Genomic DNA, 139192 nt, shown 5'->3' with positions numbered 1-139192 from the left:
CTTCGAAGAGGAACGAAACAAAGGGAATGACGTGATGCCCGAGAGGACTGAAAGGCATCGGAAGTTTAAGATGTCACCATATCTACACAGCTGCAATGTTTTACTTTATTTCTTTCTGGGAGCCGTGAAACTAATGGAGTTATTTGTGCAAGGGGAGGGAGGGAGGGAGGGTGGGGTGGGGTGGGGGGTGATGAGTGCAGTGGTGGGAACAGAGCTTTGCTGACTGATACCTCCATGTTAACCCTGGAAAGACTTGAGAACATTTCCCAGCTTTCATTTTCATCTTCGTTCCCATTTGTGAAGCCTAAGATTCACTCTGTAATTTTAACTTTCTTCACCAGATGCAGAGGGGTTTTTTGTTTTTTGAAATTAGTTTTGTCATGCCGCTCTCTCCCACATTCGAAAAACAAAAAGAAGCACCACGCTATTGCTGTCATGGTGGTGGACCACTTTTTCCTTTTTTTTTTTTTTCTTTTTTTTTTAAGATACAGTTTGTCGTCTAGCGTCAAAAAATACTGTGAATTTAATTTTGAACTGTAATATCAGTTACTTTTATATGTTAAAAAAAAAAAAAAAAAAATCAAATCCTGTATCAGGATTCTCAGATTTCTGTTTTGTGTTTTTAGAAGAACAAATTTTGAGCATATTCTCTGGACAAATTCAGTGATGAATATGCTTTGGGTTGTTTTTTTGTTCTTGTTTTTTTTCCTTTTCAACTCTAGACAAAAGTTGGAAGAAAAACTGCTGTTATACCTTTAAGTTTAGCATGTACGAATTTATACATTGTATAAGGTAAACGCCTTAAAATACATTTGTTAATGTCAGAAATTGTAATTTGTTCTTGGTCTTGGACTTTGTTTACAAGCTGCATTGAAATGAATGGGGAAAAAATGCTGATTGAGATGAGTTGCAGGGATTTTGCTTTTTAAAGCCCCTGTGTGCTTTTGTATGATATAGACTAGACTGTATGAGACTCTTGTTGAGCAAACCTTCCACTACGGTTAAATTATAATGTAGATCCACTAACGACACTCCTATGTATTCAGGTTTTTGTTACATACAAACACTTTTCTAGCTGTTTGGGCTCAGCTCACTCTAATTTTCTCACAGCACTGTATCCATGTTTGAAATAACCAAAGACCTGGTAAGTTTGGTGAGTCGAGCACTGCTCGCTGAATTCACATGCACGCAAAAAGCTGTTTTCTTATCAGCATGTATTTTTTATTCAAAGTGTACATCAAAGTATTCGAGAGCCGTTTTCCCGCACAAACGCCAAACTGTGCTTAGAGCTGAAAGCTGCGCCCGTGAGGAAAGTTTTGGCTTTGTGGGGCGGTTTGATCTGTCTGGGGAAAACGGTTCTCAAAATTCCAGTTAGAGCATTCACACGTATTCCAGCAAATTCCAGTATCTTATTTTGAAAGGGTTTGTCCTAATTCTCTTTCATATTACATATACTATCTGAACCTCAGTAATAACAGTGTGAGGGGAAGCTGCACAATGACCCTCTTCCACTATTGTAAACTTGTTAGCTGTCAAACTAAAAATGAAAAGAAAATGAACGGGTAAAGGCTACAGCCATTATGATTTCCACACTACGTGAACACAATACAGAAAAAACAAAACGGTATGTAAATTATATACTATACATGCATAATGTGAGTCCGGGGGGAGGGCTGCTTTTTTTTTGTGAAAAGATGAGAAAATAAATACAAAAACGATCGCAGAGGTGGATCTTCACTATGTGAGTTAATATGATGCGTTACTGCTGGCGGGCTTCGTTACACACGACTTGGTTTGCCTTTAAAAAGGAAATATCGTAAATGGACGTGTACGAGCCCATGTTGAGTATGTTTGCATATACAGGTACAGTCACTTAAAGGCTACATCAATCAGACCAGCTGACTGATGAGCTTGAGGCTTTCTGTAGTTGCGAATTATCTACAAAATATTGTTGGCAGTTGTCGAAGGAGGTGAAGGTAATGAAACGCTGAGACCAGACAAGTTGGTCTGAGTGGCTGGGAGCTGAACATTCAGCTTTCAAATCCTCCCAATGTGTTGCAGCACCTTATGTGTCCAGCAGGGTGTAGTCTCACATTAGGGCATGCTGAAAAGACTAATGATTACAGCTATGGCTATCTCCAGTTACATGAAGTCCTCATGCTGTTCTCCATCGTCGTCTAGTGTGGTGAGAATTTACCTTCTTTTTTTATTATATTTTTTGCCTGTAGCAGACTGAATTTGAATCTTTAATTCCCAACAGCCAAGAACTGAGGTGCAGACAAATCTTCAGGCAGAAGTAGGGATGATCCACGTTAGTCCCATATGTTTTACTGCATGTCCCGCAGGGCTGACGGAGAACGTATGAATCGGACGCCTTTGAGACTCTTAAACACACACACATACACACAAGGATTCCTCTGATGACAGAAATGCTGCTGACACTTGACGTAAGTGAGGGTGAGTCATCATCATTTCTTGTTGGCTATCCTCCTCTTCCTGGTGGCCAGCATGTCGTAGAAAGGATCCCTGCTGATGCTTGCTCTGTGGAGGACAGGAAGGAACAGATTTAACAACGACAACACCTATTTTTAATATCAGCAAAACTGCTTCTATCTAGTCTGTCTGTGTCAGCCCTGCGACAGGCTGATGGTTTTTCCGGGATGTACCCTGCCTCTCACCCCATGACAGCTGGGGCAGGCTACAGCCCCTCCTGTCACCTTGAACTGGATATCTCTATCCTATCCATCCTGTTTTGTCTGTATAGTTGAAATAAATCACCCATCTACAAGTTCATCAGCACCAAAATCTGGCACTTACACCTCTGAACGCTGTTCTTCACAAACAACACACTCGCTGAGCTAGAAATCTGTGTGACTGATAATTGTGTATCTTAGTTCAGTGGAAGTCAAATATTGAGTAACAGAATTTTAGGATGGAGCAGACATGCTGCAAGTTCATGAGCTTTTAAGTTGATGTGCATTTTTTCTTGTCCAATATTTCAGTGAGGTAGTTGCTAACTTTGCGTGCATTAAGCACTGCTGTGCTGTGAAGGTGAGAGACTGAACCAAAATGAGCTGCGGGCTGTAAAGTCAACACGAGCTAAAAAAAGCTCCAACGCTTCACGAAGCAAAGAGGAACTGTGGGTTAAAGTGTGAATCATGTGTGGGTTTGTCACAATGAGCATCTTTCACCTCGCACATGTGATACGGAGCTGCCATAAAATTGTAAAAATTACAACTTCAAGTTTTTCATTTACGCAGCTGCTCGTCAGCCACGGCGTATTTAATTTGGACTTCTATAGCGGAGTCACAGATTGCTGATGGGAATAACGCTGAGTAATTAGCCGCTTTCCCACCACATGACGGCTGACATGTGTGCAAGTGCAGAACAGTTTCTACAACAGTAGTTTCCAGCCTTGCAGGTTGAATCAGGGCCGGACAGTGTGTGTGTGTGTAGTCGCGTGCTTGTGTGAAATCTGCTGACCACAGGACAGTCTGCCGCCCCGGAGTGTGGTTGCGGCAGCACAGCTCTGCCCCGCTGAGTCTAATGTGTAATCATTCCACTGCCAAAGTGACAGGAGGAGACTTCATGATGTGCAGCCACGAGAAGCCAGCAGTCCCCCCCCCCTCCCCGCATGTGAAATTTTCCAAACCAAGAAAATTAGCAGTTTTCAGTCTATTTAACCATACCCCAGGCCATGCTCACCAAAATAAGATTCCAGTAACTCACCCTTAAACCTTCCCCACTTTCATCAAACATCTCTCCACACCAAGGGTTTTTAAATCTCATCGGGGCACGGGGAAGATTCAGCAGTACAATTTTTCGCCTGATATTGATCGCACTGAAGCAGAGCCGATCATAACCAGCATGCTCGAAAGTTACCCAGTGGGTCCAATTTGCAGCAGCACCTCCACTCCTCTCTGTGTTTAACAAGTGTTTGGATGGGAATGCATTAAAACTGTCATTATGTTTTTAAGTGTACAGCAGTGCACCGAGTCTGAGCAGGTGTGTGTGTTCCCCCCCCTTTCTTGTTGCACGCTAATCAAAGGCAAGTGTGCTTATCCAGCAGAGCAGACATCACCTCCGAGTGTTATCTGCATGGAAGTGTGAGAAAATGAGTCACAGTTAGTCACCAGTCTGCATGTGTGTGTGTACTCAAGCCTCAAGCATAGTTATGATTAAGCTCGCAGCTCCGTGTATGTGTGTGCGCGTGTGTGTGTGGGCTTCTCACAGTCAAGGTCAGACATGAGAAAGTCCCACATGGGAGCAGGCAGGCGTTGGCTAAGTGCCCTCTCAGTGTAAATGGATCCACACTAACGCAGCGTCTCTTACTTGATGGATTTGATCCACTCTTCTTTCTCCTCCGGGGTGGGGGCAGATATCCTGTACACCACGTGGTTTCCCTCGACGACGCGTCCATCCGCCTCCGTTTTGCAGGCCTTGATTACCTGACCTTTATGGTTGGGGTTGTAGAGCTCAAAGCAGTTCTAAAGAAAAATCATGAAACTGTTGATTTACATGATGAAAGAATCCGAGAACACATTGTTTGTGTGTTGTTGTTTTTTTGGCAGTGCAAAGGTATTTAAATTTAAATGAGATGAGGATTTATTCGCAGGGACAGGAGGTGTTTCTTACAGGTTTTCTCGGCTCATCCACTTCTCTGATACTAAGATTTTCCAGAGGTATAATCCCACGAGGCTCTTTATCCTGAAGAGACACAGAAAAACAGTCCTCAGTATCACTTATTCATTTGCATGCACATCATTTACAATAATCATATCTATGTGCAAATGAAGTCACAGTGACAAAAGATCCGCCTGGATCATTGTCACATCACCTGTGACACCTTTAGCCTTATGCTGTAGCTGTGCTGTGGCTGCCATGACCCAGTCACAGACTGTATATAAAAGATGGATGTAGCCTCCAATTTTTAAAAAGTAGTCTGGACAGAAACTAACTATTTGCTAACCTGATTTATGAATTCAATAAACACCGTTCCGGTGAGTTTATGGTCTCAGTTGCATGTTTCAGGTATGATTGATATAATATGATGTTATTCTATAAATTATGGAACCATTATGGTAAAATAGATGATAAAGCAGGGCATGATGCTTCTGGATGAGTGTTTCTGAGCCAGATCCTCCGAAAAATGACAAAAACCAAAATGTGATTTATTTTTTTTTTTTTAAATTATCCATCTTTCATATACAGGCTATGCTAGCTGTCTTGTTTGTTGGTGGGACAGAATATGATTCATTAAAAAAAACAAAACAAGAATTTGTAAAAATGTAATTGCAAACAACCTTCACACTTTTATCATCACTGGTAATATTGAAGACATTTAGTACTTTTTGTTTTCTAGTGTGGAGTTTTACTAAAGGCAGTTTCAAATAACAAGACCTCAAAAATATGTGTGTCACAAAATTTTCCCAGAGTTTTTGATGCAACACATTTGCTATTTAGGTGCCATTTTTACCTTTATGTTAAGTCTGAATGCATCCAAGTAAAAATCAAGGTTCGATTAAAGCACTCTGAAGGTTTTTATTCATCCTGGTCACCCAAAGGAGATGTAACCCGACTCTCTCCATCCCCCCATTGTGTCTGCGGGGCCAGGTGTGTGTGTGTGTGTGTGTGTGTGTGTGTGTGTGTGTGTGTGTGTGTGTGTGTGTGTGTGTGTGTGTGTGTGTGTGTGTGTGTGTGTGTGTGTGTGTGTTGGGAGAGCTCTTGAGGAACAGCCCCATGTCCTGCTTGTCATCTTCCTTCTAATAAGGTGGCAAAGCGTGGGGGGAGGAAATGCCCTGGGAGAGCTGCTCACAGCTGGCTCTGCGTATGCCCCCCACCACAGAAGGCGTTTGTATGTGCTGAGGGATTCATGGTCGCGGGCTTGAGGGAGACACTTGGCTTATAGCTTAGCAGGGCCAGATGTGTGTTGCAGACTTTGCAGATGTTTCCTATGATGTCTCATGTTAATTGCTGGAGTGAGGTTCATTTAGGTCAAGGGGGCGGCATCTGTTAAATAGCAAAGCTGGAAGGCACAGACCAGTGCCAATATGTGTGCGCGCATGTGTGTGTGACAGACTAATCTGATGCCCCTTTGTTTAATCCGTCTCTACTATATCTATTCACAAAACTGTACTAAACAGTCCTGGGTTAAATATTTTAAAATAATGTGAAAATTTATTACAGATGCATTCGTAAAGGAACAGTCTGACATTTTAGAGATTATATTTACTCGCAATTCTGCTGAGAGTTGGCCACCGATATTGAAAACCAAGTCATGACTGCAGTGCAATTAGCTGATTATCTTAGCATAGATTATTTTAACACCAGCATCATGATGATTGATTATATGTATGTCTGCATGTTTGTTCCCAAACTCCACCTGGACAACTGGTTTAATATTGATTAAACTTAACCGATAAACTACCGAAGGTACCAAGGCTCGTAACATCTACATGATGACTAATTATAATATTTCAAATAAAAAGTACTGTTTCATTTTCTGTGGATTTAAATATAGATCGAGGTCGGTGTGTGAACATACGTCGTTTTTACATATAAATTGCATAAATTTGCCACTTGTGCATACATTTTCACGGTCACTAGAGGTTTTACGTTTTAAGAATTGGCAAAGCACACCTTCACCATTGTGCACCATGAAATGGTCAAATTCTGTCCTGACACACACACACGTGCACACACCAAATTGCCTACTTACTGTTGTGTATTCAAAGTAATAGAGGCAGTTGTCAGTCAGAATAAACCACCTCCTCTTCCACGTCTTCACTCGGCCACCTGCGAGGGAGAAACAAACAGCGTATGAGGGTAAACTGAAGAGGTGAATCTGTTTGTGTATGTGGAAGCTAACCTGCTTTGTTCCACGTTCCACATCTGGTTCTAATCAACATTTCCCAGCATTATAAGACCGAATCAGACCCTTATCCCTCAATCCCTTGAGACCGATGCCTGCAAGGGCAATGGTCTGGAGGGGAATGAAGGTGTTTCTCCTCCAGGAGGAATCACAGACACATACGAACGCATACATGCGACAGCTAAGAGAAGCAGCGCCATGACCCGATTTGAGAAAAGCCTGACACTTTTTAAATAGAAAGCAGCAGAAAAAAATAAATAATGGCCTGTGATTGTTGCAGTGACAGTCTTAGAAACATTTTAATGCATCCATCCATCCATCTGCTCCTGCTTGTCCTTTTCAGGGTTGCGGGGGAGCGCTGGAGCCTATCCCAGCTGTCATAGGGCGACATTTTAATGCATTAATGCAAAATATAAGGAATTCCCCACAATCTGTCCATCTAGCTGTGTCATTGAATAAAAAATGGATTATTGGGATTATTGGATTTCCTGATAATTACCCCATCAACAACATGATAAACAATTTGTCTATGTAATCAAAAAATAAAAAATAAAAACTTAATGGGACTTATGTCAACATATAATCTTCATAATAACTTGTTTGCTGACTGGATGAAACGTGCACAAAGCAGCTGTCACTGATGTAATCAATAACGTAACGCTTATGTGACTCAGATTATCATCCTAACACCCAGTATGATTTATTGGACTAGTTAACGAAACAGAAGTTTTACTCTGCTGCAGTCCAGGGAACCACATGTACACTTAATATACAGAGCCATCATCAGTTTGTTTTGTTTACAGAAAGCTCAAATAAATGTAGTTTTTATGAAAATTTGTTGCTATGATTAAACTATAAGAGTTTGAGTTGGTGGATGAATGGATGGGCTGGAGCCAATCCCAGCTGCCAAAGGGCACGAGGCAGGTACAACCTGGACAGATCGCCAGCCTGTCGCAGAGCTAACACAGAGAGACAGAAAACTGTTTGCACACATTGACAACAATAGGAAATTTAGTATTAACTTAACCCACTTTTATGTCCAAAGACACACACACACACACACACACACACACACACACACACACACACACACACACACACACACACACACACACACACACACACACACACACACACGGAGAACATACAAACTCCACACAGAAAGGCCTCGGCCAGATGGCCTAGACCTTCTAGCTGTGAGGTAACAGTTCTAACCGCCACCCTCTGTGCTGCCCTCAGGCAAGTCAATGAGTTAAATTTACACCTCCCTGTTTAATTCACCTTATTTGTGCCTGGGACTACCAGCACAACATAAATCAAGAGTTTTAAGGAGCTTCGTTGCTCCTTAAAACTCCTTAAACATTTGAGGTCGATGTAGCTGTGATTAGATTAGAGTCCAATATACTGCTGTAAGAATTCAAAAGATTTAAAACAGTCTAGTGAGTGCAGCTCATTTGCTAGAGGACAGAGAAATCCTTGAATGAGCGGGAGGTAATAAAGCCTGCAGGGCAGGAACAAATGGAGGACAATGAAGAAAGGGAAAGGCTCTCTCTGATGTTTCGCTGCATGACCAGCCACGCAACCGTAGGTACGCATTCCCACAGTGCAGACACAAGCAGCCACATTCACTAAAGCCCGAGCACGACTGCGTGTTCTGGCAGGAGGAGCAGGAGATGTGTGACGTGCAGGGAAGTGGTAGAGAGCATGAGATGACCCGTTCAGCTAATCGGTATGAATCACGATGATTCCTGGCATCTACAAAGAATTGACGTTCTATTGACGAGTAATTTGGCCTAACCTTTTGGGGTACTTGCTGATATTTTCATGGCTGTTATATAATTTTATGCTTCCTTTCAGTGAAGTTGCAGAAAGGATTCTAATCGTTGTGTGCAGGTTTTGAAGCTAATGCTACAGCTGATACAGCTTTTTTTGGTATGGAAAAAGGCAAGAAATCTTAGAAAAACTGAGTAAAATTAGAGCTCTCGTAAGCACGAGCTTAGCTGTGTCCCTTGTGCCTTCTCAGTAGCCACAAGAGGAATAATACAGCCAATCCCCACGCAGAATGAGCCAGATCATTGACCTCTGACTTAACTTCAAATAAGATAATCCATCACATCACATTGCTTATACACTTATTTTCCCATTTACAGCTATGATACAACAACACAATTATATGAGCAGGTCAGCATGTTCAAGGGCCTGTTGTGCTAAGGAGATAATGGCAGCCAGTGTCAGAACGAGGGCGCTCTGTGATGAATTGAGCGGCGGAATGAAGACAAAGTGTTACCTTCCTCCTAATACAGAGATTTAAAGAGGGAGCAGCCATCACAGAGCAAAATGGAATAGCAGAACGAAGAGTGAAACAGAGGTCAGAGAGAGGGAGGGAGGAACCAAAACATGGGAGGAAAAAAAAAGAGAGATAAAAAACACCATGGCAGGAAGATGAAGAGAGAAAATGCAGAGATTACTATAAAAGGACAAGAGAATAGTAGACAAAACAAAGAGGAGAGGTCACAAGCTGATGGATAAAGACAAAAGCAGACATGCTGCAGGTGCACCACAAATTTCCTTTGAAACCCTTTGCCAAAGCCAACTTAGTTTTGCCTAGCTCTTTGTTTCCTTGTGATCTCACTTGCCTGACAACCAAGTCTCCCCTGTGTTTGAAGCTCATGCTGCCCACAAATCTGTCTCGCACCATCAGCCACAGCAGCTCTCCCTGCTCGACTCTCCACTCCTTGCCTACCCACCTCTCATCGATCCTCTCAGCCATGCTTCCACCTTCAGCACGATCAACCCCAGCCCTCTACATTTGCTATTATTTTGCTTCTCCAAGGTTTTAATTATTCTGGAGTGAATCTGGTGAAATATTTAATCGAGTCAGTCTACCCTAGGTGCTTAACATTTATTCTTGCATGCTCGCATGCGACAGCGGTAACAGGCAAACGTCATTCGTTGGTCATAGGCACCATTTTTGTAGTTTTTTGTGGCACCTCACTATGTGATGTCTGTCTGTCTAATCTATTAACAAAAATACAGCACACGTTTGCAACCAACATGACCAACATGAACTACCATGGTGAAGGTTAATTTTGCACCTCTGAGGCGCCCCATACATACCGAGCTTTAAGAGCCAGCCTTCCCTGTCGGGGTTGAAGAAGGTGTGCGTCAGATCGTTCCCGTCGTCCTCTGGGATTTTGAAGGGCTCGTTTTTGATGCTGTCGTAAAGATTCTGCATAGAGAGAGAGTGGTGGTTCAGGGGAAGCTAGTAAATTAAATGTCTCATTTGTATGGAGTGCGTGCAGCAGGGCAATCGCACATTTAAATCATCGCGCCACACACTTGGTACAGACAAATCCTCACCCTGAGAAGCTCCTCTGGCAGATCTCCCCCTTCATTGATCCCCCTGTTCATGGAGATAAAGCGCTCCACGGGGGGCTTGTCTCTGACGTTAGGGTTATGCAGGCTGGTGTTCAGCATGATGATGGCGAACGACAGCACATAGCAGGTGTCTGAGACAGAGAAATGGAAAGGGCGCGATGCGATGGATTAGAAAAAGCCCATGTCCAGGCACAGTGAGCACATTTATCGCTGCTGTTAATATACAATTATCACTGTTAATGATTTTAATCAATTTTGGTTACATAAAAAAAAGAATATTACAATTTATTAAAAAGCGTGTGCACAAGAGGGAGAGAGGCGCGTGTGTGTCTGCAGAGGAACGAAGCGTTTACAGTCTCGCAGACTCACACGGGCCAGTGGCTGCCTGTAAATGAATCATTCATTCCCGTCTGTCTGTCTCCTCTCACTGACACACTTTGGCTCTGGCTGTCCAGCGCCGTCTATTGTCTCCCTGCTACTTTGCAAATGAGGACCTCTGTACCAAACTCACCACAGGGAAAAAGGTGCTGAAGCGAGGCGAATGCCATGTTGTCGAGCTGGACGAAACCCAGGTTTCGCTTGCTCGTGGGAATTTTTAAAAACCTGAGGTCGTGTTGTGTTTTTCCCCAGTCTTGATACGCAGTTTACGTCAATGAACAGGAGCCGGTGCACCCACACACGTACCGACTGTCACACACACACACACACACACACATAATAAAAATTCCCACCTGCCTATCATCAGATTCTGTTACAGGCTGGGGAAACGTCTACCACAGGAATGTCCAGTATGTAAATGATACAAAAACTTCATGTATCCAAAAAGAGGCTTTTAAGCATGTAGCTTAATCACCAAGCACTTTTACTTTTTAGCATTTGGATTGGCTCAAATGCTAAAATGGGACCACATACACCAGCCATGGTATAGCACACAAAAGGTTCCTGTGAAACCTTTTACATTATTTATTGACAGATGTAGCTGCTGGCTTTGTTTACCACAACACTATGTATCACTCAGGACAGGTTGAGCCTCCCTGAATAATGCATTGGTTTTTTACTCATAAGCTCCAATGTAACTTGCTTTAATCTGGTTAATCCTTGTTGAGCTTTAGTTACAGCAACTCTTATGGCTTAATGGTTGAAATGCATTAATAAAAACAGGCCATCACTCAGGCAGTATATCTGCAGGCACATTAGATTAGATGATTTCTGTGTGTTGGATTTCACATTTTCCTTTCATTTACCGCTGGGGTAAAAAAAAAAATGATGCCAAAAGAACAGTTTATTAATCTGAAAGATTTGATTTGAAAAGTCTTGAATACATGGGAATCACTGGTTTACACCACACCACACACATGTTGTGCCTCTGACCTGTCGACTGGAAAACTCCAGGGTTGCACTGACAGTACCGCGAAGCAAAGGCCTCCATCATACGGTCGATCTTCTGCGCCTCGCCGGGCAGGCGGAAACTCCACAGGAACTGCCTGCAATAACGAGGCGTAGGGTTCGCACAATGCAGTTAACTGTTGAAATTATTATCCCCCCCTCCTGCTCGATATTTGAGTTAATCGCTCCCCTGACCGTAGTGCTTGGACGAGGTTTAGGTCTGCAAATTCGTGCAGCTCCACAAAAGCCTGAAGCACCTTGATGTTGAAGTCGTCCCTGGAGAAAGCAATAAAACCCCAAAAAACAAAGAAGGTAAAAGTCAAGTTTACAGTATCATTCAACAGCTAATCATTTTCTTTGAAAATACAAAACGTTTAATGGCGATAAAAACCCTGAAAACTATGTAAACCTAGACAGGTTGGGGAAATCATATTAATCCATGAAGGCGTTTCACAATCCGAACTCCTTTTTTCGTTGCATTCCCTTCATATTTGTGCCCCAGCTCATATCAGATGCTGTGAGGGTCTGGAAGCAATTGAAACAGCTGGATAATAATGCGTTTCTCTCCACCGCAGAGGGGAGGATGGGGGTAAACGGTGCATTTGACTGATGAAAAACAGCTAAAAAGGACCAAACCCATACAGGCTCCTCTTTGTCAGAGTTTTGTTTGGCCATTGGAGGGTTTTCAGAGGAAAAAGTCAGCAGCTGCTCTCAGACTGCGGTCACGGCTTCTCTGATCATATTTGTTGTACACCGGGCTCCACGATCCTGACCCCTGTGTAGTCTCTGTATTGTGTATATTGTTGAAACCAAACCAGGAATTTTAAAGACTTAGCTTTTTGTTTTTTGTTGAAAGAAATTGTAGAAGGGTTGAAAGTGCTGGCTTATAAGAAACCTACAACAAACACTCTTTGAATTACTCTCAGAATGACTTCTTCTTTTTTTTTCTTGCTTATTTGTAGTTCTCGGTCTCGTTTGTGATTACAGTGCACGCTCGGCTGTCATCTACAGCCAAATAAATGGACTCCTGTCCCGTGAGAGTTACATGCAAGGTTACATTTATCCGTGCCTCAGTGTGCAATAATAATAATAATAGTACTAATTCGTCTCCTAGTTGTTTTCCTTTTCCACCATCTCTGTCTCTATTTTCCTTCTCTTCCTCCCCCCCTCTGCTCAGCATGTAATGATAGGTTCCTGGTCCTTGCATAAGCTTAATTAGTGATAATTACTGAGTGCAAACCCCCATCCTGTGCTTAGTGTGATTTCCAGTGGGTAGATGGCCGCTTTGATGATCCTCCATGAATAAAGCCTGTTAGTAATAGAAGGAGTCTTCAGAGCCCCCCCCCCAACCCCCCCTGTCTTTCAGCGTGTGTTTCATTGATTTACTATTGTCAGACTACATCTGTCTGCTGATGCACAAGCAGCACCTTTACTCGTGTAAGCCAATGCAGCGCGTTGGTGATGCAATTTCCTGCATGGACTAAAGGGCAAAGGGTCAGGCGGTGGAGCAGATAGTCTATTTGAAGCTATTTTAAAATGCTCTGTCACCAATTAAACATTCTGCGCTCACAGAAAATAAAAAGAATCCATTTATAAGCTTGAACACTGGCAATAAAAGAGGCTACTTTTAATTAAGCTTGTTCAAATGGCAGTTTAAACAAAGCACCAAATCCAGCTGGGACAGCATCAGAGGAATGCAGCCAGTCCAAATAGCTGAGGATTTATTCACCACCTGCAGATACACCATCACCTGACAGAGTCTGCGCTCGGTGCTATGTGATTTCCTGTATTTTATATTGGCTCCTTGGGGGCATATGCTTGTTGTTAGGTCTTGGTTGCAGGCAGCTGAGCATTGCTGAGCATAGAAATGTTTGAGATTCAGATTTTTCTTGCGATATTTGCATTTTAGATTTTATATCAATGACAGAATAAAACTCTTTAATGCCTTTTTTCTACAGACTGTATATAAAAAATGGAGGTAACCCCCCCAAATCCCTGGCTCAGTAATAAATAACAGGGTTTATTAGTGGACAGTTTTCTTTGTTGTTCGTTTTCTATCAGCTTCCATGTCTTGGTGTGGACTTCCTGTGTTTCTATACGGTTAAAATAGCACCATCCATCTCACTAGTCTTTCAGCTATCTGAGACAGCTACTGCGTTACAGCATTGTCACAACTTGTCTCTTTCTTTATTATCCTGCAGTCTGACCTGAGATATAAAAAGCTGGATGATGGTTTTATTACCAGCTATAAGTCCCACTGGGCGGACTTATAGACCAACACGCCTACGCTGCCTCCAAGATTTATGTTAGAAAGGGGTCAATCATGTTCCCCCTCTTTAATCAGTAAATCCAGTCCATAATTTCCTTCTTTAATCACAGAGGGGGTGTAAATCTCCTGTAAGGAGGACTTTCTCTCTAGGCCTGATAGACGCTTTGTCTTACCGCTCGCCTAAGTAGTCCCCGATGACGGTCTTGTTGAGGCCCTCGCCTTTGTAGAGGAACTGAGCGATGTCTTCTGGAGTGTGCTGGAGAAGGTCGTTCTCCAGCAGGAACTGTATTCCCTGGAGAGGAAGAGGAGGAGGAGAAAGCAGGATGACTGCTCATCTCAAATCATGGTGGGATGATAGATCACGACAAGATTTCACAGCTGTGAAGAGATTGCGTTTCAGTCCGGCACACTCGCTTCAAGGCTACTGACACTTTAAAGGCTGTGGTGGGTTTTGCTAAGAGTTTCAGAGCATTGACAAAACTGCAAACCGCAGAAATAACACAGCGGAGTACCTTTTTAGGATCCATGTTGAATTTCTTCCTGCCCATAGCGATCTGTTTGTTTCTCTGGGAAGTTTTACTGGAACACAAAAGTAAATATAGAGACTTTATTTATTTACTAAAAAGAACTCCAAACATGAATGATTTTCACCATCTAGCATGACAATAAACTCACGGTATCAACACTCTGATATGTTTTCTTACACGTGTAGGGCTACACATGGTCTCCTTGATCCACCCTGAGTCAGTGGCTTTGTTTCCTAAACCAAACACTGAGTGATGGCAAAGCTGGTCCCAGACAATAAATGAGCTGCCTCCTAACGTTGACTTTTCACTCACTTCATGTGGAAACAGCGCAGTGACCTCTGTGCTGCTAACATTCCTTTTTTAAAAACATAGTAAAGGGGCAGCGTCACATCTTGAGAGTGCTCAGGAACAACAACCAAAAGCTGCTGGTGACCTTTTAACACTCCTCCACAGAGAGCGTGCTGACACTCTGTATCACGGTAAGGTCCAGGAGCTGCACCGACGCACAGAGGAGACGGCTTCGACACAGCTCAGAAGGCTGCTCTCCGCCCTCCCTGCAGGGCTTACTCACCTCCAGCTTTTAAAGGACCCCCTCACATCCTGGCTCTCACCTGTTCAACACCGTTGCCCCTCTGCAGGTGCTACAGGGCACACAGACTCGGAAAGAGCATCTTCATAAGTGCCATAATCACCTGGCCACTACCACCAACATCCCCCCCCCCCTCTCCTTCATTCTGCGATAATTTCCTTCCTTTACAATATCACAGCTAAGTGCAATGAGCAATATTAGAATATTGTCTATTATTGCTTAAATCATTGTGCAGTTCTTAAATATTTGCATGTTCATGTTACTCCATAGGATGACCGCTTGTTGTTAGCACATTGACTTCCTCACCATATTTTAAACACATCTTATTTATTTATTAGTTTTAATGTGAAGTACTTTCTTTATGTCTACTGTGTAAATGACTGTACGCTTGTTTCATCATACATTTAATGACAATAAAAACTTTTTAATTCCCATTCTAATATACAATAGGTATGATAATTCATACAGCCAGGTGTAGTTATGTATGTAGTTATGTCACATAATGCTGGTCTGTCATCAAAACTTGCATGCAAATCCTAAACGCAACTCAGACAGAGGCAATGAGCCACAGTCACAGAGATAGCTTCTATGAGGCAAAATCTAATCAAATGTTGCTGCTATTTATTGCTGTAGACCATCATCTGTCATGGAACAAAATCAATATTGTATATGTTTGTGTTATTTTAAGGGTGTTTCTGTCAACGCTATAGAAGATTTGTTGTTTTTTTAAAATGTAACCCAGAAAAGGGTTTGGTATTTGTCTCCACAGATCGCTGCCATAGTGAGAAGGGCTCGATGAAAGCCTCATAACAAATAGGGAGTAACTTTGAGACACACTGCTGCCATTAAATCCACACTAAAAACAATTAACCTGTTTCCACACTTAGACATGCCTTTCCACATGAAACAAGATAATAAGGTAAAAAAAAAAAAAAAGACTATAGCAATATCTCTGTTTAACAAAGCATCTCCACTATTTTGACTTACCTTTCTCCGACGCATGTCAGTTGTTCGATCTCCGTCATCACCTCTGCTATCTCAAACTTCAACCTCTGTGAGAAACACAGAGAAAATACAAACCCCAGTTGGTTTTCTTTATGCTTAAGCAGGACAAAGCAAAGGGATGAGACGGGACTAAGAAAGAAGTGTACGCAGTGGAAAACTAACTTTTTTCTTATGAGGAAACTGCGTGTGCAAAGATAGGCCCATTTGCATTACATACAGCATGCAAATGCCCACAGTACCGCAGCAGCGTATAGACAACGGAAAAAGACTGGGAATACAGGTGAGCAATTACAACAAATACATTCAGCACTGTCCTTAATTTGGCAATAAAATGATCTTCAATCAATATACAACGGTTGTAGTTAATGAACTTAGCTGCTGAGATGAAGCTAAGTCTATCCAGTTAATATACTGTATATATTCAAGCACACACCTCTATGTCATCGAGCAGCTCTCTCTTCCTCCGCCTGATGTTCGACAGTTCATCCCTCTCCTCCACGGACAGATCCTCGGGGACTGAAAAGCATGATGGAGAAAACACAGAAGACATTACCTTAAAAGAAAACAAGTCAACTAAAAGGAGCAAAACAGGACTGCTAAATCAAATCTAGCAGTTCACTGCAAAGATGTAAAAGCAGTTTTAAGGCTTATTCTCCTAACACAGTAAAGTGGGACCTTGAACAGCTGGAACAGCAGATATCAAGAGCCTGCATGTTAATTTATAAAGACAAAAAGAGAAGGCAAAGGGTCTTAATTATTCCACTTGAAAGTGTTTAGCCCCTTCCCTCCTTCCTTCTCCATTTGGCTCGGGGGGAAAATTCTATTAATAAAACCAATCCAGATTATGTTTCTTTCATGTGAATTTGGTAATTTAACACAGCCCATGACCCCAACCCCCTCCAGCTGTGTGTGTTTTACCACTCTGAGCAAGAAAAAAAAACCAAAACATGCAAGAGAAAAAGATGATTTGCTTTCTTTTCCAATGTTTCACTCTTGTTTTTCCCTCTAACTTCATCCCTCTTCCATCCAACGCACGCTTTACTTCTCAATTTTCTACATCTTCCCGAGCACAGTGAGTCTGTGAAATCCTGCTTCATTAAGCCAACCAAAAAGCAGAAAGCGTAAATCTCTCAACAGGAAAGTGGCACATCTAAAAATCATGCGCAGCTTCACATGTTGCTAAAGGGAAAAGAAACAACCCACCCCCCAAAAAACCAAGAAAAACCCACCACTTGTTATTTCCCCCTCACAGTCGGGATTCTGCGCCAATTAAAAATAAAACAGGGTCACTGGGCTCAAGAGGAAGTACTCAAGCCCCTTTTAATTTGACAGCTTGCCGAAGAATTGCATTCAGGGCGGCCAAGTATTGTTGTCGATGGTATTCGCATTTAGCAGTGACACAAAAGGTACTTTCTAACCCAGTTATGTAATTCTGAAGCAGCGTGATGAGGGTCAGGTAAAGATGGGGAGGGGTATTTTCTCCCCAGGGCCATGATTTTAATAGACAGCAGATGGGAACATGAAAGCACAACGAAAATAAAGATGTTAATTAATTAGTGTTGCTCACCTTCGGCTACCTCACATCACTTACACTACTTGCAATTCTATTGTGACCATGAATGAATGTGGCTTTGAAGACAATTACTTGGGAAACTCCTAAGTTTCCCAGTTTCAAGGCTCTTTCACATGACTTTTTCATGTTTTATTTAAGTGTTTTTGAACAATTTCGCCTGCATACATCAAAGTCTGTTTGTGAATTTTACTGGTTAAAAGTTCAAGAAGGGTTGGAGGCATCTAATTAGTTGGAAGGATGTGCTCCCTGTGTCCTCTGCTTTATGAAATCTCAATCTATGCCTATATAAGCACAGTCGAGTTGTTTCTAAGCGTTATCTTATGCTAAACTATAGCTTCATATTTAATGGACAGATATGAATATGGTATAAAATTTTTCCACGTTTATTGGGGGTGATACCAGTGCCAAAACCAGGAAAAAAAAAATCAGACATCAACAGAATACAATCTGGGTGGCCCTCCTGTCAGCTAAAAATGGGAAAAATGAAGCTTCAATTCACAAAATTGAACAACAGAAAACTGGAATCTGATCTGAAGAAGTTTAGGCTTGCTGGCGGTGGTGTGATGGTGTGGGGGGGGATCATTTACTGCCTCCTCGTACCAAAATGAGTATTGTTTAAATGCCACATCGTCAACACTGTTGATGGTGTCCATTCCTTTATGGCCACAGTGGGCCACCATGCGCCCTGTCACAAAGCTCAAATCATCTTAAACTGGTTTCTTGAACATGACGATGAGTTCACGGTACTCAAATGGTCTCCACAGTCACCAGATCTCAATCCAAAAGAGGACTGTGGGATGTGATGGAAACCTAAACACTTTCTATCATTAAGTTTTGTTAAAAACGAAGTATTATTAGCAAATACTGGATATTGTATCGTAAGTGTTAATGCCAATATATATCAAATATGTTAAAACAAAGACTAAAGCATCAGTTGAATGTGTTTTTCTTAGAAAACTAAATGGTAATCATGGTGAATGCTAACAGCTAAACAGGCGGATAAAACATTTCCTGGCACCAGCTTTCTCAGGCTAAACAATCAAATCGTATTCCGGCATCTGACACCGTTTGTACCAGATGACTAATTATTAAAACAGGAAATAATCTATAAAGCAAAAAATTAAAAAGGTTTTCCCAATCACTGGGCTTCTTTTATGCCTTTTGAATAATTGTCCCAGAGGATGATTTTATGCAGGAGGCATACAGCTCCATGTTTTCCATTAGCCTATGGCTGTGCATTAGCTAATAGAGATATCCCACGGCTGCAACAACAACGTGCATGATTACAATCTTGATTCATTACAAATTGAATGAGAAGAGGATGCTCCCTTTAATGAAAGCCAAGCACCATTAGTGGCATAGCGTTATCACGATCCTTCGATCGAGGCTAGTCTTGCTGGGTCTACAAGCTTTTCAAACCACATGATAACAGAGAAAGCCATAAAGTCCCTGCTATTAGTGCTTCTGGTCTACTGGATGCTCTTGCTTAGCAGTGCATGACCTTTCTTCAGAGGTGGTCCACCAATTAGATTATTAACACACCCGCCCCGTGACCTTCTATGACTTACTCAGGAAATGACTTTAGTGTCTTTAGCAAACTGGTCGCTACCAAGCCAAACGCAGCCATGCTTGAATGATAATCTACTAAAATCAATTACGGAGTGAGTCACTGCCTCTAAGTAAACAGCAGATCTTGAGAGGGTCAAATCATACAAAAGTTAATGGCACGCTGGCTTCAATTTGTGTCTAAGAAAACAAAAAAAAGCTAGACACACTTTAACTTCGTGACCTCTAGAAGAAATCCCCAACAGGCGACATTAGAAATACACGGCATCGAGTGAGAGATTCCAAAGGTTAACACTCCAACATGTGTGCGGCAAAACAAAAGGGTTCCAGCAATTTCCTGCCTTAAAAAACAAAATCTCCCCAAAATCTACTTTTAAGTGTAAATCTCCTGCTGCTCTTCACACCCAAAAGCAACAACAGTCCCACAAACACCCACTAAAACCATGCAGGAAATCGTCTGCAAACCATCGATGTGTGTATGTATATGTATATGTATACGTACATACACATATATATATATTATATTCAAGTTATTTTTTGGAGTCGACAGAAGAAAGGGGGAAAAAATTCCCAGGCTTTGAGAAATGAGTCTCTAAATCCTGTGTTCAGACCATTCGTGCAGGAAAAGCAGCGAGGTACTTGCAGCACATGGAGCTCACTTGAAACTGGCTGTGGTCCCAGTTGTCACTGACTCGTGTGACTGAGAGGGGATTTGTCTAGATTCACTGCCTTTAAACTGACTTTAAACGCTATAATGTATTTTAAAGTGGATGAGCTTTGAGAAAAAAAGGCATCCTTTTTATCCCAGTTGGCTCTGAAGCTCTATGTGTCACATGAGAGGAAGGAGGAAAGACCAGGAAGGAAACTTCCTTTGGATCCAGACCCTAATCCGTGCTCTGCTGCCCTCAATCCCTCAAACGGTGGACAAAGGCATGCTTTATATTATATTATAGCCCAGATCATACATACCAGTGGACATGTAGATGAAAATACATATGATTACATGCACACCAAAGCCAGCTGGCACTAATCCTACACACACTCTTTACAAGCCCTGTACACTCATACAGTGTGATATATGGCAGCATATACACAGATGTTCCCAGCTGCTAGCCGCTGCCTGGCTCAGTGATGCTGGATAAAGTAACGTGATAGTTTGCGCTGCAGCAGATCACCATGTGGTACATAACGGTCCTGGCCTATCGTGTCAGAAGAGACGTTCCTGGGTGGCTAACATGGCCTCTAGTTTTAACTACCTCTGGGGGTCACCATCAAAATCTGGGGCTTGAGCGGCTGAAGAGCCTTTACACTGATTGCTCTGTTAATCTGCTGTTTTGGGGGCTGGGGACCTCCTGCTGTGAGTGCATTTATGTGTGGTTGCATAGGAGGTGGTCTGCACATGATGTCCTTGTTATATTGCACATCTGTTCGGCATCAGCACTATGTCAATATTTGATGTGATGCTTCCACAGCCTTATGCCAGTGGCTAAAGTAACTATGATCGGATGATTTGATTGGCCAGAGAAGGCATTTTTGTTGGAGCTGAGAGGATGAGTGCAGTTCAAACAGCATCAGTTTCACACACTGGAACTCTCCAGTCCTGGATGCTCCAGGTTATAGACAGATTAATGTTTTTCCGAGCTCATAAAGTCAAGTTCTCACTGAGAAGTATGGCTACACCCAGTACACTACACGTACCCAGACACTGTACTCATGATAGTGACAAAGTTTGATGTGGAAAGTTGTACCCGTCTGACCCTGCACAGTCACTGTCTTTGCTGCAAGATAAAAAGGATCTTTGCTCACAGCAAATGAAAAATAATATTTCTATTGATGCATTAAAAGCCCACATTATGGCTGCGGCGTGAAACAGTGACATCACTAAGTCCAATCATCATTTGCATCTGCGCCGAGGGTACAGGTACTTGCTGCAGTATTCTTCTCTGAGCGATAGGCGTATCAGCGCTAGCCTTTGAGTAGAAGAAGTTGGTGTGCACCGATGACTGTAGAAATTGGTGTCGACACATTGAAGATTATGTTTGATAAATGGCTGAACAGCCTGTAAATTATTACAAAACTAAACAACCAGCACAACTGTTATCAAATGTTACACAAAACAGAATAAGCGCTACACAGAACAGTAAAAAAAAAAAAAATTCGTCTCCACCAGCATCGTCGCTTTTATACGTGTAAAATTCAAGCCTTACACGGTCAAACCTCATTTGGATGCGGTTCCAGTTTCAGCCGGCAAAGATGGACAACACTGATATGACAACACATTTTGAAAAACGACATGTATGTGGCTGATCATTTCCTTTGCTTCCTGTGGGTGTCAGCTGACAGACAAGCAGCAGAATACAACGCTTTATCTGATATGTGCATGCTCGCCTCCAATATTGTGATAGATATCTAGCCAGGGAGCAATTTTGAAATCCGAATTTGGTGCCTATTATTTTGCACGCATCACTGAACAAGAGCAAACTTCTGATATCTCGAGTGATGCAGACTACATGCAGGCAGCGGCAGAGAACTGGAGCTGGATGATGGGCACAGACTTCTGTTAAACAGGAGCTCTGCGCTGGCCTTCAGCCCGCTCTGAGATCTGGGATGTTCCTGTGATGGTTGTGTCGCTGTCTGCAAAAACACAGAGTCTGGTGGACCACCCTGATCATGTTCACAATGAGACCAGAACAACACTTTACAAGCCACCCACAACGTCAAGGTAATTGCTCTCTCTTGGTATTGACTCCCAAGTTCACTATAGTTATTATACACGGATCACCTCAAAATATCCAGATGGCCACCTGGCAGATCAAATACTTTCCATTTAAAACAAAAACAAAATTTCAGTTCTTATCCAAGTCTAGTTGAACACAGACGTGAAAATATATACTTGATCGAGAAAACGGTGCAGGAAATGAAAGGAGAAAGTGCCCGGATATTTTATTAAACTTCAAAAGTTTTCTCCAAAGAGGGAATGATTCATTTCCATGGATTTAGGAGAGTCTGATGTTAAGCCTCACTAATATAGGATTTTAAAAGTCGATATAGATATCGATGCCAATACTGACATTACGCAGGTTATTTAAAAATCTGATATTCCAACATATTGGCTGATTTTCAGACATACAAAACATTAAAAGATACCCTTCCTCATTTATGCTCTCCACCGACGCTGCTCGGATCAGCTGGTGGTTGTATTTGTCGACTTTGCAGAGCGCCCTCTTTTGGACAAGCTGTGCAACATCGAGCTCGACATGGTTGAAGGGTGTTTCTCCGGTCTCGTTTTTACTTTTTGAACTTTTCATCTGTTGGATGTTATAAATGCAGATACTGATATATCAGGAAATAGCTAATATCAGCCAATAATAGGTTCAATGGCAGAAGTGCAAATCATAGAGGTACACCTCTATGAACTACCTAACCAGCAGTATGTATTTAAAGGGACATTTCACCCCAAGAAAAACGACATTTCTATATTTTCCCTCTGGCCTGTGCAGTCATTTATGCATCTTGATTGTAGAATAAATGAACAGAACTGTAGAAATGTTTGCCTTTTCTTAAACACACGCATAAAAAGCGCAGTAAACAAACCTTACAGTGGGTATTTTAATGCACAATGTTTTTCTTTGTATAAAAGTGCAACCACAAAGCATCTTAAGGCAACTGCTGTTGTGATTTGGCAGCATATAAATAAAACTGAACTGAAGCAGCAGTGATATCGCTGTGCAGACGGACTCATGCAAAGGCTAGGGTTTGTATCAAGATGTTCAAAGATTAGGGGCGTAACAATTTTGTAACTGATACAAAACCGCGATATAAACCTCCGCGATATCATATCGCAATTGCATCTTCCCATAACGTGACAGCCATGCAGTTAATGGGTGATTAGAGAACACAGCTTTGGAGTCTGCAAGAAAACTAACACTCACAGATCATTCAGATAACGTACTAACTGCTAATGTATCATAATAATAGACAGTTTTTAATCCACTCACAATCGAGTGATCAGCCCTGTGGTAAAAAAGATTTTCTTCAGTTATTCTTGTAATTCACCCCCTCTGAAAGAAAAACCAAGAATGGATTGTTTGCTGGTTTTAGAGAATTCTTATGCACAAAGCAAACATTTATGACCTTTCCCCTCAGCTGTGCTGTATTTTTAGTAAGCACTATAACAATACATGTCAGCCAAGTAGTTAATAATAAGCCTACTGTTCAGTTGTAGTACATAACAGAGGAAAAACACATGCAGTTCATTCTTGGGATGAAATGTTCCTTTAATATATGGCCTGACATAAGTGCCGACAGTGAGACTGACCTAAGATATGTAGTAGTGGTTGAAAAGTAACCCACGTATTTGTGCTGAGGTGAGAAAGGGTTTGGCGTCCTCCATTTCTATCCAGCCAGAAGCCAAGAAAAACATGCAAGTCTCACAGCCACCCCCACTACTCCCTTCCTCCTTTCAGGCCTGTATGATCGGCTGGACCCAGTTTTCTTCATTCTCCTAAACTGGACGCAGCGTTCCCCTTCAGCTGAAATTACTCAGACACTGTAGGCCCAGATCTCTGCTGCTGTCTCTCTGTGTTGGTCCCCACAGTGAAACACACTCATTTAATTTGCCGAGCCTTTTGTCTCCCATCTGCTCTCTGTCTCGCACTTAAAGAGATTCCTCCTTTCAAAGCTCGGAGCAATAATTCCAAGCAAAGCGTCCCCCTATTTACAACAGCAAAAACATTGCCTCACTGACAAACAGTTGCAATGTCTTGTTTCTCTTTTTCTCTCTCTCTCTCTCTCTCACACACACACACACACACACACACACACACACACACACACACACACACACACACACACACACACACACACACACCTACTACCATGGAGATGGGAACATGTTGCAAAGCCTCCACAGTCTCTCTTCTAATCAGGTCCATATGTAGCCGTCTCTCCCGACACTTAAATAATGCAGTTTGTTACGAGCCCCGACTCAATCCTTGCGCATCACCCGCCAGCGCTGTCTTTGTGTGTTTGTCTACTTACATGTGGTGTAATGCAACTGTATGTTTAATCTTCTAATGTTGCACCACAAAACCCATAATCTTGGCAGTCAAAATGAATTTCTGTTCTTTCCAAATCTCCCCTTAAGCCTTTAAATAACACAGCCTGCCTACTGGGTCAACCAGCGAGATTTTAAGAGTTCATTTTAGCACTTTTTTTTTGGCAATTGCTTGTGATGACACAAAATAGACGCATTTGCCTAAACCACTGCAGACAGTCATTTCAGACTACTCGGGTGCTGTATGGCGTTTGGAAGGGTGAATTATATGGAGCTCTATGCTCTATGGATTTTTCTTTATTTTTTTAATTACATTTGGATAAATGTTAAGCTAATTTAAACTCACCCTCTTCTGGCTTTTAGCTTTAAGCAGCATTAATATTAGTCTTCTCACATAACACTTGGTAAGAAAGCGAATGAGTGCTTTTCAAAATCCCCAGCTATTCAGATGACTGGCATTTCTTTTTTTATGTAACACAATAATCTGCAGATTTTACACTTTTTATATACAGTATTGCTCAACTACATGTTGGATACGGGAAATCTAATTGTCACCAAAATATATTACTGGATGTTGCTGCGGGGTTATGTTTATCTTCATTCAGTCCAAAACAGAAGTTATTTTGTTTTTTATCACAGAAAAATATGCAAAGCTGAAACAAATGGTTTCGGCTTAGTTGGACTATACTTAGCACCTGACAACACAACTGCAAGTCATCAACTTTGGGAACTTCTTGTTCTTGTTGTTTCTATTTTGTCCCGTTTGTTCTTTGTGGTCTCTCTGTGCTCCTCTTTTTTTTGTCTTCTCTTTCCCCTCAAGAGCCCATCTTTTCAGGAAGTCTCATCTTTTCAAGCAGTCGTGACATCTCCCTCTGAGCTTCTGCTCTGATGAAACCAACATGATCTGGCTGTATCGCCCATGTGATGTTACAAAAGACAGAAAGCCCCCCCAGAAAAAAAAAAAAAACAACAGGCATATGACCAGCTGAAACAATCAAAGCGTGGCTTGCACCAGTGGATGTGACATCATGTTTGGTGTTTTCAACCACTGGTTAGGGCCACAATGGCAGCTACACTAAGGCTTTCACTGGGGTCGTCGAGGAGATTTCTTCATGTTAAAAAAAAAAAAAAAACCCACTGTCTGCTCTTAAGTATGATTTATGTTTAACTGCAAGGACTCTGTAATCATGAACACTTGTCAAACCCTCTGCCTTAACTTATGGTAATGTACCTACACGCACGCTCAATCATCCAAGTAAGTAAATCCCCAAAAGTTGATTCTGTTCATCTGGCCGCTGCGTTTTCAGTGGGAGAAACGTTCCGTTACCAATCCAAGTGACTTCTTCAGTCTCAGAAGACCCACCTCATCAGGCCAGGACTCCTCAGTCTATTTACACCTACAGACCAGTGGACACTCTTTCAAGGATGAGGATGTACACACACTGGATGGGGAGGAGCGGGGTTTGAGCGTGGAGTCAAGGAGGCCATTTACATGGAAAGGGAAAGCATCTCTGAATCGTGGAGGGGGCCTAAGGGTACATGCTGTGATTGCATGCCATTCCCCAGTGAATGGTACTCATGGCCATTGATCAGTGGTTGTTGATCAATGAGCTCTGATCAGTGGTTGTTGATCAATGGTCATGAGAATTTGCATGTTAATGATCAAGGAACTGACCTCCCAGCCCATTGTTTCTTCAGTGGTGCTAGTTTAAGTCATTATGCAAATGTACTGCTTATAAGATTGGGGAAACCTGCAGTCAGCTGAGTCTGAAGAAGTCACTTGGATGAGTGACGAAACGTTTCTCCCACTGAAAACGCTACGTCCAGATCAACAGAATCAACTTTTGGGGATTTATCTACACGTTGCATCGACTGCAATGACTGATTGCATTTTCAGCTACTTCGGCTTTTCCTCTTTTTTTGAGTCGACTGGAAGAAAACACACCAACTTGAAGAGAGAAACTCCACCATCAATGAGTATTTTGGCAGCAAACATGCAAAGCAATGCAGGTACACCAGCACAAGTATTAAAACTGGTAGCCCTGTTGGCCTATTCTGCATGCTGCGTTAGACATAGATTGAGTGCAGTAGTATAAAATCATTCACTCTGTAATATTGTGCTTTTACAGCAGTTCAGACCACAGCTATCATCAGACAGCAATGTTATGTCTAATGTGACATGCTAAGTATTGACTGCATCTTGCAGAGCTTGTGGCAAAATCTTTGCACAGACCGACACATAAACCCAGGTTAAAGTACTCTAAACCATCTTTGGGGTAGGTCCGTCTAGAGTAGGTGTCTCCCAGACCACATTTTCAACCATAATGCCACAGAGAGAGAGACAGACAGACTCACAAAGCAAAAACAACACTATTCATGCTGTCGCCACTAGTAAACATGTATCCACCCATTCAGCACCAGCACCATTTACTTTCAGCCGCCCAGGGTGATGGATACCTACAGAGCAGCCACAGCTCGCCTCAAGTACCCGTTTGATGTCCTCCCACTCACTCGCCCTACAGCCACAACAAAGACCATACCCCAATCACACCAACTTCCCCTTCTTACCAACTAATCTCCCTCAGAGCTTAAGTTCTGCGTAGACTCAAAAGCCATCTTATCTTGAGTTTCACGCCTGCCGGGGTGAATATGATATGAAATAATTGCATCCAGTCTGATGTCCATTGAGAGTTGATTGCACAGAAACGCAAAGAAGAAAGGCATTTTTATTTTTTTTTACTCAAGCTCTTTCACTGCAAGAGAAGACTGATCAGAAAGCCTGGATGTGCTTTTAGGAGACACAGTAACTGCCATTGTGGTGTGTACCATTAACAGGTCTTTACATTCAGATATGAGATGTTATTTCAGAACACACTCACAGTCCAAAGACAGCAGGAGAATGGAAGGAAAGGCCTTTCACATTTAACTTTTCCCACGGTCAGATAGAGAGAAGAGTGCTGATTGACTCACTCGGGTTATCGTGACAGTTAAACAGGAAACATGGACAGAAAAGCCTGACGGGGCTCAACAAAGACAAACAGTTTTGCACATTTTGGGCGTCTGCACCAATTTTGCCACAAAGAGCTTCATTCAGGCTTTAAAGGTGTTGGAAATTTCTATTCACTTCAGCATTTTAATACTCCCAAGTCTGCACAAAAAGCTCAGCTCGCAATAATCCTTGACTGAAGCATCACAGAGCTCCTACGAAGGAAAGGAAATACTAAAAAAAATAGTTTTTTAAAATCCAAGAGTAAAAATTGATGGCCTCAATCCAGCCATTCAGCAAACTGCTTCCTAGCCAGCTCCTGCGTCTGTGTTCTTTCCACTTCTCCATTCAGCTATACAATGATTCTAAAAATAGACACATGAGTAATAAAAACATTTTGAAGCCTGTTGCTGATTTCATCCAATCTGAAGCCAGGCCCTGTCTGCTCTGTGGCATGCAAGCTGAGCAGAGAAGCGCCAACTCTGATTAGCGAGTGCAGTAAACATGCACTAATGAATCCCATGCTGCAGCTGAGTACCACAAACAATGCACAGTGGCACCGTTTATAGTTTCGTTCAGCGTGGGGATAACTGTAGTTAAGAAATATAGGTTCTACTTGCAGGATGGGACAACTCCACACACTGCACAGTAGTAGGTGCTTTACAAGTTCTTGATTCTGTCTGCGAATTTCAATAACCCCGCCCCCCCAGATCACACACTTTGAGGCAGAGCAACAAGTTGCAAACACAAGCATGACTTTTCCCCTTGCAATGAGTTGCTTACTGTATGGTTGTTGACATGGATTGAAATCTAGCCGCTATAACATGCTAAACAGTGGGAAAAAATGGAGGGTTGCAGGACTGGAGCTACGATCTAAGTCTCTTAACCATCCAACAGAAATGCAGCATGCAATGAGGAGCAGATCACACTGGCACCACTGTGAAGTAACACAAAACAAAACTCATTCACACCTGCCAAAGGAAATGTTTGGGATTCCATAAACGAATGTGCCCATTATGGACTCTTATGTACGATGTGTCCTCCAGCTGTTATAGTGATAGCACCACGGAGGCCGCAGCATGGAAGGAAAGCTTAACAATGTGAAATAACTGTGAGGCCATTGGACAGCCTACATCTGTTTGTTTTTATTTTTGTACTGAATGTATAAGATTCCTTAAACGTGACAATCGGCATGTGTTTAAGAGATGAATGGTAAATCCTTTTCCCTCTGTTTTGGTCTCCACCTGCTCCTGAAATAAATAACTAAATGCTCCACTGTGTTTAGTGGTTTAGTGTTTATGTGGTCGCTTACTGCAGGGACGCCAGCACGCAGTCGTTTTAGCGGCTTTTGTTTAGCTAGACGGCCGCAAGTTGCGACTAGAGAGTGAACAACACCAAGCATAGTGAAAACCTTTCAACGAGTCGTGGGCGGCAACTGGATTTAAACACAAAAAATTAAAGTCTTTTCACATCATAGGCTGATTTTATTTGCAGACTGTCAACACGGTGCGATCAGTTAGTCACGCCCAAAGCATATTCTTAATGGGTCATTTAGCTAAAGAGAGCTGCAGAGGCGGGTGGTAATTTTTTCCCTGATTGGTTCATGATTACAAGCAAAGCCAGCTAACAGTATACATCATCGCCTGATCACCTGATAATCAGTGTCAGCAGAAAGCATTGATTATACCGATTTGGTGCACACCTGTAATCTACCAAAAAAAAAAAAAAGGCCTCTCATATCAGAAACCTCAATATAGCCTTGTCATTTTGGGCCCAGCTGCATGTTCCCATACACTGTTTAGAGTTACAGAGGAGGAGGGTTGAGGGAGCATTAGCTCTTTGTGTACTGTTGCTTAATCCTATAAAATATGATGTCATCTGTTGGGCCTCTGTTGTTCTCAGATTGGCTCAACGGTGCAGAACAAATGATGCCCTTAACTTTGAACATATGTTGTGCAGTTTGCGTGCAGGCTGGACGTGCAGGCGTGGGAACACGGTCCCATAATGTGCACATATGTTAGAATGCAAGATAAGAGAGCTACAAAGCACAGTTTGCAACAAGGCAGATCATCATGCATTGAGCTAAAGGTCTGCAAAATCACCACGGCACTGACATCACAAAGTTTTTTCAGTGATCTGACATAAAAATGTAGCAGAACACACCTCTGAGTCTTTGACATTACTGACTTTGTGCAGCTGCCCGTTAAGTGACTGGCAGACAGATTCAGGCGCCAAATGCCTTTCGCTTAGCATCAGCGTATCAAGGTGCGCATGCGAACAATTTTTAAGCGATGGGAGGCAGCGAGAGTGTGAGTAAGTGCTCCAGAGCTCTCAATTAGTTTAACATGTATGGAAAGTTATTTGAAAAATCCGCTACGCACACCGCTGCGTGTAATCTCAACAAGCTCGTGTCCTATATTTCAGATTTAATCACACACGGCGTGCCTCTGTGCTCTTGAGCTCTCTCTTCTTGTCACATGATTTTTTTTTCGGGGGTGGGGGGGGGGAGAGAAATTGGTATCGCTATGATTGACCTCATATGAGGAGATGGCTTGTAGTGCGCATGATTTTAAGGGAAAATGGAACAACCACACTAACTCCTCATGGGTTAGAGTCCAAATAGGATGACTGTAAAATAATATTCATGTCTGCAAGCCTCTGAAATAACACATTTAAAACTCTTCTCCTAAAACACACGTGAAAAGAGAGATCTTTGTTCATAGCTGGCTGTTTTTCCTTCTGGTAAAGCTAAAATATGAATATTTCTTGCCCTTTGGATCATGAATCAGCACAGTTACCTTTGTGGCACATTAGATCTTCTTGTTGATAACTAGCCCTAGAGTGAGAGCGTGGAGTGAGAAATCAATACGCCTGATTTTGGCAGCAAATATACAAACATTAATATTCACACAAATCCTCCAAAATATAGTCCCTTATTTGTCTATTATATAAATATTCCTACACTGATGGATGCTCATATTAAACAGTTTCAAATAATGGAGTCAGAGTGTGTATAAGTAGTCCTTGTAAAGCAAGAGCTCAGCTTTCAGACTGCTGTAAATGTTCAGCTCATGTGTTTCTTTTCAACTCTTAACACGTTGATCTCAGGCAAACAGCTCTGATTGTTTGAGAGGGGCAGCCAATACGAAGGAAGCTAGCCTAAATGGAGACGCGCTAAAGAATGCCTGTTTCAGACAGAGAATGGAGAGGATTTTTAAGCGTGAATCATGCAAAGCTACCCGAGTGGAATTCAAATAAAATTGAACACGGACATCAGCTAAAGGGCATACTGACTGGAACATTTGGAAATATCTGTGTCATCTATATCACTTTCATTCAAATTCAGGGCAGAGCATGAAGCTTTCCTTATATTCAGGTAATTCAAGCATGACACCGATGAGGGTAAAAAAGAAAAAGTGGAAGTTCAGAGGAACGCCTCTCCTGCCTCTACTAATCTCACAGTTTAACCGCCAAACTGTTATCAGACTATATCCATTTGTTTACACTACATTGTATTCAAGGACTTCAGGCCAGAAGACGGTTAGGATTATCTGCTTGGAAGCATCCCGTATGTGTGTCGCTCGCCACCATCATTTAATAACCAACTCAGAGCTGCAGCCACCATGTGTGGTAATCTGGGTTATGTTGCACTCGCCTGAACTGGTTGAATTCATTCAGCTTTAAAACCAAAACCCACCATCAGGACTGCATTATACTAGCTTTAATACCCAAGTCAGGACAGTCAGCGTACACTGGATATCACTAGTGAGCTCATCATGCTTAATTTCCACCTACATCAAGATCAAAAATGTAAATCTTGCATCTAATTCAATAATGAGTATTACAGTATTTCATTTTACTACAAGATCTAGCAGTAAAACTTCAGACAGAGTTTAATCAAATGTGCAATGGGTGTCACTATCCTAAAAAAAACCCTAATTTTTAAACACAGAACTGCTCATGAAAAAAGAACATTTAACAAGAAAATGCACTATCCTCCATATGGAAGGGTGCCTGTCAGATATCTTATCAATTTCCACCAGTTTACAGGCTTCACATGGCGCCAAGAGATAGTGAGAGATACTTCAAAGCAAAGCAGAGAGACATCAAACAGATGGAAAAGAAGCATGCAGGGAAAATTTTGCTTTGTGTAGCTTTTTTCCACCCTTCTTTCCTGATTTCTGCCAAGATCAGGATCTCACCTGCGATGAATGAGGGCATGCAAATCATTACAGGGCTGCCCTATATCTGAAAAACGCTCTTTTATCAGCAGGTATGTATTATCAGGGTACACGGCGGCCGACCGTGGAAGACTGGGAATGTCTAAACAAGACAACCTCATGTCTTCGCGCATCCTTGCGTCCTCGCACACATCCATCCATACCGTCCTCTCCGTGTCCCCCTCCCCTGCGCGCAGACTGAGAGGGAGAGAAAACCAGTGTGGGAGAAAGGAAAACAGCCTCACCGTGATTGTCTTCGTCCATACCAGCGACCTGGCACTTCCAGCAGAAGGTGTGAAACCTCGCGGGAAATTCTGTTTATCTGTCTTTACCGGGATTTTCTTTCCGTCCACTGACACATAGGCGACGCCGGCGGTGTGTTGACAGATGGAGGAGTGGACCGGTGAGCAGATGTCAGCGGCAAAATTAACAGAAAACAAAAAAGAAAAAAGGGAGAAGAAGGGAGGGAGGTGAGGAAGAAGCCTCCTTGTATATTAAAAGAAGCTCTTTAATTGCACAAGTGAGGTGAGACGATGAGATGTGAGGCAGCCGCTTTCTTGTCCCTCTGCTCCATCCTCAGCTGCTCCGTCTGCGTTCACACCAGCGACACTGCAAGAGCGACGTCATCAAGGCCCGCCCCCCAAAAATAACACCCCCCACACCAACGATACATTACACTACACACAATGTAACCGGCGCTTACTGATTAACCAAACAAAGTAAAATGAGTGATGTGGGGTATTTAAATCAAGCAAAATAATTGTAAAGCATTGTGATATTTAAAGTGAAATTACTCACTCAAATAAGAAAGAAAAAACACAATCCCTGCACGTGATTTTTTTTAATGTAGATTACTATTATTCTTGCAATTTCTTTCAAGGTTTTTTCTAAAAAAAAAAAAAGAAAGAAAGGAAAATGGTAAGAAATTCCCACAAAAGTTAGATTAAATTGAATCCAGTTTTCTTTATTTAGCGCCAAATCACAACAACAGCTGCCTCAACTGCTTTACATTGTAAGGTAAAGGTAAAATTTTTTAATAAATTACAAATTAAAAAGGCATGAACATTTTTTTGTATCGAAAAAATATCGGGGGGGGGGCAGCATGGTGGCACGGTGGTTAGCACTGTTGCCTCACAGCAAGAAGGTCCTGAGTTCAATTCCACCATCAGGCCGGGGTCTTTCTGTGTGGAGTTTGCATGTTCTCCCCGTGTTTGCGTGGGTTCTCTCCGGGTGCTCCGGCTTCCGGCTTCACATTATAGTTCATAATAAGGTGATTACATCATATCATATCATTTTATTTAACATTACTGATTTGGCCAGATGTTTTCCCGATGTATTTATTTGCATCAATTACAAGATCAGTGGTTAACTTGTGAGAAAAGTCTAAATATCTGTTTTAAAGGTGCTTTTTGCACTCGACCTACAGTGGGGCAAAAAAGTATTTAGTCAGCCACCGATTGTGCAAGTTCCCCCACTTAAAATGATGACAGAGGTCAGTAATTTGCACCAGAGGTACACTTCAACTGTGAGAGACAGAATGTGAAAAAAAAATCCATGAATTCACATGGTAGGATTTGTAAAGAATTTATTCGTAAATTAGGGTGGAAAATAAGTATTTGGTCACCTCAAACAAGGAAAATCTCTGGCTCTCACAGACCTGTAACGTCTTCTGTAAGAAGCTTTTCTGTCCCCCACTCGTTACCTGTATGAATGGCACCTGTTTGAACTCATCATCTGTATAAAAGACACCTGTCCACAGCCTCAAACAGTCAGACTCCAAACTCCGCCATGGCCAAGACCAAAGAGCTTTCGAAGGACACCAGGAAAAGTATTGTAGACCTGCACCAGACTGGGAAGAGTGAATCTACAATAGGCAAGCAGCTTGGTGTGAAAAAATCAACTGTGGGAGCAATCATCAGAAAATGGAAGACATACAAGACCACTGATAATCTCCCTCGATCTGGGGCTCCACGCAAGATCTCATCCCGTGGGGTCAAAATGATCATGAGAACGGTGAGCAAAGATCCCAGAACCACACGGGGGGACCTGGTGAATGACCTGCAGAGAGCTGGGACCAAAGTAACAAAGGTCACCATCAGTAACACACTACAACGGCAGGGAATCAAATCCCGCAGTGCCAGACGTGTTCCGCTGCTGAAGCCAGTGCATGTCCAGGCCCGTCTGAAGTTTGCCAGAGAGCACATGGATGATACAGCAGAGGATTGGGAGAATGTCATGTGGTCAGATGAAACCAAAGTAGAACTTTTTGGTATAAACTCAACTCGTCGGGTTTGGAGGAAGAAGAATACTGAGTTGCATCCCAAGAACACCATACCTACTGTGAAGCATGGGGGTGGAAACATCATGCTATGGGGCTGTTTTTCTGCCAAGGGGACAGGACGACTGATCCGTGTTAAGGACAGAATGAATGGGGCCATGTATCGTGAGATTTTGAGCCAAAACCTCCTTCCATCAGTGAGAACTTTGAAGATGAAACGAGGCTGGGTCTTCCAACATGACAATGATCCAAAACACATGGCCCGGGCAACAAAGGAGTGGCTCCGTAAGAAGCATTTGAAAGTCCTGGAGTGGCCTAGCCAGTCTCCAGACCTCAACCCCATAGAAAATCTGTGGCGGGAGTTGAAAGTCCGTGTTGCTCGGCGACAGCCCCAAAACATCACTGCTCTCGAGAAGATCTGCATGGAGGAATGGGCCAAAATACCAGCTACTGTGTGTGCAAACCTGGTAAAGACCTATAGTAAACGTTTGACCTCTGTTATTGCCAACAAAGGTTATGTTACAAAGTATTGAGTTGTATTTTTGTTATTGACCAAATACTTATTTTCCACCCTGATTTACGAATAAATTCTTTACAAATCCTACCATGTGGATTCATGGATTTTTTTTTCACATTCTGTCTCTCACAGTTGAAGTGTACCTCTGGTGCAAATTACTGACCTCTGTCATCATTTTAGGTGGGGGAACTTGCTTTATTTACAGTGGCTGACTAAATACTTTTTTGCCCCACTGTATATACCTGCCTCAATGTTGGTGATGCACACATGACGACACCTTTGAGGGCTCACCGCCAAAGGAGTCTGACTCACTGAGGATTTTCCAGCAAAGCCATGCCAGCAGTCCAACTGCAAAGAATATGAAATGCATATGAAAGTGCAAAACCCAGAGCTCAGGAAGGGAGTTGTTGCTGAGGACACATTGTGCAGAACTACAGGGGCACAATGGAAAAAAGCTACAGAGCAGGAAGTGATGTGATGGGCCTGTCCTCCTCCACCCTTGCAGCATTATGAAATCTGACCTCTTTCAAAGTGAAGGTTCAATAACAAACAGCAACCATATCCACGGTGGCTGAAATATTTGGGATAATAATCCATGAATGTGAGCACAAGCTTGCAGCATGCAAGACTTAAACTCTCATTAACTACAAAGCATGCAGAGTGGGAGAGTGAAGACACACGTGTTTAATTTGGAAATAAACATAGTGGTGGCACAATATATACAGTTTATGACTATAACATGGGAGCTTATTTGGAGGCAGTGGCTTTTTTTTTACCACTAACGGTTTCTGCGTTAGTATGCAAGCACATGCACAAATACACTTTTTTTTTTGCTTTTTTTTTTTTTTTTAAATTGTATTCCCAAAGGCAACTTAAAGTTGTGTTTTGCACATTTTAATAAATCGCTGGACCTTTTCTCCACTTTCCTACCAAAATATAATGAAATGAGGGGCTGCTCAAGACTTAGGCAAGTAATAAAAGTTAAATTATAGTAAACATTAAAACCTGATAAGCTACTTTCAGCTTATATTTTCAGTAGTTCTACTTTACTTCAGTAACTCCTGCTTGCTTTGTGGGTTTGTTTCATGAAGACGTGTGGAGGAAACATCCAGGCCTGAAGTAAAAGCACCATAATGCTACAAAGGTTTCATTCACTTGAAAAGTTTGCAGTTTGGAACATCACAAGAGCGATGTAAGGAACATGATTTATTTTCAGTCTTTTGTTCAGATGCTTTTTTGTACTGCAAGAAGAAAAATGAACTTGTTGAATGCCACACCTTTAGTATACCAAGAGTCTGATAATTGCAAGTCTTTTGTTCAGTCAAACCTTGAGCTATAATAGAACTGTTACTGGAAAGCCGAGTAAAACTCCCGTGCTTAGTTTCCCTTCTGTGGCATAATCACAGTAAACTTCTCCTGATTTGAAAATCCCTCTGCTGGCTGAACGGCTGACATAAATCATGCCTGCATTCATTGTTTCATGCCTCAGCAATGACGTCATTGTTACCAAGTAGAACAAACACGTACACATACTTCCAATCACAGCAGATTTATCTATGATATAATGGATCTATGAATCTGAGTGGGGTAACGTTTCATTCTAATACAAACTTAAAGCTAAATCACTCTCTACATATTTGATATCTGACCTGAATAATATCAACACTCTTGACACACAGTTTAATCTACTAGAAATACAAACATTTAACATATATGCACACATTCATTTATTCCCAGAGTTAAGTATCTGGAAATACTCATTATTTCAATTTGAAGAATGGGTTTCCGTCTTGTGATCTGATCGTATGTTTCTAATCGTGCTCTTTCCAGAAAATAAAAAATGAACAGTTACTTCATTTCCTCATTCCTCACTTCAAATTAAAGACAGACCCTACTTGTTGAGCAAACTACACTTCTCTTCCTAAAAATAGTAATTTAATGGCCTTCCTTGTTTTCCCACTGCAAAGCTCATGGAATAAACAGATACTGAGTCCACAGCGTGGGTAGCTGTAATTAATTTGTAGCATGTTTCCCATGAATTCCTCCTCACTCCCCCTCAGAGGCATGCTTGTAGTCAGATGTTAGAGTTTTCATACAAACCTTCTTGAAGAAACTTGAGGACTGAATAATTGGATATGTGACAGTTTCGGCATATTTCTCTTTAACTAGTATTCCTGGCTGTGACAATAAGCAGGAATGCAGGGAGGTGACAGCCATAGGTTTGGGAATCATCCTGTCTTGCATGCAGATGTCCGGACTGGAACAGGAAGAGGCTCCATTTCCAGCTTCATTGAAACCAAATGGGTGGACTCAAGCAAGAGCTTCCTTCAAATCACTGAAGCTAGACTTCATACATCTGCTGTTTATGGTGTACACTTTGTTTTGAATAATTTGGAATACTTGGAAATGGAACATTTGTCTTCCAGAGGTGTGCCTAAAAATACTTTGTGAGTCATCTCAAATTTCTAGCGAATTTAAAATAGAAAGAGACAGAAAAAGTAAGAGTCAGTCTTTCCTTGCCCTAGCATTCTCATTTTTGTTGACTCATAAAGTTGGCCCCAGTCGGTCATCACACTTGACTTCATTAAAATGTAGTTATGCATTTTGTTTTTATTTCTTTAGAAGCCAGAAAAAAAAAAGCTTTGCATGGACGCACATCCTGTAAGGCAACTTGTGTCATCTGCATTAAAACATCATGTGCAGGGTCATCAATGGGTGCACGCATGCAAGAGTTGTCCTTTTTGTGATGTTTGTGGACGCGTCAATTTAAACTCTTCAAACATCAGTTTATTATAACTTTGTAAATGTGTTACTGTTTCACAAAAAAAGAAATATAGAGAAATCATTTGGGGATGTTCTTACTGTTGGTAATGTAGACATTGTCAGGGGTTTGTGGTTTGGTTGCTAATATTATAACTTTGTGTGATGGTCATGCACACATGCTAGGAGATCAAGTTTAAGGTGGGTATGATGGCATTCTCAGATGTGCTCATTTAACCAGATCACCATGCTGAAGTATGCTACGTACCACTAAACCATAGACTGTATATGAATAATAGACATAGCTAAATGATCAACATTATACAGTACATAAAGGTTCAACTATATACATGCACCCCTACTAATATTTGATCCAAGGTTTTGGCAGTCATCAACAAGCTTCTGTCATAATTCTGACTGGATGTTTGATCACACATCTTAGCAGAATTTGTAAAGTTCATTTAAACTGGCCGGTTTCCCGGCACAGACTCATCTTTTCAGTGTATTCCACAAATTTCCAGTGTATTCCACAAACCACCGACCTTTGGGAAGGCCATTCCAGTATATTAATGTTAGTCTGCTTAATCCTTCCAAAACCATTTTAATATGTATTCGGGATCATTGTCCTGGTGGAACATCCAACTGTGTCCAACTTACAGTCGTCTAGTGTCATGATCCTAAGTCTGTGGCCTCACTCCTCTTAGAGTCCCTTGGATTTTCCCATTGTTCTGAGCATTCAACCCAATATCACGGCAAAAGGTGTAATAAACACATCAGTCCACAGTGTCCATTTCACACTTTATTAACATTACTACCACATTTACAAGTGTAAATGTACACATTAGCCGCCTAGCTTGATCATTTCTGATGATTAAGGACCCTGGAATGTACTTAGTATATAAATCTTTCAATTGTAATCAGTAATGATCACTAGTTAATAGGTTAATAGGCCTCATCCTTGTCAAGTTCAAGACATCGTGGAACCTTCAGAACCACCAAGTTCTTGTTTTTTAAAGTTATACTAGATGTATGCTTTACAATCATTTCACCCTGGAAAAGAACAGTTCAAAGAAATCAAGTAACGATGACATTCATGTCCATGATGAGTGTATGTAAACTTCTGACCACAACTGCACCTCTGGCAATAAAACACACACACACAAAATCCCATGACTAATCCACATTCACCCTCAAAAGTTTTTCTCCAGGAAGTTGTTGACTTTTTTCTTTTAGCTTACAAACTTTTATGCCCTGAACTTTTTGTTGCTCTGAAGAAGAAAATTACAAGTCAGCAACGCTGTAAGCTGCTTCCTGACCCAAACTGATATAATGAGGCATAGGTTGAGCAATGTAGCTCCACGCTTTTTCTATTTTTAAGATAGAAAAATGCTGATTACTGAGCTCTGTTAGGTAAGTAGTGGGATTTTAGATCCCTGAAAGTGAGATTTACAAATGAAAGTGATGAAATGTTAAATGTAATTAGGCAATTAGTGAGTGCACTGCATTTGATTCATCACCTCCTGTGTTTCGGTCTACCACTGCAATGACCCTGCTTATCAATGTCTGTCATCAGATACAGAATTTATTTTCTTCAAACACATATTTTGTTTCATTTGTATCATTTGGCTTTGAACCTGCTGAGTTTCTTAAGAATTCCTCAATCCTGTGAAAACCATCATGAACTTCCCCCACACATTCCTGCAAATCCCAACACACAAGTAATGTGACACACTTCCTGTCTGACAATGGTGGAGAGACTGAAGCAGGCAAAGCTGGTGAAGGCCGGAAAAGAAACCGGAGAAAGAGAAATGCGCACACACCGAATGAGAGAGAGGGGACAAAGGGAAACACGTGGGACGTCTTTCCAGCTGGGAGCAAAGCTCTGCAGTTTTTCTGTTGTTTGAGCAGACACAAGCTTCCCATCACATCCACCCCTGCAACATGTGACTCACCAGGACATTTGATTGTAAAAAACTCTGACTTGTATTTGATTGTTAAAATGTAATTGCATAGTTAAAAGATGGGTTTTTTTTTTTAAAGAAATGGGACTGGACATTTGCAGGGAAGTCCCCTTTCATCTCACGACTAAACCATGCACATGTTGCTTGTCATACTTCAAAAGCGCTGCTTATTTTTAGGGAGCTTTCCATCTGCTGCCACTGGCTAATAAACAAGGTGCACAGCACTGCCTGAAGCCAAACTGAAGGAAAACATGCATCCTTCTGTTAAAGCTCGACATCCAGGTGGAGAATATGCTAGAGGAAGCCTTCGGGAAGCACCTAGAGGAAGGTTTCAAAGAATAAAGCAGAGTTTATTTCTGTTTCTAACACATTGTCATGGGGGGATTTGCTTCATAGACTTGTGCTGTAAAAAAGTAAAGTTATGAAACCGAACTATGAGCTCCAAATGAACATTTGCAGTGACTTAATCAGAGTTGCAGTCGCAGCTAAATTTTTGGAAAGTCCATCATGAGCTACTGAATCATTTATGTAGGTCATTTATGTCGCTGTGGCATAGGCTTACATTGATCATGTGGGAAGGAGAGATAGCAGCAGCAGCAGCAGCACAAATGGCAAATCCTCAGCTGGGATCAGCCATCTGCTTTATGTGCTCAATTCAGCTGGAATGAGGAAATCCAGAGAATGTAGCTTTTACTTCATTTAAAATGCTGAATTTTCCCACATTGTGTGATTCCCCACATGCACCATTGCAAGCTATACTCAGGCACTTGAGTGATGACTACGTGCAGACTGTCAATATGATTCCTATGCAAATGGCAACACCATGAAAAGGGTCATTAAATCTCGGTGCTTATTAGACAGCATAATGATCTGATGATATGTCTCTCTGAGCAGCGGTTTGAAGGAAGATGCATATGGACTGATGGCATAAAAAAAGACTTGGAGGCTAAGTTCATGAATAGTTTTTAAAACCTCCCTAAACTCAGGTGTTACAGCAAGACAAGGCCAAAACAGTCCCAATGATAAAACCCTCACATCTTTATTAAAGGTCGGATGTTAAAGGTATAAAAAAAAAAATCACCCAAAGTTGACCATGAAGAAAACAGATACTGTATTCTATAGTGTAAGTAATGACACATCCCTACCGCTGTCAGTGAATGCACTGGAGATCAGATTACAGTCTTAATCTTAGGTTTTATGTGATCTGCTTCATTGCACAAGTCAACCACATCGGCTTTTCGTTGCAAAACCGCAAAATCTAAATGAGATGATAAAATATAGACAGAGTTTAACTTTCAGGGAAATGCTACATTTCTTTTCAGCTAGATAAGAAAATTACTTCAACTGTCATGCCAGTTGCAACAGTAACATTGCTGTAAAAAAGAGAGAGAGAGAAAAAAGGAAATGTGTGCATTTTAATGTACCTTTCTTTATGAATACACTTGGGTGCTATAAATGATCATGACTTTAAAGTCTCAGATGGTTATTTTAGGTAAGTTTATTAAAACGTTTTATTGTTGGGGATGCATGATGCTGTTCCCAGTGTTTATGTGACTGTGTTAATGTTTAGCTAGCAATAGGACAATGTTCATTGAGCCAATGTTCATTGTCCAAAAAGTACAGGAACTGTGTGACATAAGTAAGGAGATTGTAACAGGAACATAATAGAATAATGGTATAATGAGGGGACAAATCCATTACGATATTAGAGTGTAAAGCAGTAAGAATACAGTAGATATGCAAGAAAATAGCTTTTCACCTTTAATGCAACTTTACAGGTTTTTAAAAAAATGTGAGAAATGTGGTGAGAGTAAATTAAAAAAAATATCTGAATTTATATTCAAAAAGCTCAAATACTGTAAGATCCAGTGTTGCTAAAACTTCCTTTACTGGTAATATCACTTGAACAGACTCAAAATATTAACAACATGCTGCTAAACTAGATGCAAACATTAAAAAAGAAACTATTATGAAAAAACTTTGTGCTGTGTAAAATTCACAGTAAAATATTAAGAACAAATTTTCTTTGTGTTTTTTTTCTTCATTAGGATGCATGAGTACAACCTCGGGGAAGATTTTCTTCATTCATTTTGTCAGTTTGACATACAGTAATCACGCAGTGTGACGCCCCTCTGCTGTGTTTTACAGCCTCCCCGTTGTGATGGCGACAGGCCTGCTTATCCTTCATTAATCTCTCTCCCCTCCTTCTCCCCCTCACTTAATGGTGACGTTTATCCTATTAATGTGTTGTTTGCCGGTAAATCTCCCCCAAAACATAATCCAGAGACATGGTTAGTAATGTGTGTGAGCGGGGACATGGTTGCCTTGGAGTCTGTGATTAGTTAATGGACACAAAATAAATGTCAAGAGATGATGCTCAGAGACGCTGAGAGAAAGAGAGCGATCTGTGATTCTATTATACTTTTCCCCAGTGGCAACGAAAAAATCAGCACTACTGGCTTCCCTTTCACAGAGCTACAAAGATGTACAATACTGCCCCCTGCTGTGTGCATGTACAACTGCAGTTTGATTGTACCACGTTGATGAGTAATAAAAGTGTTCAGGCCCTTAAGTAAAGACAGCAATGCCACAAAATAAAATAGATCATTACATGTATAAATCAAAACATGGAAAGAAGTACATAATTTTTTTGCTACATTTTGTAACCCATTTAACACACATTCTTCCTTTGCCGATTCTGAAATATTTACTTGTTGTACATGATATTACTGCTTCATATGTACTTATTCCACTTAAGTGTATTTATTTTGATCTCATATTGGCTTTCATTTTATTAAAATCTTTGTTCAGTCAAAATGTAATGTAATTTAATTTATTTTAAAATTATTTCATTTACATATATGCCTTTAATATATATATATATATATATATATATATATATATATATATATATATATATATATATATATATATATATATATATATATATATATATATATATATGTATTTGATGTATTTCACTCTCTGTTTTTCAAATTTAATTACTGTGACAAAAGAATTCCCCAAGTCCGGGAATTATATCTCATCTTCTCTGTCAAATACACTAGTTCAGGAAGCCTTTTACCTATTAATTTAATGCCCTTTAATTGTATAATGTAGTGGCTGGAAATCAAATATGCCATGCCACAGAAATGGTTTTGCCTGCATCCTCATTTCTTGCCTCTTTTCTTTCTTTCTTTCTTTCTTTCTTTCTTTCTTTCTTTCTTTCTTTCTTTCTTTCTTTCTTTCTTTCTTTCTTTCTTTTTGTTTTGTTTGCATAGAATTTTCATCTCACAAAACAAATTTTATTATTAGTTAATGATAGCCAGAATGAAAATAAATTGCAGGTTTTAAATGATGATTTCGTTGTTTTGTTTTTTTGCGGTTTCTTTGTTTCTTAAACGTATTTTTCACGTGCATGTTGCTAGTTTTATAAAATGACACTGCTTACCCCAGCCAGTTACATTTAACCAATAAAGACAGCAGGAATGCACACTTGAATATTTACATGAATGTGCTTAACTGTCCCTACAGTTATTTAACAACTCACGTTTCTTCAGATATTAAGAGATAGATTGCACTTATTAACCTCTAACTAGACATTGCCGTTATAAAAATAATTATTCGGCAATATGAAACATTATTATATAGCTAGATGTTATTCCAAAATATTCCAAGTATTTTAACTTTTTTTGCCTTTTTTCCTTTTTTTTCTCCTTACTTTTTACATGACAGTGCATTGCTGCAAAGAATCATATGTTTATGGAGTTTTTGTTATTTTGTCACTTTTTTGGAGGCTGTCACGTTGTTATTTTAACCAGCAGATGGCACATTTTGACTACCATACAATACCCATCTCATGCCTTGCAGGAATCTCCTAGCCTCTGCTTCCAAGTTGTGGGCGTTTTTTCCTTCTCAGTCTTGACTTTTTTTTTTTTTAGGGTGTTGCCTTTACAACTTTGGAGTTTCACCGGAGTGCTGCTAACAAGGACAGTCAAGTCGGATACGTCCTGTAGCAACATTTAAAACTTTTCGGACCACCGTCGAGGACCCCCCGCTTTGTTTATTCCACACTTTTTCAGACGGTACGGGACCGCTTTATTATAGCCGCTGTTAGCCAGCTAAGCTAACGGACGCCGAGCTGCTGTAACGTCGGCTGAGTCGCCAGAGAGAGAGTCGTTCGATGCAGGCCATAAAGTGTGTGGTGGTGGGGGACGGGTAAGTTAAAGGGCAATTTTATTATCAATTTGAGCTCTTAAATGTTCACAGTTTGAAGCACAGTACGATGTTTTATGGCTGTTTTAGTTGACCCAGTTACCAACAGTTGGCTAGCGGCTAACATGCCTAAGATAACAGCCAACATGAGCGACAGCTGTTGTTGTGCCTGTTCTCCAGCCCAGCTGGGTCAGACAGATTTATCTGCATGCCCCGGTTCGGTGTGACTGAAAGGCTCCACAGCACGTTATTTAGCAGGCATTTCGTTTTTTATAAAGTGTTATGATTAAGTGCTTACATTTGTCTGTTTAAATTATGGTTTTACAACAGCTGTGAAGCTGCCCAAGGCCTTTGAGAAACTTAATTCACTCGTTGTTTGAGGCTTTAAAACAACAAACCACCATTAAAATTCAGCAGAAGCCATTTAATTTTAAATTAGCTGGGTCATTCCTTCTCAATTCCTCATATTTTTAAACATTTTCTGCTCAAACATCTCCGATTTGCCTACCAGTCAGAGTTTGGACTCCCATAGTGGTTGCTGTGAAAATTTAGCTTTATATCTCAAATATTTTTCTAGATATTTATTAAGTTTTAAATGCCCGTTCATCCACTTTCAGGCCTTTTTTGCACATTAAAATCTGAGTCAATGTTTGAACATGAATATCTCAAAAACTAGAAAAGAAAGGGCCTGAAATTTCCCTTTCCCTACCATAAAAGTGATTCAGCATCCGTAATATGGGACAGATGCACATAGAAGACTGAATATTGGCAAGTTAAAATATTAATATTTGCGCACACACTAGTTAAATAAATAATTAAAATCTTCACATTGCAAACAAAAAAAGGAAGAAAAAATTGTGATAATTTGTCAATAGTGTATATTTGTATTGTTTTCTCATTTTGTTTTATGCTGGATTGAAAAAAAAATTAGAATTTTTTTTTTACACAAAACAAAAATATCACCAATTAGCTTATTTCAAATTGATCAAAATTCTGGAGTATTCAGATGGTACTCTTAATTATTAATACTGATCCAATAATTTGATTAAATATTTGCTAAACCTACAGCCCTGAAGGAATCTTTGAATTCAGGTTAAGTTTACAGTGTTGTTAGAGATATTAAAAGGCGTTTTGAATACCCTTTTTTTCCCGATTTTAAATGTAAAACATGCATTATCAGACTCCTCTAGGGCAGTGTGCTTGCTTACAAAGTTGTTATTGGGTTGGGGTTGGATGTAGAGAAAAAAAATGTCTAGAATAATAGTTGATATATGAAGCAAACATTTCAATTTACTACCAAATTTATATATTGGAATAAGCTTTATGAAAATGAAAGTGAAAATGTTAAGTGAAATAGTACTTATGCAAATAAAAACATAATGTCTTTACCTGTGCTCAGCACAAAGTTTTATCTAGTAGTTGAGACCTATCATAGTTCACCGTATGACTGGGTGGCATTTAATGATCTCTCTCTCTGTGTGTGTGTGTGTGTGTGTGTGTGTGTGTGTGTGTGTGTGTGTGTGTGTGTGTGTGTGTGTGTGTGTGTGCAAATTCTCACTTTGTTGAAAATCATGGATCAGATATACTTAGGATTATGATGCATTTCTAAGCCTACAGTTCATTTTGTAATGTATTTGTATGTGCTCTTATCCCCTATACTATACTGTGTGTGTTTTAGATCGTATAATATAAAAGCTGTTTCAGGACACTCCTGGGCATAATTAAACTTTTGCGATTAAGACCTGACATCTCTTAGAAAGATCACAACAAAGCCAAAGCAGTAGGTCAGCAGTGGTCATCCAAAGCTAGATCTTTTACATGAAACCTGTAACTCGACATGTTAACCTGTCAAGTAGCACAGTTTCCCCATTCACACATTTCAAGTAAAGTGCTCCACTTCTCATCATTCCCTCCTTCCTCCTCTCAGGGCTGTGGGTAAAACATGTCTGCTAATCAGCTACACTACCAATGCCTTCCCCGGAGAGTACATCCCCACGGTGTAAGTATCACACACACAAAATCCCCCACTGGCCAGCTGAGGTAGGGGTGTCAAATTGACATGTGGCAGTTAATCTTGAACATTAAGTTGCATATTACAGAAGAAAAAAGTTTTGTACGTTTTTGCATAGTTTCAAAAACATTATCCACCTCTCATTCTCTGCAGCTTTGACAATTACTCTGCCAATGTGATGGTTGATGGGAAACCAGTGAACCTGGGACTGTGGGATACAGCAGGACAGGAGGATTATGACAGGCTCAGGCCACTGTCCTACCCGCAGACAGTATGTATACAGGCATATATTACATGTGTTTATCCACTGTCTTGCATAGTTTGGTGTAGCCAGACAATGTTCACTTACCCAGCACCGATTTGGAGTTATTCACTGGCCTCTAATACTCAAGACAGGGTCTGTGCATTCTGCAGAGTAGAGCCTTGTATCCACAGTACCTATACACTGTCTGGAGGACGGCTGGAGGAAGTGAAAAGCAGCTCTTGCTTTTGAAAAGCAGCTCTTGTTTGCCCTCTTTGTCTTCGCAGTCAAGTTGGCCTCTGTGCCAATGACTCGAGTAATGGGAGTCACTTTGTTTACCCAACAGGACCAGCCTGTGTTTGTGTTTATTTGTGAATCCTCACATCTGCATTAGTCAGTCTTATGTTCAAAATGTTCATCCTCAACTGTTATGGTTAATTAGTTCTTACAGTAAGTTTGGGTTATTATTTTCAAAGTTGGAACACAGACGCCTGCACAGCGATAGTGAAGTTCTTAATGTCGTAGTGATTTGTGTCTGTTTTGTCCTCCTCAGGACGTGTTCCTGATTTGCTTTTCACTCGTCAGTCCAGCCTCCTTTGAAAACGTCCGTGCCAAGGTCAGTACAGCATGCTCTTTAATATTAACTTAACTGTTGTCCATGAAATGCCATTCTCAGATCAGCTTGGCTGGGTAATTGTGTTAGTGTGATACATAGCCAGATGATGGTGTGCATTTTTGACACAATTCTAAGTCTAGCTAAAGAAATATGCTTAATTTTAGGATTTTTTTTTTGTCACAATGGTTTCCAAAAAACTATTAAAAAAAATGTTTTAAAAGCAAAATGTAAGTTTTAGTTCAAATGCAGCTCTTTGATGCAATGATCACACTTCTTAAAGGTAACACTGTTTGAAACTGGAAACTGTGAAAGAAATCTGTTGTTTAGCGATTATTTTTTAAGGTATTTGTCTTCTGTATTATTAAACAAAGACAAGCAATACATCATATAGTATGGCCAATACTATATTACATTAATTTTAAACTGTTCTTTCCTGGAAGACAGACCTCTGTTATGATGACATGAGGTGATGCATGAATTGATGACTGACATTTTTATTTAACTTCTTCAATCACAACAGTATATTTGAACATACACAATAGTTTATTTTTAGCTTACAAACATCTGAGCATAAAGTGCTGACAAGGAACCCTGGTGTAAACATTAAAATGAAAGTCAGTACAATGTGCAGATTGCAGAAATATACATAAACAAAATCAGTGGCTTTACCACACTCAGTTTTTCGACATCTGTGAACTACTAGACAGTCATTCAATTAAAAAATAATATTAAATAAATAAAACTAATAAATAAAAAATACACACATCTTACTGATCTCTGCAGTCAGTAACATTACACATAAAGTGCAAACATAATAGCAATTGTATAAACACACACACAAACACGCCTTTAAAGTTTAAAGGCGTGAAATTGGACGGTCTAGCCTTCTGATTAGCGTCACCGCTGTCTCGGTGGAGTTTAATAAACTCGGCCGTCTGCTTCTTGCTATCTAAAATATAACCAGACACTGGTGTAAATTCTCGACTGTCTCATACTTCTGTTTAATAAGTTTTCTGTTTGACGTTTAGTCAGCTGTGTGAAAACCAAGGAGGAACCCACCCGGGGGATTAATAAAGTTTTATTTTATCTAATCTAATAACTTTAATCTCAGCCAAACCGATTTACTCACGAACAAACAAAACACTGAAAAAAGCCCAACAATAACATTTTTAGGTTGTCTAAGTGACTTATATATTACGTTTAACCCGAGCAGCGAAACTCCGCGGTGATCTGAAAATGATGTGCCGGGAGTTGTGCCGTTCTCGGCCGCATCAGTAACCCTCGAGCTCCCGGCTAGCTGTCGAGCTGGTGGGTAGCAGACGCCTCTGAAAACGTCGAAGCACTTTTGCAAATATGGGATATCTTGATAAACCGAGCAGATATTTGATGTTTACACAACTACTTTCTCGCCTGAAAATATGTTAAAAGTTTATTTTGTGACCCAGAAAGATTAGTATGAGTAATTTTAAAACTTAGTAGCGGCCGCCATTGCTGGAAACTGGAGTTTGGCTGGGCCGCGCTATGAATTCTGGGATATGGTAGTAATTTGGACAGCCTTCGGCGCGTCGCTGTGACGTAATCGGTCTACAAATGCGGCCTCAGGAGGATGCAGCCCATGAATTGTATAATATAATCGCAGTATAATCGCAGCCTTTGCGGTTAGAAAATTGCACTTGATCATGTCGCGATATTATCGCAAATGCGATATATCGTTCAGCCCTAGTTTTAAACAATGCACTTGCATTCAGTATCGTCTTTTTATTTAATAATAATGCATGCCAACACTTCTGTCCTCACCCTGCAGTGGTACCCTGAGGTGAGGCACCATTGCCCCAACACTCCTATAATCCTGGTGGGAACCAAGCTGGATCTAAGAGACGACAAGGACACCATTGAGAAGCTGAAGGAGAAGAAACTCTCTCCTATTATCTACCCGCAAGGGTTGGCCATGGCTAAAGAAATAAGTCAGTTGTAGCTCCACACTTTGACAAATGCTTCCTTTTTAAAAAAAAAAAAATAATAATAATAATAATAATTTATTGACTATTATTTTAGAGGATGAGGATGCTAGAAGGCAAACTCTGCAAGGGACTATTTTAAATTTGGCAGATTCCTGTTAACTTGGCTGCAGACTGACAGCAGCAGCGACTGGCGTCTGTTTGTTGCTCGTTTGTCGATTCATTGTTGGCATTTCAGGAATATTTATTGACATTTTACACTTGTTACAGTATTTAAGTAGTGACTTTTCTCCTATAATTGTTTTTGCTGCTTTAGAAACAGCATTTTGTTTCATTTTCTTTTTGATGATATTTTTCTCATTTTAATAATAATAATAATAAGAAGAAGAAAAATAAAAACACTTATTAATTAGCATCTGGACAGGTGTGCCTAATTAAGTGGCTGGCGAGTATATTGTGTCTATTTATAGTCACATAGTAGTTATTTGGAAGAGACCATCTCCTACCTTCCAGATGGAGCCTCAGAAACTAAGCCTTTAGAAATCTGATAAAACTGCGCACAATTTGTTTTAAACTTATAATTCATTATGGCAATTAAAATATTTAACATTTCTATTGCTGAGTTGTTTTTTTTCATCATTGATTATTTGTAATTGTGTTTTTATCCATTTCTTTCTTTTCTATTTAGAAACCTCTGCTGCCTTTTGCTGCCTAAAGTGTAGAAGGATCTTAAAATATGTTTTGACTAAAAAAACGAGACTGTTCTTCTTTCCCCTTTTTGTTGACCAGGTGCAGTGAAATACTTGGAGTGCTCAGCTTTGACCCAGCGTGGCCTTAAAACGGTGTTTGATGAAGCCATCAGGGCAGTTCTGTGCCCACCACCTGTCAAGAGAAGGAGGAGGAAGTGCAGCGTGTTGTAACGGGGAGCAGCAAATACAGTCGAAATCAGAACTCGCCTACTTGGAGGGAAGAAGACGGCTGGGTTATTTTCACCCTGTGTCCTTGCTTACATAGAAGCTTTAGTAGATCATCTGAAAGAACTTTACAGATTTAAGGGGTGCAGAAGAGTTTCTGTCAGATCTTTTCTCTGGGTTTGCATCTGTTTAGTCCTTTCAGATGGATGGGAAAGAAGTGATTTTTTTGCTAAGGCCTCGGGGAACGGGAGGGCAGGGGATGTAATTGTTGAGCTGGGGAGAGAGGGAGGATTTTACTAAAAGAAAAACAAAAGTCGTCGGTTTTCTCAGACATTGTGAAGAAACACTACCTGAAGGTGAATTTCTCGTGACACTACCGTAGATTTAACACTAAAAGAAGGAAGTTCTGCACGGCACTCTATCCCCTACACACTAAGAGATTCCTGTTGCCTTGATTAAAATTTTAGTTTTAAGAGGTAAAAAGATTTTTTTTTTTTTGATTTTTTTTTTTTTTTTTTTTTTTCCTCCATTGGACCATTTTTGTTTACACGTGTCATCCAACTAGAGGTGCTGCGAAAACTCAGCCATCTCTTGCTAGTCCCTCTGTGAACACTTTAATACTGTTTTTACCTGCACAACGTGTCGTCATGCAGTTGTGAAGAAAACCTTTAAACCCTAAAATGACTGCAATAAATTTTTGAAGCTCCTGCTCAGAATAATTGCAAGAGTGCAGTGATCAAACATTAAAGAGACGGTGTCTGGTTAATATTTTTAACATTTAGTTGTCTTGTTCCTCAATGTTTTTTTTCTAAATGTATCCATTGGTCTTGTCTCATCATATGTGAGCACAGTATTTTATGAATGACGGTCAGACATGTGAAGGTGTCTGTGCAGCAGGTCTTGTTTTGCTCTCCTTTATTTTTCCTTTAAAGTTGGGCCCTAGCTTTCACCAAATTTTACCCAGACGATGCTTCTTGCTAGTATGTGATACCCACTGTGTCATAGCCATCATGGAAGTGTGTAACATTTCATTTTGAACCCATCTATTACTGTCTGTTATGAAGCCAGTGAAGTAATTTTTGAAGGTCAGAGCTGATTTGAATGCATTTTGTTTTACAATTAAACTTCAGTAACAGAAAATTTATTATTTTGAAATGATCAAGTTGTGCGATTGCTCCAGGGAACTCAACATTTTATCAGCGTTTCATTGGCACAGAGGAAGTTGGATTTAATTTCTTAATAAATGTGGTTTCATTTTCACATTGTAATTTGCTGTGATTTCTTTTTCTTTTTTTTCTTCCTTTTTTTTTTTTTTTTTTAAGCAAATTTGTTAAACTCTGTTTTTACATTTTATATGATGCCACAGACATTCTTTTGTCAAGGTAAAGGTTTAAAAATGTTACTATTTCCAATGAAATGCTTTGATTGGAGTAGTCCAAATTTTAAAAAGGGGGAAAATGCCCCATTAACACTCAGTTTTGCTTCTGTACTCCACCACAATGGAAGCGGTGTACAGAAGCAAAACTACAAAAAGAGTCTCAGAGCTTCCTGTAAATTAACAGACGACATGGAGCCGCTGGTCTGTCCATCTCTTGTAGCGCAGCAGCAGTTGTCAACTTTTTCTGTCCCCGCTTGGAACCAGAACATGGTTCATACCTCCCGACACTTTAATGATCAACAACATTAAATTAAAAACAAAACAAGGATCCAAATTTATTAGCGTCAGCCAACGTATTTTTTTCATGCATAAATCATTTCCTTTCAACTTGGATTTACTCCAGATTTTTTCTTTCAACCAAGGTGGGAAAGTGTTACAAAAGTTTAAAAAAAACAGACATTTGAGTCTGCCTCAATTGTGGTCTATTATTTCCGAATATTAGTGTACCATATTAAACAATGTGGTGAACACTATAACCACAGTAGAGGAACATCAGCATGTTAATCTCACAGCCTCACTTAACTCGTGCAGTTGTAGATTTGTTCAGGTTCCTCGATATTACTTAAGTCAGTTATCTGCTTTCTTCCCTACCCTGACTTTGTGATTCATCGGCTAACAGCTAAACTTAATATTAAAATAAGCTCTGAGGAAAGGCCAGACATATTTCTTTTGCTCCTTGATAATTGTTCTTGTATGGCTTCATTCTTGGTCATTTGTGTGATGTGTAAAGGTTAAAAGTACATGGCCGCTTCACAGTTTGTAGGCTTTGGCTTTCCACTGCTCGTATACCAGGTTAGCAGCCACTGCATCTTCAACTCCCATTCCTGTTATTAAAAAAACAAAAAACAAAGACATTTTCAAAGCATTAAATTTCTAAATGAGATGAAAACATGAAGTAGAGGCCAGATTGTGTGGCTTTAAAGAGTGAGACTTACCAAGGGACTTAAACACGGTGGTCTTCTCTCTGTAAGCAGGTTTGATCCCATTAATAACATCTCCGAGCTCTGCAAACACCTCAACCTGCAAACGGCACAAACGCTGTAATATTCTTCCTCACATAAGATGCCAGTGACACACACACTGACCTGTAAGCATAACAGGAGATGACACACTGACCCCAGAGAGGATGACATCACCGGACTCGGCCATTGCTCCCTCCCTGCTGTCAGCATACACCACAGCCTCCTTCATCAATGAGTCATCCAGTTCCCGCCAATCTGGCCTGCAAGCTCCCACCGCTGGTTAGAGGAAAAGTAGAGAAACTGTTTTTCTTTTTAAAATTATTTTCTGTAGTAACCGGTAAAAAAACGCTCCATCTGTTTCCTCAGTTTTGCATAACCATCAATGTAAAAAAAAAATCTCCCCCACTTCCCTTAAAATATTTTGTGGGTGAATTACTTCTCACCTGCCACATGGGCCCCTGGTTTGACCCACCGGCCACACAGCACTGGCTCTATAGACCTGGTTACTGTTACTATTACATCCGCTCCCCTCACTGCTTCCTCCACTGAACCACACACCGTCACGGGACCGCCAACTGAGCGGCGAAACTTCTCCGCTCCCTCCCTTCTGTGGTTCCACACCCGTACCTGAAATGAAGTTTCAGGGGAAGCGAAACAACCAACAAATCTTTGATTAGTTGGTGCAGTTAATGCATTAATATAGCTGTGATCAGTAACTGAGTAAATACTAAATGCAGTTTTTAAGTAATTTAATTTATTAAGGGATAAAAAATATCCAAACCTACCTGGCCCTGTGTGAAAATGTAATTGTCCCCTTGTTTGCAGATTTAAACCATGCTGGAGCATGAATGGCCTGTTTAAGGTCCTGTCAAAACATCTCAATCTGATTTAAGTCTGGTCTTTGACTAGGCCACTCCCAAAGCTTAATTTTCTGTTTATTGAGCCAATCAGAGGTGGACTAGCTGGTGTGTTTCAGATCATTGTCCTGCTGCAGAGCTCAGGGCATGAACTGATAACTGGACATCCTCCTTCAGGATTTTCTGCTAAAGCAGAACATCCTGGAATCATCAAGGAAACCAGGTGCTGATGCAGCAAAGCCTCCTCAGATCATCACATTAACATCACCATGTTTGACTGTTGGTTTGATGTTCTTTTTATGAAATGCTTTGAGTTTTATGGCAAGGTTTGAGTCCCATTACATGTGACTAATGGGAGTTCAGCTTTTCTCTCGTCAGTGCACAGAATATTTTCCCAGATGTCTTGGGGATCATCAAGATGTTTTTGGCAAATGTGAGACGAGCCTTTCTTTTCTTTTTGGTCAGCAGTGGTTTTCATGTTGGATCTCTCCCATAGATGCTATTTTTGCCCAGTCTCTTTCTTAATGTGGAATCATGAACTCTGACCTTAACTGAGACAAGTGAACCCAGCAGTTCTTTAAATGTTGTTCTGGGCTCTTCTGTGACCTCCTGCATGAGTCTTCAAAGTGCTTTTGAAGTAATTTGGTAGGCCGGCCACTCCAGGAAAGGAAATTTTCTCCATTTCTGCATAATGGCTCTCACTGTGGCTCACTAGAGTCCCAATTTTGGTGCTTCTTAGAAATAGTTTTACAACCCTTTCCAGACTCATAGATGTCACTGATCTTGTTTCTCAGCTGTTGTGTTACTTTTTAAAATCTTTTAAGCCTGCTTCAGTTTGTCACAGAAGTTCTGTGTAAGTGATTTCTTTATTCAGCAGTAGGGATGGGTACCGGTATCCGGTTCTGACATAAACGGTAGTAACCAGACCAAAAAGCAGCGCACATTTCGGTACTCTGAATGGGACATTTTGGACCAACATTTTACACAGCACTCTCTACCACTATAATAGAAAACACCACATAAGGAAATATCTTCTGGAGGAATGGTACTTATCTCTAAAGAACAGCTCCAAATACCTGGAGAATTAATACTAAAGAGCATTAAGAGTGTTCTGGTGGCACACGTCAAAAGACTATTGGTTTTTCCTTTAACATGAATGTATGGGTCATTCATACAATGTTCAGGTACTGCTGCTACTGTTACTGGTCAGAGATCATTTTAAATACCGACATCTGGCAAAATATAGAACACATTTTTATCACTTTCTCACCGACACTGCTAGCAGGTCGGCAGCAGGGACTGCTCAAAGGAATGCTTTGTGCACATGCTTACTACTGTCCCTCTCTGTCAGCCCCACGAAGCTCAGCAAGCTGTGCTGTCACACATTTTGCACATTTAATAAGAGCCGACATCCTTCAGGTAACTCACAGTATGTTCAGTTTTGTGCAAAAGTCTGGGGTCCCTTATGTTGCACAGATTTCTTTAAATGAAAAAATAAATAAATGAAAACCCCTGCAGCAAACAAGCCTCTTAGTGGGGCAGACGTTGCACTTGCTTCTTATTCTTTAATAAATATGTAATAGTATGCTGTACTTAACGTATCATGTTCTCTAAAATAAATATATTTTTTGGAAGCATACCTCTTTAAATGAAAGCATTTCAGTGAAGGCTTTATAGTGACTCAGGGCTTGTTGGCCGGTCCCCAAGATGGCCAGAACCTCGGCTCCATGGCGCATCAGCAGCTGCATGACACACCAGGGCAGACCCAGAAGTTCAGAGCTACAGCAGGATTTCCAGAATAGAAAAGGCATGCTGTGAATAAATCGAGAGCGGAAGTACCTTAGCCGAGATTGCTGAAGCTCCAGCAGTACGCATGTTAGTGATTGCCTCTCCATCCATGACCTGCGGGTTGGAAGCATGAGACTGCAGCTCATAAAACCAAAGCCATCAGAAAGACAGGTGCATGCGGGGATTGAACTCACAGCTTTCATATGCCCGGACTCGGGATCCAGCAGCAACACTGTGGCTGACACTGATGGCAAAGTGGAGCCAGCCCCCCTGTTGTAGAAGCACACTAACTTTGTGGACAGGACTCCGTCATTCTCCATGTATGTAGGCATCAGCCCCAGAAACCTAGAAACGAGAGCGAGTTTCAACCAGCAGTAGCTGCACCCTGTTAATGGTTGATTTGTGCTGAAGCACTCTTGAAGCAGACGGAGGGCCTTACCCGTTGTGTTTCTGCAGGGGCACCGTGGAGCGCACAGGCTGGATAACCTCCGCGCTGTCCCGGCTGGAGAACTTACCTAAAGCCTCCTCCAGACGGGGGATCAGCTCTTTGTAATGCAACAGGCTCTCAACTTCACGCTCCCATATGATAACAGGAGGAGCCCCAGCCATGGCTGCTGCTTCTGAGACGCTGATGCGGAACTGACTTAACTGGTTTGGTACAAAATTTGAGTCAACATCGAGCGGGATTTGAGCTGCGTTCAAGAGCCGCAGTAAAGCTTTTTTAAACATGTTGCGCGGAGAGAGGCGGGACGCACAGAGGAGGCTGTATAATCCACTGCGCTTTCCAAGCGCCAGGCTCCCGTAGTCTGTGATTTGGCACCAGTTTAAGGGGAGAAAGTATTCAAACAAGCCAATCTCAGGTTGATACCCACTTAATCCGTGTTTAAGTGTTGCAGTTTCTACGCAAACGATTGTGAAACAATGTCCTGTCTTCACATTATAACCAGTAACCGGGCCAGCTAGATGCTTCACGCCCCCTAGAAGGTTTGTAAGTCCTTTGACTTCCACAGTTGTTAGTATTTGTATGACTGTAGAAATTCGGAATTATGAATTCATTACTTTTAATTGACAATTTACATCCGTGCTTTTGAGAACGTTTCCCGACTGATTATTTATCCTGATGCAAAAAAAGGAAACAAATTGTAATTAACATTTTGATGTAGTGATCAGTGTAAGAACGTGTTTTATACAGTACTGTACAAAGGTTTTGAGCCAGAAAAAATTGGAAAGAGGTGATCGATTTATCAAAACACATGCAAAAACATACGGAATTACAGCATATACAGCAAAAACAGTTTGTTGGGTCAGTGTTTGGTATGACCACATTTATTCTTTCAATTCTCTTAGGATAGTTTGCCTGTCATTTCTTTAAGTAGTCTTTGAGAATAGTTGTCAAGGCTGCTTGACTTCTGCCATGCTGAAGACAGTTTGAACCAAACATTTCAAAGCCATCACTAAATATGACCTGTTTGCCACTGATTTCCATCCCAGTGTTTCTGTAACCTGGTGTACCTCAGCCTTTTCTCCATGTTTCCTTCCACTGAGACCATTTCTGATAAGGCTTCAGTGAAGAATAGATGCATCTCTCAGGTCCTGGGTCAGGTCTCTCAAGGACATGATTTTCAGATAGTCCTCATCTGCTATTTTCTTTGACACACATCAGACCATGCAGAGATATGCCCCGTTTTCTGTTACTAACCATTTGGGAATCACTTTGTTTGAACTCATCTTGAAAATTTTTTTTTAATGAACACAAGACCAGGTTTTAAAAAATAACAAAAAGAATTATTTTATTAAGTGAGCAGGGCTACTACAAACTCCTGATGAGAAACATCGGTCCCAAAAAGCAAGAAACAAAACAAAAACACAATTAAACATGATTTTCCCCCCTCATGTTTAATCAAACAAAGGACAGCACTATTTAAAATGGGGTTTTTTTTTCCCCCTCAAGGAGTTTTTGTCAGTGAAAGAAAAATCACACAAGCAGTCTCTCAATGGCCATCTGAACAGACTGGATCTGTGGCTTGAGCTGAGACCCCTCTTTTATAGTGACTGAGGTAGCGATAACGGGGCGCGACACCCCACAGGCCCGGCCCAAGGCCTGCTTGGAGCGGACGAACACGTAGGGGACGTTCTTGTCCTCGCAGAGCAGCGGCAGGTGGAGGATGATCTCCAGTGGTTCCGCATCAGCAGCCATCACGATAAACTCAGCGATGCCTCTGTTCAGGGTTTTAGTGGCTGGGGAAGAAAGAGCAACTTGAATACAGCAAGTTTGTTCTTGGAAACAAAAAAACAAAACAATGCTCAGCATATTACAGGTTACACAAGAAAAAGTGCCCTTCATTACTGCTGCACCGTTATTCTTTTTGTGGCCCACAACAAAAATACAAGTGTCTGTTTAACACATTTTTCACAAGCACTTAGTAATTCATATAATAAAAGCACTCAACATTGGCTAATCATTAGCCTCCACAGGAAGACACAGCTACGGTGTCATTTAACAATTATCTGTGTAAACAATACTAAAAGTTATTTTTCTTCTCGCAGGCATTCCATTCATGCAGAAATCAGAGGCTTGTGACTAAAGCTTGTTGTTTAAAGTGAAGAGAAACCACGTTTCGAGCATGCTGGTGTCGCCTGTCCACTCAAATGCGTTCATTAACAACTTAAATATTAATTTGCACCGACCGTGTCGCACGGCACGTTGTGTTTACCCACCTTCGTTGGCTCCCTTCCTCAGTTGCTTATAGTTTGAGGCTTGCTGCACCAGATCCAGGATAGTTTTGGTCAGCGTGGCATCGGCCAGCGGGTAGGCCTTTGGGTTGACTTGTGCTTCAGTCTGCTCACCACACAGAAACAAAGTAACTCCATGTTAACCAAGAGAAACCAGTTAACGGGGGAAAAAAGTCACCAGCACCGTTTCTGGTCACTTCTACTGAATTCTGCACTTAATTTACTATGCTCGCTGGTAGCTAACTAGCTACTCTGTTAGCTTGTTCGTTCGAGAAGACACTCACCATGGTGTTTTTGTGCTATTCGGGCCCTCTCGGCGAAATGCTTCACGGAGGACTATTTTAATTCGACTGGCTTCTGAAAGATTAACGATACGATGCAAAATGCGATCTCCTGTGATGTATTTTACAGCGATACCAACTCTCTAAGCTCCGTCGCATGCAACGAGTCCAAACGTTTGCCACACGTGTGGTGTGAGGTGCATGCGCACTGGCAAAGCTGGCGAAATCACAGGAAGTGCTTTGGGAGAAAAAAAACGTTGTTAATAAATTGAAAAATACAACGAAACAAGTCACTTTCATTTTTTTTTTACCAAATAATAGACAACCTGGAAAGGGATTACATTTTTTTATTGAACAACAAATACCTTTTAAAATAAATACACGGAATTTTTTTTCTTTTCCCTTCAGCTGCTCCCTTCAGTGCTCAGCACATCTGCCCTGTGCCAAAGTAGTTCAACCTGGCAACATTCTGTTCTTTCACAGCAACCCTCCGCATGTGCTTCTTCACTACATCCATGAACATCCTCTGTGGTTTTCATTTTATCCTCCTGCCTGGCAGCTCCACATTCAACATCCGTTTACATAATTTCTAGTCCAATGAAAAAAAATATTTAACACATAAAATTATTTTATTTTATTTTATTTTATTTTATTTTATTTTATTTTATTTTATTTTATTTTATTTTATTTTATTTTATTTTATCTCCAGGGCAGCAGAGGGCGCGCGGTCACTGACTAGGCACCGTTTACAAGCGAAGAAAGCGCTGAGCATTCTGGGTAGGGCACTTTGAAGCCAGCCATATTGCTTCATCGTCCTGACCCAAGGCAAGAGGGGAGATGAAGGGGATTCGGGGAATCAGTCAGCTATCGGTGAGGACTCGGGCAATGTGTCCTACGTGTCTGTGTGTCGGAACATTTGCACACCGAGCTGTGGGCTGTGTTTGTTAGACGGTGTCTAAATTCCGGGTCGTGTCCGGGCAGGCTTTGATGAGGAGCAGACGAGGAAGCAGTCAGCTAAGTCTTGTCATGAATGACTCCGAGCATAACCAGCAATAACCTGCTAGTTACATCACGAACCCCGCGGATTTTAAGTCGTTGTACACCCAGCTTAATACTGTCTATTCAGTTAATTCAAGTAAGGCTTAGAGAAATCAAACTAGTTGACGTCTGAGAGATGAGAGCTAGCTAGGTTCATGTTTATGAAGGACCTAGCCGTCGAGTTGCTTAACTTACATTTCCATTTTACTATCTAATGATGTCTTCCTCTTTCTTATCTGCAATATTGTGCAATTATTGCAGTTTGGATTTTGCAGTAAACATCTACACTTATGTGTGTTTACTGAGTGAGAACCTTTGCAGCCTGAAATGGTAGATTGTAGCTAGTTTTAAAAAGATAAGTTCTTACTTTTTCACATTTGTCGTTAAAGGCTTGTAATGTTGTTTGCCATCGTTCTGATGGAACACACCAAGAACCATATAGAGGTTGTTATTACATTTCAGAGTACATTACAATCTTACAAATCCTTGATACCTTCAAAGATAATTTGGAAGAATTAACCTGCAGATTAAAACCAGGTGATATGCTTAAACAAAATGCAGAACAGAGACTTAAGTGGGCCTTGTCATAAGATTATTTTTTTCACCTGCATAATTCTAGCTTCATAGTTAGTCACAACATTCAGTTCTTTTAGTACAGGCTGCCCTACTAATGCCATTGATCCCATTATTTTAAAGTTTGTGCTCATATCAGCCAAAAGGCCAGCAAAACATTAGTTGTAATGTCCTGCCTTCCTGTATTCTTTGTTTTTTTTTCCCCAGACAAGGTTTTATGCAGCCCAGGCTGCCCGTAAGGTGGAGGTCACTGGTTTTCATCCACAGGATGTTCAGGTCAGTGGTTGTTGACTTCTTTTTCTTCTCTGCGGAAACGCTTCTATGCGGCTGCCAGAAAAGACCAGTCCCTTGCTCAGCCCCTGGCTGGCCTCAGCCTCTCTCCCAGGGTTGGCCATTCCTACCAGGATGTCCACGTATGTCGGGCAGTGATGAAAATTGTAGTATATATTGGTTGTGTTTTAAGCTTTATCTGTTTGTTTCACCTTGCTGAATATAAATGTTAAGTAATCTAACTAAATGCCCGCATTATCTGAGCTGTATAAATGAAAGCCAAGGAAACCAGTTAACTGAATCACTGCCTATAACTCAGGGTACTAAGAATGCTAAAGGACATCTCTATATGTCTCCAGGTGACCAGGCTGCCCAGTGGGCTGGTTATCGCTTCACTGGAGAATTATTCTCCAGCCTCCAAAATTGGAGTCTTCATCAAGGCTGGGTGTCGCTATGAAACCCCTGAAAACCAGGGTGTCACCCACCTCCTCCGGCTGGCGTCCGGTCTGGTATGTAACTTAAAAAAAATCATCACATTTAGCTTGAAGTAACCATTGTCATCATCAACCTTGGTTCTTTGGTGTTGTTGAAAGACAGAAATGAGTAAAGCTGCAGAAGCACCAGAATACAAACCAAATCTTTATTCAGTTTTAGGTAAAAGTCTTATTTTGAGTAGAAATATAACAGTGTTTACATATTAAAAAGCCTGCACAACTGTTGTTAATAAATGGAGCTTAAGACCACTGCTTTTGTAATCATGTGTAACATTGCTGCATTTCAGTTGACATGTTACTTAACTTTTCTACCTTTTCAGACAACCAAGGGAGCTTCAGCTTTCAAGATATGCCGTGGAATTGAGGCAGTGGGAGGCAGTCTTAGGTCAATAACTAAAAGGTTTATCCTGTAAATAGTCATTTAATGCTGATTTTTTTTTTTAGGTGTCTAATTGTATATCTGTTTATTTCTGTGCAGCGTGACTTCATCCAGAGAGAATATGACCTACACCGTTGACTGCTTAAGAGATGACGTGTGAGTCTCTGCATATCACCTGTGTGTATGATGTGTGTTGACATGATTGAGTAATAGTAATAGTAATGTAATGAAAATGTTTGAAGTACTAGGAGATACTTAAAGAACTTTGTCTCTTTCTATTTACACACTTTTCCATATTTTGTTGAAATGACTACATTCACTGGAACATATGAATGCTCTGAGATGTGATGTTGCAGGAGTGATAACTGTCTTTTCCCGCTTGCTCTATTATTGGTCTCTAGTGACACAGTGATGGAGTATTTGATCAATGTGACAACAGCCCCCGAATTCCGTTCGTGGGAGGTGTCAGACCTCACCCCAAAAGTAAAGGTGGACAAGGCACAAGCTGCACAGAGCACCCAGATAGGTGGGTCCTTTGTTTCTCTTACAACACTCAGTTTTTGAAAGATTTTTAAGGGATCTGTTGTTTTAATATAGAACTACTTAATTTATATTCCCAACTGTGAGCCTGATTAATATTTTAAAAAGCTTCTTGGTTGTTCGATTAATCAATAATTACCCTGTAGAGCCTAGATACCAAACTGTCATATAGGGACAGTAATGTTCTCTCTGTTTTTTCTTCACCATGAGTGCGCTGCAGCTAACAGTCACCCATCCATCTTTTTCAGGTGTGGTTGAAGGTCTGCATGAAGCTGCCTACAAGAACGCCCTGTGTAACTCCTTGTACTGCCCAGACCACATGATCAACGACATCCACTCTGAGCATGTGAGTATATATTTTTATTTGTCTTTTATCAGTACGAAACGTACAAACTAAAACAATTATGAATTATTGCAATGTTTCCATTTTTCCCCAGCTGCACCAGTTTGTCCAGAACAATTTCACCAGTGCAAGAATGGCCCTTGTTGGACTTGGTAAGTGTTAGGATTTAAAGTATTTTCCATATAAATTAAGAAGTAGCCAGATTTTGGATAAACGATAACAATGCTTACCTTTCTACTAGGTGTTGACCACACTGTGCTGAAGCAAGTGGGAGAGCAGTTCCTCAACATCCGCAGTGGAGCCGGCACCACGGGGGCTAAGGCACAGTATCGTGGAGGTGAGGCGAGCTGGCTGAGAGGGGGAAGGAAAAGGAAAAAATATAGGATTTAAGCAAATTTTGAATGAATGATTCCAACCTGAGAAATTGATAGACCTTGCAGACTTCCCTGTCTCATGACCTCGTGCCCATTTCCAGGTGAGATTCGCCTGCCCAGCACCAGCAGTCTGGTCCATTCAGCCGTGGTGAGCCAGTCAGCAGCAGCAGGCACCAGCGAGGCTCTGGCCTTCAGTGTGCTGCAGCATTTACTGGGAGCTGGGCCGCACGTCAAGAGAGGAGCAGGCGTCGCCAGTAAACTGGTCCAGGGTGTTTCCAAGGCAACAGCAGACCCCTTTGATGTGAGTGCCTTTGACTTTTGTAAGATAAATTGTAAATAAGCCATACGCCTACAGAGCAGTGTGTCTGCACATTAACCACAAAAACACAATCCAGCTTTATTCTAATTCAGTCTTCGTCTCCCACACCAGGTCACTGCTTTCAATACAAGCTACTCTGACTCTGGTCTGTTTGGGGTCTACACCATCTCTCAGGCTGCAGCTGCCGGTGATGTGAGTATGCCCCGTAGTCTTGAAAATAATTTTTCTTTACTTTTCCCCCAAATGAAACTGCTATTGAGAGCACTGTTTCACTCTTCTCTGCAGGTGATCAAGGCTGCTCTTGCCCAGGTGAAGGCTGTTGCTGACGGTGGAGTCACAGCTGCTGACCTCACTCGAGCAAAGTGAGTCAGACAGACAGAAACAGGATGAGAGAGACCCGACAGAATGTACCTCTGACAGAAAATGTACATTTTCTGCTATTTGGCTATAGAAACGCTGGGGGAAGGAGGGGGGAGGGGCGTGTACTTAGCGTTTATTTTAAAGATTTTTAAATTTTCAGGTTTAGGTTAATGAAAGAAAAATCTAGTGACAAATAATGCTGATAGATTCATCGGTATATAGAGTAATTAAAATTAGCTTCTTTTTTTTGTTTTTCAAGGCAGGAAAAATATGAAAGGGGCCGCTGGCCTGTATAAAAGGAAGATGTTACATGCGCACTGGATTGTGTTATGTAATTTAAAAATCCTTTAAACACGCTGCAGTAGAGAGAAGCATCTCATTTTTACTGGCATTGTATGATTTATCTGCCTTCAGGAAGTGAGTTCAGACTTCTCCCACAGCTTGTAATTTCTGGTTGTTTTTTTTTTTGTACAGCTGCCACTTGTTGCCTCTTTTGTGGCGTCATTGTTGATATAGAGCTAGCAGATGTTTTGGACATTGATCTCAATTATGAATTTGGCTTCTAAGTGTTCACTACCAAATGCATCCTTTCATTTGCAGTGGTGCATTTTCAACCCTCCCTAAAAGCTCAAACCCACCTGATGTTTAGAGTCTTTAAGGAACAGTCTGTCTTGGGTCTATTTGATGAGTCTGTGGAACGGTTCTGGTGGCCTGCAATTACTTTTAATTTGATTCGGGGTGTGTCACAGTCTGCTTTTGGTAGCACGTAATAGCTGACTGATGGCTTCACCTCTCTGTCACTGGCCCCACTAAAGAATGCAGGTCCACTGCCACTTGGGCCTTTCTTCACACCTGTCTGCAGCTGCAGTCGACCCCTGGTGGAGGCTGGCCAGCTGGACCCAGCAGCTGCTCTTGCCAGACTGGTTTCATGTTCAAAACACCCCCTAACTAGGACCTGACTCACTACTGGATGAAGCTCTGCCCTCCATCACCTCCATATTTCTTTTTTCTTTTTACTCATTCCTGTATTTTTTTTTTAAATAACATTTGCAGATAAATAAGATTCCTTATTAAAACTTTTAAACAATTTTAAACTATGCTAACTGCATAATGTTTAATACATTCCCCTCCTCATTTCTTTCTGCAGGGCTCAGCTTAAGTGCCACTACCTGATGTCTCTGGAAACCTCAGAGGGTTTGCTGGAAGCCATGGGCAGTCAGGCTCTGACTGATGCATCCTACCAATCCCCCGAAGAAATGTCCAAAAAAATTGACAACATTTCCTTGACTGATGTTGCTAATGTAAGACTTTGTTTTGTTTTTTGTCTGTGCTTTGTCGTAGTGTAAAAGTGGCGTGTAAACTTAGCTCTTCTTCTTTTTTTCAGGCTGCCAAAACATTCGTATCTGGAAAGAAGACCATGGCATCCAGTGGCAATCTTGTAAAAACACCCTTCGTGGATGAGATCTAAATCCCACCCTCATCACCACACACTCAAGCGTGGTTGACAGCAAAGCAGAATTCGTTTCTTCTACATTTGAACAACAAAAAAAGGATTATTTTACAATGGTGTTCTCCTCAGACATTTGTCGTAACAACACTGGGTATTTATAGGTGTTGAAACAGTATACTTTCAGGTGATGCTGCTCTGGTGCATCACACTCATGTGTCCACGTTAACTGTATAGCTGATGTAAAATAAGGAATAAATTCTATCTACCACACCGAGTTTAAGGTCATTGGTGTCTTGAATAAAAGTTTGAGTTGGTGGAAACTGATCAAATCAGACTTGAGTTTACTTGATCTGATAATAACCACAGTGTGGCTGCATGCTTTCGGGAATGGGGCTTTAGTCCCCACCGTGTGTGTCCAGGAAATTATTACCACCTACATAAATCTGCACGATGGAAAAAAAAAAAAAAAAAAGCTGCGAGAGTTTACGGATTTTCTCGCGAGAGTGACGGGCGTGGAGACGGGAGGGTAGAGGTAGGCTGTCTAGATTTGAGTTTGTCTTCCTCTGAGAAAGCAGGGTCATTTTGCGAGGAAAGAAGGCGTTCAGTGAAGAAGTAAGAAAGCTGGATGTGCGAGTGTGGGGGGTGAAGCTCCGGAAAGCCGCTTTAATGTGAGCATGGGCGGCGTTTTCCGCCTGTGGTCTTCCCGAGGTAGGAAACAGCTTCCATATATGTGGGGAGAGAGATCGGACTGTTCATGCAAACTCAGGCACCAAGTCCAGTGCATGCATAAAACAGTATTTTGTTCTTTAAATATAATCTCCACTCGTGTTTTCCCCACGAATATCACCGAGATGCGGTGGAGCGACCCGTGACCCCCTGCAGCGATACTCCCCTCCTGGGCCAGCAGGTCGGGTCAGTCAGTCCACTTTCGGAGGAACAACAAAGAGAAATCACCCCATGCATGGACATCAAACCACCGGAAATTAAATACAATGTGAAGAGAGGGCGTGGAAGAGGCACAGGCCAAATTCCACAGTGATGGGACACGACATGCGGGTTTAGGTCACTTCTCGATGCCCTGTCTCCCTCGGTCCCTCCTTTTGTGTTCACCGACATGGATAAACTCACGGTGATATCAGGATGTCTCTTTCTAGCTGCGGACATCTTCGCCATCGCCAGCGTTGCCAACCCGGACTGGATCAACATCGGAGAATCAGGCGGTAGGTTGCGGACACTCCAGCACTGTGTTTTGTTTTTTGTGCTTTGCATGTGGGGAAGTCGGGGTGACACAGGAAAAGGAAATCTACCAACAACCACATGAGATGAAAAAGTTTACCCACTGTAGAAAAATAAGCAGACAGCAGAACAATTGTGGAAGATTGCACTCTTAATTCTGTCTTCTTATTAAAAACAACAACAAAAAAAGCTGCTCAATAACAACCAGCTGCACACACTGTTTCACTATTTAGGTATGCAAGGCTTTCCTGTTTGTTTCAAGGGATAAAAGTCTCTGACAAGCACATGGCCTGATGCCACAGCCACCATGCTTTACTGTAGGAGGGCATCACCTGGTTTAACCTTGCATGATGGGTGCAGTTTTCGTCTCTTACGCTGGAGAATCTTTTTTCCCTCCAGCTCTCAGAGTCCTTTAAATACCATTTGGCATGCTGTCAGCTGTTTTCACACATGCAGTGCATCCCTGAACTTTGGAAGGTCAGGTTCTGGACTGTTTTCTATTATTAAGATGAAAATAGTCCAATAGGTTCATAGCATGAGATCACCAGACCTGACTTCTTCACCTTCTACCCTGGCAGCACCCTCACCTAAATCAGAATATTTCCAGAACATGCAAAAAGTGGCCTTTCTCCTGCGCTATTCAGCACGTGAGAAAGAACAACAGGGAACTCAAGTGTCTTCCTTTTGCTGCCCCGCCATTAAGACTTGTTTCATGGACTACTGCTGAGATGGCTGTTCTTCCTCCAGGTTCTTCTGGCTCTACCGGGGAACCTAAAGCTCCATTATGGTGACCGCTCACCCTTTTGGTCACTTTGGTCATCTGCTGTTTCACAATTACTGAGGTCATGGTGTTTATGGAAACACAGTTTCTTTGATCTGTGTTTCACCAACGTCACACTGTGGATGTCTACAGAGTTACTTGGACTATGGTGAAGTCCTGATAGATGTGTTTTACAAACTATGTCCAGTCCATTCAGTTTGCTGACAGTAGAGTCCTGCCACGGTTTTGACACATAAGGATAATTTAAAGCAGATAGTGTGTAGTTGGCCTGCATTTGTGATAGGCTTGCAGCAAAGGCACCAAACCCTTCCAAATGATAGATTAATACTTTTGCAAAAAGTCTATTAAAAAGGCATACACTTGTTGTTACAGGTAACTAAATGTACACTGGAGGACAAACATTTATATTTTAAATGATTATACAATTTAAGAGTTTGGTTTGCTCAGTTTGGTTTGCTCAGCTGTTTCTTTGTATAAAATTAGATGATTAGTGGTTATTGGTAAGCGTGCGCTACAGCTGAAGATGTAGTTTCAGCCTTCCTGGTTATCTGCTTATTGCAGTAAAGCAATACACAGATGCAACATCCAAAGCTAAACATTGACTAAAACTGGCACAAACGACTGTGTGCACAGCTGCACGAGGCTCTTGTCACCTCCATCAAAATGCTTCAGAGGAGCAGAGACAAGGATATAACAGCCGTACTGAGTGGTCATTACAGGATTGAATTTGTTCTTTAAAAAATAAATGGTTTCAGCTGCTCGTTAAGGATATAAGAAGCGGTTATTTTTGCACGATTAAATGAGAAACAGGTACATTTTTCTTTTATAAAATGCCGTAGTTGTAAACGAACTGAAGCTCAGAAAGAGCTCACATTGTGAAGCTCTTATCTCCCGTTCCTCAAAGTAAATAATAGTGTGAAATGACTGTAGTAAAAGCCTTGTGTGCCTGTCTAATTAGCTGGATGGTAATTACCTGAAGGCAGGAAGTGCTGTGTGGGACTGAGGATGTTTGACTTTTAATTGGACCTCTTGGGAAAGTAATTTTTTCCACCCGGACAATTAAGTTCTACATGCTCAGTTCTGACATAATTCATTTTAGCCGTGTGTGCTCAGTGTAGTCACGTCTTCCTCAAACTGATAAATATATATCGTATTGTGTAAAACAAATTCTAATCCTCATTTAGGTGATTCAGTTTGAAGTAATCAGTATTTTCCTTACAGGGACACCGTATATTAAATTACTAGTGCAATCACTCTCAGAGAGATTGTCAAAGGTTTTCAAATATGTCAATGAGTGCAACTCGAGAGGATTCAACTGGTTTCAGCTGGTTGTATTTTGGTTAATTCCAACAGAAAAGGAAGGCTGAGCTCAAATGTAATAGTTACATGTGAATTTCTGTCTATGTAGACAGTAACAGATATGTGATTTTCGATGATTTATTGCAGCTAATTGCTGTATTATCAGAAACAGACTGCATGTAATTGCCAACTTGGCCCCATTTAATTGCAGACTGATGGCAGACTGACTGTTTTATGAGAACATCTGTGGCAGGTTTTAGCGACAGTGTTGATGTGCTTGATAGTCTTATTTTGCAGCAAAAAAGTAACTGTGAGAGTTAGAGAACCTTATCTTATTGGATAAAACTGATATTGACAAAGCATGTCACAGAATGGTAAAAGTCGGAATAATATCGTATCATGGGATGTCTGGTGATTCCCATCTGTAGCCTACATGTATGACTGAACATTTTCGAACACGCCGAACACTTCAAGCACAATTGATGCCAAAACATTCAAAAAGTGCTCGAGACGGAAATCTTCAGCCACCACAGGGTCAAATGGCACATCAGGTGTTAAGTGCCTGAGTTTAGGTGCTTTTTATATGACCTCCACAGTTAGCCATTCGCTTTTTAGGTGTTGATTTTCTTAGTTAGGTTATCGACTGCATACTTGCTGGAAACCTAGCTTCGTTTCCTTTAGGTAATGAAAGATTACTTGTGAAGTTCTTTCTCCAGTTTCCTGTAGACAGCTGATTGCGTTTAGTGACCCAAACAAGCTGTAATCAGAATGTTGCATTTCTGTTCCCGGTCTGTTCGGATGAGCAGATGTTTGTCCCTCAGGGCAAAAGCTTTCAGAGTTTGGATGATTGTGTGAATGTGTAGCCACAGCAGACTTGATTTTTGGATCATTAGGGCAGTTTCCAGGGAAATGGATCCACCATTTGCACTTTCCTCCACCCTGTGGTAAGAACAGGATGTCCTGTGGAAATGGGGTCTAGGTCAGCCTGCGGGGGGATCTGACTCAGGCCTGATGTTTCCTTCAGCCGGCCGTTCTATCATCACCCCAACATTAGGATCTTTGTTAACATGCATGGTCTAAAGTATTCGATTCTTTTTATGTGAAGCAGCTTTTTGTGCTGTACTTGTCTCGTGGGTGGAGTGAGGATAAAAACCACATGTGCATTTACAAATACTTAACAGTTAAATCTAAATTGACAGCGGCTTGATTGCTGTGAGTACCAGATGTTTATTCAAATGCGGTTTATTGTATTTAATTCCCTGCCAAATTAAAAGATGTTTCAGTGCTTCACTGTTTTTTCCTTCTCTCTTTTTTTATGCGGTTTGCTTGTAATCACGTTAAGTGTGTTAATACTACACTCATTGGGTCGAAATAACCTTGATTGCATTGCTAAATGCTAAAAATGAATACAGCTTCTCTTCTAAAGATAATTCAGGGAAAGAAAGAAAACAGAGTGAGGCGAGTGAACAATGATAGTGTGGGAGGATTTTATTTAGCTTTTTTTTTTCCACTCTCAGTGCGCGCACTGGTTTGCTTGGAGTCTTATCTTGTTGGCGTGGATGCAAAGTTGAGCAGATGCAGTCTCTGTTGGGCTCCAAGTGCAGACAGTAGCCCTCCTACCTGATATCACAGCACCCACCAGGCCTCTGGGAGACAGGAGGCCATCAGAGGACTCGCGCCACTAATCTCTTCATTTCCGTTGCTCTCTCTGTGCATGATGCTTTGCCGTTTTGTGCCAGAACTCCTGACCTGTTTGATATCATACTGCTGCTGGTGTTCTACCGATCAACCAGTTTTTTATAATAGCAGGTTCCTCGGGCCCCTGTGGACTGTGGTGGGGAGGGGAGAAAGACTCCTGCAGGGTCATCATGTCAACACAGTGTCTTTCTACAACATTAAACACTACTCACAGTAGACGTGAAGCTTAAAGGGAAGAGTCTATCAGTCACATACTGACTATTTAGCCACATTAACTACATGCAGATTGTGTGTGTTTGTGGCATAGACTGTAAATAAAAGATGTCTCCTCCATTTCTTCACCCATCTGATCTAAATGAGAAAGTGTGACCACTGCATGCTGCCCGCCGCAAGGTATACTCTGCTTTGTCGTACTTTTTGTCTCTAATGTGGGACAGAATGTAAAAAATGAACATTATGTTGCACTCAGTAAACTGTGAAACTAGTGATAAAAATCATAAACTCCTCAAGACGGTGTTTACTGAGCTCTTAGATCAAGTGAGCATACAGTCTTTGAAAGCTGCCCCCTTCAGGTCATTAGAAATGATGCCGGAATAAGGTCCTTCACCATCGGCTTAACTTTCTCAACCTGAAAGTTCATTGTCTATTAAAGTCTATGGTTTGTGTTACAGAAATAACCCACCCCACAGCTGTGATGTCATTTCTTTCCGGTGTTACTGATTGGTCCATAAAAACAAAGCAATGTTATATTTTTCCAGCTACAAAGGGGAAAGAAACACAAATACATAAATCTGTTAAGTGAAATAACAAAAGCTGCTGTGGGAAAACTGGGCGTGTCTTGCTAGCAGAAACCAGACCTGGAAGTTTCAGAGGATAAGCACAAACAACAGCAGAGAAGTCTTTTTGTGTTTTTGAGGTTTTTAGGGCCAAGTACAATAAAGTAAGTATTGTCTGCATCTAGAAGTATAAAACTGTGGGTCATCCAGGCTTCTAGGTAAAAGTTTTAGTTTCATTTCTTTCATCTTTCATAGATGAATATATCTGCACAATGGAAACATATATAAAGTGATAAGTATTGGGGTCTAAATGACCTTTAATTTCAGTGGGAACCAAGACATAAAACGAGTCATGGTTTATTAAAAAGATGCAGAATTTGCCCCAGCACAAAGTTTTAAATAACTCAGTTTTGGCCCTAGAAGTTGTACTTCTACCACCATCTTTTCTGTGGTAGAAATGGCCCATGTTGCCCTCTGATAATATTTTCGGTAGTGGTCCTAGAACAGATCCCTGTGGAACTCCGTGACTTTTATGTGGATGGATCAGTGTAAATAAGTCTATGACAGCACAACTGTAAATAGTGTCATTAGTAAAATACTGTGATCAGTATGCAGCACTGAAGTCTAATAGCAGTGTAGTGATATACTGACTGAAACTCTCCAACGATCCATTCTCATGCATTTCGTCACATTTCCTTTGCAGCAGGCTTTCTTACCTGTCTCACAACTCCTATTAGTGGAGAAGAGATCTTTTGATTCATACTGTGCCAATGACAAGATTTATCCTGTATTTCAAAAGGTTTTTTTTTTTTTGGAGTACCTTTACCCGTCATTCTTTGGTGAAAATGTACAGAACCAGCACTGCTTTGATGAAAACCTGAATCGATATTCACCTGAAATAATCAATACCATGTTCTATAGAGACCATTGTGTATGCCACACAATGATGTTTGCTTATTGTGTGTCTCAGCGTGATTTTTCTGCTTTGTTGATGGATGCAACATCACAAACCTCATTTTTCTCATATTTCACCTACCTTCCTTCCTCTCCCCAGGCTCTTTGACTTTGGGTCTCGTCCGGCAGTGCCAGACCATCCATGGCCGAGATCGGACCTGCACCCCCCCACGGCTGCCGGGAGAATGGATCACCGTGCTGCTCTTCATCATCCTGGGCATCATCTCCCTTACAGTCACCTGCGGTCTTGTTGTGATGTCACACTGGCACCGAGAGGCCAGCAGATATGCCCGATGGATCGCCTTCACGGGGAGTACGTATCCACTGCCACAATTTGCACTCAATCAAAAAATGCGCTCAAATAATCTTTTTCAGTTTCACCTGCGAGCGTGGCTCTGGGATGTGTTTACAGGCCTGTGGTTACTCACAGCGGGGATTGTAAAATGACTTTTTCCCTTTCTGCAAATGACTGGCTTATGTGCTCCAGCTAAACTTGAGCTTGCTGAGATTTGCAGTGCAGCTGTGTGCTAATGGATGTAGAGTACCAAACCAAAATTATATAATAAATTCAGAAAAAAGCTGTGAAATAAACTTCAGCTACCTCTGCATCAGAATTATTTTCACTGTGGGAAAGCTCAGGTAATCATGAAAACATAAAAATATATATAAGGAGCTCTGTTTAATAGCTGCTAGTTTTTATTTTCGTAGAAAAGAGACATAATTAGTGTGCAGAGAGTGTCATATTACTTTAAATGTTTAAAAGAAAAACATTCAGGTTAATAACAGCTGGTCAGTGTTTTGGTAAGTGGACTGGTGCTTATATAGTCCTTTTCTACTCTATTACAGCACTCAGAGCATTCACACACACGTTCATACAAGTGCATTTTTTACGTCTAATGCTTTTAATCTAACATTCACACACTCACACTCTGATATCAGGGGCAATCTGATCAGCAGTTTGGCCAAGGATGCTTTAAAATGCATTCTGGTGGAGCCAGGAATCGAACCACTGACCTTCTGATTAATAGGCGATGCACTCTACCTCCTAAGTGACACTTGAGACCCCAAGATTAACTCCATCACTGACTCCACCATCTCAACAGCCAGAACGGCCCACTGTGTAGGCTGCAACTGTCTTCAAAGCGGCTTTGGTGAATCAAAACTGCCGTTTGTATGCTATCAATTCGGGTCAAGTTGGATTTTACATGCAATCAGTTTAATAATCAACTGTGGAAATTGTTGCATACTTATAAATCCACCTTAACTACTTACATTCCAGCCAGCACCCACAGATTTGAAACTCCAGGGTTTTCTCCACAATTAGTGACGTAACTGTTGCACGATGGGGATTTAACCATCCTGCAACACAGGCTTTCAGCAATGTTGCTTTTTGGCAATTTTTTGCAAACATTGGGGTTGTTGGACACTCAAACGTTGTGGAATCAGCGGTCGATGCAACTTGGTCACTTGCAAAAATATTTTCGGGGCTGCTATCCTGTTTTTACTCTGGTATGACTGAGCGATTAGTTCTGCAGCAGAATCATTGGTGCTGATGCTTCTCTATCCTTGTATTTTCTCATTGCAGTGATCCTGTTCTGTATGGCTGCGTTCATTTTCCCAATTGGATTCTACATCAACGAGGTTGGAGGACAGCCATATAAGCTGCCCAACAACACAGTGGTGGGCTCCTCCTACGTACTCTTCATTCTGTCAATATTCTTCACCATAGTGGGACTGCTGTTTGCCGGGAAGGTGTGCCTGCCCGGCTGACAAACTCACGTTCTCTTTTTAAACGCATAAAAAACCGCTACCACTGGAAGCCAACGTCGTTAGAACGAACTCTCCTGCGGCAGAGCTGGAAGCGTCGCTGAAAGCTGAGAAGTACTTGTCTTTCCCTCGCCGATGAATTGTCGCAACCGGAGCCAAAACCGCTGCAGTCCATCTGTGCATGTGTTTGTTCAGAGGCCGAGCAGGTGCAAGGAGCTCTGAAACGGCCCTCCTTGTTTTCCTTCGTGAACAAGAAGCAGGGAAGTGAACAGAAAACAGATTATAAAATGGCAAAAGTGACATGTGAGCTTTCGAGGAATTTAAGGGGGCATTGTGAACGTCTGAGCTGTCATCCTAAAAATTCACGACAGGCGACGGAGAGCTGTTGTTCTTCTCATCTGAACCATCAGGGACGATTTGCACATGTCAGGCCTGATAGCAGTCTGAGGCCCTGATATTGGCCAGTCAACCTCTGTTCTTCCCCCAAACACTGCTACAAAATAATATAAGCTGCATTACTTTTATTTATATGATAGATTTGGAAGTGTATGTTTTAAAAGGCCAGCTTCTCTGCCAGTGCTATGTCAAGTGGATCATATTGCCTTGAGGATGGTTTACTGCAATGGAATAAATATAAAGTTCATGATACAAGAAGTCATAAAAATGCTATTTCTGAGTGGAATGTAAAATGGGCTATTAGCAACAGCTGCCCAAAGTTTGTAATGCTTGAGTCTGTGAAATGTGTCCGCACTGAAGGAAGAGGAGCTGTTGAAAGATGTCAGAGTTTTAAGCTTTTAACATTGTGAATAATCAGTGAGGAAAAGGTCAAGCCTGTTGTGGTTCTCTGTTAGTTTTACTAATCTTATTGATGTAGTAAACTGATTTTTCACCTTTTTTTTTTTTTAAAGAATATTTTATGGATTAAACAGTGCAAAGAATGATAGAATCATCGACTTGTTTTATTCATCTATAATGCTGATGCCTGTGTGTGTGTCTGTGCCTTTTTTTTTTCAAATCACTGATGTTTGTAATTGTGCATGGAAGGTGTCATCGCATTAAAATTATGACAAGGGAATACCCATTCCTTTTATTTTTCATGCTTTTTCTCAAAATAATGCTGTGTGCATCTATGATGTTTGAACCACACACACAGTGTCTGCAGTAAGAGCAATCAAGGTCACACTTGAAGTTGTAGTGTGTGTTTATTGTCCTCAATGTCAACCATTACCATACTAAATATCTACACTCAACACTTTGTTAGGTACACTCTCATTAAACAGCTGATTAATCTAGCCAATCATGTGGGAGCAATTCTGTGCACATATAGGTGTCGTTCAGGCAGACTGCTTCAAGATGGTGAACACTAACTCACAAATAACCAGTCATTACAGTCAAGATATGAAGAACAGCTCAATTCAGTTCTGTTCTATTCATATGCTGCTAATTCACTGTAATAGTCCCCTCAATGTATATTTATTGTAAGATAAAGACCCTAAAATATTAGAGAGAAACCCCAGTTAGCATTTAGCCTGAAGGCAGCACATCACATATGAAGCACAACCAGAGGAGCGTTTATCTTTTTCCTTGGGACTCCCTTTGAGCAACTCAGTGACAGTGGGAAGGTAAAACTCCTTGGCAGGAAGAAACCTCCGGGGGAACCAAGCTCAGGGAGGGGCAGCGATCTGCCGTGACCGGTTGGGGGGGTGACAGAAGACAGCCAGAGTTCAATAATTGCTCATGATTAAATACAAAGTGGTGTAAAAAGACACAAAGTAAAAAGAGGTGAGTGAAGAAATAATGCTAAGTGCATTACGCTGAGCACCCCTCAGCAGCCAAGGCCTATTGCTCCATAACTAACAGAGGATTCAGGTTCACCTAATTTAGGCCTAACGAATCAACATCATCAAAAAAAAAAGTTTTAGGTCTAATCTTAAAAATAGAAAGTGTTTTTATCCCAAATCCAAACTGGGAGCTGGTTTCATGGAAGAGGGTCCCTTTCTACTTCTAAATATCCTTGGGACTACAACTAAGCCTGCAGTGTGAGAGCAAAGTGCTCTGTTCAGATAATAAGGTACTATGAGGTATTTAACATTTAATCAATAAAGATTTTGTATGTTTGGAGAAAGATTTTTAAAAATCTGAATTTAACAGGGAACCAGAAACAGAGAGGCTTACCATGGTAACGTGGAAACCTTTCGAGTTCCAGTTAGTCTTCTTGCAGGAGTGTTCTGGATGAAATGAAGACTTTTCAGGGAGCTTTTAGAGTAACTAGATAATAATGATTTACAATAGTCAAGCCTTAAAGTAACAAATGCATCATCTAGTTTTTCAGCATCACTTTGAGACAATAACTTTGTCGAACCTCAAAGCAAATGAGCAGAAAATTGAGGCTACATTTCACACAGGCTCACAAAAATTGCACAGTAGAGGACTGGAAAAAGTAACCTGGTCTGTTTAGTCTCAGTTTCTGCTGCGACACTCAGATTGCAAGGTAAGAATTTGGTGTAAACAGCATAAAAAGCATGGATTCATCTCGACCTGAATAGACACTTAAGTCTAGAATCCTTCAGTATACAGAGGAGTTTGTGATTGTGTTGATACTGCGAGGTGTGCAGCTTTTGTGGGTAAAAACAAGCCCAAACGATCACATCTCTAATGCTCACCAGGCTTAATCGTTAGTATGAGGTGTTTGGCTGATATAGTGTGTTTGGTTTCCACCAAACATCTCCATCCTTGTCTTCTTTGTCCAAAGAACATGCTTCCAGAAGTCTTGTAGTTTGTTCACATGCAACTCTACAAACCTAAATTGCGATGCTATGTTCTTCTGCCAATCCTTTAAAAAAACAAACAAACATCAGTACTTGTTCAGTATTTTTATAATTGTGCTGTTATAAACGTGAACATTTGACATGCTAACCGAGGCCTGTAGAGTCTGAGATATCGCTCAGGGTTTTTTTTTTCTATAAGCATTGAATGGTCTGATGCCCTTTTGCTGGGACGTTCATTCTTGTGAAGATTGTGGAATCGTTTTAACAAATACTCAAATGCTCCAGACCAGCAAACTGCCAAAACATCTGCTTTTATAGAGATGCTGACACTGATGATAAATTAATCAAGTGGATTTGAGCACCAGCGCCTGGCTGCTACCGTATTAATTTGAATTTAAGAGGTAATGTTGTACCTGTTCATTGTCCATATGACTGTTTCTTTCTTTCTGTACTTTCTTTTCCACATGACTGTAGTTTTTGAGCCTCTTTGAACCACTTCACAATTGTTCTATTGGCTGGCAATAAAATTAACAATAAAAGGAAAGAGATTTAATTATTTTTTGCTCATAATTTCATTAATGTGATGTGTTCTAATGACAATGGAAAATTAAAGTACAAAATTATGATAATTAATAGTCCACTGCAGAGTAGTCATTTACACTTATTAGAAGGACTGACATACTTGTGTTACCTTTCTCTGGCCCCTTTTTGATTTTTTGGGTTAAAAACTACTAGAAAATAGTTATTATAACAGCAAAACTTGGTTTAAGTGTATCTATTTATTTTCCATGTAGTTAATTTCATACTGACACGAGATTAATTATGCAATAAACTTTGCATTGGATTTAAAATTTGTTACAGAGATACCAAAAGAACATGAGAAATGGGACAGCAAGTTGGCTCAGTGTTGTAGTCGCACTGAACACTAATACAAAAACGTGTAACTTATGTAGAACAGTGTTAAACAACACATGAGACTTACTGAAAAAAACGGTTTCACTTTTCATCAAATTAATCTGCATGACAAAAGTCTCTCTCTCATATATATATATATATATATATATATATATATATATATAACAAACAAAGCGACTCATATGAGATAAGTTAAAGAAACATTATATTATAGTGAATTGAAAGCTTGTCAGTTTAGTTTGGCACAACAGTATGATCAACAGATACACTCCGTGTATGAGGTGCAAATTCAACCCCCACCACAAGAGGGCGTCATTGGTCAAATGTAATTGACAGTATAAATCCGCCTCCTTACTTGGACCTCATCGTCAGAAAGTCAGAACTGCCCAAACTGAAGGAAAATAGATCCATAAAACAGTTCGCTCCACATCAATTTTTATGATAGCCTTTGGAGTCTGTGTGAAGGTAGAATCACACCGCATCGTCATCCTTTCCTTTCTCTAGTATTCACACACAGTTCAGTTCTCATCTAGAACACCATAGGCCCACTGCACTGATTATGTTAGGCCATGATGGGACTGGTGTGCTGGAGCTTGGCCATTTGTGCAGCTGTAAGCAACAGTACTCCAGTGAGGAGCTCCAGGCCGTAGGAGAGCCAGGCTAGACCGAAGGACCAGCCGAAAGACGTGTGAATGTAGGCCAGACCCTCCTGACCCACCAGCCTCTCAGTCTCAGCCAGTGCCTGGTTCGAGTAAATGATGTAGAGACTGGCGCCGCACATAGTCAGCAGACCTGGAGATTCACACATATACACACAGGAAGAGGCAAGTAAGTTCAGGGTCTTCAGATTCAAAGCAGTCAAAACTGGTATATTTAAAGTATATAGTTAGAGCTGGATCAGGGAACTCTGAATCCTCCCTTTGTTTTGGCTGCTGGGGGCTTCCCATGCTGCAGTAAGTGTTTCTTCACTCACCTCTTTTCACAATATGTGGCTTTACACCACTCTGCATTTATTCATTATAGTTATTATTAATTTCTGACTCTCTTTCACAGAATGTAGTTTGTCCCATCTTCCTCCCCTCACCCCCAACTGGTCGTGGCAGTTGGCTGCTCCTCCCTGAGCCTGGTTCTGCTGAAAGTTTCTTCCTGTTTAAAGGGAGTTTTTTCTTCGCACTATTGCCATGTGCTTGCTCATAGAGGGTCTGATTGTTGACATTTTCTCTGTATTATTTTAGGGTCTTTACATTACAGTATAAAATACTTTGAGGTAACTGTTGTTGTGATTTGTATATTTATAAATAAAACTGCATTGAATTGAAAATTGAATCAGCTGAAAATAGTTTTTTAGTCCTAACACTACTTCTTTTGTCCCCCACTTAAACTGGAAACACTACACACCGTTCTCAGACATGCTGAATTTTTGGCTAATAGCTCTTTCAGAATCACCTCGTCGGTGCAAAAATACTATTTTATGTCTGTCAGAGAGTGTTATCGTTGGCATTTTTTTGTAGATTGACTAAAGTAATGGGAACAAATTACATTCAACTGGTTTTGAAAAAGATTGCTCAAAACCATTTTTTGCTTCTTAGAAGCAAAAAAATAACTTAGATGAATGAGGGGTGGTTACTTTTTGTCCAGATTTAGTGTCACATTCACTTAACATTTTCTCCAACAAAATGTTTTCATCAGTGTGGCCAATTATGACATGAAAAATGATTGATTATTACTGAGAGGCCTTTTTGTCTAAATCGTCATACTGATTAGTTTTATGAGTTTTATTCTGAGCTGATAATAAATTCCCAATTTCTCTGCCCTTATTATAAAAGTTATGTTAACATCTAACTGACATTTCAGTGCTTGTAAAGAGCTCAGTCTCTGCAAAGCAAATAGGAGCTGTGATATCGACTGTATGAATTAGGAAATGAAACAGAAAGTTCAGACGTAGCAGGAGGAGAGGAGACAGATTAAACCCAGACTTTTAGCTCAATAGATAACCTGGGATTTAAGTTGGCTTCCTTTATGGAACTGAAAGCTTTGCATTTTCCTCGATCTCAAGTTTAACAAACTCAGAGTTTTCACCAAACCTGGATCCTGTATCAGGGTTCTGGGCGAGATAGATAAAGGAAATCCTTATTTGGATCTGCTATTAGTTTGGTTCCAGGTTTAGAGGTGACAATAAATTATATACCCTGTTGAGGAGGATAGCATTTTAGAAGCAAACACCTGCACAAGCTGGCATCGTACTCCAGCAATTCTGAAGCGGAAATGTGTTCTAGTCAGAGCTCTGTGCTGAGAGCTGAGAACGGTAACTCATGAAGCTGCCCAGAATCTCATATTATGAGAGACAGGAACAGCACTGACGCATGGATTGTCTGTTATTCTACTCATCAGAGACTAGACTGAGACACACACACCCACACACACACACACACTGTTCCACAGTGTTGCTATTGGAAACCCTTTTAATTCTGACAGCTTGCTACTGGTTTTAAGGGGATGCAAATGAAGCTACCCAGGGCGGGACTAATAAAGATTTTATTACAATTACACCCCAAGGTGCAACAAACTAGGAATATGATGAGGAAACCGCATCTGACGCCTCATTTTTATGCACTTTGCCAAGAAACAAATAGAGAGACAGGAAATGATTGAACTGCAGCGCATATAGGAAAGACAACTTTTACCATAATAGAGATAAGGAAGTCAAGTAATGGAATAATTTTTCATCAGGTGTGTAATCAGTTTTAATGATTGAGCAGACAGCTAAAAGAATAAATAAAAAAATAGAAATAAAGAAATCAAATCAAAGATATATTTTATTCAGTGTAAAAACTATCGCTTTTCATTATATCCTGTAACAGGACGTGAGTGTCACTGAAGTTTAGATTAGATTTAGTTAGAATAGGCATCTTAATGTCAAGTTGGTTCGCTTCTTTTGTTCGATATCTTAAGAGATTAATAGACTGTCTTGAATTTTTTTTTTTTTTTTTACAGACATTAGACCAAATATTCACCAACTGATTGTGCAAAAATGAGTAATAACAACGTAATAACACTAGTATCTGCTCAAATAACCACTTTTATTTGCCATCTTACAAATCGGGGGATTTATTGAAAAGAAACAGCTACTAAAGTCTTGAGGGACTTTTCATTTCTTTAGAGATTGCTACAAAAATGGTAAAATAGTTGCAGAGATGTATCGAAACATCTGCAAAGACATATAGAAATGCAGTAAATAAAGCAAAAACAGAGTTGGTACAATTCTAATGAGTTGAAATGAAAGTCAATATTTGATACGATCACTTCAACATAACCCTTAAGCAGCTTTTTGCCCCTTGAAAGGCTTCTAGGAGTGATCCTTAAAGCTCTTTCTGAACTAAGAAGTTTCATTAATGTTTCAGGCCTACTGATTGAATGAACACATGGAAACTATTGACATTTGCTGGGGTGTTTGGGATTATTGTCATGCTGAAAAATGAACCCATTTCTAATTAAGATGTTTTCCAGATGGTGGATCAAAAGCTGATGATACATTTTTGCATTTAGAATTCCATCAGTTTTAAAAAGATCCTGAACACGACTAGCTGAAATGCAGCTCCAAACCATCATGTTTTACAGATCGCTATGGACACTCACTGTTGTACCTCTATCCTGACCTCCACCAAACAGATTGATGATTTTAACCAATGGCTGAAATTCATCCCAACCGTTTTTCTTGTTTTTCTAACTTAAGAATGATTTCTTGACAGCCACCCTTACATTGAGCTCATTTCTGATGAGGCTTCATCAAGGGTCAGATACAAACCTCCACTTGTCCAGTTTTTGAATTTTTTAAGGACACACTGCAAACCACGCTGAGATAGGCCAAGTTTTTAGCTAATAGCTCTCTGTGAATCACAAAAATACCACAAACTGCATTTCCTTCTCCATTTTTCATTGGTTCAGCTAGATTTAACAGAAACTGGAACAAAAGTTTCTTGTTAAATTGTTGTTTATTTGTAGCCACAACACTGTCTCAGTTAAGTATGTTTTTATGCTTGAATGATTCATAGATCAGTGTTATGTGGCTTAACAGATAAAAAACATTCCCCTGAAATTTTGAAGTTACGAGGATCGGACTGAAAATGAGTGAAAAAGCTGTCAATGTCCAAAGAAAAACTTTGAAAGGCCTTCAGAAAGCCTCAAGAACTGTTGCTCACGACCACTTTTTAAAAAAATGACAAGAAAGTGTGAATGCTTGGATGCAAAATATTAAGAGTGGGTCAAGACTTACTACAGAAATGTTTCTGTTTTTAACCCCTCTTCTGCTGCTGAAGCATTTGTTTTAATGTCACATTCAGGCACTGCAAATCAGACAGCAACAGAATGCCATTCATAGTTATTTACTCATAAACACGGTTTGTATCCAGCACTGAAGCGCCGTTGCCATGGGGGTGTGTGTGCTCAGTCTGGAACAATGTTAAAGTGGGCGGTTAATGTAAACATCTGCACGAATGCCAAGGCCCGAGGCTTCTCAGGAGAACGCTGCACTGAGATAACCAATATTAGCCGTTGGTAATTTTAATTTTGGTTGTGTTGTGCAAATGAACAATTAAAGACTTCATCCTGTAATATAGCAAAACTCTTGTTGTCTTCCTCATCACACTACGTTACAATCGTGTTCATAAATGCACTGCACGCTTACTAATGGGCTAACTCTAAAAATACTCCGACATTAAAAGTTAATTAAATGCTTACAACTAAGAGCAGCAGAGCGCCCAACGACAGAGCAGAGTGGCAAAGTCGAGAGAGATTAAGAAATGCCCGGCTCGGAGGCTGAGGTCTTTTAAAAAGTCCAACAGTCAACAAGTTCACAAGATGACTCCAATCTAATTCAAGACTTTATTTTATTCCACACTTAACCATGTGCTGCTTGTTAAAGTGAGACTATGAAGAGTCTGTTTAAGTATGTGTTTGTCTATCACAAGGTCCCATTTATGGAGGTCATAAGGCGTTGGCAGAAAAGCGCCCAGGAGATCCAGAAGCTCAGGCGCTAGGTTTATGCAGACAATAATAACTTAATTACTGGAAATAGCTAGATTAAGAGAATGGCATTAACAGTAATCTAACTATTTCACATTTACAGCTTTTTGAGCTACTAAACTAATAATCACTGTAGGTGCATGATACATGACATCTTAACACTTTCTGTCTTAGTTGTGACCTGAATGCCACTTTTATTACAGTTTCCTGTTTTTTAGTTTTTCAGTTTTTTCTGTTATCGCCCGGCACAGATTCAATACACACCAAAAAGAAACAGCTCTGTGGTCTGTAACTGTTTAATTCAAAAGTCAAATGAGTAATTCAGCTCTAACTAAGCTATTCTTACTCAGATCATGTTCTGAATTTGGATCAGATAACCAGGTTCAACATTTTACATGGCGGCTGAAACATTTGGAATATTATCTTCGTCTTGTTTGTCTCTTTCACAACTGGGGTGTCTTAACACATGCTAGTTTGCTCCGGCCATCTTTTTGAGGCAAACGGTCCTCACTGATTAATGATGCGATGAGAACATATCAATTTCAGCAAACCCACTGAAGTTGAATTATAAAGCTTTAAAATTTAAGATGTGCTGAATTTGAAGCAGGAACAGTAGTTTAGGGGAGCAAAATCGAAAGATGTGTGCTAAAAGAGGCAGCCTGACCTTTAATCTGTGTAATTCATACAGTCATTGGCCATTTTGTTAGGTAAGCCTCTTCAAATGCTTGTTAGCGGAGGAGTCGGTTGATTGAGGGGCTGATGAAGAGGATGCAAAAGACCCACAGTAAGCAGAGAAGACCTAATTATCTGGTCATGTAACAGCAACCTGATGCACACTGCATGGAGACATGGTCAAGACGACCTGCTGAAGTTCAAGCTGAGCATCAGAAAGGTGATTTAAGTCACTTTGAATGTGGCATAGTTGTTGTTGCCAGAGCAGCTGGTTCAGAAAACTGCTGATCTGCTGGGATTTTCATTCACAACCATCTCCAAGGTTTACAGAGATTGTAGCAGTGGTTCAGGCTGCTGCTGTTGGTGTAATGTTGTCTGGATCATTTTTTGTTTTTGGCATGATCACAGTGTACCCATCTTCTATTGGCTGCTTCCAGCAGGATAACGCATCATGTCACAAAGCTCAAATTATCTCAAACTGTTTTCTCAAACATGACAGTGACTTCACTGTACTCAAATGGCCTCCACACTCAGCAGATCTCAATCCAATAGAGCACCTTTGGGATGTGGTGGAACAGGAGAGTCTCATCATGGAAGTGCAGCCAACAAATCTGCAGCAACTTTGTGATGCTGTCATGTTAACATGGACCAAAAATCTCAGAGAAATGTTTCCAGCACATTGTTGAATCTGTGCTCTGAAGGCATAATGAGGTGCAACGCAGTACTAGCAATTTGTGCCTAATGAAATGGCCATGGTTGTACACAGACATGCTGTTACAAAACCACTGCGATTCCTTAATAACAGCACACTAATTCATATTTTCCCCTCCTGTCAGAAGTTAATTATTAATAAATGTTGCAGAGTTAATAATCACAAGTCAATCAAAACGATTCCCTAAGTAATGCTGTGTCGTTATTAAGACAGCTTACATTTCTGGAGTGAAGTTTTGCTTAAAGATAATTTTTTGGGGAGAGCAGTACTGCTCTCCCCAAAAAATTATCTACATGTAAACTACATGTAAACTACATGTAACCATATGTTGACGATGATACGTATCATCGTCAACATATGGTTACATGTAGTTTTTACTTAATTCCAAATGCGATGCATTTCATGTATGAATGAAAGAATTTCTATAGTCCGAATTTACTGCATAATACAGTGTTTATGAAAATAATGACAACTGCAATATAAAATTCTCATTGAAAGTAGATTTCTTAAAACCCATATCTGCTTGTAGTCCATTTACGTGTGCCACATATGAGTCATGACCTATATTTGTAATACTTCTGTGGTCTAACTGACTCATGTGCAGGTCTCATGATGCCCAATAAACACGATGTGAAATTACAGACTATATAAAAAGTACAAAGTGTTAGACGGACACGTTTGGGTGATTGATTGCGCAGTCTCTTTCGGATAGAGCTCTCTGGCCACACTGGCCTGTGGCAATTGTGTTTTAATGGATCAGAATTGAATGGAGGGTAAATGGATGCACTAAAGCCCTTAGCAACTAAGTGTTTTCCGTTTTCACACACCGCAGTGCCCTCACAAAGCGGCTGACCTCACGCGTATTCAATACTCAGAGCTGGACATCCGGACCGATCTTCGTGGGTCTAAGGTTAAACAGATCAGAGTAAATAAAGTGAACCCGAACTTACTGCAGATGAAGAAGTACGACGCCGTGCCGGTGAGGAGGATCGGGCTACGAGCCAGGGAGCTGACCAATCCACAGATGCCTCCAAAGAGCAACAGAACCAGGCTGAGGGGAAGCATCACCACAATTGCACTGTGCATGTCTGGGTAGAAACAGATGGATTATGGAGCATCAGCGGAGTTATAGCTGCCTTGACAGTGAAAGTTCATTAGCAGAAAAGCTGGTGGTGTTTCTGGACTCACTCAGCATGCGCAGCTCGGTATCGGAGACCCCGGAGTAGTCAACTGTGAACGAGTCGATAGAGCCCGTGTGCATCTTCCCACCTGAATATCACATTTAACAACACGGTGATGTTGGTTGAGGGTTTAGATCTCAGCATTTAGAGGCAAAAGTTAAGAAAAGTGGCAGCCTACCTTCGTTGATGCTCCACAGTCCCGAGTGGGAACTCATGTTCTCAAAGTCGCTGACATTCATGGGATTCATTTCTATAATGTACCAATAATCGGTGCCGAGGGAAGTGGCCAAAAAGGCAAAGCTTAGCATCCCGCAGATGCCAGCTGCGATAACGAAAGCGCCAAAAGATACCTTCATCTTGGACAGGTTAAGGTTTGAGACACGCGTGAAACTCGGTGGCTTCAGCTCATGCGTAACGGAGGTCTTCTGCTGTCGAGTGTGCTTTGGAGTGCTTTTACGCACTCATCACCGCCGGCTAAGTAATCAGGAAAAAATATCCCTCCCCAAAATCTTTCCAATTGACTAATCAAATTGTTAAGGGGAATCGATATTCATTTCCGTTCTCAATTAATGAATGATCACACAGTAACAAAGAGATAAGAACCTGCCTGAGCAGCAGCAGCTCCTGTCTGGGAGGGACTCGGATTCACACTGAAACGCACACGTTTACGCAAAACACGGAGGGAGCAAATAGCGGAGAGTTAAGAGGCTGCACTCATTTGTGTTTGAGTAAAATACTTTAACCTCAATTTCAAGCTGTGGTATGGAGAAAGCTAGAGATGCAAAGGCTTATATAAATATAATCAAATCTAAATACATTATAAATACAGCCAGACCTTTTGAGTGGAGGATTCATGTTGCTCTAACAGACTACATCTATATTAAAGACACCATAAATAATTATGTTAAAGAATCCAATATTTATTAGATATCAGATTACATAAAAACAGAAAGTGTTAAAAGATAAAAACACATACTTTAAAAAAATTTGACATGAAGGCACACAAAGGAAACATAAAAATGAGTTTGGTGAGGAACAAGTCAATAATTCTGACAGCTACAATTATTCTCTCCATCTTTCTCAGATACACAAACGAGCTCATGTCATTCATCTGAATCTGTCGCTGTGTCACTCTTCTCCCATGGCCGTCTTGATGATGTCTGCTCGCCTCAGTTTGGCTGCCTCTTCAAACTTGGTGATGGCCTCATTACAAGATTTGTTCTGTGAGCAAAGAAGATCAACTGCAGATCAGTAATTAAGGCCTTGTTGTCATGGAAATAATTAGCAGACATTATTCTAGTCGGCAAAGTGTTCGCTCGTCAGACATATCCCAAAAAACTATTTAATAAATTGTTATTACACAAGACAACAGATTCGTGACTTCCTATAAAGAACGTACATTGATGAACTTGTGCCTCTCTTTCTGCAATCTGTAGAATTCCTCCACAGTCAGGTCTTCCACTTTTTTCTTCAGGGCAATGAAGTGGCAGGATGGCGAATGAGACTTGTGCTCCTTTCTGGCAAAAACAAGAGATAGATGGGAAAGTAAAGAGCTGTGGGCATGTAGTCACAAAGACTCCTAAATAATGCCACTGAAACACAAGTCTTGTTAATTATGACAATAAGAGTCAAAATGGGGGACCGGGGGTCACAGGCAAACTCTCGCACATTAAAGGAAAGGCTTATAGGAGTCAACAGCTGTTACTGGAGGAGAAAAACAAACAAAAAAAAAAATAAATCACCAAGCCTCACCAAACACTCGTGTCACCGGATCGCTCGCATGTTTTTATTACGAGTGAGCCAAAAAGGGGGAAATAACCCAGGGTGAGCACAGATGGTTCTGAGCTGTCATAAAATGTTAGCAAAAATCACTTGGCAATAACTTTGACACCAATTTGGCAACATGTTTGAAGTTTGCTTAATAATACTGAAGACATGCTGGAGACATTATTAACGACTTGTAAAAACAAGAACGGCTTAAATTTATGGAAGAAATTAACAACTATTGGGCAGTTTATTTTTTATTTCTGAGCCCAGTAATGTGATGTGTGCTCTTACTCTGGGTCATCCTCTGGCTCCCAGCCCTCCAGCTCTTTCAGGCAAAAGAAACACATGGCGATGTCTGGGCTGTTCTCTGAAGGTGTGTGAATGAAGCCGGCTTTAGCCATCTGCAGGAATAAATGAAGATGTCATGTTGCACGAAAAAAAAAAAAAAAAAAAAAAAACTTCATATAGAGCTTTTCACACGTACCACTCGGGTTTATTTAATTAAAATGAGTCATTTAATATATTTATTACTCACTTTATTTTTTCTTTATTGTATGTCATCTAGACTTTAAGTTATTGAGCTCCATACTCCATTATATTAATCTTTTGAGACTGTACTGTATAAGCTATTTGTTTTGTCATAACACTACTACTACAAATAATAATGACAACAACAACTACTGACAGCAGCATTAACTCAAATAACCAGTCGTTACAAATGTAGTATGCAGAGGCGCATCTCCGAACACACAACACATTGAACCTTGAAGCAGATGGGCTCCAGCAGCAGAAGACCACACTGGGTGCCTCTCCTGTCAGCTAAGAACATGAAACTGAGTTGCAGTTCGCAGAGGCTCATTAAAATCTCTGCTATAAAGTCTCAGTATCTGTTGTGGCATTCAGATCTCAGTGTCAGAATTTGGCATAAACAACATAGAAGCCTTCTGCCTCCTGTCAACAGTTCAGGTATGTGGGATATCTTCTTGGCTGACTTCGGGCCCTTTACTACCAACTGAGTGTCATTTAGGCAACACCACGGGCAACTGATTATTGTTCCTGTCAATGTCCAGCGCTTTAGAACCACTGATGGCTACATCCAAAAGGCTAACCCACCATGTCACAAGGCTTGAATTGCGTAAAGCTGTTTTTTTGAGCTTGACAGCGAGTTCACTGTACTCAAATGGCCTCCACAGTCACCAGATCTCAATCCAGTGGAGAGATTTTGGGATGTGGTGGATGCATCATGGATGTGAAGTCTACAAATATGCTATCATGTCAATAGGAACCAAAATCTCTGAATGTTTCCCGCACTTGGTTGAATCTGTACCACGAAGAGTTAAAACAGCTTTGAAGGCAAAAGGGGGCCCAACGCGATAGTAGCAACTTGTACCTAATAAATTGACAGTACATGTCCATAGTGATGTGACGTTCTGTATCGAGGCTTCAAAGCTTGTGTCGAATAATTTAGGGGGCGTTTCCGCGATGCGCGTATCGAGGCTTGCCTCATTTATGGGAGGAGCTGAAAATGATGACGTCTGAAGCCTCGCTGCCCGGCTGTACCAGGTGACTGGTTCGTGAAGTGGTTCGAACTTTGCCGCGAGATATGACAGCGATATAAACCCCTCAGACTTCATTCAAAATGTGGGTGTTTGATGGAGAGTTGCGGTTAGTGAGAGTTTGGAGACAGTTTGGAGGTTTATGAGAGAAAGTCAGGAGAGAATGGAGCCAGCTAAGAAGAGGAGGATGTCCTCACCTGTGTGGGAACATTTTGATTTTATTCCTCCCAACAAGGTATGTAAATTTCTACAGAAGATGTATTTTCATAATACTGATGGTGCAATACAATTTATGTTAAGCTGTCTGTACTTTTGTACAAGGTGAAGTGTTTGCTATGTGCCAGGGAGCTGGGATATAACAACAACACCTCATCCATGCTTAGGCACTACAGAGCTTTGCATGAGAATAAGGGTAACGCCGATTGAGGAGCAAGACCAGGTGAGCCATCAAATGTCATGATAATATTACTAATATTAGTAACATTACTAAATGATATAACAATATTCTACAATTCTAATAAGTTACGTGTGTGATTTTTATATTTGTGCTTTGTCTTTATTGTCTTTCCTCAGGAGAACAATCTCAAATAGATGAAGACCTGGTTAGCATGGTGATTGAGGACTCCCAGCCATTTAGCATTGTGGATGACAAAGGATTTAAAAGATTTGTTAAATCATTAAATCCTAGCTATGTTCTCCCCACTAAAAAGGTCATAAAAGCAGTGAAAATGTAGTTTTTATAGAATAAAATGTGAACGGGTAGCTGTCCATACCTCAACATTACAAAAGCACAACCACTGTCCACACCTCAACCACACCTCACCTCACAGTAAATGATCATTTCCATTTTAAGCATTTCCAAATAATCATTTTCCATACTGCCAGTATAAATATACACAGTATACTTCCATCACTACAATATACATGTTTTACACACTCCTTTTGTTGTTGACATTTACAGGCTGTGTGCAAAAGGCCACACTCTTCAAATTCATGCCAACTAATATTTTTACGTCCAGTAGGTGTCCTACTAGAGCAAATGAAGCTTCAAGAAGCTTTGCACTGGGGTGAACCAATTGGACGAAGAGCTTCAGTGCTTCGTGAAGCTTCATCTGCCCATCACTACATGTCCATTACTATTTAAATTTAAGCAGTTTTAATTGGAAAAAAAATAACTCGGATGAATCAACAAGGAAAACAATAGATCCTTGCAGTTAATGTGTCGGTTTCAGCGCGTTAAATGTGAGAATTTGTCGTAAATTGAGTACATTTAGGTTTAGGGACTAGGAGCCAAAACAAGTGTGTATTTAGGCATACAGATGGGGAGTCAGAAGATTTGTATTTCATTTAAATCTACAGCTAAACCAGAGTTTAGCTAGATTGTATTTCATCTGAGCCGCTTTTCTTTTTGCTTTCACGCCAGCTGCTGTTGTACTGTTAGCATGTCAACAGTAAGGCGTCGCTCACCGTTTCCAACCTCAGTTTAAACGTTAACTCACGTTTTCCGGCGTGCACTTGCAGTCTTCGTCGAATGGCCACCCCCCATAAGTTTTTAACCTATTCTCAAAAAAATACATTTTGATGTTTTCCTCGTTGTATGGATCCATTGTATTCACTGTCGCACGAACCCGTGAGCTAAACTACAGAGCCTTTTCAAATTTCGACGACACTTCAATTCGGCTGTTTTGATTGGTTGCCCACCTTCTTCGTGTGTATATTAGGTAATCGTATGAGCACAAGAGCGCCATCATGTGTTCTTGACCGAGAGAAAAAATAAGGAAATTTATTAGACAAATGCGCTCAAACTACGTTTAAAATTTGACTCGACTTTATTTAAAAAACAAAACAAAACTTGCTCTCATTCATTACTCTCTACCTTCTACGTGAGCACGAGTCAACCTTAAGTTCAAGCATCCGTTATACTTGCGTCCCACTTCCGCTTTGTGGTCATGGGCAATGTAGTTCATTACGTTTATTGGTCGAAAGCACAACGCGCGGAACTTTGTGAGACAGTGTCACATCCTCTGTCAACAACCGGTTCACATAACCTCACATTAGCATCCCTCACTGAGCTGATAGTACCATTAAAGTGAGCTTAACGTGACATATGCTCATTCAGCGGCTTCTTCTTCTTCTCCCCCCGGGTCCAGGTTATGGAGGGACGGTGTGCTGTCGAGACTTGGGCACAGTTTGGGTTTTCGGGAAGATCTTATAAAGTGAAGATCCTCTGTGGTTTCGGAACAGATGTTTTAATCTGCACTGGCACTGAAGAGATCTACGTGTTCAGTAAACGTGAGAGGAAAATCACGGCAAGTATCCGATTTACATGTATCAGACACAGATAAATAGATATAGATCTATGTACTTTATTTATCCCACACTGGGGAAAGTCACTTGTTACAACACCACAAGGGTCAGAAAGCAAAAAAGTTAACTAGAGATATATTAGGGGAAAAAAGATACTAATAAATCTAGATATCAATCAAATATTAAGCTATACTAAGACATAAGCTACACTGCAGGGCATATCTCTGGATTAACCATACTGTGTGTTGCTTCGTATTGTGCTGTTGCAGACTGTCCTCCTGTTACCTGCTGCTGTTAATGACCTGGTTGGAAACCAGGACAAGCAGCTAATCTATGTTGCATGCAGGAGTGGAGTTTACCGTGTAAACTTACAGTTTCTGCTACACAGGTATGAACCCTCATAGTTAGATTTCAGTAAACCTTTTTTAATTAATGCTGTTATTTCAACTCTGCTAAATTGCTCTTATGTAATATGACATTTCTCCTCTGCAGGGATCAAAGCTCTCAAGCTGATGCATCCTCCAGTCCAGCTGAACTGAAAATCTCCCAAGAGTGTCTCGTTGTTGGAGCAGATGAAGTGTCATCTCTGCTCCTCGTTGGCTCTGTGCTCCTGACCCTTTGCCAGAGAGATGCCTCCTGGCTGCTGACTTTGTACAAAACGCCAAAGCAAACGGCGTCTACTAGCCACAAGGAGTTTGGCTCGTTCCATCTGCCGGTGGCCTCAGCTGTGGACTGTGGCGCTGCTGAGTCAAATAGAGGACCAAGAAAGGGCTCTGTGCTAATTTGCATCCATTCGGGTGATGTAGAGGCATCGTCTTCCTCCAATGCTTCTGCAGAGTCAACTGTAGCTCAAGACCACTTCCACCTGGAGCCTCTCCTCTTCAAACTGTTATTTGGAGTTGAAGCCGCCCTTGCCAAATCTCCAGTCATCCTTTGCGGCCTGCCAGATGGGCGCCTGTGTTTCCTTCCTCTGCGTCTCCCGGGATCGCGCCTTCGAGTCCTGCACAGCCTGGAGCAGCCGGTCTGTTTTGTCGGTGCATCTGTTGTCACGGAAACGGGTCACGCACAGTGCTTGGTGGCGGCGGGCGAACAAGGCAGAGTGGCACTGATCAAGACTGACAAGGCAGGCTCAGAGGGGGGAAGCGCTGTGGCTGCTTTTACTGAGCGGTGTGTACCAGGGCCTGTATGGTGCGGCTGCATGGATAAAAGCTGTTTTTACTACAGCACTGGTGCAGATCTGCTCCGACTGGATCTGTCGGAGGGATCGTTTGCGAGAGAAAGCAAAGAAAGAGGGGAAGAGACATCTGGGACGACAGCGGCCGCCCTCCAGAGCCCCAGCAGTTTAAATGTGTGCAGAGTCATCGCCCTGGCTGAGCCTGCATGCAGCACTGCGGGTGAGCAGAATAGACGTGCTGACTTTGAATGGATTTATTATAAGTTCAGCTTCAATGTGCTCTTCAAGTTAGGAAACAGGAAAATGCACAGGTTCTACATGTTGTGCACTCATGTAATTCTGTCTTGTATTCTAATTTAAACTCTCAAACTATTTTTCCTAACTCTAAAAATGCTTCATGCACAGCAGGTGATGTACAGCTGCTTGGAGTGTCTGCCAGAGGGCAGCTCCAGAGGATCTGCTTACCTGCGGGGAGGGTGGATGAAGGATCGTCTAAGCTTCCTTCCACACAGGTGTCCCGCAGTGTCAGGGACCTCCTGTCTGCCATCGGGGATGTTTGTGAGAGGTATGCCCGTCAAGTATTTGATCGGGTGTGAAAGACGACATTTAAATAAAACACAGCAAAGATCTGTAAATATATATGTGATTTTTTTTTTTTTTTGCTTTCTTCATATAGAGCATCAGTGCTGAAAACAGTCATCAAATCCAAAAACCAGTTTCTGAGGCTTCTGAATCACGCCGTCAGCGTCAGTTTCCTGCTGATGGCAGACACAACTACTGATCTTCCAATTAAGGAGAAACCAATCAGATGTCATTTCGAGACTAGCTGGAGCAGACTGCTTCAGAAAGACTCCTTGATCCTTGTGTGTTTCCTGCATAATTCAAGTCCATTTGTCCTGGAACGAGGCTGGACGCTGAGCATTACGGTGTCCCCTCTGTCTTATTCTTCCTCCCCAGCAGGAGAAAGCTCCTCCACTAATTTTTCATTCCCGTTTCACGACCTCCGTCCGGGGCAAACATTCGAAGCGTCTCTGCCTATCGCAGCTGCAGGTGATGCATCTTTCCCCATGACTGTGAGCTGCTCGCTCATCTTCTCGCTCTCGAGTCTTCTGGGAGAGGAGGAGGTAGCGGCGAGCTTTGCAGGCTTGCAGAGCAGCTGTATCAGTTTGCCCCTGTCCACACTGACAGTGGACTGGCTGCATGCTCTGCAGCTAAACAGTCCCACAGCTACTCATAAGATGGCCACAGTTCAGCCCAGCAGCGCCGCAGCAGATAGCATCCAGACCTTTTTAAGCTCGCGCCAGCTCAGGTGCAGCGGTAGAACGAACAGAGGAGGAGAAAGTGCTGCAAAGCCTGAGCCTGAGAAGTATTCAGCAAGCGTATGGGTGTCATCAGAGATAGTGAGGGATACGCTGAAGCCAAAAAAGAGTTCAAATTTGGATGCCAAAGAGTCGATACGAGACCCCGAAGATCTCTGCCTGTCTTTGCTTGAGCGACTGTTGTCTGAAGATACTGAAGGAGTGAAGATGGGTTGCCAAGGAGACAAGATTGCTTTGAGCACCTCAGTGGCCCACGCTCGTGGTCCAAACGGAGCGGCAATGAAACTGACAGTGAAAGAGGTCAATCGTTATCTAATATGATATAATCATATATTGGTATGTTTTATATCCTCATCGTCAATGCTCCTTTATTCTCCAGATAAACGTGGGGGAGGAGGAGAGCACAGACAAGGAGGCTACAATCGAGGTTCAGATCGAGAGCTCATCTTTAGCAGCGGTGTGTGGCCTGCACCATGCTGTGCTGCGCCGGATCCAGGTCCAGAACACACTTATATAACATAAGCTAATTTCTGGCTAAACTTAGGTAGTTGCAGATTTTGAATATTTTGCATTCTTCTTTTTTAATGTAAAACTGTACAGATGTATAACAGGGATGTCAAACTCACTTCACATCAAGGGCCACACTATTTGATCTTAAGTGGGCCAGCCCAATCAAACTCCCATTTCTGTCATTGTAAAGTAGTTTAACTGCACATTTAATCCCAGAGATATGCTAATATAAGAAAAAGAAGTACAACTTCAATATTATCCCAGTTTTTCTGCATGATAGGGAAACGCTGCTGTAGCAAAGGAAAGAAATCTTTCAGTGTGACTATAAGGGGATAAAATGTAAGACATTAACAGAAAAGCTTCTGGTTGCTGATTGGCCCAACTGTTCTCCAATTATAAAGCAGATAGTTTTTGTTAATTCACAGAAAATGTCCTATTTTATTTTATTTCTTTTACCATGGACACAAGAATTCAATATTTATCTCCTCTTTCAGCTTTGCCAAACATGTCTAGATGGGCCGGATTGGAGTCTTATGTTTGACACCACTGATGCAGAACATACTGCTAGACTTTTGTGATACGTGCAAATTTGCCATTCCACCTTCCAGCCACTTGAATTGGCATAAATAGAAGGAGCGTAAAAATAGCGGCTCCCTAGTGCAGTGGTTCACATGTTAGCCTAACAAGCGAAAGATCCCCCGCTTCGATTCCAGGAGGAGACACAAAACCTTTGGGAAGGGGAGGGGAGGGCTGCATCAGGGAGGACGTCCAGCCTCACAAACACACTAAGCTACTCGCAGGAGAGCTGCGAGTCAGTGCTATGACATGGAAACTGGGACGATTCTTTTAACGTGTGCTGCAAACAGTGTGGTCGGTTTAAAAGGAAGCGTTATCGTGTCTTTGGGCTTGAGAACAACGCTTCATGTCCCTGTTTTACTTGAAATTCTTTAGGTTTGAATTTTTCCTCTGCTCCTCGACACAGACTCTGCTGCAGAGCGCCACAGAGAAAGCCGCCTCTACAAAGAATGTCCAGATTTTAGGATTAAGACGGGCGCTGCAGCGGGCCGAGGTAAGTGGGCCCGCGCTTGACGATTAATCCCATTAATGTCAAAGCCCTCCGTATCATTAAATACACGTAATTATCCAGCTATTTTCTCTTAGTTCAATTAATTGATTAGCAAGACTTTAGAGCTTTTGAGGGCTTGGGATGTCTGTAAGTGTGTTAAGATTAAAGCTCGTCTGTGTTTTTTGTTTCATGTGTCCTCTGTGCGTTAACAGATCCAGCAAAGTCAGATCTCAGGAGCCTTTGGTGAGGTCGTGTCCACAGTGCAGAGAGATCGGCTGCTTCTCAGTGTTTACCAAGAACTCAGACGAAATCCTCTGCTCATAGTGTAACACCTACACAGCTGCCCTCGCTTGTTTGGTGTTGTTGCGTAATCTGACTTTGCTGCCAGCCCTTTCACAGTGCAAAGCACATGTAATACTTTAGACTGTAAGATGGTTTCTATATGACATTTTACAGTATATTTTGATTTTGAAGAGGTTATAATTTGGTGATGTCTAATAATAAAGTTTCTCTTGTTTTTTCACATGACAATAAATTCAGTGAAGTATTTCTGTAACTTTGCTCCTGTTTGTGTTTATACTCATGTAACTGTTTTAGTTTCCAAGTATTAATATTTTACTACACAACCTCCAAACAGGACTCGGTGCAAAATGTACATTTAAAACAACACAATACTGTGCATGTTACTTTAACCCTAAGTATAGTTTCCCAGATGGCTGCTCCTCCCTGAGCCTGGCTGTGTCAGAGATTTCTTCCTGTTAAAAGGGAGTTTTTGCTTCCCACTGTTGCCAAGCGCTTGCTCATAATGGGTTTAAAATTGTATAAAGACCACATAATTTGACAAGCTCCAGAACTGTCTTACAGGTGCATTTTTACAGTCTCCTGATATTTCAGGTGTGTGTGTGACACAGTCACTACATTGGACACTTTATTAGGCACACCTTGCTAGTTGATTGGGTTAATTAACCCCTCTTTTAACTTCCATGCTTTCATGTTGCTTAAGCCAAACTCTGACTCTACCAGATGTCACAGCAGAAATTCACATTCATCAGACCAGGTAACATCTTTCCAGCCTGATATTGCCCTATTTTGTTGAGTCCATGTGATTTGCAGCGTCAGTTTCCTGTAACTAGCTGACAGGAGTGGCACCGGTGCCGTCTTCTGCTGTTCGTCTTCTTCAAGGTCTGCCGTGCATTCAGAGATGCTCTTCTGCGTAGCTTGGTTGTAACGAGTGGTTATTTGAGTTAATTTTGTTGTTGGTAAAGCAGTTTGGTCTGACATCAAGAAGGCATTTTCACCTAGAGAACTGCCGCACACTGGATATTTTCGATTTTTCAGACCTTTCCCTGTAAACACTAATGATGGTTGTGCACCAGTAGATCAACAATTTTTAAGATAGTCAGAGGAGCCTGTCTGACACCAACAACCACGGCACATTCAAAGTCACTTAAATCACCTTTCCTCCCCCTTCTGATACTCGGTTTGAACTTTGTCAGGTCATCTTGACCATGTCTACATACCTAAATTCACTGGGTTTCTGTCATGTGATTGGCTGTTAGATATTCTGTTTAGTGTAGGATCTGATGCGTTGTGCTTGAACATGGAATAAACATGGAACAGACAACTGATCGATTTCAGTATCGTTATGTTTTCAGCCAATCATTTAATCCACTGCAGAAAAAACACATTCCTGATATGTTTATGTGTGGAAAGTTGTCTGAGGAAAAAGTTGCCTATGCCTTTCTCAGCATTTTGCGATGGATTGTACATTTTGGACATAAAATGGGTAATCACAGCCATTTTAACTGACACTATAATAATTGCAGGGACTGAATGTTCTTGTGATGGATAAGCTTCCTAAACCTGGTCAGGGAGATGCAAGTCATTGAATGTTATTAGCGATCTACATTAACTGTCCCTTTAATTGCCCGAGACATGGAGCAATTTCTGTTTTAAAGCTCCGATGAGTTTTTAATATACAGACTCACACAGTCAGTACAGTGATTACAAACAGTTTACATCACTGCAATAAAACAGACTTCTAATGGATACAAACCGCAGAATAGTAATTGAGTTTAAATGCAATTATTTTTAATAACTTCATAGTTACTCATTTGTAGACCTTGCTGTGAGCGCTATGATATGAAGAACTCAGTCTAAGAAGTGAATCTTAGTGGTTAATTTTTCTTAATGTAGACCAGACAGAGAGAAAATTAAAAGGACTGCACAGGATTGCATTTTTTTATTATGTTGAAAACTTGTTTTGTTTATTTTTTCTTAGTCTGTATCATTTCTGATCTGTCCAGGGTGTACCCACACTTCAGGCTTCAGCCTCCTGTGGCTCTGAACTGGATGAGTGGAAGAGAATGGATGGATCAGTCATTTCTATATTTTACTTTTCTCTAGGACTAGCACAAGAAAAAGGCACACAAATGTACATTTGGAAACTAAAATACTTAGCACTTAGCAGATATTTAAATTACAGAGGTTTTTCTGTGTGAGTGGATCAGGCACCATGTCCTGCTGTTTTCCCCTCACCTGCTGCAGGTAAGGTAACACAGTACTTCTACAGGTGAAGCCTTAGTGTCACTGGCTTCTTTTTTAGGTTCAATCATAATGAAAAGGTGACTCCTAACCAGACTAGTCCTAATCATTATTAGTATAATGATTATTCTGTTACAGTTTGAAGTCTTGAAACTAACATGCAGAAATAGCTTCTGCATGAAGTTGAATAAATGCCTCCAGATTGTTTGAAGTATAAAGTAGATTACAGGATTGTATTTGTCATGTTGTTGCATCGCATTCTAAACATATGTAACTCACTGAATCCTTTTTACTTAACAGCCATTGTCCCTTAAAGGTCTGGCTCAGACTCACAACTTAAGCAACACTCTGCGGGTTATTGTCTCATAAGTACAGCAAGCCGACTGATTAAAGTGTGAGCCTGCTGAGGTTCTAGGTTCAGAACTGGATTAGTGACTTAAATATCCTGGAAATAATGGGCTTGATCACTTAGAGTCATGATAGAAAGAAAATCTACCCTATTTCAATTACAACATTTCATGTATGAGGATATAATACAAATAATTTAGTCGTAAGGAGGTCTCACAATTAGATAAATACAAACATAAATGATCAACAACACATGACATATTACTCTGCGTCCATATTTATTCAACAAAAACTCAAAAGCCAAAAAGAACCACCGTAACTGATAATTAGCAAATGTGAGCAGCTCTATAAAAGCAGATATTTTGGTGATTTGCAGGTCTGTGTTAACACAATGCCAATAATTAAAGACATCAGCAGTGATCTTACAGAAGCAGTAGTTGCTGCCCATCAATCTGGGAAGGATTACAAGATTGAAGTTCATCATCCTAAAGTGAGGAAGATTATTCAATATCATTCAGGACAATCTTCCAAGGGGAGGATGTCCCAGCAAATTCACCCCAAGGTCAGACCATTCAGTGTTCAGAGAAATGGAAGAAACCAAGACCAAGTTGCATTTGAACAAACCACAAGACAATAGAAACAATATCCTTTGGGCAGATAAAACCAAACTAAAGATGTTTGGCCACAATGCATGATACCACGTGGAGAATACCAAACACAGCATAGCAGCACAAACACCTCTTAACAACTGTTAAGCACGGCGGTGGAGGGGTAATGATTTGGGCTTGTTTTGCAGCCACAGTAGCTGCGCACCCTGCAGTCACTGAGTCGACCATGAACTCCTCTGAATGCCAAAATATTCTAGAGTCAAATGTGAGGTCCTGTCTGACAGCTAAAGCTTGGCTGCTCATGCAACAGGACACTCATCCCAAGCATGGCAGCAAATCTACAAGAGAAAGGCTGAAAGAAAACAAGGTGTTACAGTGGCCCAGTTAAAAGTCCAGACCTGAACCTGAGCAAAGTGCTGAGGGCCATAACAGAGCTGTGCATGAATAAATATCTGCAAACCTTAATCAATGAAGCAATGCTGTAAAGAAGAGAGAACAAAAATTCCTTCTTAACAGTGTGAGAGAGTGATAAAGTCACACAGAAAACGATGCATTCAAGTTATTGCTGTTAAAGGAAATTCTACGTGGGCTGCTCTTTCACACTCTGCATCCGCATGTTGGCTCAGTTCTGTTAAATAAATAATGACACAGTTAAATATGTCATGTGTTGTTGTTCAGCTCAGGTTTAAGCCCTGGCGTGGACTGGATATTTTCTCATTATGGCCACATATAAACCTAGGAATTGAAACAGCCTTTGCTTTCTTTTCACCATGACTTTAGATCTAATATAACAAGATTTTAAAAACAGATTTTACTACAGGGTTCAGTCTCAACATCGGATTCCAGTGCTAGTTTGGGTCCACTCTCTTTTATGAATGAGCACACTGACACATAAACAGAACATGAGAATTTATTTGCTTAATTTAGAGCAGAACATAGAAACAGTGACAGCGGTCAGTAGCTTGGGCAGTCTTGCCAGGACATTTTCATTCTTGTCAAAATAACAATCACTGTTATTAAGAAGGGACTGAAAAAGAGCGAGAAGGACATTTAGGAGGAGAAAGCCAGTAAGCACCTGACAAATGTGCCATAATTTCAGCAACCATTGCTGCTGCTGAAACTGATGGTATTTTCTGCTGCCATCATGGTGTGATGTGCGAAAGCTGATAGCGTCAACACGCCTAAAGCAGCAGCAGGTGAGTTCTGTTCCTTGCTGCTAAACTCTTTCACTATGACAGCCAAGGTGCATCCAAAAACAGCACCGGCTTTGAGAATAGCAGGTGATGATGAAGAACAAAATTGCTAAATTTGATCCAACAAAATGTAAATGATTTTAACAGCAAACGCAAGAGCTGATTATAAGACATTCAACAGTTTAACCCCTTGAAATCTTGAAATCGCCAAAAGATGAATCTCTCAAGAAAACATTGCAGTTTTTCAGCTTAATAAAGAAAAACAAAAGTCGACTTTCTGACTTTTATACATTCTGTCTCTCAGGCCACAATATCAAACGTCAGTGGTAAACTTGATTATAGACTGACCAGCCACTTTATTAGGTATACCTTGCTAGTACTGGGTTATGGTACCCTTGGATTGTTTTTATAGCTTTGTAGCAAAGATTCAGCAAGGTGCTGGTCCATAGTTACATGATAGCATCACACACTTGCTGCAGATATGCAGGTTGCACATCCATGATGTGAATCTGCCATTCCACCACATCCTAAAGGTGTTATATTGAATTGAGATCTGGGGACCATACAGTGAAGTCATTCAATATTCAAGAAACTAGTGACGTGGTGCAGAGGCAGCCACCACCACCAGCAGTCTGAACCACTGATACAGGAGAATTCAAGACTCATCAAACCAGGCCACATTTTTCAGGTCTTCAGTTGTTCAATTTTGGTGAGCCCTTCTGCGTTATAGCTTCAGTTTCTGGTTTGTAGGTGACAGGAGTGGCACCCAGTGTGGTCTTCTGCTGCTGTAGTACATCTGCTTCACCATGTGAGGTGTTCAGAGATGCCCTTCTGCATACCTTGTTTGTAAAGAGTTGGTTATTTCTGTTTCCTATGAGTTTCTCCTCTGATCTATGACATCAATGAGGCATTTTCATCCAGAGAACTGGTGCACACTGGATATTTTCTGGATAGTAGTGTCAAAATATCCCAGCATATCAGCAGCTTCTGAAGTACCACCTTGTCTGGCACTGACAACCATATAACGTTCAAAGTAGCTTCAATTACCTTTCTTTATTATTCTGATACTGAGTTTGAACTTTAGCAGGTTGTCTAGTGTGCCCAAAAGCACTGAGTTTCTGCCATGTGATTGGCTGATTAGGTCATTTTCTGCCAACTGTTGGTCTTTCACCTCATCAGGCCCCCATCAACCGACTTCTTCAAAACACACACATGCTAAGTGCAGTTTTTGACTTCTTGATTTCAGCTATTTAGCACTTGATCAGATGTACCTAATGATGTGGCTGGCAAGTGTATATTGAGTGAGTTCATAATTCCCTGCTAACACAGAAGAAGTTGCATGTAGATAATAAGCTTCCAGCTGCATTGTTTCCATGTAGTCAGAACGAAATAATGTCCATCATAAATCCACAAGGAACACTTTGAAATTGGTCATAGTGTTATTAACTCCTATGGCACGCTCACATGATGTAGTACTGCTAATTTTGTGACATTAATGGGAAGGAAGCATATTTTCAGCTTTTTATGATATCCCTGGTTCCTTTATTTTGATAAAACAATCTTTACCTAAACAAAATAATGCAAGATATGCATTTTTAAAAATCTCTGTGTTCACAAAAGAAAAAGAAAACACACTCCAAGTACGAGTCTCGGGTACAGTCTTTCTCTGTTTCTACAGGCAGCTATTTGAAACCTTGTCACTCTCGTCTCCTAATAACCTCAGTCAGTAGTACCATGCATGACTTCACCCACCTAGAGGGTGACATCACTTCTAATGGTGACTGCGTCTGCCTCAAATGGCACCCTGTGTCACTTGACCTAATGAGTGAACGGTACCATTACATGCCCACACTACAACTTTACTGGCTTGCTCATGTAATACTTGTTTTTAGTGGTTAAAAGGCAAAAAAGATATAGATGGAATGATGAATATACATAAAAGGATGTCATGTCATGTTACGTTATGTCATACTAATAACTAAATCTGTGAAAACATGAAGTGTTCATTAACACTAATTGTTAAAATCCTCACTCAAAACACTGTTCACTTCATTGAGATTCTCTTGGCCTAATATATACATATGCAGTCCTCTCTTTGTTCACCTAGCTATGTGAGCCTCTCTCAATAATGCTCTTTGCAAAAGGAAAAAGAATAACAGTGATTTAGATTCACATTAAGCACTTAATGCCAACAATGAGATGAGCTAGGACTCAGGTTTGGACTAATATTGGTTTGTATTAATACTCCCAGAGGGCTGAGCTGCTCAGGCAGAGTCCATCTCCCTTAAGAGTGCCTCCCTGGTCTCCACGCAGGTATTTGCCATTCTTGCCACGGATGGCGAGACGGCCGTGCTCAAGGAGCTCCAGAGTGAAATCCTCAGGGGCCTCGCCATCTGAACACACCAGCCCGGCACTGTTAACGTACCAGAACCGGCCATCAGCACCTGCAGGGGTTTAAAGTAAATACACCAAAGTCAGACAGAGTAGACAAATTGCAGTAAACAAGCAAATTAGAGGAAAACTAAGCAACCTGGCTTTTTCCAGAAGTATGTTTGATGTATGTGCTGACCTTTAATATGGTAGGCTCCATTGCTGAATTGCACAGTGAAAATGTCATAGACAGATCTGCTGGCATCCAGCGTGTTCGAGTTTCTGTGGTGGCAGATGAATCCATTCTCTCCTCTAAGGATAAGCATGGGTCGGTTGATGAGTTTCAGAGTGAACTGTTCATCATCCCCTGGAAAAAGTCAACATAGTAATGATCAGAAAAAAGAGAGGTAAGAGCCACCTCTTAATTACCAAAGAAAGGGGCTATAATATAAAGGACTGTCCTCCTACCGATGGAGTCACTGACAGCGACTAACTGGCCGTTTTTCTTGGTACAGATGTATTTGCCATTGCTGGCTTTTAGTGCCACCTTGTGGCCAAGCCACTCCACTGAGAACATGGTGTTTGCTGACCTGTGGTGGAAAAGATTTCACACTTTTTTGAAGTTCGGTGTTTTGGATAATGTGTAAAATAAAACGAAAATTGCCTAAATTTGCTGGGATCATTCCTTCATAACAGTTATTTATCATTCTATGTGATTCACCTGTTTGCTATCTCATGCACTCATTTGACCATCCCTCTTATGTTAACCCTTGCATCTTAATTATCAGTTGCAATGAGTCAAATTTATGTAACGTAAAATGTCCAATTGACTCATTTTCAATGATAAATTCATTAATTTTTCTCTATACAACATATAAAAGTCTTCTCTTACAATTCAGTTGCAGTACACTGGACGCCTCCATGAGCCACCAGAGCCCAGCAGTTCCCTTGGCTGGTGCGGAACGTACACTTCTTGGTTTCCTTGTCAATCTCCATCTGAAAAGTCTCCATGTCTGTCTCATCTTCCTGATTGGCTGCAAGGCTCACTCCTGGGAGAGACGAAATAAACACATGCTGTCACTGTTACTTTGCTTTAAGCTGGAAAATGTGAGGTGTTTTTAGTGTTATAGAAACACTGTGATTAAAAATGAAGTCGCACTGATTTGTTTAGCTTGGTCTACAAAAGATCTTGTAATTATATCTGATCCTGTTATTTTTAAAAAATCTTTTAAACTGCACTCTTTATCCCACGTGTCGTCCTCGAATATCTTCCTGAGGGTAAATACATTTTCAGTGATTGCAGCTCTGGATGCAGTTATGAAAAGAGCATACAGGAAATGGAGAAACAAAATAATTATGCCAAGGCAGGAAGATGCTTCTTAAAGTGAAAGTGTTATCAGCTGTTTTAGAGACACAACACTCTCACCGTGAGGCTTTGTGTTGATTACACCAAGACCACTTAACACCTGAACAAAAATCTCACTTGTGACTGAAAAACACTTTATTAAAATCTCTATTATTATTTTAGTATTTCTATTATTTACACGTGAAACAGAAACAGCTGTGACAAACTCTTACTTGGGTACTTTGTCTTCTAGGTTCAAAGGCAAACAGGCTTTACAATTAATCCTCTGTTATTTACTGAATGTAACCCATTAGTTTTAAGTAGATAATTTGCTTCTTGTCTATACATATTTTAGTTATTTTGTTGATTGCCACATTTTAACACTGTCCTGAACGCAGAGAGGAAGACAATAGTTTGCCACAAACTGCAAGACAGCTTGCAGAGGGCTAAGCCTAAATTAGATGCATTCCCGAGTATTCTCAATACATTTTCCTAATCCTTTAACAACACTAATCTGCATGCCTCTTATCTCTTCCTGTTCTATTCCCTGGTCATCATTCTCCACCTTCATCCCTTCCCCGATCTTTTCCTGCGTACCCCCTGACCCCCCTCAAGCCCCACCTCCCACCCTCACCCCACCTTTGGCCCTGTCAGTCTGCCCTCCTCACAGCAGGGCTCTGATATAATCAGCTTTCGAGTGCTACCCGTCCAATCCCTCAATCCCCTCAATAAAAGAATAAAGGAAAAACAGGAAGAGACCAGAGGATTTTATGGTCCACACTTAGCAGGATGTGCAGATAATTACCAAAACCTCTCAAAACTCAAACTGAAGGAAGCACGGATGATAAAGCAGAGGGATAACATGGTAAAAATGCAAAAGAACCAATGGCACCGTTTAGTTATAAATAAACTACACTAGTGGGTTACAATAACTTGCTAGGGTCCATAATGAGTATCTATGCTTAGACCTCTGAGGGTATAAGGTCCAGCTTTTTTAACTGTTCCCAGAATTTGATCTAATGTGTGCTTTCAGTTCCTGTGGTCCTTTTCTTTGGAACAAGCTTCCCCCTGACCTGAGGTCAAATAGAACTGTATCTACATGCAAAAGAGGAAAACAAGAGGAAATAAGTCAGACTACACTAGAAGTGTCTTTGATACTAACCACTGTGGGTTAGTATGTAACATGCATGCACAAATTAATGTTTGACACTGAATTTTCCACCTAGGACCATGTTGTACATTGTCACTGAATGAGTTACTAATTTGCTGAGCTGTTAACCTTGTGAAGCAATGGCTTGAATCTGAGACAAGGAGCATAGCAATGACTGATTCTCTTCCAACTCTTAAGAAGACACATAAGATAGTACAAGAGTTCTACTTTACCCCGTTAACTCATTTCGTGGTAGTATCAGCCACCTCAAAAATGATCCCTTTAACTGCTAGCTGCCTGCTCAACTAATTTGAGTCACAGAACTGTAACTCTGTTTATTGTATTGGTGTTTTTGGGGCCTGCTCTAAGATTACTTGTACAAATAGGCTGTGCAATTTTTTTTGCCCCATTAGGTGAACAAAATTCAATTATTTTATTTGTATGTAAGCACCAACTAGCAGCTGGCCGTGTTTGCACATTCAAACTGTGCTCTTTACTTATGTAGCTAGCTAACCAAGCTAGCTAGCATTAGCTGATAACTTTGTGCTTCACCCTCTCCTCAAATAAGCTAATAAGCTAACAAGCGTCTGTGTCCAAAAAAACAAAAGGGCAGTGACCAAAATCTTAGGGCTGAGGTTTCAGCTGAGACTCCAGCCGTGGGTGAGGTCAGTAAGTTATAAAAAGAAAAATGTAGCAGTAGCAGTGAGTAGTTTGTAAGTGTTTGCTGCCAAGATGCTGTCATCTATGTAAACTATGGGTGACTGTGGTAAACTGCTAGCAACCAAAGCAATAACAAGGAGGTTTTTGTGCAGCAATGAATACGTCTTTGTGACCTTGTAACTGCTCATTATGATCAAGACATCAAGTGGTTAAAGGTTAATAATGGATGCATGTAAATAACTTTGGCATACTCCAAGACAGATAAACATTCAGCATGTGTGAGAGGCCCGATGACAAATTTTTTGTTGCTTCACTCTACAGCTAATTTCAAATCTCACTGTTGGAAGGAGAAAAGGGGGCTGACACGTGACAAAGATGTCATGGTTACTGAGCCACTGGGATGCTTTAATCACATCTTATTCACACCCGATAAACGTGGCATCATGAAGTCTTACAACTGGTGAAATTATCATTGATCTTAAGTGCATTTGAAGCATAATTTTTAGCCCTTCCACTCTTCAGCTATGCCTGGGGGCCTATCACTCCCATTCTCTCTCATCCCAACTCAATGTCATGCTTTGTCTACCTATTCCATGTGCCCATTTCACACTAATTCAACCCAGAAATGATCTTCACACAGGGCTCAGCTGGGACCTCACAGCTGCTATTTGATAGATGAGAGAAAGGGAGGCAGAGGAAGGAGAGAAGGATGAAGGAAGAGAAAGAAAAGAAGAACAGATAGGGAGGGAGATTAGATATACTGAAATCCAAGCCAGCAATCTGAGGATAAGAAGTGAGATGTTGTCATCAAACAATAAGCACAGCACACACATATCAGTACACTCTCAGGTGTATCTGGAGGACAAACAGGTAGATTCAGTAGTGCATTATTTTGGATCAGACCCCAGAACCAGCTCCACTTCCTGATGTTGTCTTACAGAGCCTGCAAGTGGAGCAGGCCTAACTAATCCATCAACGATAGATGGCTCTGGCGTCAATTATTAATGGTAAGCTGATGCTACTATCCCCATGTCCCTTATTTCTCTCTCTCTCTAAATTCTTCATCCTTTACAACTGCATTTCAATCCAATTATTTTTTCGGCTTATCTGTTACTGAGCTCTGCACGCCTGATCATGTATACGGTATGTGTGCTTTTATGTGTCTGTGGACCTGAAAAGTTTGTGAAAATTTGGACTGTCATCTCCTTTTCACATTCAGGGCAGAGCGGGCCCCTTGTGCCCGAGGAAACGTGATGAGAGGTTTGATAACAGATCTGTATGACACATTAAAACATGCACACTTGTAAACTATATACAAGGAAAAGCACAAACACACACTTGCTTCAGTGTTTGATGCTGGTTAAGAATTTATCTGATTCACTCACCTTCCACTGAAACCCTACAAAAAAAGCAATATGACCTGTCACAATGGCATAGCTTGCTAAATAGAGCATATTTACTCTGTCTTTGATTTTTCTTTCCAGTAGCATATAGAGGTTGACTCAGGCTGAGGTTAACAGGTTAGATTAACTGGTTAGAGCGGGATTCGGTGGGGGACAAGTTTTGGCCGCAGGTATGAGGAAGCTTGGGTTTCTGAAAGCAGACTCCCCTCCCACCCTTGCCTTCCAGGAACAGGGGCCAACTTCATCAATAATTCAACACACCTCATCTCACCACTCGCCGCAGTAGGATGGTATGGTAGTGAGTGGGCGAGTGTCTCAAAGAAAGATAAAGCTTTTGTTTGTGCGGGACAAGTGTAGGAAGGGGAAGGAGAGAACAGATACAAAGTATGCTGCAAAAAGTATCCTTGCATGCATGCATGTGATGTGCTACATATATGTGTTTAGGGTTTAACCATTTTCTTCCTTTCCCTTTAACCAATCAGTTTTCAATGCTTTGGTTCCTGCTTGCAGCCCCCACTGCTAACCAGGAACAATGAGTGGTGGGGAGATTCAATTACAGCACCCAGGCCTGAAGTAACTCAACCCTGCAGACAAGAATCTGCAGCCTGTGGATGGCTGTCATGACCAAGTATGCTGACAAGGACTGGGGGGGTGTATGCTAATCTGCCCCAAATCCAGTTTCAAATCAGACCAGCAAGCCCTTTGGACCATCAGCAATTGAAACTCTGTGCAAGTCCCTCCTAATGCAAGTGCATTTGTAGTCACATGTAATGTAACCCTCACAATTATAGTTTTTGTAGTTTTTCTGCTGCGCTAAACAAAGCCTAATGTCGACGTCAATGAGGAGCAGGTGTAATCCATCAGTACAGTAGTGTGGTGTCGTGCCTGCGCGCTGATCAAATAACTCCCCTCCAACAGCCCGATCACAAGACTGAAGAGTAAATACATAATACAGTATCAACAGAGCATTACTCTGCAGTATATTGGTTACAGGCAGCTGTTTCAGTAAGCTCAAGGGGTAAAAGCGTGTTAACAACATTGCCCAACAAAGCCAGAAGGTACATTTGAGAAGGATTGAGAAGGGATTTTCGAAAAGAGCTCTATTTGTAATAGATTATTTAGTGAAAGAAAATGAAAACAAAGGGCCCTTTTTCTGAACATTTCACAATGAGGTATCTGATATTTTAGGAGTATGGAACCATCTTTTTTATTCTTAATACATAAAAAGTGATTGCAAGTTGTTCTTGAGAAGTCTGCTTCTGTTATTCTCCTTGAAATGTATGCACATTAAGTCTGTTATTTAAATAAAATAACTTATTAGTTTAGGCTCGATACTGATGTAGGCCAGCGGCCATGAACACAAATGACGTGCTTGTCTCAGGTCTCAACGATGGGGCTGATAGTCTCCCATATCAGCCCCAGCAATCTTGTTTTCTTTGAGACATGCAGCCACGTACTGTGTTGTTGATGCAACTTGATGTGCAGACTACATTACCCATAATTACCATGCATCCCTTATCGGCTGTCAATTTCTCCTTCATTATGTATGCACATAGGTCTGTGTCTGTCAGCAAAAGCTTGTGTGACCACTCTCGATGGCACCTAAGGTCAGCCTTTGTCCATTTAATCAGACATGTGGGATTCTTTAGGGTACTAGCAAGCTGCCAGGGGAGCAATTTGTGTGTGTGTGTATTGCAAGGATTTAGGATAAAATCTAATTCGCTAGAATATCCTGTCCCTCTGATATTTCTGTGTTTTCCTACCTTGTCTTATGGAGACATATCGCCCATTGGCTGCTGTCAGAACTACTTGAGGGTGACTCTCCTCCAGGTCAAATAGTTCATCTTTGCCTGGTTTCGAACATCGTCCGGACCTCAGGGTCCCTGTAGGACCCATGGGAGACAAATACTTCCCCTCACAGTCTTTGAAGGCCAGCTTCCCACACTTCAGCTCCAACGTGTACGCTGTGGCCCTCCCGCTCTCCATTAGGAGCTTTCCATCATTGCCGAGGAACCGGCTGTCACAGGTCTTTAGGCAATACTTTCCTTCCTGGTAGACAAGGGTCAGGAGCGCTGCCACACCCCAGGGAATGTTCAGATGCACAGCAATTTCCCCATCCTCCATAGAGAGGTGGGCATAACGCTTACGGGCCACAGACAGCAGGTTAGCCTGGGGATGCAGAGCCAGGTGCACTGCCCACAGCTCTGCATCTGTGATCACCTGGGCAAAGCAGGACAGGTAGTCCCGAGAGCCGCCGAAGAAGCGGAGGTACTGCTCAGACTGCAGCGCCCAGCGGCCATCTGACTGAGCCACGATGAGGAAGCGACAGTCTGAATTGTGGCCATCTGCCTCACAGGTGACTTTGCCGTCCTTGTTGGAGGCCAGGTAGCGTCCCAGGTGACTGCGTAAATAGACCACCTGGCTGTCCTGGGAGTCCTGCTCTAAAGTCCATATCTGCTTTTTCTTCAGACTGGGAGCTGACGCATTCACCTAAGAAGCACGAAAAGGTATCACTTGAAAATCTTGCATATACTGATCCAACAGCAAAGCATCACCAGCAGAAATGCAAATCGACACCTTATAGTTTGTCACTCTTATTGTATTTTTATACCTTAAAGCCAAAGGACTCAGCAGTAAGGTAGCGACCCTCGTGATTGATCAGACCAAACTGCAGCTTCAAAGGACGGTTCCCATTTGTGGGCATTTTCACCTGTGGAATTGGAAGAGCAAGAAGAGAGAAGAGTGGAAAGGGAGAAACAAGTTAGCGATGAAGGGGGAAGAAACTTAATTTGAGGTAAAACTGAACACAGAAATAATGGAGGACTAGTGGGTTTTAAAAGTGGAATGGTAGGTGGTGATGTCACGAGGATGATGAAATATAAAAGTTGCAAAGGCAGGAAATCAATTCATTAAGGTACAGTATATAAAGCACTTCCAAGACCACAAATTCCTTCCCCCGCCCATGGCGTCATTACACATTTTTCCAGCCACAGCCTCCTAATTTACTTACTGTGGTTTTGTGGCTTTCCCTCTGCAGTTCCTACGGCTCTAATTCCAGCTCCCAGATTTAAGAGGCTTCTTTCACCGAGCGTCCTCTTGTAATTCTTTTTCTTTTTGCTCTTGCCGGCTCTCACATTCGGTTGATCGGGTCTCCCGGCTCGCCTCCACTGCCGCTACTATTCTCCCTAATCAGGTTAGAGGCAGCAAAGACTTGAGTCAACCTTGATCTCTCTTCAGTCCGGTGTCAACCCCTCTTTCTCTGTAGACTAATTTTGCTGTGGACTGCTTATCTCTGCTTCTGCAGCCTACCCTCGCCCTCTCTCTCTTGTGCTGAACAGTGCTCTCTTGTCCGGCTTAACTCTTGTTCTTGCATGACTTGTTATTCACCCTGAAGGCTCAATCACTTGTTCCCCCCTCTTACTAAACTTCTCTGGGGTTTTGCATTTGCTCCTCCTTTGGCTGCTTTGCCAACTATCTTTAGATCAGTCACATCAAGTACTCTGACCTTCTTCTTCTTCACCTTCCTCGAAGTCTGGGGTTCCTTTTCTTTCTTTTCGTCAAAAAAAAAAAAAAAATCAGGCACAGGTTTGATCAGCGAAGGATAACATCCTCCACAGTCCTACTAATTTTATGGTAGAGGATTGAAGAAGTCCTTCACTCTTTCCCTAAACTTAAGCGGTCCATCGCAACTGAACTCAGCAACAAAAGGTGCTCGACTCTGTAATCTTAAGCCTCTCTCTGTCGCTTTTTCCTCCCATCCTCTCCTTCTCTCTCACCGCCTTTCTCTAACCTGCCATGTGTGTAATCCTGCCTTTCTCTGCCTCTGCACCTTATTCCGAGCTCAGCACTTCACCTTTTTCTGTGACGCATAAAGAGGAGCAAGTAGAAACAATGCAAACAAAATATACACACACACAGCCCCGTGTAACCAGAGCACTCCCTGTGCCTTTGGAGTAGTTGCCTGAGTGCAGCTCTCCTTACCTGGCCGTGCTCGGCTTTAGTTACACTCCTTCTCTGATTGCAAGCTCTCTGGGTCAGTCCTTGTGGGAACTATGTCTGAGAGGCAGGGGGAGTCGGACTTTACAACTGAATTTAGGAAAGGAGATGGCGGGCATTAGAAAGGCAACAATAACAAGCTAATCAACATATGGGGTTTTGAATGAATGTGTTTGTGTGTGTGTGGCATAAGCACCTGCAATTGTGTGTGTGTGTGCAATCAAGCTTGCCAATCAGCCTATTGTAAGTCTTCTTTGCGGAGTAAACAGACGTGTCTGTTCCCGAATCCATCTAATCCTCAACCCAATCATCCCAACCTGGCTAATCTACTGACACAACCCCTCCCCAGTCCCTTAACCCCCCCTCCACACACACACACACACACGCACGCACACTGCCCATTCTGCTTGTCAGTGCCTTTAAACGCACACATAGGTGCAATGACCCACAGCAACATACATGTCATCACTGCACACACAAACACATACACACAAAGGTCAGAGGAGGGTCTCAGGGTTCATAGTAAACACCACCCACCTAAAGATTTACTCTTCCTGACCCAGACTTGAACTACACTAAATGTAATGAACAATGCGCACTGCACACAAAATCACACGCTTGCAAACACACATGCTCTGAAGGACGCGGGTGGTGCAATTTTTCCCTTAAGCCTTTCTGGTGGTGACACAATGCAAAGCAGAAGCAAACATCTTAGAAAGAAATTAAAATAAGACTAATTTTTAGAATAATAAACAACTAAGCGAAAAACGAATTTACTATTTACTTTCACATCCACATTATACCACACACAGAGCTCTGTTGCTTAACCTATGGAGGACATCCCTTTTTTTGCACACAGTCCGATATAAACCCGCCAAAATCATTTTCAGTATTTGAGAGTTTTTTTGATTCAACAACTGAGACATTAAGGTGAAAAGCAATAGCAGAGAAAATAAGTTTGCAGTTCATTCTACAAATTCTATCTGGGCGCAAGCAATTGAAAATTTGATGGCGTCTTCTTAAACACACTCAATGATGTGGATAAAAATCACTTCTTAGAAATGTTCACCCTGCTCTTCATTGGATCTCTTGCTGCTAAAAAGCCTGCTGCAGCGTGCATGCACGTGCGTACATGTAATATTTTAATAAGAACAGAAAAATAACAGATATAACACACTTCCATCGTTAAAAATCATCATCAGTCGACCTTTTGCCCTTCTTCATTTGTCTTCAGTTCTGCCTAAAACGGGCAAACTGTACAAACACAGAGGCTGAGGGGGGAAGCGATGGGAGGGGGAGACAGACGTGCTGCTCACCAATCAAAAAAGCCATAAACTGTTATTGTTATCAGTGCTATTATTTTCATTACTATCACTATTATCACTAGTACTGTACTTCCTCCTCAGATGTATCCTATCCCACGCATCATTAGCTCACTCTCTGTGGCCCCTGGGGGCTGCGTCATCGTCTGCTGATGTGCCGCCGCTCCTGCTGCTGCTGTCGGCACGGTGATGCCTGTCCATAGCCCAACCAGATGTTTTTTTTTTCACCTCTTACTCTGGGACAGCGGCTGTGCCAGGTTCACCGTGGCAACCGTGGGATGGTGCTTTAGAAGCCATTACAGCGATCCTCTGATGACACTCAAATAGCTATCATTACACCTCCTCCAAGGAAACACAGTAAGGGAGGGAGGGCGGGAAAAGAGAGAGATGAAGCAGGGAAGGATGGAGGAGAGGAGCAAGGAGGGGAGGGAGTGGGAGAATCAGATGAAGAATAGGGGGGAGGAAGGGAGGAAACGAAAGGAAAGGAAAGGAAAGGAAAGGAAGAAAGGCAGCGGGAGGTGGGTTAAGGATATCGGGAAATTACACAGGCAGGCATGGATGGGAAGAGTTAAAGACATACAAGGTGAATGGAAAAGTGGAGGAGCAGGAAAGAAGTGCTGGAGAGAGAGAATGGGGAATTCAAAATGACCGTTTCTGAGTTAACAGCCTCCAGCCTTTTTCTACCCTATTAAGTTCTATTCTGCCATTACTTGGGACTGCAGGGTGCTGCTGCATACCCCACAGTGTCCCCCCTGCTCTTACCCCATCCTAACAGGCACACAGCCACAAATACACAGTCACCCTTTGGTCGGTTTCCTCCTGCAGTCATCTCCACTTTTTTAAAAAATATCTATTTATCTGTTTATTTTTGTTTATCTCCAAGTCTTCCCCATTCTCCCCACTCTTGTGCTCAGTTCATTTCCAGAGGTTGTGAAGTGAATGAAAGAGAGATCAACTGGATCAGTCTTTAAGTCCACTGGTTGTCCTTGTTGTTTGTGCAAAGGCACACCAAAACAAGCTGTAAAGCTGCTGTTGCTGCTGTGCAACAACAGCATCAGCGACAACATACAGTTCTTTACTACTGTAAATCACCTGGCAGGAGGACCCAGTTTTCTATCAAATATTGGTGGGGTAGGGGGGTCTTTTACAGAGTTACCCACTTAAGAATAACTAAACGTACCTGCATTGCTTAGATTTAGATTTAACTCCTCCTCTGGCAGCTGAAAAAAATGAACTATTAAATCAGAATCTGTTTTTTGCAGCTGCCTGTTTTTCATGACAGGAACGCGGGAAGAATAGGTGTAAATAACTCTTGAGAGTTCACTTCAACTTCAGAGACTGTAAAGGGAAAAAGGGCAGTTCTTTCAGTGCAAATGAACCAAATGTGCTCATTGTAGTTAATATGAAAGCTCAAGCGTCTTTATAGTAAAAATTTGCGCTCTCCATCCCATCTTGCGTCGTATCAGACTACCTGTGTCCACCTTTTTCTTCCCTGCTTCGCTTATCTTTACACGCACTTCTGGGATGAGCAGTTCAGAAGGTCACGCAGTGGCTGAGTAGAAAGGTGGAAACCTTTGAAAACAATGTCAATATATGTCACATGTTGCAAATGAGTTTGCAATTTTTGTTACTTTTCCCTCATGTTAAAAATAAATGAATGATCATCCAATAATTCATTCAATAATTCATTCAATTAGCAGCTGTGATAAGGCCTTTTTGATGGCTTGCATAATTAGACAGTTGTATCATCATGCACACACACTGACCCTTGACACACACTGCATGCTCGAAATTTTAATTCCCAAAGCCACCGCGGAGGGGCGGTGTCAGCCTTCTACTTCGGCTCCTCCACAGGATCCTTGCCTATGTATTTTTTGGAGGCTACGAAGACAAAAAAAAAACCGAAAGAGAAGATTGATGCTTGGTTTGTCAGTGTTGGTGCCTGTATGACTGCATGGGGTAGGAGGCAATGAAGTTCTTTAAAAAATGCTTTTAATGTGTCTTGCTTTATGGGGGGCGGTGGTAGTGGTCGGACGAGACTTTATAGAAACTGAAAGGCGTCAACACGTCAAACCTTATCAACTGCAAAACACCAGCGCAATTAAAATGAAAGGGGGCGGGGAGTTGGGGGGTATTTCCCCAGTTTCGGTGATTTCGAGTCGTCACCGTACCTGAGCCCCTTTGCTGCGCCCGTATAACCACGCTTGTACGTGGCATTATAAGTGCAGGTTTGACCCTCGGTTTTAGTGCCTGGATGTGTGAATGTGGGTTATACCTCACTGCTAAGCATGCACTTCTCATGTGCTTTTAATCTCATTGGTTTTCTTGCATGCTGATTTGATTATGATCAGGCCAACACACGCTTGAAAGGGTTCAGCGCTGCTCCGGGCAGCCCCATGTGCTCTACTGTAGTATAGTATATTACCCTCGCTTTTCTTTTAAATGTGTCTGAAACGAGGCTTTGAAACAGTCCGGATTAACTGATGTATTGCGTTTCTAAAAACAAACCGCCTCTGAATCATTCATTAATTCACATTTGGCTATTACAGTGCGGGTTTGTGTTTTATGGGCAGAGTAGCTCCTTCCTGTGTGGTAGGAAAGAGTTAATAACGATGGGCTAAACGTGATGAGTGAGGGGACTCTGTGAAAAGCAGCGGGCCAATCCGCGTCAAGATTAACACCTTGTGGCGCTGTGATTGGACTAAAGCTCGCTCGTTGTCGTATGGAACTCAACACCCACGTGGGGGCACGGACCCTCAGTCGAGCTTTCACTGGCTGAGACCCCGCATTTAAGACCCGCCTATCAACGATCTCTCCGTGTTATTGGCCAATCTTCAGCATTCAACCACTCCCCCTTCCTCCCCTCCCCCTCTCTATCTTGTTTTTCTATCCGAGAGGAAAGGAAATATCCCTCTCGCGAGCTCCGTGGGCTCGCGCGGGCAACCGCGCGGCCGCTTGCGCCATCGCTTCACATCTATCAGGAGGCGCGCGAACTCAGAACAGACATTTCGCTCCGGTCCTCTTCTTTCTTAACGGCTCGAAATTGCGACATAAACCATGGTTCTCTGATATGTTATTTAACTGTATGTCGACATGTGGGTGAAGAGTCAGTCCGCGTTACAGTCAGTTTCCACGAGACGTTGTCTGTTGCGATGTTTCCTTATCTTCAAAGCAGCCAGCCGACTCGCTCTCCCACGAAACTGAACATCCACCGCAACACACACATATCCGCGCGCGCCTTTGCCCGTGTTTATATGTGCAGTGACACGACCGTTAACCTTTAATAAATTAATTATATTACAAAAGATTAACAGGCAAGGAGATTCAAATAGAATTGTTGCGTGAGTATCTTTCTATCTATCTGGGAAGGCTATTGGAAGCTAACTGAGAACATTTTAATATTTTATCTATTTACAGTGAATGACAATTTTAAATGTCACTTATGGGACATCCAGTGTCTCCAAAGAGACCAGACCACTGCATCTGACTATACAAACTGTTCAAACCAACAAAATCTGCGGACTTGGGAAAGCGTTTTATTCTCAGAGATTGTTCACCTTGTTCGCAGCACAGAGTGTGCAAGCATAGATTGCAGCCCCTTTGTGAAAGCTGATTAGCTTTTTAAACCAGATGTCACAAGTGCAGAGGCGGATATGACTGTGAAACCAAGTTATACTACACATTCATTGGCTTGCAACTTGTCAATCACTCAGTGAAGAATAAACTGATTTACCAGCCTGCTGTACAGTTTTTGTATAAACTAATAACGTCCAAAGTGCTGTATTAAATAAGACGTTTACAGAGGCTTCCTAGGTGTCTTTTTTTTTTGCAGCCCCAGTAAGTTGCCATGTGCTAAGCTTTGGACACAGTAGAAATTTACGGCACATTTGCTTCACTTTTCAGAACTGGAAGCTACATCCATGTATAATAAATACAGTCTGCATTTGCAAGCTCAGCACTTGCTACCTTCTCACTTTTTAATAAGGACAAACTGTAACAATAATTCAGGAATCTGACCCCATCCAAGGCCATCCTGATCACACAACCACCAAACTGTTAATCTTCTAGGTGAACCTTATTTTTCAATTAAACCTCTATTACAGCATACACTGTTTTTGCACTGAACGTCGATGATGATGGCAGCGTATTCCTGTTATTATGTATTGCACCAGCCATGCAGGTGAGCCTTGACTGCATTCTGTTGTGAACACAGATAGCTGTTCCTGTTATATTTCTTTGAAGTCCACTGCCTGGACCACATGCGCAGATGGTGCATTGCTGTATTAAGTCTTCGCAGGAATAGTCCTCATGGTCACAAAAAATTGGCAGGCATACAGATGATAGCATGGACCCTCGTGCATCACTTGGGTCCTAGTGGACTTGTGTAAAGTATAATCAAAGCTTAACTACTAACGCCAGGATTGCTGGAAAAGAAGGCTAGCCCTTACTTGGACAAATTAACCTGTCTGGGCCTAAAAAAAGACAGAATTAAAACTTGGATTATACTTTCCATGTCCGCAACTCAGCATCTCATCTACTAATCACGAGGTTGGTTGTTTGATCCCTGGTTCTTCCAGTATGCCAAACTATTCCTGGGCAAGATACTGAACCCCAAGTGCGCACTGATGCATTCAGTGGTGCATGAATGCTTGCAAATGCTATCTAGAAAGTATTTTCACATATTATAAAAAAGTGCTTGCATGAATGAGTGAATGAAACAAGTTGTATAAATTGCTTTGAGTGCTCAAGAAGAGTAGCAACGCTCTGTATAAGAAACGGTCCACTTACCATTTACAAGCCAGTGCACTCCTAGTTTTGATCCCAAGGGGATGGTTGCCTCAGGAAGGGCATCTTCACCAAATCAAACATGTGGACCATCAAGACTTCCATACCGGGTCGGCGACCGCCTCCGTGCATCGGGAAGCAAAAGGTTTTTATTAATTGTCAATGGCAAAGTATATATTTTAGTTAAATGGAGTAACACTAGCTTCTGTCTGAAGCTAGCATTCAATACTATTTAAGGTCGGATAGCAAAGGAAGAAAAAAACTAAACATCCATTTCATTTGGAACATAAGCAACTTAGGACATCTATTAGTAAAATCGAAAAATATTTCTAGTGCTAGTTTAGTACTATTAAAGTTGACTATGTTCAATTAGCTTAAATCAAAGCACATTTCAGTTAAAAAAAAACCTACGTGAAGCAGTGTATAAAAAGTGAAGCACTCAGGGCCCACAAGAAGCTCACAGAACACTTTAAACTCAAATCGAATTACAAAATGGTAATTCTCCATGCCCCCCCCCCCCCCCAAAAAAGTGCAGTGCATAAGCTCCTAAGAGTTTAAAAGCTCTGACATTGGCATGATGTCAAAATCTCATAGGAGCTGCACTGGGAATTGTTGAATGCTAACAAAATAATTGTTCTTTCAGTTTGATTGAAATGATGACGGATTCAGATTTTACCAGAAAGTTGATTTAATTTTTTTTTTTTTAAGAAAAAGACCACAGTAGTCTTAGTATTTCATGTTTCAGAAAAATCTGTGACAACCTCCACTGTAAAGTCAATCAAAGGCTATTGAAATGAAGCGAGCCGCAGCCTGTTTGAGACTCATTCATCTTTAGACAGTATCAAATGGCAAAACTGGGTAACTTTTTTTTTAACCTCGAGGTAGCTGAAATAACGAAGCAAACTGACAGGACTGCATGTGTTTGTTTGTTTTCACATTTGAGTCATGTTTCTGGCATAGCTGGTGAATGTGGCTTTGAGATTACACAGATTTCAGTACCATTACAGGTCCAGTTATTGATCATTCATCCCCAAAACAGGTGCTTTGTTATCTGTGTCAAAAGAAGTAAGTGTTGTGCACATAGCTCCTCTGCCATGAGTTTGACACAACTGTTTTTGAAATAAACAACTTTCAGCGAATCATGCCAGCACTGGTAAAAGGGGCTGATAAGCTTTGAAGACATATTGTTCCGATACATTGGACATATCAGTGTTTGATTCCCGTCCCCACTCTTTGCCATGGTCTTAACTGACTCCTGAACTCGTCTGGTGCCAGGCAAGTTGCATGCTGTAGGCTTATCAGAGTTATTTTTTGCATGAAAGCTGCCTGAGCTATGTAAGCGGCTGTTAGTGAAATGTGGTCAGCAAAACCAAAATAAGATAAGGCTAAAAACCAGAGGTGGAAATCTCCACCCTTCCTTGATTTTTTGCATTCATATATGTTGATTTCATACTGTGGTAATGGTTTATGATACAGACAGATAAATCACCAGTATGCTATGTAATCTTATTTTTCATCTAAAGCTTTTACTGTTTGGACGAGAGCAGTTATTTCGGGCTTGTGTCTCCCTCGGAGGCAGCACTGCTCAGTGGGCCTCACAGACCCAGCCGCAGTGACTCCTTTTGGGATTTCTTCCTCTGGAGCATCCCTTACCCTTTGTCCTCCTCTTGAAATGTTGAATAATGCCGCTAACCTCAGCTCAGATTGAGTCTCCTGTCAATATTCAGTTCAACCTCGGAATCGAGATCAGTCAGCTTTTTCTCGCCTCATCCCATGCTGGAGTCATGCTGTGGATTTAGCTTTCTTCTGATCCAGCAGCAGCGGGCACAGCGGCCCTCGCTGTGTGACGCCTGCAGGAGGTGAGCTGGGCCAGCAGGGGAGGGAGGGGGTGGGGGTAGGGATACCCGCTACCCCCTTGTTGTCGTGGCGATGGTGGCCATAGTGGTGGTTGCCAGGGAGATGGCAGTTGCTTGTCTGACCCGTCCCCCTCGTGCTGTCACTGGCGTTATTGATGCACGCCGCTGCTCGGCATTGTGGGAGTGCGGGAGGGAGGGCGGAGAGGACAACGGTTAATGAGTTCAGGAGGAACAGGGACTCTCCATGCTTGCTCTCTCTCTCCTTTCTCTGTTATCCTCTTTCTCTCTCTAACTGTGTTCCCCCATCGTCTCTCTCTCCTTCCCCCCTCTCTCTCTCCCTCTCTCTCCCCTTCATTTCTCATGGGTGTCTGTCTTGTGCGAATGTGCATTAAGAATGTGGGTCTCTCATGATCCATCATGGCAAAATACACTTTCCCTCTCCTTCACGCACATGCTCCATGCAACACACATGAAGCCGCATAGACATTGCACTCACAAAAACATGTTCTCCCACACCTTTACTCACACACTGTAACCGACTCATTCGCTACCACTCCTTTCTCTCTCACTTACACACACATGCACACACAGAAATGTGGCCCTGCTGTTATGCCTGAAGGTAGGAGAGCTAGCAAGATTAATAATGACCCCTGACTCCCCATAGACAGACCCAAATATACACAGTTTGGAGAGGGAGAGCGAAAGAGCGATGGTGAAGGGAATAAAGAGGAGAACAAGGTGAGGCCAAATGCTGACTAAAAATATACAGTTTGGAAACAAAGAGAGGGGGAAAATGTATACAGTTTAGAAAGCGGTACAGATGAGAGAAGCAAGGGCGGGGGGAAAAAATGGGAGGCCAGACGCCAAAGCGCAGTGGCAAGGGACGCGGGAGCTCATGTCGGCTCTAAGCGGGTTGAATTTAAGAACTCGTTTTTCTTTATGCTTTTCAAAAATGGTCACTAGAGGGGATAAATCTGAAAAACTGGGCTCACATTCATGTGTGGACAAGGACAAATTATCTTTTGAAAAACAATGATCCAAAACAGGTTAGGGTGTGTGCAGTTAAGCTGAAGTGAAAGTGTACTCCAATGATTTAACGCCACGCACGCGCAAAAATATTAACCTCCTAAAAATAGAACCAGATGAAAATTCTAGACTTTTAGACACTACTTGACACCAAGTTCCAAAAATGTCCAAAACTCTTACAATTCCTATAATGACCAATGGTGTTTTTCATTAGACTTTCACTCGTTTACTGTGCAAGCTGAAGCCTACATTACCCCTCAAGAAATTTCTCCAGGAATAAAGAAGATATCATACGTAGTTGGAACCTAGACAGTTATTTATTCATGTTTTCAGATACTGTTGACAAACAGGACAAAATCAGTAATCTAAACCACAAAAACACAAAACAAATAGTCAAAAGTGAAGGCAGCAAAGAACCTGATTTGCATTGACCAACCAAAGTCAGCCACATTCAATGATTAACCCTTTAAGACCTACCATAGAAACAAGTCCGCCAGAGTTATCTTTATATTTTTACATGCTGTAGTGCCACTTTTGGGAGCATTTCAAGTTGCTATACATCAATATAACCGTCATAGCCCAAATTATAATAATATGTATGCATAAAGTCTACAGTAACAATATAAATAGCAAAAAAGTGCAATAAACTACAAAAAAAAATTAAAATAGTTTTTGTTTTTTTGTTTTTTACATATCTTTCTAGTTAGAGAAATTTAAGCGGTTTGTCCCTCAAAACTGTAAATACAAAAAAGTTGCACAAAATAGTTTCTAACAACAGGAAATTTATTTTAAATGTCTTCATAGTTTTATTTTTGAGATACACCAATTTTTATATACAGCTGGAAAAACGAAAATAAATATTATAATGCAAATTTGCAAAAAAAAACCCCAGCATGTGCATCAAAATAAACTATTTTCAGCAGTGCAATTTGAGTTCTATACAAAAAATATGAAGTCAAACATGACTTTTAAAAACAAAGGTAAAGGTAAAAAACTACATTTTCCGCGAAAAAGACGTCACTTCCGGTTTCGGCCAGGTAATGGTGGACACGCGATAGTTCGCGCTGACTTCTACTCCAACATAGGAAATGTTATGGACAGCTGATCGGATTGTGTTTCTGTAATATTGTGTTTTTGTTGCTTCAAGTGCTTTTTATGCTGTTTTTGCAAAGCTATATGTGGAAGGAAACCGTGACTTAGGACAAGCTGATGGCATAAGATGTAAGTACAACTCCTCCGGTTTCATGTGCAGAAAAAATTATTGTGTTAGCTTAAGTGGTTCCGGTTCTACAGGGATTTAAAAATAGTTACGCAAAACAGAGCGTGCCCGCTCCGACTGGTTTTAAAGGGTTAAGTAACTGTGGAGGAAAAAACAATTGCGACAGAAAATAGGCCGGTCCTGAGCTAAACTTTTCTCAATTATAGTGACTCCCAATGAGAGTGTATATTATCAGTGACTGACATATGACAGGGTTACCCAGGCAACCAGAGCCTTGACCATCTGCTAGTGACCAAATGTCAGTTTCAAAGTGATGTGCAACAAACAACTTGCTGTCTGTGTGGATGCAGCTTTAAACCTGCATTTTTTGATGGCCATCAAGGGGTAATACCTGTGATTGCAAAAAGAATTCCAGATGTATGGGAAAACAACTCTCTGACTTGAGCTGTGTAAACACTTTCCTGATGACTTTATGGACCAATTTTAGGTCATATCGGAAAAAAACATACAAAGTACCAAACTAACAAAAAAAATATTAAGCTCAGTTTGTTATTTTAGCAACACTATGTTTCATTGGCTCAACAACTTGTGATTGACGAGTTGTCAGGCAAAGAGTGTACAGACTTGAAGTGAGGTCTGCCCTTCTCTCATCACATCCAGTTAAAAAAACACCAAGATGGCGACTGAGAAAACTAATCAAATAGCACCAGCAGACTTGTTCGCAAGCCTCTGCTGGTGCTACCACCAGCAGAGGCTTGCGAAACCCGAGAGAGTAACAATCATGATGTTGAGATCAGCAAATTCCTGGAGGAAGATTGTTGAAACTGTTGAAATGGACATGAGGGAAGTTGCAAAGAAGTGGAAAACGTATAAATATGTTTGCTTTTGTTACAACATCAACAACAACAACAACAAAAAGGACCACAACGAAGAGCAGAGACCCAGAAGTGAGAAAAGTCCCACAAGGTAACTCAAACAACACCAGGCCAGCTATTAAGCTCTATGAGTAATAAATAATTACAAAATGATAATCCCACATACTTAAACATATACTCCTCTATTTAAAAAGTCATTTTAAATTACAAGGAGGTGGCAGATCATTTATTTTAAACGTTAACATCATATTTTGTTGATGGGACAGGCTGAGAGGTCAGGATAGTTGTTGAGTAGCCTACTAATGTTACTGGTATGAGGTTAGTGACACTGCATTAACGTAAAAGTTTTGATCATGTTAGCCACATGTGCGAGTATTTTTGCCTATGAAGCACAGCTAATTTCACACAGCATTCCTAACATAGAGTAGCTCCATGCTCGATTCTTACTGCCTTTGTTATCAGTGAGTATTGGTGGTGCTTTACAACTGGCTCCTATGTACATTTTTCTTTTGTAGGTGTCCGCTGCCACTGTCGACCCATCAATAATCGCAACCTCAAAATTTCAGATGGAGCCTACGGTACAAACAAGTATCACTGCATTTTTAATGTTTTGACATTAAAATATATTATAAGTATTAGCTCTGGTGACATAGTGCACGATCTTGATACTTGCACTCTTTAATCTGACTATATGTAGAGGAGTTTATTTAAACTAGCCAAGCCTGCAGCACATTTTCATCACAGACGTGTGGTTAATTTATCTTGTCATTCTGAATATTTTCATTACACAACTTCATAACAGAAACTTGGTTGTTAATAAACAGTTATCAACAAAATGACACCGTGGGTGTGATGTTTATGTGAAATTACCGTAATGCTGGTATGACCGGTGATAATCGCTAAAAAAATCTGAAACCTGAAATTTTAAACAAGATATGTAAGAAACCTGGTACGTGTACTGATTTCTTTGATTCAGTAATTTAAGATCCCAATTGTAATACATGTTGTACCTTATTGGATTCACATCTTAGCTGTCGATCCAAATTTAACGTTAAACATTTGCCTTCATAATCGTTCATTTATATTTTAAATAAATGTCTGTCTCTCTGTGTATATAATCTTCTGTATATAATACAGGTTAACAACATGCACACAAAAAAATTATAATTAAAAATAAAATTTGCTGTAGGGCTCCTGATGATCGTTAAAAGCTTCTTCAGCATTACAAGAATGAATTATCATCTGAAAAGCAAAAGAACTGGCCTTTGTAATAGATCTTTAAAGAAACATATAAGTGTTAATAATTACTGAATGTGTGAAGATGTTCAGGCAAAGCTTCATTTACATTGGAGGATGGGACACATACTGATCTAAGTCAGATTTTAAAACTTAAAGTGTGTGATAGCTGAAATTGTGGTTTAACACGAACTGTTTTTTTTTTTTTTAAATCTCTAAAAAGATCTTTCCACAGAGTGTAAGCGAGTCTATTTACACTCTCACCTCTCAGTGTCTCAAACTACAGTCTCAAATTTTTCAGCTGCCTCCCTCCTCCTTCTCACTCACACACGGGCTTGTGAGCAGGAGTGTGTTGACGCACACAAACACTCAGCGATACCAGTACCAATATGCAAACAAAAACACAAACAGGGATGCATACACACACACACACACACACACACACACACACACTGGCATGGATTAATGTGTTTGGCTCAACCATTTCATTTATTACTGTCGGAGGCCTTTTGTGATGAGGGCATTTTTCAGGTTGCTAACCATTATTCCCTCTAGGCCCGGGGCTCCTCAAAGGACTTGCTTGTGTGTGTGCGAGTGTGTATTTGTGTGTGCGCTCATCAATGTGAGCCTTACCCAGCCTCGTGGTTATGGTCCAAACAAGTAGTCAGATATTTTCTCTCTATTCTTCAGGGGATTCACATTGCCATTTTCTGACTGTACTTAATGCTCCCTCCTCATTTGTCAACACATGCCTAAGCAGCTCGAAGCCTGTTTGTTTTGCCATGAAAGGTTTTTTTTTTGTACCTCTATCATACCATGAAATATTGCTGAGTGTGCGCTATCCATCAACATACCAAAAGTATCAGAGAGAGGAGTGAGGGAGAGAGAGGGAAAACACACACACACACACACACACACACACACACACACACACACACACACACACACACACACACACACACACACACACACACACACACTGAAACAAGTGGAGGATACCATGTCACTTGTCTCTGTCCTGATCTCCTTCTCTCTCCTTCCCCCTGTGTTTACGCAGTATTTGGATCAGCTGCGGCCCAAATTACATGCAGATAGAGATATAAACTCAAACCACATGGGTCTGCTTCTGCTCTGAATCATGGTTGGCGTTTGGTTGTGTTTTCTTGGGCTTCCGTTGCCTCGAGAATAAATTAATTCATTGGTTTACTTTTGGTTTTGTTTGTTTGCTGAGGAACATTTGCTTTTTTGGACAGTTAGCTAACGCGGGACACTGACGCAATAGTTAATCAAAACCTGTCGGGAAGTCAAAGACAGGAAGCAGCGAGAGCATCATAAGCAGTCCGCTCTCCTGCTCCTCAGCAATCCGATGCACTTTAACCGTGCAACCGCGAATGAACCATAAGTGCATTGACAACTATTCAAAACAAATTCAGAGGAAGAGGTCAAGGACAGATGTTTCCACATCCTTAAGGTGAAAGAAGAAGAAAACCTTTAACTGCAAACCTTCAAACTGAATCAGCTACAGGGAATGGTAGCTGATAAATGAAAAAGCTTGTTACTGGCTCTAGTTCAGAACTTATTAAAAGAAAGCCACTAAAGCTTAGTCTAATAGTCTGTCATAAATAATTGGCAGCTGAGGTCCATGGATGGGGTTACAGGATTGGGAAGGACTGAGCTTTTTGGATTCAGTTTGCACTGAACCTGATGTAATGGCTGGAATTCGCAAAAGGTTGAATCTACTACCGAACCAAGAGAGTTAGAATAATAGCTGAACAAAAACCTCGCTAGTGCTGGGTTTGATCCCTTTTGCCTTTTAGAACTGCCTTAATCCTTCATGTTACAAATTCAACAACGTGCTAGAAACATACCTCAGAGATTTTAGCCCTTATTGATATGATGGCATCACACTGTTGCTGTAGATTTATTGGCTGCACATCCATGACGGGAGTCTCTCATTCCACCACATCTCAAGGGTTGCTTTATTGAACTGAGATCTGGTGATGGCGAAGGCCATTTGAGAACAGTGAACTCATTGCCATGTTCAGGAAACAGTTTGATATCTTTTGAGCTTTGTGACATGCTGTGTTATTCTGGTGGAAGCAGAAGATAGGTACACTGTGGTCATAAAGGGATGGGCATAGTCAGCAACCATACACAGGTAGGTTGGTGTTTAAGCAACGCTCAGTTGATACAATTCAAGTTCAATTTTATTTAATCACAATAACAGTTGCCTCAAGGTGCCTTATATTGCAAGGTAAAGACCCTACAATAATACAGAGCAAACAGCGAAAACCACAACAATCATATGACCCCTATGAGCAAGCGCTTTGGACACAGTGGGAAAGAAAAACTCCCTTTTAACAGGAAGAAACCTCAGTAGGCTCAGGGAGGGGCGGACATCGGCAGTGACTGGGAGTGAGCGGATGAAGGCAGCATGCAGCCATGCTGTGACATTGTTTAAACCAAATTTTGACCCTACCATCTAAATGTTGCAACAGAAATAGAGTTTTCCAGTCTTTTGCTGTACAATTTTGGTAAGCGCATGTGAATTTTAGTCTCAGTTGTATGTTTTGTTTTGTTTTTTTGTTTTTCTTGGTGTCCCGTTTGGATCTTTAGCCATCAGAATTGTTGTCTTAAGGCCAAGAAAGATGCCAAGCGGATTTATTTTACCAAGTGGATCATCATGGCCTTGCCATATTGGTCCATTTGATTGACATTTATTATAATTATGAATTAATTTTATTTTCAGTTGCTACAAAATCGGGACAGACATGACTGGGGGATAGGACAGGGAGAAAGAATGAAAGAAAGAGAGGGAGAGAAAGAAAACCAGAGGGGAGAAGAGACGGTGAGAAGGGGGGGGAAGAAAGAAAAACAAAAACAAACAAAACACCTGGATCACCTGTATGGAGAAGAAAAACAGAAGAGAAAGCAAACAACAAAGAGCAACATAATAATTACAGCACCATCACAATAAACTAGCTAGCAGTAGATAACAGTAGATACTAAATAATAAATGATATTGTGCAGCACGCAAGATAGACAGTGCACAATGTGCTTTGAGGCAGCAGCCAAGAAAGCTGTAGTCCGCGTCTGTGAACACCTGTGTGTACACCTGTGTGCATACCTGTGTGGATCAGCATGCTTGTATTCCAAAGGTTTCTCCATGTAACGATCTGCTAGGAAGTGTGGGGAGCCATAGCCCCGTCCACCAGGGTATGAAGCAGGTATGGAGGAGATCCAGGCCCCAGATATCCAGAGGCCCCAGAGTACAAGGACCTGAGGAGGACCACCAAAGGGGGGGAAACCGTGCCACCCTCCTGGGAAGAGCTGAGTAGAGCCCCAAAGGAGAGGTCACCCCGCAGCTACAGAGCAGAGGCCAGAGGGGGTTGCAGTGGCGTGCCCGCGGGCTCTGCCGGCAGCCAGCTTTGCCAGAGAGGACCGAGCTTCAGGCCCTGAGGCATCCCACCCCCCGGAAGGAGCCCAGCCAGGCCACAGGCGCCCGGCCCCGCCAATCGGCCACCAGGAGTCAGCCGGTACATACATGAGCGCCCAGCCCCAGACGACAAGCACCACCAACACACCAATGTCTGAGGGCATCAGCCACCGGCAGGGAGTGTGGTGAGGGGAGATAGGCCTCCGTACTTTAGAGGGCCTGAGATGTTCCCAGAGAGGCTGAGTCTAAGACCCAACCTGACATATAGACACAGACGAACAGGCACATGCAGACACAAACGTGCATTCCCACCCCATATGCACAACCAAATACTCGGCACTCACCCAACGTGTAGACAGACACAAATAGACACTGCACAGACAGTCGCACTCCCCAAACATATACTCTATATCCCAGGTCCAGGTACCCCCGCCCTCAGAGGGGCAAGCCGCACCTAGACCCAGGAGATGTAACCCTTCTCTCTGGGGTGGAGGCAAGCGGACCACCTCCTTATCTGCAGTAGCAGGGAGGCCCGCATCCCAGACCCCAGTCTGACGGCCAGCACCTCCACCCAGCCCCCCAGCCCTGACGGCTAACAGAACCGGGATGAGTGAAGACCTCAAACCTCCCTACGCCCACTCATATGTAGTGTTGCTGTGTGCTGTTCTAAAGTGCATTTAAAACTCAGGAGAGCATGGTACTAGCTTCCTCTCAGAGAGCAGCACGGCTCTTCCCGAAAACCCTTAGTGTCTAAATGCATTTAAAATTGAGGGTAGTGCACCAGCGCCAGAGGTGGGTTGGAGTACACCGACCATCCTCTGGATCAGGGGTGCCCAATCCCGGTCCTCGAGAGCTACCGTCCTGCAGCTTTTAGATGCATCCCTACTCCAACACAGCTGAATCAAATGAATGGCTTGTTATCAGGCCTTTGCCAAACACGATGGCATGCTGAAGAGGTAATCAAACCATTTGCTCTGGATGCTGTAAAACGTGCCCACCCCCAAGGCCCTATGTGTATGTGTTATGTGAGAGTGTGAGTAATGTGGATGTCTAGGTTGCAGAATAAAATTGAGGCACAGGCGGCCAGAAGGGGACAGAGGGGGAGTGCCTCCCCTGCACCCTGGTGACATACCTGCACCCCAAGCCCTGCATGTGTGGGTGGGTGTGGTAGAGCGGGAATAGGGAGGCAGCTGACGATGGGGAGGGAAGAAAGGGAGGGGCAAGCGGCCCCTCCCTGGGGCCAGCTCCCCCGCTGACCCCAGTAGGCACCCCCACACTCTGGAACCCACCAGGGAAAGGGGGCCCAGGCCCATCTGGACCGGGGACCGCAGCACCGCCCAGCCCCACAGAGTCCGGAGCAGCCCACCCGACTCCACCCCAGAGAAAACTGCACCCACCCCATCATCCAATTATCTCCCAAACTACACAAGACAATAGACACCCAGGTTGAGTTCATTCTCCACCTCTCCTATAACTCTCCCCCCACCTGCAGAGTGAGCTCCTGTAGAGAGGGGACCACCTGCAAAGATATAACAACCTCCCCATCAGTTAGAGAGCCCTCTAGTTGGGCCGATGCACCAGAGGTCCCCTGCACTGGGGCTGAGCCCCCCTGCACCCACCCGCCCACTGCTCCGGCGACACAACAGCCAGGACCCAAGCCCCCAAGGCCCAGCCAACACCCCAGACTGGGGGGCGGAGCACCCCCAGACCCCTAAGCCTCCACGCCCGTCCCGGACCCTCCCAGGGGCAGCCAGGCTACCAGGCCAGTAACCAACGTCCGCCAGCACAGACCCTCCCCCATCTCCGCTGTACGCAGTTGTATGTTTTTAGTCGACAGGAGTGGCACTCAGTCTGGTCTTCCACTGCTATACCCCATCTGCTTCAATGTTCAGAGATGCTCTTCTGCATATCATGGTTCTAAAGAGTAGTTATTTGAGTTACTGTTGACTGTCTGTCTTCTTGAACCAGTCTGAGCATTATCTCTGACTTCTTACTTCAACATTTTCTCCCAGAGATCTGTTGTTCACTGGATATTTTCTCCTTTTCAGGCTATTATTTGTAAACCCAAGAGATTGTTGTGCAGAAAAATCACAGTACAACCATGCTACATTCAAAGCTATGCACTTTTTCATCCCTATTCTGATGCTAAGTTATAACTTCAGCAGGTCATCTTGACCATGGCTAAATGAAATCAGTTGATTAGCTGATTGGAGATTTGTGTTCACAAGGTGACACAGTGATGGTGAGGATTAGCTCAGCAAGCACTGCCAGATATATGATCAGCTGTCAGTGGCAAGGCAGTGGGCGAATCTTTTTCTTAATCAAAGGTCTAAAAATTTTGCATAAAAGCATTATAATTATTTACAAAAGATGTTTACTTTTTTGATCAGAGATTTTCTAAAATGTTGACATTTTAATGATAGGGTGCTTATCAGTGTGAGTCTAAACTACACACAACAAAACCAACTAAATTCTTTCATGCAATAATTTAAGAGATGATAGAGCAAAGAGATAAAGTGGTTTAAAGTCAAAGCTCAGCCTCAGAGATAGACAAATATTTACTGTAACCTGAAAGCTGCTGAATATTGTGGAGATACAAAGCCCAAATTCATTGCAGATTTTAATCAACCTCTCAACCCCCGGTGTTACAGTGTCAACCAACACTGTGCAATGACAGAGTTTCACAAAGCTTGTATTCAGGGCTGCCATTCACAAATAGTCTTTTACCAAGGCCGAAGCACAAAGATGCAGTTGGTGCAAAAACCACAAAAACCCAGACCCCCGAGCAATGGCCAGGTGCAATGTGATCTAATGGCTGTCTTCATATTTCTCTTATAAGTGTCATCAGAGTCCACTGGGACCAATGAGTTCCTTTATGTAGCTTTATATCAGCTAAATTGTGTTTTTGGGCATGATTTCCCCCGCACTGAAAGATGATGATGTCTGGACACTATAAAGGAATTGAAGAGCGGAGTCACGAGATTCAGAATAAGTTCTTCAGTTGCAAACAACACTGACCCTATACACAGGAATCTGTGTAAAAATAGCTTTTGTTTGTATGGGCTTTTACCCAAAAGTCAAAACTGTACACAAATTGTGGAAAAGAGATAATGCGATAGAACGAAAATTATACAAAAACCCCAACATTTTAACCTCAATTGTCTTTTAAAGTTAAAAATAACATTTTCAACTCTCTGATAACACCTCTCAATCAAATGCACGTAACTCTACTTAAGTATTAAAAGTGTAATTAGTATATATATTTTTTATTTTATTTTATTATCTATCTAAATTGAGTTCCAGGTCCTTCCCCCTGTTTACCAGACGTTAACGTTTTATTTTTACCTTTAAAATTTCCAGATAACATCTTACAAATGAAATCCAAACAGTGTTAGTTTATTTCGATGAACAGTATATTCTCAGAGTGAAACACACTACACTTTTACTAAAAGGTATTAAGATTGATGAGATTTTTGTTCCAGCACATTTGTTCTATTTAATTTCTCACACTTATTTGTATTATTAAAAAAAAAGAGTGACACATCGGTTGCAGTGATATACTACAATGACAGTCCTCACAGCTATTTCACCTCTTACTCACACGCCCCTGGTCTGGCAAGGGCTAAGATATTCCCTGGCTCATGAGAGACCTTTGCCCAAGCATGCAGGCATATTAGCACCATGAGTTTAACTAATGAAATAATTTTCACAGCTAAGTGAACAGCTGCTTTGTGTGTTGAAAAGATAATTACAAAAATGATTATACACAACAATGTAATGTTTTTAAAAGCCCACATTTTCAGTTTGGGGCATTTACTCATAAAATTACATCCATATAAACAGTTTTCTAATGCATTTCTAATATAGTGAAATGACTTGTGTCTTGAGCTATATTGATATTTGCAGCTGGTTAACTCGAAAAATATATAGGAAGATGATGTTCTTTTTCTCTGTGTGAGCTGGCTGCCATGGGATCATCTTCAAATGCACTCGAATTGAACAGATCAGAGATGTAGGCAAGATCTGGAGGTCTGGGAAGCTGGGTCACCTTTATGAAAATTTGCCAATGCACCGAAGGAATACTAAACAAAACCAAAAGCTACCAATAAGAGACTGGTACAGTCTATGTCATGGTCGGAATTGGTACATTATCTGTTTGTATGATGGTCTCTCAGCAAGATCATGCAAAACTACCAAACTTAGTGTGGAGTGAAGTATGGAAAACTGAAGGTGGACTGGGTCTGTCTCATCTGTCTTACTAGCTCATTTTACAAAGTTACAAAAGCCAACAGATTTTAAATAATAGCGAAAAACAATAAAAAGCAAATGAATACAGTGTAATAACATAGTATAATAATGTGTAATCTGAAATGTTACAGTTACTTTAAATGAATGAAATTTGTGTGACAGTTTTCATATCTTTTTCTTTCGGTATGGCAAGTATGTGCACTTTCAACAAGTTGGTGGAAACAGAGATTTTGGTCCACAATACTAAGATTGCATCACATACTTGATGCACATTTAGAAGCTGCACACGATGCAAATCTTCTGCTTCACCACTTCCCACATGTACTCCACTGGAGCATGGCGATTGGTTAACTGTGAAAATCAGGATGGATCCATGTGTACATCAAATTCTGACCCGACCGTCCAAACGGCACAGCAGAAATAGAGACTCATCAGACCTTCCTTTTTACCTTCCTTTCCTGTTGCCATTTTCATTCTTTTTAAATTCTACAAAGCGTTCTGAAATATTCAAACCAGCTCACCTGGTACCAACATCTGGTACCACATTCAGAGCCATATAAACCACCTTTGTTCCCCATTCTGATGATCGGTTTGAAATTTGGTTGGCTGCTGCCATGTGATTGGCTGATTTGATATTTGCATTACCAAGCAGCTGAAGGTGTCTAATGAAGTGTCCCATGAATGTTTGTATATATATTTTACAAATGTCTTTAATAAAAAAACTTCTTTATTAAATTTAAGTGACTCCCACGACACTAGTGGCATTTACTCCCCCCACCCCATTCTCCAGAGTTTAGCCCACATTTGCTTCAGATGGGCTCTAGGAGGTTTAAGACAATTTATTTTCTGGTCAGTGTTCTCGTATGCACCTTCGTCATATACTATCTAGAACAACTGAGGCCTGCAGTGTACACGGGAGCACAGCTTTATACTGTGTTTGGCTGCTGACCAGAACAGCCTGAGAAGAGAGTGAGATGAGAGCCACGTTTAAAACAATCTACCACGAATTTGTGCTTTTTACTGAGCGTGCAGCCATGTTCAGCAGTTAATCACACACACACTCACACACACATACACTCATTCATCATTAAACAGCATTAAGTTTTCAAAATATGAATAGGGTTACTCAACTGCTAAAACCCGTACTTTTGTACTGTCATCATATCATCAATCATTCTGTTTCCCTGTGCCTCCGTCTTCATACCTGCATCTCTTATTGTGCGTGTGTGTCTGTGCGCACTCTGTAGCTCCAGCTAATGACATAAGTAAGCAGACATGTTCAGCAACATATTGGCGCATGTAAACACTGTACACTGTAGCAGCCACCCCCCGCTTCCTCCTCTTTCCTCCATGCTTTTATCTCTCTTATCTCCTGCCCTCTAAATCTGCTCATCCGTTTCTCTCTGTCTCTACTCATCTCTATCTGTTTATCTGTCTCCCTTCCTTGGGCACTCCAAGCCCTTTCTTCCCTGTTCCCCCTCTTTATTATAATATGCCCTCTTTTTCTCTTCTCGCACCCCGAAACACCTTCGCTGACATTATTTATTTCTCCCCGCAACTCCATCTGTCTGACGATCTGCCTTCCTTTCCAGCCGTTCATCCACCATCATTCTGCTGCTGATGTGCTGTGATGGAGGAAGTAAATAAATAGAACCAAAGCCAGGAATCCTAAAAGATCTGGTCTTTGCATAAAGGACAGTAATTCATCAAGCAGGATCTGCGTCCGGTTCTTCTTCATCGTAGAGAAGAAGATTTATCTTTAATAGTAATAGTCAGGTGATCTAGGAGGGCGGGAGGGAAGGTTTAGCGGGAGAAAAGAAATTATTAAATGTCAACAGTTGATTGATGCCACCTGGGGCTAAGATGCCATCTTTGTTTTGGGCTTAGTGTTCACTGCATTGGCAAAAAGGGAAAAAGTACGAAAGGGAAAGACGGGCAGGAAGGAAGGGATGTTATATCTCGCAGTCTTTAAAATAAATAAATAAATAAAATAAAGACCTTGTCCTGTTTGTAGGTGTAAAGTGAGAGATCAGTGTGTTGAATAATTGCAAACAATAGGTGGTGAAAAATGCAGGAAACGTTCTCCTAAGGCACCACCTCATTGTAGAAATCCCCGCACCAAATCCAGGCTTCCTTTAACCAGCCTCCTCCTGGGTAAGTGAGCTCTTTTCTCTCGCCTACCCACCACACCCTCCCCCTACATAACCAATTAGCTCTGAGGCCATAATGGATGTTGTTTGCCGTGTTTCCCTGTCAGCGGATTGAATTAGCGCCTCTGTGTGTGCGAGTGTGTGTGCGTGCGTGAGTGATCATCTTATCGGCTCTTAGTACAGTAATGAAACACAGTTATAAATGGCTGCAATCCTGTTAACAAAACAGCACCTGAGTGCAGCCCGCTAGATAAATCAGAACTGGGCCGCCGCCATGCCGGCCCCGGCGGCTGTTGCTAAGGCGTGGAATCACCAGGAGACAATTGAATCATTTGCTCATTGTCTGATAAAGCGTCTGTCTTTAACAACCGGATCACTGCTATAAAAAAGAGGAGAAAAAATAAGACTGTTTGTTATCTCTGTGCTTCTCCTTTCACAGGATTGAGGAGAGGCCGCGCTGGAGTTCTGTTTTTGTCATCAAACCGATAATACAATAAAACAACAGCATATTTATTTGATTTCCAACATTAAAAAAACAGCCCGCTGCTCTGGTTCTGGTTTTTCTTCACTGCACCACGGTGATATGGATTGTCATGCATACACTCTCTCTCTCTGTCACACACACACACACATGCACAGATTCCCCCGTCTTTGTGCTGGGGGACTATTAAAGACAGTGTCTAATGCTGCGACATACTCCAGTGCTCACACACTTAATTGTGTTAATGTTTGAGTTCACATAATCTTTCAGGGCTGTCATTCTCCCCGATTATTCAGCCCTGTTTTCAATTACCGAACGCCTCGGCACTGTAGGCCCAGAATGCATGATATACCTATCCGCGCGCGCGTTGTCTCTGTGTGTTTTCCCGCCGCTGTTTGGGCACGTGAGCAAAATGACTTCAGCTAAACAAAGATTGAGGATGAGGTATAGCGTGAATTATCTCCATGCTGAGTTTTTTTTGTGGTTTTGTTTTTTGTTTATCAGTTAACTCATTTGGCTCCGAAGCTGCGCACATGCGAATGTTTGCGCGCGCATGCACACGCAAGCGTGGTTTCAGCACAGCCGTGTGTTTACACAAGCATGCTCGGGCTGTCAACGGCCAGTCAGATGAAAAATTGAACAGCTCCTCCTTAAACTCATTTTGAAATGTGTCTGCAGCAGTTTTGGCTCCAGTCACCGATCACACCACATCATCAGCTATTGTGAATATGAGAAGAGTGAACTGTGTTAGCGTTTCGACACACACGCTAGGAAGCGGAGCGTGAGTCAACTTTACGGGAGTAAGAAAAATAAAAAGCACATAGCACAGTCATTACGTTGTGAGCAGGGCCCACTCAACCAGATCAGTGTGTGTGTGTGAAAACGATAGAAACTGTGTACGTGTGTTTGTGTTTTCTTATGTCAATCATTCATCAGTACCAGTGCTGGCGGTCTATTGAAAGAATGTTCCTAGCATGGTTTACTTACTGTCACACAAAGTCAAATGTGTTACTGTGTACAGCGAGGATTATGGCTGGAAATTCAAGGTTAATCACTGTTGTCCTGTAAAGTTAAAAGCCTTGTATGCCAACTCCCATACAGCCTGAATGTTCCCCAAATATATCTTTCCTGTGTCATCCTGTTCTGTAGTTGGTTAATGATGTGTTGCAGGAGTGCGTTTAAAAAATAATAATAGTAGTAAGATAGTAAGCCAGTGATAAACTGGGGAATTTCCACTTCTAGCAGATGGTGTCATTTCAGTGCATGATGCAAAAAACCAGCAGGCTAATAATACTGGCTTATGGGTAAATATATCTATTTAGCTTTTATTTCTCTGTCATTATTAGAACAGCTCCAGACAAAGGATTTTCCTAGCTGAGTAGCACATTTATGCAATTGATTTGATCATTAAATATAGAGTTTGCTGGGACATTAGAAGGTGTTTTAGGTTCCAGTTTTTAGGTTCAAGTTAAAAACACCTGAAAAAAATCTATGCACTTGGAAAATGAACTAAAATAAGCAAAACATTTAGAGGCTTTAGACATCTCTTATAACCTGCCTGATGTGGCTTTGATGGACATGTTTACTGAGATTTAATTTTTTCAAAGAGTGTTGGGTTTTGATTGTGATAACTATGTAATTTGTTTAAATCCTGCATTGCTATTCTTGCAATATTAGTCAAAAGACTAAAAACAACACTGAAACTAATAAAAACAAAAAACTTTAAAACAATAAAAAGTTAAAGTGGAATGAATACACCTTCTCTGGAAGCTGACTGAAATTAAACTTAACTGAAAAAAGTAAAAAAAAAAAAGAAGACGATAAAAATGAAAGCTAATTAGAAAATACAAAACTTCAATAACTGAGCTGCAGAGTGCTCTTCTTTAGACCTTCTTCCTTTTGCTCTTGGCTCTATATGAGACAGGGAGAGGTGTTATCTTCAATATGCCCTGCCCACATACTGTTTAAACCTTCTGTTTGTGAGCAGCAGCCAATCAAAACAAAAGTTAACATAAAAAGGGGGAGCGGGGGCCAAAACACCTGTTTCAGCGTGTGGATGAACTGAAGGACTGGACCAGGGTCAAGTATAACATAATTGCTACAGTATTTTGAATTGGCGATTATTCAAAGTCCAAGAATAAAAATTTGAAGCTGGAAATTAGCATATAGTTCTAGTTTCATGCTGTGCTACATTACAGAGAAATACGAAACCAGAACAGCAATGCACAAACCGAACTAGTTTTTAACAACACTGACAAAAGTGGTACTGATTCAAAAAGTGTTGCAACCAGGAAGAAAACACCCTACCCACGGTGTGTGATCAAACTATCAAAGCTATTGGGGAGTTGCCCAACTATTATGTCTGTAACTGAAGGCATCATGCTGTAATGATGCTAAAAACATCTACCTGGACTGCATTTCATTATAAATGTCCTTTGACAAATAAACAAAAAAACCCCAGAAAGAACGAAAAAATGAATTAGACACTGGATGTGTCCTGTCCCATTTAGAAGCTCCTTTGGAACAGCCCAGCTGCTTTCAAAGCTGTTTGCAGAAATTTGAATGAGTCAGCTAGCGGGTTAGAGTTATTTGGCTAACACATACTTGTGTTGAGTAATGTCAGCCACCATGACTAGACAGACACAAACAGGAATGACTCAGGATCTTGGACTTTGTTAACATGCATGCAGTGGAGCGTTGACAGCTGAACCTCAACAAAACAGCACTGACTGACGTTGTTCAAGGATGCCACAAAGGTATCGCTAGATAAATAAATAAATTCACTGTAATCATAATAACGAAATTCCCGAAAACCTATTTTTAGCAATGAGGTCCAATGTAAACTAAGTTTAAACACACCAACATAAATTTGTTGCATACATGCAGAAGTTTATTTAAACTGTAAATTGCATAATATATATAATATATTACTTACACAGGTCATGGATAACATTGTAACCACCTGCTTAACATTAGGTTGATCCCCCTTTTGCTGCCAAAACAGGACTGACTCATCAAAGCACGGACACCGTCAGAACTCCTGAAGATGCCCTCTGGTATCTGGCACCAAGATGTTAGCAACAGATTGTTTAAGTCCTGCTTTTTGCGAGATGGGGCCTTCATGTTTTTCCCGTATCCCATTGATGCTCGGCTGGGTTGAGATCTGGGGAATTTGGAAGCCAAGTCAACACCTCTAACTTGTTGTGCACCAAACCATTCCTAAAGCATTTTTGACACAGCCATCAGGGAATACCGTTTCCATGGAAGGGTGTACATGGTCTACAACAATGCTTAGGTAGGTGGCACGTGTCAAAATAATATCCACATGGACTCAAGGTTGCCGTACAGAACGTCAATCAAAGCCGATGCTTACCAGGTGTTCCCCAATTAAGCATCGCAAGTGCACCTGTCCATCCGTGTGATGTAAAAGAAAATGTGATTGATCACACTAGGCCACTTCCCTCCATAACTCTGTGGTCCGGTTCTGATTGTCACGTGTCCATTGTTGGTGCTTTTGAAGGCAGACAAGGGTTAGCATAGCACCCCGACTGGTCTGTGGCTATGCAGCCCCAAATGCAACAAACTGGTATGCACTGTGTATTCTGACACTTTTCTATCAGAACCAGCATTTACTTTTTCAGCAATCTGAACAAGACTCACTTTGTCTGTTCCCACTGTCTGTGGGAGCTGACCTTCGCTCCCCACACGAATCAGTGAGCCTTGACTGCCCATGACCTGTCGGTGGTTCACCACTGTTCCTTCCTTTGACCACTTTTGATAGATACTGACCACTACAGATGGTTAGATTATGATGATTAATTAAATTATCTTCAAAACCTCAGTCTGGTATGGCAACCTAACTGAGACAGGAACAAACTGGACAGTATCATCAAAATGCTGGAAAAATCACTGGTCTTCATCTGATTTGTTCCAGCTGAAGTACTAATTATTATTAATACTTTTATTATGAATTGATTTGTGACTTGCTCAACCAATGACAATTTTCTACTAATGTTAACAGTGTAATTACTCTAATCCTAACTTGTGTTTAACTTGTAAAAATGCCTGTGTGTGAACATTTCTCTAAGGTTGGTGCTTATTTTTGTTCCCTAAATCTGACCACACTGCTTTAACCAAACAGCATCAGAAAAGACAAAGTCAAAATGAAAGTCAGGAAAAAGTTTATCTCTGGTTTTAGGCCATGTGATTGACGCTAAATGATCATCCAGGTGCTGACGGGCTACCTGTTACATTAAAATACACCAGAAATGGGTTACTGACTGTGACTAGTTAAGTTGAAAGCGAGAGGTGTATGAGAGGCAAAGTGTATGACTCTGATACCAGAGGATGACTATTTGGCAAGTCTTAGTTTCCAATGAGTGATTATTTCATTTAAAAATGAGGTGCAACAAGAGTTGACACACATCAGTCATGCAGAGACTTCTCCATGTCTCCCTCCATCATCATGTTATCTGAAACACACCTTAGTTGTCCAATGAACGTGTTTTCTGTGTTTTGCATAGCGTGTAGATGAGTTGATTTATAACTCGGTTTACTATCTGTGTAACAGACAAGGAACTCCTCTTCTAGTTTCTGAGGGCGTTTATCTCTCTAAGGCTGTAATGGATGTATTCACACTGTGAACACACAATTTCTATTGTTGTTTTTGATAAGTCAAAGGGGTGTAAAGCAGTTGTAGTGATAGGGAAAGAAAAGAAATCATTGCATAGCTGTGACAGTTTAAAGATTCTCTATACTTCGGTGTTGGTTTTGGGGGTGGGACAACTTACCAGATAGCCTTTGCAGATATTTATATGGTGGCCATGCAGTAAAACTAACTGCTTGGTAGCCTATAAAGAGACATTTCATATAAAACAAATCTTTTCTTTTGCAGTCCTTTGCACAAACAAGTTAACTGATTACACAATCATGGAACATGTACGAGTTGAATCTCTTTTCTCAACAAACCCAAAAAATTAACAACTGACATCTTTGATGGGTATCCCCCCCCCCCCCCCCCCCAAGAAACCAAACTATTGCAAAGAGTGTTGGGTGCAAACACAGTTTCATTTTAACAAAATGTAAATTCAATTCCTCAGTTTCTGAGGAATCCAATTTTCCAGAGCAGGATTTTGCAAGTGTAAACCTCAAACCTTTGCATTTACCTTTCTGTCTGTTCCTTTTTGACAAACTGGGCTAAATAGGTGTTGGGGACGACCCTTTGTAAAACAGGCTGTGGGTCCGGTCAAGGCTGCAGAAGCCTGTTAGAAGAAGGACAGGCTGGGGAGACAACTGAGGTTGTTTGCCATCAGGTGTGTGTGAAGATATCTCCAAACATTTGGACCCTGGAGATAACAACATGCCAGAGAGGGGGAGGCAGAGAGACAGAGATGAGTGTATTTCCCTGGGACCACCTAAGCTGCCTAATCAAGATATGACTCCACTGTGCATGAGTGTGTGCGTGTGTTTGTGTGTGAAAGACAGCGGGAGAGACAGAGTGTGTGTGTGCGTGTGCACGTTTCTGCGCCTGAGATAAAAGGCGGCAAATCAGAGGTTTCCCTCATCCTGATCCCTTATAGCAGACTATGTGCCTGTGAGCGTGTGCGCGAATGTGTGTGTGCATGTCTGTGGGTATAGGTATGTGTGTGTGTGTGTGTGTGTGTGTGTGTGTGTGTGTGTGTGTGTGTGTGTGTGTGTGTGTGTGTGTGTGTGTGTGTGTGTGTGTCAGACAACTGGGTAGCTGCTCCCAGAGCCCCCATCACATCACCTAGACCATGGAGACCAGACCTGCACAGGAGTAATGAGCAGTGCGTTGTTGTGTCTATGTCACTCACAATGTGTGTGTGTGTGTGTGTGTATTTCTGTGGGGGCGAGTGATAAGCGTTAGCACTGTGATGTTGCATTAATTGCGTGCAGAGTCTTTGGTTCCCTCTCGCACAGTTAATGAAGACACGACACGTCGCTCATCCCTCTCCGACGCTGCGCTTTGAGTGCCACTGTGGCCTCCGCTGCATTTGAGCACTGTAATTTGGCTTTTAAATGAAATAAATTAGTTATCTGGGAGATCCTAAGGATTACAATTATCATTATTTTTCCCTTAGTGACAAATGCCATGCTGTGATTGGTTAATGGCTTTCTTCTGAGTGGCAGCCATCCTATGGGGTCGTCCAAACTGAGGAAAATGGAAGGGGAGTGAAAGGCGCCAATCTGTACGACTAATGAGGTGCAATTATATCGCTGACTGTCTGTTGACGTGACCCCACCAAAAACCTTTGCATATACGCACACACACACACACGCACAAACGCACATGCTTAAAACAACCCTTGAAAAACACAAATTTAGTTTGTAACTTACTGGATGGCCATGGGACGAAAAAGAATATCTGTGAGTTACTCATTACATTCATCTTTTTACAGGATTAGGATGTATCGTTGTCCATGTTGACCTGGTTAAAGGTCACCATTTGTTACATTACGTTAGTCACTAGTAGCTTAGCAAACACTGAGTGTCTGACCAAACCGTTGGTGGTTGATTTGTGGGAAATGAATGCAGAAGGTTTTACTAACAAAAAAGATATAAGAATAAAAAAAATTAAAGACTAAGAAGAACAAGATCTTTACTTCTGCTGGATCAGCATCAGTCCTTTTAAGTTGTTCATCCTTTGAGAATTTGCAACTGTGTAATAGAAAAGCAAAGCAGGTTATGTTAAGCTTCAGAGACTGTCTCTCTATATCACAGTGCTGTTAGAGAAAGTTTATAGGTTTGTTTCCTTCTGTTTGGGTAATTTTAATGTAAATCTGTTCAGCACGGTGGACAAATCAGCTGATTTAATGTATATAGCCGTGCAGGTCCTTAAGTTTATTTCTGTGTAATCACCTTTTTATATTTATGTGACCTCAGGCAAACAGAAACTTTTTTTAACAGATTTTAACTGACCTAAAAGACATAAGACAGACTGGTAGCTCATATGGTTTAGACACATTATCACGTTTATTTTAAGGGTATAGTGGGATGTAATAACTAGACATGAAGACGGAATACGGTACATACTTTTAGACCAGAAACTTGATATGTGTTTAGATATTTGATGTGTTTAAAAATTCTATCTGGAGTGTGATTAGTTTGCTTCAGACAGTCGATGTAGAACTAACCAACATATATGCTCAAGAGCTGTTTTTGTTTTAGATAATAGGTTCGTTTGAATATTATGTTGTTCTTATGGTCAACAAATCTAACAAAAAGACCATAAACAAACAAACATTTGACACTAACAGCTGCTGTTTGGTCTGACATATTCTTGCTATAGTTTACTTTGTGCAAACATGCAAAAAGCTAAATTTGTGGTCAAAAACTAGAAAAAGCATAAAGGCAGGGAAGAGAAAATGCTGAAAGATGGACTCACAAATTGGCAGTTTGTTGCTAATGACATAATACCAAATAAATAAGTCTTATCTTGTGAGATTTTTTATATGAACTGTTTTGTTTATGCTTTTGCACATTAGCAGAGTTCCAGGGATATGTGGGGGGTTTTTTCTTTGTTTTTTTTGTTTTTTTCTTGCCACAAGTCTGTTTCATTGTGCGGTCTTTCATCCTATCACCGTGGCTACTTCATGCACGTATGCAGGTAAGATGTCAATTACTGTTTGCACATTAATGGAGACTAGAAGTCTTTATGTCTGTGCTAAAAGCAAAGCTGAAGATCGGCTTGAGCAGAATGCACTTCATGGACAAGGCTTGATTTTTCCTGCAGCTCAAGTCATAGAAAGCCTTCCACTCTTCCCTTTGTCTATTTCTCTGAATGCTTCTCTCATTGTCTTCGACTTCTTTCAGATAATCTCATTTAGACTTCCTCTCTTGATTTTCAAGCCTCCTTCTCTCTCTCAGCGGAGCTCCCTGCCTCTCTCCCATGGCTCTGTCTTTCTTGCTCTTTCTCACTCACTTCCTCTAAATGCACACGGTATTGATGTTTTTCCCTCCATCATGGCCCCTGTGATGCTTTCTCTCCTTTTAGCTTTCCCCTTTGTCTCCCACCTTTTATTTGTCAAAGGTTCTCTGCAGTGTTTTCTCCCCAGGTACAGGCTCTCTCATGCACACAGATGTATAGATAAACCAGGGGTTTAACTGAGTTTTTGAAGGGTAAGGCCAATACTGATTTTTTGAAAGTGCTGATGGCCAGTGAACTGCATATATCAACATAGAATATCTATAAAACAAACATTTTCTTGCTGAACTCATATGAAGAATATCATTATAGCCTAAGAGGAAAGCATGACATGTTTCTTTGATTGAAACAAACACAAATATAGCATTTTTAAAATGCCTGAACTGTGTAGTGTTTCTCTTTATTAAAATTCCAACTACT

General features: G+C 41.4%; 10 protein-coding genes across 12 annotated transcripts; 4 read left to right on the top strand and 6 right to left on the bottom strand.

The window, feature by feature from the left end:
* Positions 1-1199: 1199 nt before the first annotated feature.
* Positions 1200-32060, bottom strand: LOC113028571 (cytohesin-3). Its single transcript, XM_026178972.1, has 13 exons — positions 31672-32060; positions 16459-16541; positions 16008-16072; positions 14417-14483; positions 14078-14196; positions 11831-11911; positions 11621-11733; positions 10232-10380; positions 9989-10100; positions 6719-6795; positions 4636-4707; positions 4333-4487; positions 1200-2541 (listed from the first exon to the last, which is right to left on the bottom strand). The coding sequence occupies exons 1-13, from the start codon at positions 31688-31690 to the stop codon at positions 2469-2471; spliced, it is 1185 nt and encodes a 394-aa protein (XP_026034757.1). The 5' UTR covers positions 31691-32060; the 3' UTR covers positions 1200-2468.
* Positions 32061-42795: 10735 nt separating this feature from the next.
* Positions 42796-50165, top strand: rac1a (Rac family small GTPase 1a). The gene is made up of 6 exons (XM_026178979.1): positions 42796-43160; positions 45085-45156; positions 45322-45439; positions 45963-46025; positions 47830-47989; positions 48773-50165. Exons 1-6 carry the CDS (start codon positions 43126-43128, stop codon positions 48901-48903), a joined length of 579 nt encoding a protein of 192 aa, XP_026034764.1. The 5' UTR covers positions 42796-43125; the 3' UTR covers positions 48904-50165.
* Positions 50166-50585: 420 nt separating this feature from the next.
* Positions 50586-54729, bottom strand: crym (crystallin, mu). Its single transcript, XM_026178977.1, has 8 exons — positions 54382-54729; positions 54137-54287; positions 53994-54056; positions 53795-53896; positions 51741-51924; positions 51452-51573; positions 51271-51355; positions 50586-51159 (listed from the first exon to the last, which is right to left on the bottom strand). The coding sequence occupies exons 1-8, from the start codon at positions 54669-54671 to the stop codon at positions 51086-51088; spliced, it is 1071 nt and encodes a 356-aa protein (XP_026034762.1). The 5' UTR covers positions 54672-54729; the 3' UTR covers positions 50586-51085.
* Positions 54730-55705: 976 nt separating this feature from the next.
* On the bottom strand, positions 55706-57194 carry LOC113028580 (NHP2-like protein 1). Its single transcript, XM_026178983.1, has 3 exons — positions 56960-57194; positions 56661-56781; positions 55706-56180 (listed from the first exon to the last, which is right to left on the bottom strand). Exons 1-3 carry the CDS (start codon positions 56960-56962, stop codon positions 55918-55920), a joined length of 387 nt encoding a protein of 128 aa, XP_026034768.1. The 5' UTR covers positions 56963-57194; the 3' UTR covers positions 55706-55917.
* Positions 57195-57714: 520 nt separating this feature from the next.
* Positions 57715-63371, top strand: uqcrc2b (ubiquinol-cytochrome c reductase core protein 2b). 2 transcript variants are annotated; one of them, XM_026178965.1, is made up of 14 exons: positions 57715-57826; positions 58879-58980; positions 59197-59346; positions 59652-59716; positions 59810-59866; positions 60112-60236; positions 60499-60596; positions 60688-60745; positions 60835-60930; positions 61069-61268; positions 61398-61478; positions 61572-61648; positions 62794-62947; positions 63031-63371. In XM_026178965.1, exons 1-14 carry the CDS (start codon positions 57794-57796, stop codon positions 63112-63114), a joined length of 1380 nt encoding a protein of 459 aa, XP_026034750.1. In that variant the 5' UTR covers positions 57715-57793; the 3' UTR covers positions 63115-63371. The 2 variants fall into 2 exon arrangements, with proteins under 2 accessions (XP_026034750.1, XP_026034751.1); XM_026178966.1 differs by lacking the exon at positions 58879-58980 and adding an exon at positions 58775-58843.
* A 184-nt stretch (positions 63372-63555) lies between these two features.
* Positions 63556-72682, top strand: LOC113028578 (uncharacterized protein C16orf52 homolog B-like). The gene is made up of 3 exons (XM_026178981.1): positions 63556-64316; positions 69941-70153; positions 71426-72682. Exons 1-3 carry the CDS (start codon positions 64211-64213, stop codon positions 71608-71610), a joined length of 504 nt encoding a protein of 167 aa, XP_026034766.1. The 5' UTR covers positions 63556-64210; the 3' UTR covers positions 71611-72682.
* Positions 72683-75469: 2787 nt separating this feature from the next.
* On the bottom strand, positions 75470-83731 carry tmem235b (transmembrane protein 235b). Its single transcript, XM_026178978.1, has 4 exons — positions 83056-83731; positions 82885-82965; positions 82647-82784; positions 75470-76082 (listed from the first exon to the last, which is right to left on the bottom strand). Exons 1-4 carry the CDS (start codon positions 83231-83233, stop codon positions 75853-75855), a joined length of 627 nt encoding a protein of 208 aa, XP_026034763.1. The 5' UTR covers positions 83234-83731; the 3' UTR covers positions 75470-75852.
* A 45-nt stretch (positions 83732-83776) lies between these two features.
* birc5a (baculoviral IAP repeat containing 5a) lies at positions 83777-87968 on the bottom strand. Its single transcript, XM_026178982.1, has 4 exons — positions 87700-87968; positions 84936-85045; positions 84277-84394; positions 83777-84098 (listed from the first exon to the last, which is right to left on the bottom strand). Exons 1-4 carry the CDS (start codon positions 87805-87807, stop codon positions 84006-84008), a joined length of 429 nt encoding a protein of 142 aa, XP_026034767.1. The 5' UTR covers positions 87808-87968; the 3' UTR covers positions 83777-84005.
* A 203-nt stretch (positions 87969-88171) lies between these two features.
* Positions 88172-93132, top strand: faap100 (FA core complex associated protein 100). 2 transcript variants are annotated; one of them, XM_026178941.1, is made up of 8 exons: positions 88172-88509; positions 88777-88895; positions 89000-89901; positions 90090-90246; positions 90358-91300; positions 91380-91496; positions 92493-92579; positions 92789-93132. In XM_026178941.1, exons 1-8 carry the CDS (start codon positions 88354-88356, stop codon positions 92903-92905), a joined length of 2598 nt encoding a protein of 865 aa, XP_026034726.1. In that variant the 5' UTR covers positions 88172-88353; the 3' UTR covers positions 92906-93132. The 2 variants fall into 2 exon arrangements, with proteins under 2 accessions (XP_026034726.1, XP_026034725.1); XM_026178940.1 differs by having other exon boundaries at positions 90087-90246.
* Positions 93133-96972: 3840 nt separating this feature from the next.
* fscn2b (fascin actin-bundling protein 2b, retinal) lies at positions 96973-107726 on the bottom strand. Its single transcript, XM_026178964.1, has 7 exons — positions 107208-107726; positions 106809-106907; positions 105961-106687; positions 100532-100688; positions 100108-100229; positions 99839-100006; positions 96973-99713 (listed from the first exon to the last, which is right to left on the bottom strand). The coding sequence occupies exons 2-7, from the start codon at positions 106899-106901 to the stop codon at positions 99508-99510; spliced, it is 1473 nt and encodes a 490-aa protein (XP_026034749.1). The 5' UTR covers positions 106902-106907; positions 107208-107726; the 3' UTR covers positions 96973-99507.
* Positions 107727-139192: the final 31466 nt, after the last annotated feature.

Source organism: Astatotilapia calliptera, chromosome 8 (genome assembly GCF_900246225.1).
Source record: "Astatotilapia calliptera chromosome 8, fAstCal1.2, whole genome shotgun sequence".
Classification (NCBI taxonomy): Eukaryota; Metazoa; Chordata; class Actinopteri; order Cichliformes; family Cichlidae; genus Astatotilapia; species Astatotilapia calliptera.
Note: the sequence above shows the minus strand (reverse complement) of the source record. Positions and strands in the feature narration are given on the sequence as shown.

What these genes read in the sequence shown, in the direction of transcription:
- LOC113028571 (XM_026178972.1), bottom strand. An exon ending in TGCCAGAGGAGCTTCTCAGG is followed by an intron (nt 10,101 to 10,231) that starts GTGAGGATTTGT and finishes CTCTCTATGCAG; the next exon opens with AATCTTTACGACAGCATCAA. An exon ending in TGGATGAGCCGAGAAAACCT is followed by an intron (nt 4,488 to 4,635) that starts GTAAGAAACACC and finishes ATTTTTCTTTAG; the next exon opens with AACTGCTTTGAGCTCTACAA.
- rac1a (XM_026178979.1), top strand. Translation starts at nt 43,126, where the DNA reads ATGCAGGCCATAAAGTGTGTGGTGGTGGGGGACGG. An exon ending in CACTGTCCTACCCGCAGACA is followed by an intron (nt 45,440 to 45,962) that starts GTATGTATACAG and finishes TGTCCTCCTCAG; the next exon opens with GACGTGTTCCTGATTTGCTT. An exon ending in TTGAAAACGTCCGTGCCAAG is followed by an intron (nt 46,026 to 47,829) that starts GTCAGTACAGCA and finishes CTCACCCTGCAG; the next exon opens with TGGTACCCTGAGGTGAGGCA.
- crym (XM_026178977.1), bottom strand. Translation starts at nt 54,671, where the DNA reads ATGTTTAAAAAAGCTTTACTGCGGCTCTTGAACGCAGCTCAAATCCCG. An exon ending in GTGATGTCATCCTCTCTGGG is followed by an intron (nt 51,356 to 51,451) that starts GTCAGTGTGTCA and finishes TGCCGTTTGCAG; the next exon opens with GTTGAGGTGTTTGCAGAGCT. An exon ending in CACCGTGTTTAAGTCCCTTG is followed by an intron (nt 51,160 to 51,270) that starts GTAAGTCTCACT and finishes TTTTAATAACAG; the next exon opens with GAATGGGAGTTGAAGATGCA.
- LOC113028580 (XM_026178983.1), bottom strand. An exon ending in GAGGAAGGGAGCCAACGAAG is followed by an intron (nt 56,181 to 56,660) that starts GTGGGTAAACAC and finishes TTTCTTCCCCAG; the next exon opens with CCACTAAAACCCTGAACAGA.
- uqcrc2b (XM_026178965.1), top strand. Translation starts at nt 57,794, where the DNA reads ATGAAGGGGATTCGGGGAATCAGTCAGCTATCG. An exon ending in AGGCTGCAGCTGCCGGTGAT is followed by an intron (nt 61,479 to 61,571) that starts GTGAGTATGCCC and finishes TCTTCTCTGCAG; the next exon opens with GTGATCAAGGCTGCTCTTGC. An exon ending in GCTGACCTCACTCGAGCAAA is followed by an intron (nt 61,649 to 62,793) that starts GTGAGTCAGACA and finishes TTCTTTCTGCAG; the next exon opens with GGCTCAGCTTAAGTGCCACT.
- LOC113028578 (XM_026178981.1), top strand. Translation starts at nt 64,211, where the DNA reads ATGGATAAACTCACGGTGATATCAGGATGTCTCTTTCTAGCTGCGGAC. An exon ending in CAACATCGGAGAATCAGGCG is followed by an intron (nt 64,317 to 69,940) that starts GTAGGTTGCGGA and finishes TCCTCTCCCCAG; the next exon opens with GCTCTTTGACTTTGGGTCTC. An exon ending in ATGGATCGCCTTCACGGGGA is followed by an intron (nt 70,154 to 71,425) that starts GTACGTATCCAC and finishes TTCTCATTGCAG; the next exon opens with TGATCCTGTTCTGTATGGCT.
- tmem235b (XM_026178978.1), bottom strand. Translation starts at nt 83,233, where the DNA reads ATGAAGGTATCTTTTGGCGCTTTCGTTATCGCAGCTGGCATCTGCGGG. An exon ending in ACTGTGGAGCATCAACGAAG is followed by an intron (nt 82,966 to 83,055) that starts GTAGGCTGCCAC and finishes TGTGATATTCAG; the next exon opens with GTGGGAAGATGCACACGGGC. An exon ending in GTCGTACTTCTTCATCTGCA is followed by an intron (nt 76,083 to 82,646) that starts GTAAGTTCGGGT and finishes GTGAATCTCCAG; the next exon opens with GTCTGCTGACTATGTGCGGC.
- birc5a (XM_026178982.1), bottom strand. Translation starts at nt 87,807, where the DNA reads ATGGATCCATACAACGAGGAAAACATCAAAATGTATTTTTTTGAGAAT. An exon ending in GCAAGTGCACGCCGGAAAAC is followed by an intron (nt 85,046 to 87,699) that starts GTGAGTTAACGT and finishes TTATTCCTGCAG; the next exon opens with ATGGCTAAAGCCGGCTTCAT. An exon ending in GAGCCAGAGGATGACCCAGA is followed by an intron (nt 84,395 to 84,935) that starts GTAAGAGCACAC and finishes TGTTTTTGCCAG; the next exon opens with AAAGGAGCACAAGTCTCATT.
- faap100 (XM_026178940.1), top strand. Translation starts at nt 88,354, where the DNA reads ATGGAGGGACGGTGTGCTGTCGAGACTTGGGCACAGTTTGGGTTTTCG. An exon ending in TTACAGTTTCTGCTACACAG is followed by an intron (nt 88,896 to 88,999) that starts GTATGAACCCTC and finishes TCTCCTCTGCAG; the next exon opens with GGATCAAAGCTCTCAAGCTG. An exon ending in TGAAACTGACAGTGAAAGAG is followed by an intron (nt 91,301 to 91,379) that starts GTCAATCGTTAT and finishes TTTATTCTCCAG; the next exon opens with ATAAACGTGGGGGAGGAGGA.
- fscn2b (XM_026178964.1), bottom strand. Translation starts at nt 106,901, where the DNA reads ATGCCCACAAATGGGAACCGTCCTTTGAAGCTGCAGTTTGGTCTGATC. An exon ending in ATATGTCTCCATAAGACAAG is followed by an intron (nt 100,689 to 105,960) that starts GTAGGAAAACAC and finishes CGTCTCTCCCAG; the next exon opens with GAGTGAGCCTTGCAGCCAAT. An exon ending in TGGAGCCTACCATATTAAAG is followed by an intron (nt 99,714 to 99,838) that starts GTCAGCACATAC and finishes AAACCCCTGCAG; the next exon opens with GTGCTGATGGCCGGTTCTGG.